Source organism: Toxorhynchites rutilus, chromosome 3 (assembly GCF_029784135.1).
Source record: "Toxorhynchites rutilus septentrionalis strain SRP chromosome 3, ASM2978413v1, whole genome shotgun sequence".
Lineage (NCBI taxonomy): Eukaryota > Metazoa > Arthropoda > Insecta > Diptera > Culicidae > Toxorhynchites > Toxorhynchites rutilus.
This window is the reverse complement of record NC_073746.1, coordinates 58,597,124-58,741,302: the sequence shown is the minus strand read 5'-3', so window position 1 is coordinate 58,741,302 and position 144,179 is coordinate 58,597,124. Positions and strand designations below refer to the sequence as shown.

Sequence of the window (144,179 nt, the reverse complement as noted above, 5' to 3'; positions counted from 1 at the left end):
TAACAAAACAAGTATTTTTTCAGGAGTCCCCATGTAAAAATCCCATATATTCCAAAGGTATTAAAGATAGAAAGTTGATGTCTCCAACAAAAGTTCATATTTTAAAAGGATCTAAAACTAAAACGAATTCGCTATACCGCTATCCGGACTTTGAACAAAATTAGGATTAGTAGTATTTTTTCAAAGAAAACATGAAAAAGTTGTTGTTAAATAAACTTTTTCCCTTTAAAAGTTTAATCTTTTAATGTATGGGTGACTTTTTGGAAATTGTAAGGGCTATTCACATAATTTTTAGGGGTTTAAAAAAAATGCATTTTCGAGAAAAATTAATTTCAATTTTTAAATATTTTTTTTCAATGTAATATTTCTTTAAAAAAGGTTTTTTATGAACATTTAAATAATTTCCTGCATGTCATTTTTTGATCAGAATTTGTTAGATAATCTAGTTTTCAAGTTTTAATTTTTTTGTTCAAAAAATTTTGGCCCTTTTCAAAAAGTAGTCTAATTTTTTTCGAAGGTTTCAAGTAAGCAAAGTCGTCTAAATGGCCAATAAATCAAACCTTACGACTCTAATCTAGTTGAATTCCTTAAACTACTTTTCATGATAAAATGCGTTATTTTAGTATTCAAATTTATAACTGTTATTTGAATAGATTTTCAGACTAGACATTATTCGCATTGATGTTTTCCGTGAATTGTCTGAAAGAACCATATATTTTCAAGAGTATTGTCGGCTCGAAATTATAAGTTGTATTTGTATACTTTTCATTTACGTTATAACGCAGTCTCCAAAAATGTCCAAAACTCTTTCCAGTCCATCCATTATCCGTGAGCAGTCCGATCAGGGACAAAAGATAAGTTATTTAACGGATTAAAATGGCTATCGAAATAATAAGAATGAGAAATTATTGTTTTGATTGCTTATTTCTGAGGCTCGTTTCTTACGATTGCCATTTAGCAGCTTCTTCTTTATGGAGGCACAACGAAATATTACTTTCGGCTGATTTGCTGGCACTATATTTGCACCTTGTTACGTTTCTTTACAATATTTCGCATGAGAATAAAGTTGCATTCGAAACAAAGTTTACCGCAGCCCTATGGTACGCAATCCATTCAGATGGATTAATCTCAGCCACTCGCGTAAACTGAATTCGCGGAATGGTCTCTCCGGCTAAGCCCCACCCCCTTAAGAAGCTCGATCCCGGACCAGCAGCGACCAGTCGCCTTTTCTCATTCATTATTTATTTATTCGTCTGAATGTGTCGGCCACTGTGGACGCTGCCCATCCTGTTGAACTCGGTAGGAAGTTTCGCACCCTGATCCGGGTCATCATCCGCGATATCCAGCCGCAGCACAATTGCTCTGTGTTCTGTCCTGTTGCTGTTGCACGCGGTGGCGTCCGACGGCGAGTGTGGGAAATAAATTTCATCCACTCACAACATGGTGCAAGGATTATTTTGAAACGTTGAAATTAATGATGAATTATTGAGGTTGCATTTCCCACTCAACCATTTCGGACTATCGTCGTTTTGTTGCACTGCTCAACGCCTGCATTTTGTCATGCATATTTTTTTTTGTATCCTCCGACGGACTGATCAGTCCACGCCGGTAGCGTTTAATCACCTGGCCTGGAACAGGTCAATGATTTGATGTAAGCCAACAAATTGGGCCCAAAGCTCGAACAAATGCCCTTTTATTGGTCCCATTATTCACCGCTCAGTTCCGATTCCTAGAAGCTGGCCCAGATATAACCGATCTGAGCACATCTAATCAAACATATTTCCATGTAACCTGTTTAGTGTAGTTTGATTGCGCCCGTGAGATCAATGACGCGGTGTGTCAAAATTGGAGGAAATGACAATTTTCAGACATATCAAATCCATCGTTGAACATTATCTCACATGATCATTGCACATGAAAGACAGCTTGTCAGCTGGTGAAAATAATTCGCATAAAAAACATTTTCGATCGGACTCAATTAGGCATATCATCCATCACTGGCGCACCGTTTCGCAGCAAACAAAGAAAAGATCCATGAAAAATAAACACTCGTTTGTTTATTGATTACAACTGGGAGAGACACGCTTCGAAACAGGCCGGACCGGCGCAGGTTCATCACCCATAAAGGTGGCTGAAGGAGACAGAGAAACCAAACCAAACAAACAAACAGACTAATTTATTAACTTACATTTGTTTCAGTTTATTATCTGATCGTTTTATTCCTCCTTCCCACCGCATCGAGTTCCACCCGCTGCGGCAGGAGGGTCCCGTTTCGTGACGTTTGACGATCACTCCTCATCAGCACGCATTCGGAATAGATCTCGACGAACCGAAGCGCCCATCAGTCAGCGGACGCAAACAGCCCATGGCTTCTGACAGATTGATAAACTTCTTCACCTGGCTTGAGCTGGTGAAGCGGATAGGTTCCCTCTCTCTCTTGATGGCGCGCTTTTCCGCCTAAATTGAATTCTGATCCGAACCAATATATTTATGACCCCCAACGGACTCTTCGATGCGCACCCCTTTCTTTGTGGCCAGAAATTGAAGGAATGCTGCAATTGTCATGGCCGGTCTTTTCTTCTTTTTATATATTATTTCTTCGTTGAAACTGTTTAAATTCGAGGTCGAAAAAGTGTAGGGAGAGACCGAGTTAAAAAAAAAACGCGAAAACGGTTCAGTTGAATGCCAACCAACAATATATTAATGTTTATAGCTGTTGAATATAAATATAATATTTATAATTTTCGCTGAAATATAGTCGCTACGGGAGGGCTCCGTGTGGGCTCCCGAGTGCTCGCGAGTGGAAGAAATTGTGGAGAAAACGCGAACTTGAAGAACACACTGTGGCCAATGACTTTGTGGCATTTCCACGAGGTCTCGCGAACGGTCTCGTGGTCGGTCGGTGGTTAAGTAGAGTTGTTTGTCTCAGTGTTAATTCAACGGCCGGAACCCGTGTTTCGTGCTTTGGAAAGAATACAATTAGCAGAAATCAAATAAATTATGTATTTCCAAAGCAACGCTGCGTAGAACTTCATTGTTTATCGTTAAGGTAAAACTGTCGGAGTAATGGTGGAATTTATTTCGCTGGAGGTTGAAAGATTTTTTAATTTCCGATTATCGTTTTAATTGCCCAAATGTTTTGTTAACGGCTGTCAGTGACTTTAAGCTTTTTGCGGAATTCGGACACGAAAAATTAACACTCAATTTTTAGCAGATCAAGAAAGGGAAGCCGACGATAACGTTCAATCCATGGAAAATAACTTAGCTTCGCTCGTGTTTTAAAATTCAGTTATATTTATGAAATTAACAGCGGATTTACAGGGAATCGCACAATAAAAGACAAAGCTGTATTTCATGAATAGGAATGAATTCAGAATGTTTCAGGAGCTTTCTGAATTCATTAGTAATACTACGTTTTAGGACTTCGCTGTCTAAACGTAGTGTTGCTTGCGGTATATTCAACGAATTTCATGCCAACTTTCATGCCAACTCGACCGGTCATTGGCAGAAATATCTTAGATTACAGTGAAACTTTGTGGGTATGAAGACAATACTTGAATCTTGAAGCGGATTGAATAATATGATTCTGAAGTTCTACGTCAAAAATGCGGTCGTGTCCTACACACAATCCCTTACATTTTTTTCGGAGGGAGTTCTTTTGTGTGTTTAGGAGTGCTTTCGGCATATTGGTGACTTTTTCTGATCGATCATTCAATTTTCGCGAATTCGTGCATTGTTTCCGGATTAAAAATGTTGTCAAAGTGCAGGCGATTCGTTGGTGAATGTGAATAAAGTTTTTTTTCCTGAGGTAAGAGCTATTTTCTTCTGTGGGAAACTGAATGTGAAAAATTTATTCCAAAAATTTCATAAACAGTTAATTTAGTCAGTCACATTATCATTTGAAAGATTTGAGCAATTCATTCTCGAAATATTGCTTATAAATTTCAACAATATAGAAGCAATATTTAAATTAATAACCATTGATGTAGTAGATGTGTAACCTTCATTACGTCCCCGATATGACCAACCTTTTTATTCATACTCAAACAAGCGGGTGTTAGGGGTAATTTTTAGAGTCCACAGCTGGAACTGTAATTCATGTAGACCGGAGTTACATGATTTATTTTCTTACATCTCAATATCCAACTTAAAAAAAACAATAAATTTTAATGTTCTTTGTTATCTCTTCTGGAAAAATCTCCGCTGACCATTGTTTTTCTTGAATCAGCCACTTTTGAAGCAATCTATGTTGCCACTGCTTCTACGATTAATGCATTCGTACAAATGCTTGGTAAGTGTCACATTATACTAGACTCCATGTTGATATTCTCTTATATAATCTACTTTTGCATACGTTCGAACCACTTGCCAATGCACTTCTTTCAAAATATTTGTTCAACAACTTCAACACATTAATACTTTAGGAAATGTACGATGAGCACAGCCATCAAAATGCACTGGAGAATGTTTGTTCAATCAACTCAACTAGTAACCCGAAAATGGTGGATCTTGGATGATTTGGATAACGTAGCTACCGAAATTGTTAAACTGTCTTTCTATTATTTCAATGTTAAAGCTTGCTTACAAAAACTGCCTAGCCAGAGCATTGTTCACCTATAATCCGTACCCGTTATATAAAGGGTGTGTCACATCAAATTGCATCACGGAAAAAACGCTGTAGAAATTTTATTTTTAGGAATTATATCTTCAGCTTTCGCTTATAATCAGATAAGAGTGTATAGATCACGTTGGCCATGCTTCACTGTCAATTTTTAGTAAATTTGGAAAAATGTCGTCGAACGAAAAAGAGCGTCGTGAATTAATCCTGTGCACTCATTTCGAGAATCCGGAGTTGTCACATCGGGACATCGTTAAGATGCTGGGAATCGTCCAATCCACGGTCAGCAGAGTACTAAAACGATACTTCGAGAACCTAACCATCGACCGGAAGGTGAAGAACGGCAAAAATGGATGCTCCGTCAGTGAAAAAGATCACAAGTGCGTAGTTAAGTAGTTTAGACGTGATCCGAGAAGTTCGGTCCGGGATGTCGCCAATAAGCTGAATTTGTCAAGTTCATTCGTCCAGCGGACCAAGCAGCGGGAGGGCCTGCGTACATACAAGGTTCAGAAGGCTACTAACCGCGACGAAAGGCAAAACATGGTGGAGAAGACGCGAGCCCGGAAGCTGTACACCGAAATGCTGACGAAGCCGCATTGCCTGGTAATGGACGACGAAACCTACGTAAAAGCGGACTTTCGTCAGCTGCCGGGCCTGTTGTTCTTCTCCGCAGAGGACAAATTCAGCGTTCCGGAGGAGATTCGCAAGCAGAAACTATCCAAGTTTGCCAAAAAGTACATGGTGTGGCAAGCGATCTGCTCTTGCGGAAAGCGGAGCGCCCCCTTCGTGATGACCGGCACGGTAAACGGGCAGGTTTACCTTAAGGAGTGCCTACAGAATCGCTTACTACCACTATTGAAGCAGCACGAGGGCCCGACCATCTTCTGGCCGGATCTCGCTTCGTGCCACTATTCAAAGGACGTGTTGGAGTGGTACGAAGCCAACGGGGTCACCTTCGTGCCAAAGGAAATGAACCCGCCCAACGCGCCGGAGCTTCGCCCAATAGAGAAATATTGGGCGATTATGAACCAGGTCCTCCGGAAGAACCTAAAAGTTGTCAAATCGGAGGCGGACTTCAAGAGAAAATGGATTTCTGTTAAAAAAAAAACTACAACCTGACGTTGTACAGAACCTTATGGACGGGGTAAAGAGGAAGGTGCGAGCATACGGGCTTGGGCTCGAAATATGAATAAAAAGAAGATGCCAAAAGTTGTTTAATAGTTTTTATTTTACTGTCTAAAATTTTCAAAAGGATCGGTCTACTGGGCGAATTTCTACAGCGTTTTTTCCGTGATGCAATTTGATGTGACACACCCTTTATTCTGTAGCGGCACGCACAAATATTTATTCACCTTTTTTTTATTATAACACAAACAGTACTGATAACGAAACAAGTAAACAATTTATAGTAAACAAGTAAACAATTAAGTGGGTATGTTTTTAAATTTTATTCGCTGCGGGAGAAGAGCAACAAACAACATGTTTGCATACAATTCGGGCGTGAGCCTCCATGGTAGAGACAGGCATTCCGTTCACGAACGATACGAAAGAACTAGTTCGCCAAAAAGAGTGAACGAAACTGATTTTGAATGAATTTATTACAACTGTTTGGGAACAAATGGTGTGCAGCTGATCTGAATACGTGTGGAAAACAGATTGCGTTGAGCGGAACGGATGTAGGGGAAGTGGGGGCAAAGTGGTCACCCCAAGGAATATGCCCATTTCCAGCGCCCACATACCGATTTTAATCCCGTTTTTCGAAGAATATTATAGTTCAACTCATTGTTCTTCAAGATAGCAAACGGCTTTCACTATAAAAATTCAAAATAGTACACTTTTTATCATTAGAAAAAAAGGTGAAAAATCTTTTTTTTGCTTGGAGGTAAAGTGGTCACCTATTGGGGGCAAAGTGGTCACCCACACATATCAAGCTAAATGGGAGAGATTTATGCGTTTTTTTCGTCCAAATTTGTTTGAATTATATTTGTTACAGTAGGTACATGTATGAAATAAGCTTGGTCTGTTCACCTAGAGTCTCAATTTTAATTTTCTCTTGCATACAAAAACGTAGTAAGAAAAACCAAAAAAGGATCTTCTTCAAGAGCAGAATGTGATGAGGTTTATCAGCTTTAGTAAACAGAACATTGTAAGTTGTTATTCACCTATGACCACTTTGCCCCCAAACATGAAAATAATCTGTATGCTAATTTATCGGTAAGATTAAACAAAATATCTATTCACCTCTTCTAGAATATGTGAACAGTCGTCCAAACTGATGGTTTGTCCAACATATCAGTTTGAATAAACTAAATTTCATGAGAAATTCCTTTGATACCATGCGCACAGAACTATTGAGAGAGTAATTTCTATTTTGTAATTTGTATTTTGACATGCGAGAGCTCTTCTGAAGTACAGAGTGACTCAAAAGTCATTAAATTCTTCAAACATAAGGTGACTATCAATAAGGCATCTATAGTCAATAGATATACTACCAAACAAGCAGGTGACCACTTTGCCCCCCATGACCAATTTGCCCCCACTACCATAATTCCCATAATTCCATGCCAAATCAGCCAGCCGTTGACCCGACACTCTCCGACTTTTTTGACATAGGACTATGTCTTTGATTTCTATATATAGTTGTGTTCAAAATAATAGCAGTGCTGATTTAAAATCTGAAATAAGATAATAATTTGTAATTAGCGCTTTGCTCCGAATTTTCTTCATAGTGTATTTTGAACAGAGTTTCAATAGAACAGGTGTATGGTATTGGTTGCATTTTATATATTTATTCAATAAAATAATCATTTGTTCAAAAAAGTTAGTGTTCAAAAAAATAGCAGTACCGCAGTCAACACCAGGAAAACATGATTAAAATGATGAATGATTTCGAAGTTGTTCTGTAACATGATTATCCACCTTAGTACTTTTAAGCGTAGCCCTTATTCTTAATAACAGCAGCACACCGTTTCGGCTTAGAGTCCACAAGTGCTTGGCAGCGAGAATCAGGTATTGCAGCCCACGAATCACGAATTACAGACCATAATTCTTCCAATTTTTTTGGTCTGGCTTCAGAAACAGCGTATTTGACATCTCCCCACAGATTTTCAATAGGGTTTATGTCTGGAGATTGCGCTGGTCACTCAATAACCTCAATGACCTCAATATATCACCTTAAACCACGCCTTAGCACGTTTGCTCGTGTGTTTAGAATCGTTGTCCTGCTGCATCACCCATTTTAGTGGCATTTCCTCCTCAGCATAAGGTAACATAACCTCACTGAGTATCTTGATGTAGCCACGTTGATCTATGATGCCTGGTATGCGATAAACTGGCCCTACACCGTTGTACGAAAAACTTCCCCATATCATAATTTTTGGTCCGTCGTGCTTTACTGTCTTAACCGTGTACTGCGGTTGATATTCCGTTATGCGTGGACGTCTCACATACTGACGACGACCTTTTGACCCGAACAAAACTATTTTGGACTCATCCGTCCACAAAACATTACGCCATTTTTCTTTCGGCCAATCGTTATGCATTTTAGCAAATTTAAGGCGATTCGAAACATGACGTTTTGTTAACAATGGTACTTTCCGAGGACTACGTCCGTATAGTTTGGCTTCCGTCAATCGTCGTCTGACTGTAACAGTGCTCATAGTTAAGTCTAGTTCATCTTTGATCTTATTAGAAGACAAAGTCCGTGACATCTTGATGATTCTTCGATTAATTCTTTCAGAAGTTCAACGTTTCCGGCCACGAGTTTCCAACTTGTCTTTCCATTTCAAAGCATTGCTTATCATTTTGGCCGAGCACCCCACTGTTTGCTGTACTTGTCTGTAAGTTTTGCCTTGATTTATCAACGTTTTGATAAAATTGCGCTGCTCCTCAGAGCAATGTTTTCCGCGAGCCATTTTCTGTAATACAAAACAAAACAAACATATTTTCTTGCACATATCTTAGTTTTTATATACTTACCGACTAACAAAATAGCAAAACTTGTATAAAACTCCGAATGGAAACAAACTTTGTTTGCAATCGTTTTTCGCTGCTATTATTTTGAACAACGCGAAACGGACTCAGCCGGAAGTGTCAAATGAAATATACACTGAACGAAATTGTATTGCTATAAACAATATGGGTTTTGAACGGGTGATGGCACCTTTATATATTCATATGATTAGTTGATAACATCAACCATCCATACATGAATAGTAATAATAAAATAGAAATAGCATTAGGCGCTGCTATTCTTTTGAACACAACTGTAGGGGGGTAACTCTACGAAAAATGAAACGATTTATTAAGAGTTTTCAAACGCATATCACTCAAAATGGTTATTGCGTCATATGTTGTGTTATATATTATCAGACAGGAAATTTATCCACAATTTTTCGAAACATGAACAATGAATACAGAAAAAAGCTGTAAGGAGTTGTATCTAGGACACGACCGCATTCTCGACGTAGAACCACGGAATTATATTATTCAATTCGCCTGTTTTCACGTGGGACTACGTCTAATATTTCAATATAGGAGTCTATTTCAAAGTTTCGGGTGGAAAAAGTGTAAGGTTTTCTTACTGGGATTTGAAAGCATACTTCCATGAAAGATACGTTATATTTTAAAAAATACAGTGTATTTCCGTATTCCAAAATTCTGGATACTCTTCCATATCCGCACTAGCACAAAAAATCCGTTTGCTGCTGACACCTTCTTTGTCGAATCACACTTTGATACGGAGGGCTTCCCCTTCTTCAAGAGTGTGAAGTGAATGCGGATGAAATTGCATTGCCGTTTCGCAATATCTTAAATTATTGCATCGAGCTGTGTGTGTCTATATGTCTGAAATCAACATTGAGTATGAATGACATCCGCTCGTTGTGTTTCACTTATTTACTCCACACTCGCCACTATGGTTTCATTCCATTCCATCAGTGGAATGAAACTCTAAGCCATACTCCTCTTTCCCTTATCTTTCGGCAGGGAAAGAATTCATTTTCGCTCGATATTCGCCACCAACGATGTTGCTCCGATGACCACCAAACGAGAAATGGTGTGAGTTCAAATCGTGGATGGCTTATTTAAACCAAATAAGTTGGAACGGACAGAAACGAATGTATTAGTTGTTCGTTATTGACGGTACGGGTACGGGAAGCACACAAATCGGCAGAACAAATGTATGGGGAAATGGGAATGCTTCCAGTTTTCATTAAATTAGAACGTTTAGGGATTAGGGATTTGTAATATATAGCATATCAAACAAATCTTAGAATATTTCCAATTCGAATGGTATGCAAATCATCAGAATCTGTTCGCTGTGAAAATAGTTATTAACGTTAACTTTATTTCATAAAAATGTGACATGTTTTCTGATTTGACACCCTTCCTGAAAGACGTAGTTCTACGTCAAAAAGTTAACGATTTAATTGGGTATGTTTTCTTTCGATTGCAACATCCACTCGCTTCCTCCACGACGCAACGAGCAATCTTTTTGCCTAAATTCGGGCGTTAGCTCATAATGTGAGTTGATGCCTAAAATGAATTATTCTCCGTTTACCGATAATAGGCATTAATTTTATATTATATTGTATGTTATCCAATCAATTTGTGCTCAATTCATGTTTTTATCGTGTTGGTCTCACTACTAATAATTTGTGTAATTGTGGTCCAGGATGTCATAATATCGAGTATGTTGTTTGGTTATGTAAAAATGCAATAAATTAATTTAAATGGCTGCTGATTCAAAAGATCGAAAGGGTATACCCACGTAAATCAGATTATGATAGCTTGAGTAGTCGCGATCTTACAGGGCTATAAAGCTATTACAAACAATGTTCCGGACAACGTGGTAACGAAGGAAATAATGCTATTTTTATCTATAGTATATTTTTGTATTCATAGATTGATTTGACTAAGTCTTATATTTATGTAGGTCTTAACTATTCAGACTTGTGTTTAAAAACCCGTCATCTAACCCGTTAAAAGGATACAAGCACATACAGGAAACGGTTTTTCCAGGGCGTTCATTTGATGTATCAGAAGAGAAATGAATACAGAGAAATACAATTAAAAACTCAATTTAACTGCAATTACTACACACAAACACAGTCCTATGTCAAGATTCCGTCCGTACCCCTAGGCTCAGACCCATCAACTTTTTTTAAACTTTGTACAGATGGTGGCAGTCACCCAAAATCACAATTTTCATTATCATATGGCCAATATTAATAACGACTGATTTTCCATAAGGGCGCATGTATAAAAATGGAACTGTTTTTCAAAAAAAAAAGTAACAAAGTTGTTGGGGAATCATTGAACTACAGTAGAACCCCCATTATCCGCGAGCGGATGATCTGCGGTGCGGTTTATCCGCGAAAGCGAGTTCCATAGTAATTCTATGAACCTACCCTAAATTTGACAATGACAATGACAATGTTTTTTTTTCTCTTGTTTTGGTCATGACTTTCACATTATTTGACAACTGGTGTACAAGACCTTACAGATGGATATAGTTCAATGATTCCTGTATTGATAAAACATTGTTTTCATACTGAAATATCTGTTTTTTGCGTTTGCATCTCATTTTTAGTCATTTGTTGTGTTATCCGCGATTTTCGTGATCCGCGGTGAGCTAGCCCGACTATTCCGCGGATAATCGGGGTTCTACTGTATTTGGAAACAAGAATATTTTGAATACACCGTTAAAAAATATCAATCAAAAACTTTATTTAACGTTCAAAACATTCGTATCTCAAAAGACTCACCCTTCAAATTTTTTTTGTTCCATTTTTATTGAAAAACTATTTCAATTGAAGTGATTTTGACATATAGTGGTGTCGTGTCGGACTCTCTGAAATGGAGATATGAATTTTTAAGAATTTATGAAATTTAAATACTTTGAGAAACCGTAACAATTAAAAGTAAAAAGTAATAAAAAGTAATATAAGAATGAAATCTACATATGATTTTAGATGAAAAACTATATATAACGTTTCATCCTGGGACTAACCGTAATCGAGATATGACCAATTTCATTTCATGTATAACTGCTATTAAATATGGTATTGATTGGAATCTAGTTTCAGTCCCATCAGAAAATACGAAAAATTACGCGAATCAAATTATAACATACAGCATTGTCTAGTGAGAATCATAGTTTTGCATACAATTTGTGACTTTTAAAGAAGAAGCACATTTTCTTTCCCCAGTAATTAACAAAAAAATAATTCCATGCAAATTAGAAAATGTCCGATGCAATCAAACGATATCAATGGTCATGAGATATCTAATCTGCATCACCAGTCAATAGAATTATTACGAGTCTCCACAGGCTGTGTTTCAGACGAGAATAACTTTACCGAGGCAAGCTGGTTATTTGAACTTAAGTTTAAAATGCACTCTAAGATGATGACTTCTTCTCGTACTCAGTATAATATAAATGAGCTAAAGAAAAAAGGCGACCGAACGTAATATTAATACGAGTGCATTTTTCCAGAACGAAGACCAGTTGGTCGATGGATTTTTAAGAAATTAAGTGCCTTATTTCCAGACCGAGAAGAGGTGCATAATTAATATCGCTTTATTGGATTTTATGAAAACTTTATGCTTTTTTTTTCAGTTGGAATTATTTTTTTCTAAATTTTCCGAAGTCGCATGTACACACTTGTCATTTCTTACGTTTCGAATCATCCAACAGCTTCAGAAGTCACTTTGCTGTCAAAACTAACAACAAAGCAGAACCGGTCAGTAAACAGCAATTAATCCGTGTAAAATTTCGCTAGTGGAATTTAAGCGTTTTAGTCGGAAAATTTTGGAAATATCGATCCTAATTCATCTTAGATTATTGTTCAGTGTATTTTATGAAACGGTGGGTGGTTGTTGCTTTTTGATGTTCGGAAACATTGTTCCGAAATTTCGGGGTAACACCAATGTACTGGAAAAAAGGTAATGAAGATGATAGAGTTTCAAGCGACATAGCATGCGCTGCCATAACTATTTCTCAAATAGTGACGTCAGTCGTTGTGTTTATCTTTGATTGCCCACCGCATCCATACGAAAATGCTATTTTCTGGAAGTAATTTATCAATTAAAAACGTACATTTTTTTAGAGTTCCCGCTGAATATGAGGCAAATGTGATAGCGTGCAGTGAATATTTGTGAAATCAGGTCGAAAAAGACGGATAAAAGTGATATTTCCATGTGCCCCACGTTCATAGAAACAAACGAAGTTTCATTATTTTAACGCTATGAAGTTGATGTTTCCGAGGCTCTCGGTATGTATGTTGTGAAATCGCCAATTAATCAAAATTTCACCAAAAATGTTACCGCTTTCGAGAACTAAGTATACGACTGCTCTCTGGACCTTTTTACCACATAAGTAATCGAAATAAGCCACAATACAGATGTCATCTGTTTAAAAACAAACATTTGAATGATCTCACGAGAATTTTGTCTCAAATTATCATGCAACCGTGAGTACTTTGAACATTGTTTTGTTTCTTCCATATACATTCCATATTGAACGCAAATAATTACGACACGATATTTTGCTTGCCAATACAGATATACTTCGCCTACCTCGATATGTACCTCATTGGGGTAACACCGATACCTTTAATCAAGGTAAAACCGACACCTGGATAATGGCGAATCTTCCAGATTTTTTTTGCAGTTCAGCTGGGATTTGCTACTATATCTGCCGTACCCGCCAGATATTGCCCTTCATATTCAGCCATCTAATGCCAAACCGATATGATGGTCCTCAGATTTTCGAGAAAATTGATAGTTTTGTACCTTATCACAAAATATTAGATTCGTATTTTTTTAATTTTTTCATCACGGTTCCATTTTGGATGTTTCAAAAAATCGATCGTGAGTCCAAAACTCAGGGCCCTCAATCGACCATATTTGTGTTGTTATAGAGTAACTATGTCCACGCAATAATCATCAGTAATGGAATTCGATCCACAATCGAAATAAGATCGAATCATCCATGCAACTGCTCTGCTCTGCAAGAAACATTGGGCTGTTATGCAGCAGCTGTCCGGTCTGCTGAACAATGGAAAAACAGAAAGAATACTCTAACGCCTAAATGGCTACTGTATAATGTATCATATGTTATGATATAGAAGGAATACTCTCACGTCTAAAAATGCCTACTGTGATACGATAAAAATATGTAACATGTACACGATTAGAATCCGGCTCTGTTACAGCTAAAATGCTAATGAGCCTAAATAAATAAACAAATGGGATGAAAAAACAAAAACAAATTAATTTGATATGACGAGCATTTGAATCGGTCCAGTAGTTCAACAGTTATAATTTTTTAGAAAAAAGACATTTTTGGGAAAAATGAGAGATTTTCGAACAACCCTAAAATAGAAATGCACATCCTAATAAAAAAAATAAAAATCTTTCTACACCTTTTGCCGTGATCATTTTATAAGGTTTTCATTACACTCGACAAAAAAACTAGAGAAACAGAGTGCAAGATCGGTGATTTTTGAAATACTGTAACTTCGTGAAAAATCAACGTATGAATATGTCATTTTCAAAGCTCTCAAATTTTTGAATGTTTTACGTACCGTTCTGAATCATATTTCGGACAACATCATATTTCGGACAACATCATATTTCGGACACTTTGTTCTAATATCTTGAAATGCTTGATGCACTGATGATATAACTATAAAATTAATGTCACAATTGCTTCTTTAGAGTAATCCCTTGGTTTCACTATCACTTCATTTAAGAATTACATTTGACTTATTACACAGTAGAAAAAAATCCATCCAAAATACAAAATCCACTCATTATCGTTTGTGTTTGACGTTTGCTTAGCGTGAGCACGTAGAATTTACCCCTTCATCAATATTTAAATTTCTCTTGTGTTTCATAAGTTCTCATCATCGTTATCAGGTTACTGTGATTGCTTGGTAAGTGTTTCGCAATTGACTATAAAATATAATCAAGTGTAATGTAATTTTCGTTCAAAAAATTATAAAATAAAGTGTCCGAAATTTGATTTTTTTATAAATGGTGTCCGAAGTTTGATTCTTATTCGCTTGATTTGAAAAGCATTTTATTCGATGATTTTTTAATGTTTTCAACCAAATAGGTACCAAAGTAGAAAACATATTGAGCTTGAGCTTGAGCTTGGGTAGACTGTATAATTCGTAGTTGCTCTCCGTGATTGACCTGAACCAACCAAATTGCACAAAGAACACACAGAATGACGCTTGGGACTAGCAAATCATTCTCGTTGTGCAATTTTCGGTGATTCGAGCTTTAAATGGTCAATAACGACGCCGGCCACGTCCTTACAGTCACCAGGGGAAGGAAAGGAATGTTAGTATGATATTCGCCGCCCGAAGGCCAGAAGGGTCGCCTCTATAGCGTGGTTCCCTAGCGTTTATCAAGGAAGGGATAATTGTTAGTGGGAATTGGTAAGAATCAGGATTCACTGTGGTAAGTGATGTGATTATGTAAACGCAATCTATATTGAATGGAACTAAATTTTGAAAATCTCATATCTCAACACGCGGCAGAGATCTTGTAACATTAATTAGATTTTAATTTTTTTTCTGCACATATTTGTTATCGAAATCCAATCGCAACTGCGAAGTTTTAACTGTGGGGAAACCTGAGAAGGTAACCGAGAAAACTCATCTAGAAACAATCACCCTCAATTAGAGTATAAATTAAAACACTAAAGCTACTATGTTCATACTAGTTCCATATTTTGGTTAAATTTAATGAACCTCTGTGCGAAAATGGGGCCACTCGAATCGTATGCAATCGCGAGAAGTAAACAGCTACACAGAATTGCACCGGTGCGGCTGTCAGTGTCCCCTCGCGCCACCCAAAATCGGCCAGACCAAGCGAACAAAATAGCTCGTCTCCTTACCTTAGCTATCGTACAATCAAACCGTATGTACTCGGATTCAACATAACTGCACTCAAGGCTACGTTGACAGTGGATCCGAGCTCACACAAAAATTTGACTGCACAACTGACGAAAAAAAAACCACTCTGTCCGCTCGAAGCAGCAAGTCCGAACAAAGCGAGGGAAAGCAATGCATCCACACCAATATCATTCAACGCAGCTGCAATCCCACGACCTTAACATCTCGTACGGCCACCTCTCGCACACAGTCGCATCCACTATCACAGTACACGAGAGTGTGTGTGTATGAACACTGAATCTGATTTTAAAATCCGAGTTCCTCGACCCTTTGAAAAAAAGGCTCAACATAGAATCGACGAGGAAAGACATTTGAAATTATAATTCTGCAACCACCTTATTTGGAATCCAGAATTTAAAAAAAAACAACATAGTTTATAGTACAGCAGAAACTCGAAAAAAAGAGAAAAAAAAACAACTACATACAAACATTTGCGAACAGTAGGGTTGAGTGACCAAATCCTTCTCCTCCATTTTCCAAGTCCTTCTGTATGCAGAGAATAATATTTTTTGGCAACAATACAAGCTAATCACAATCTACACAAACTACTTTAGATACGCAACATAAAGTGAATTCTGACAACTCCATAATGTGAGGCACATCCTGGAGTTCAGAGTCAGTCATTTCAAGATGAATTCAAATGGCAGCTACATGGCATTACAACTGCTGCAGCCCAGTTAACGAAACAGAACATTAGGACGCACTCGCTAGAGAGGATGATGAATCTCACTCTCCGGATCAATGCTCCACTCGCTCAGAAACACGCTACACACACACTCACACACACATCCGCCCGTCACCTCCACATATTCGAGTCACTGATTGCAGCGGGAACTCCTGTTTTGCCTATGATTGTACTCAAATCTGGAACCGTTAACACACAGCTGCTATATGAAATGAAATCAAATCAAATCTCTACCCACACCCACAGGAACCCACAATAAATTAAATGTAATGTTTATAATATGTATGAGATAGGAATGAAAAATAAAACTTAGCTCGTATCCTCAGTCCAGCGATGTCAGCGCTTTCTTTCGATGTGATACGTTCACTACGGCGGTGCAAAAAAAACCAAAGAACATCTTCATACTCGTTAGCAACTCCAAATCAATCACATGAAGCTAAGCATAGATTTTCCCATAACATATATTTGTAAACAGTCTTCCCGAAACCGATTACGCGACGATAAGAACACAACACGCATTTGAGAGCGCGAGAACTGAGAGAGACACGAAACCGAGAGCGTGACGAACAAGAGCACATTGCGAGAGTGCCGACAATCAGGAGCACAACGTTAGAGAAAATTCTAACTAACAAATAATTACGAGCCGAAAAAAAATGGCTTCTCTCGATCTGATGTCACTTTTTATTTTTATCTCACTATAAAACATGGAATTCAACCGAATTTCACTGGTTTTCATTCCACTAGAACAATGTTCATCAGTTTCACTGGTCATGACACTTTAAAACGGCAGGAATCGCAAGCACATAAAGGTCAAAGCACGGAGCGCAAAAACACACGTCCACTCCAGTACGCTACTCAACCCGAACTCTACCAAAGTAGAAAACATATTGAACTAATTTATTAAAAATATCAAGCAAATAATACATGTGCATAAAGTGGCGATCTGTTTTCTGCATCATATGCCTTAAGCGTCCGAAATATGATTCAGAACGGTACATATTTTTATCTTGGCGTGTGTAGATGTAGTGTGTAAACATATAGACTACGAGATAATAAAATCACGCATTAACGTCATTAAAAGTTCTACTAAAAAAGTGGTTATTAAATTTTGCTCCCTCCTAAGATAATATCGGATGTTATAAATATGTGATTTGAATATAGTATGTTCGTAGTTCTACGTTAACAATGCGTTCGTTCCTTGGACACCACCCTTCTATTTTTTTTTTAAATTTAATCGATGAATTCTACACAAATCTGTCAATGAATGCTCCTTGAATAAATGTGATAAATGAATAAATATAGTAAATATAGTTTTTAGGATATCTTTTAGTGTTTGATTTGTTCGTCTTTCTTATTTTTTTTGCATACAAGGCATACATTAAAATGGGCATGCTTTAAATGTACAATTGGAGTGTATCTCACCATTAACAAGATTAGCCAATGGCATATTCATTTTCGCATGAACCATGTGGCAAAACAGTATCTCTGATACTGTTTGAGATTGTTGGAGATGGGTTTTTTTGTTTAACCCACGATGCGTTTTGGGTTATTCTTGTTGTTTTAAATGCATGAATTTACTCTTTTTTTTCGTTTTTTAATGGATATTCATGTTAAAACACTTGCATACGTAGTTCTTTTGACGTTTATGTATGACTAGTTTAGTTTTAGTAAGTAATGTGCTCGTTGGTGATTCAATTCGCCGTTTTTAATCGCCCATATAATTCCCCTTCTTCGGAAGACACCTGTAGGACCGCTTGAGCTATTTCTTCGAACTGATCGACTATCTATCGAAGTAGTCTATTGACTTGCTGATTTGCTGATTATTAGAAGTAATTCACGCCAAATCACATATTGCAAGGCTCGTCAAACTTTTGAGCACTACGGGTGACTAATTGTTCAAATGTTAGGCGGCGGTCTACCAACATTGACTGTTTCAAAAAGTCATTAGAAAATGATTGTAGTACTAGAGAATAAAACAAAGTTTTAATCCTTCTGTACTCGCGCATAAAATCATAACCCGTATACTCGCACACAGTATCACTGGATATATTTGTCTCTGTAAGTTTTGTATTGTGTATTCATAGGTATTGCGTTTTTTTAAAGTAATAAAAGTTATAATTAAATAAAAAACTCCAGAAAATGTTTTTTTTTTCTTCAACTTCATTCAGTTTCAATAGTCTCTTAATTCGGGTGCTCCCTTGGCCGAGTGGTTAGCGTACTAACAAACATGCCGGGTGTTCGGGTTCGATTCCCGTTCTGGTCGGGGGAATTTTTCGTCAAAGAAATTTCCTCCGACTTGCACTGTGATCACGCGTATTCTAGAGCTTGCCACTCAGAATGCATTCAAGGCGTGTTATTTGGCATAGAAATCTCAACTAAGTACTAATAAAAAATGACGCAAGTAATACTACGTTGAGACGGCGAAGTTCCTCTAGGAACGTTAGTGCCATTGAAGAAGAAGAAGAAGTCTCTTAATTCAGCCTTCTCCTAACAAAATTTGGTCTGTCTGCGAGACTGTATGCTCGAGTATAAGAGGGTTAACACGTTGAGCTCCGATTTTTTATTACTGCGTTTTCCATTCAACCCGCATCAAGAGCATTTACACAATATCAGTGTCGGTCCCAGCTCCCAATAATACTTATTCCATGGATAGAAAATAGTCAGAATTTCCCCGGTCAGTAAGCGCTTTCCTACCAAAAAAGCTCAACGTCAATCCCAAGGGACTCAATGAGTTAATTAAAGGAAAAACATAGGTCATACTAATAAATATTTAATGATAAATCTATATATATATATATATATATATATATATATATATATATATATATATATATATATATATATATATATATATATATATATATATAAAATTCTCGTGTCACGATGTTCGTGGTCGAACTCCTCCGAAACGGCTCGACCGATTTTCATGAAGTTATGCACTGAAAACTTGGTAGACATGAGAATAGGACGTAAACTATATATGATACCGCTAGGGTACCGATTACCATATGTTTTATACCGATTAGGATGGTCCTATGCAAAAAAAAAATCTAAATAATTTTTATTTCTTTTTTTTATAAATTTGGCATAAAAGTACATATAACCTCAAAGGTTTACCTCCATTTCCTATTTTTAATCGCGATTTTAGTATTTTGGTATAAATAATATCCAAATAATCGACCCGTAGATTGTTTTTCAAAGAGAACGAATGTAATCCGACCTTGAAACGCAAAGCGTATAGACGTCATTGAGCTTCGTGTTCCATTGCTGTGAAGCGTAAATTGTTATGAATTTTCGAGTGAAATAAACACGCTTTTAAAACAAGAATTTTAAATGAACTATGGCTCTATTGTATGTTCTGTGTAACAGAATAACACATTCTTTACAGGTAGGGAAAATATTGGACGAAAATAGTCTCTGATAATTATTTTATATTCTGGATAATATTTTGGCTGAAATGCAAGGAGATTATAAAAATAGTTGAGTTAGGGTCAAGGCTATGTCTACTAAGTATTCAAACAACATCGAATAAACATTTTCATTCAAATTTCAAGAATTTAAATTGCTTTCGGGTCTGCTAATGACGAAATATGGGTGATTGTTCGATATTGTTACCACAAACATAGCCTTTTTTTTATAGCCTTGCATGGCAGATGGAAACTGTACAATGCATTTTCTTAAACATTTCACCAACGACACGACCGCAAGCCTAGGTAGATGTCCAATATATCAACGAATAAAAACTGATAATGACGGACAGTCGTTCATAAAAATTAACAACGCAGACATTGACATGGAAAACCGTTCAGTTGTGCCATATTCGCCTCAGCTGAGCAAAACATTCGATGAAGAGCAACAAATTTGCAACAACGAAATTTATTCCTTTTTTTAATTTATATTTAGCGTTCAAGAGAACAAACATGTCAGATTCGTGAATGAAATACATCGGGAATGGAATACAAGGAATGTTTTGTGTTTTTTTTTTAATTAAAGCGCTCTATACCTCGGTATGTCAAACACAAGTATGAAAGAAAGAGTAACGAACGTTTCAAGTATGTGTAGATCTTTAAAATATTTAAACACACTTACAATACATTAGTTATTTTTTATTTTACAATCAACAAATTCACTAGAAATAATTTTTATGACAGAACAACGTTTGCCGGGTCAGCTAGTTATTCTATGAAATAAAAATAATTATCGGTTACTAAATAATTGATAAGTAATACTTTATTCAGATTCTTCAAGGAAATTTTTATTTATGAACATGCATAGCATTTATTTTTCATAAAAATTCACTCAAGATTGTATTCCTCATTTACCTAGAGGTATAAGGACCCTCTATCGGAAATATTGAACCCTATAATGTAAATTCAATCGAACGGTCGATTCGATCCCTATAACTGTAACACCGAACAAACTTTCGTATTTTGTATACCGATAGAATCTTATCGAATCGAGTTCTTTCTCGAACGTCGACGAATTTCCCGTTTTGAAACGTTGCCGAAAGCAAACCAAACAGCTCGGAAAATTATACCGACAACTTTCACCCGACTGTTTCTATAACAGCAAAATAGAGCTAACCAGCAAAGTTCTGTTCTCTTAGAACTACATAATAGGGGTCAATATTTAATATTAGAAATTTCTAATTTCTCATTCATCACTGTTGCTCTATTCATGGCTATATTTATTGAAAGAAATCTACAAAATTAATTCACATAACTTATCATAGTTTTAAAATTAAAATAACAATAATGCATTAAAACTCGCATTCGCAGTATTCAAAGGCGAAGTTTTCTCCAAAAATTTAGTTTTTATTGTTTTTCGAAAGCTCATGCCGGATGTTTCCTGAATTTCAAATTGGTCATTTAATAAATGATATTCCAGGAGAATATTTTGTTGAAATTGTTCCTAGTGACAATTTTTTGCTTGGTTACAAGTTATGGTCAAACAACTAGATATTGAATAACTAACAATCTGAAATAAAATATTTGAACGGAAACTTTAATGAAGAAAAATCTACCCTTACAACTGATATGTTTCATTAAGGTTAGCATAAACACCTTATAAAATATTTACGCCAAAAGGTGGGATTATATATTTAACCTATTGCGTTTGGAGATGACAAATGACACTATCCTAGACCATCTGGCGGGCGCCTAGGAGTACCTACGCAGACTACCGTTTGACCATTCCTGATATATTGGATCAAACACAAGTCAAATCTTTTAATTTTATTTTTAGATGCTTTTAACCCTTTGTATCAAGTGGGAGGTAGTGGTGTCTTAAAAAGATTGCGTGAAAAAATAATTTGTCGGCCTTTGGGCAATTTTAATTTATTTTGAATTTAGAGATCCAGTACTGTTCTGATATTCATTTAATTTTATTTTATATATGTCTAAATTTTGTCGGTATATTGAGAGCATTTTTTATCGTACCCTGAAATATATGAGATTATCTTCACATTGGATTTAGATGGTTGACCAAATTCATAGGAGTCAGCAGTACGATATAGTTCTGTGAGAAAAAATGAAGTCCTTGTGGAAAGATCATTCGGATTAATGAGAAGAACACTTTAAAAAAATCCAAATTATTATTATTATTATTTTTATTTTAACCAGAAATACAATAAAATAATCGATTTCAAGAAAATAAAAAAAATAATGAAGACAATGAAGAATTTTTTTGTGTCTCACAATGCTCTTAAAAATCCAGGAAAAAAAATGTATCACATGTAGAAAAAAAGACACATACGAACGCATTTAAATAAAAATTAGAGCATATATTTATTTATATTTTTTTTCAAAATTTGGAAATGCCAGAAAATATATAAAAAATATTTTGTACCGCATATTTAAAAAAAAATTTCTTATCACATTTTTTGATGAAAAAATTGTTTGAAGATATTTATCGATACACCTTAGTAAGATGTACTTTCAGTATTTTTTTCTTATTTTTGTCTCAAAGCTATTGAGAATGGCGTGAAAAAAACGAAAAGTTGCATTTTTCACCATAGATCCTATGGTGTACCATACAAGGACTTAAATATATGTACTACTACCAAAATGTTTTATTTAGTACCCTATACAATATTTTCCATACAGCTGGTGATTTGGGTTAGGCCACTTTTTACTCCCTTACCCAGCCAGACCCTTGAGAAATATAAAAAAATATAGTTTGTGCCGCGCCTCACTGAAAAAAATCACACATATCTAGAAAAGTCGTAGGAACCCATTTAAGTATGAATTAGAGTAGTACTGAATCTGTAAATAAAAAAAAAATAATATTTCAATATTTTTTTAGTACTTAAATTTTTGATAATTTTTTTTTTTTTTTTGATACACCGTAGTGAGATGCACATTCAGTTTTTTTTTTTTTCAAATTTTATCTCGAAGCGTTTGAGGATGGCGTGAAATAAATTAAAAAGTGCGTTTTTCACTATAGATCCTATGTTAAACTACATAGGGGTTCAAATAAACCGAGAAAATTTCTTATTTAATATCCTATAGAACATTTGCCATACAGCTGCTGATTTGGTTTGGGGGCACTTTACTCCCTTGCCCGGCCAGGCTCTTTAGCTCAGATTGATTCATACATTTCATCCACTAGTGCCTCACGATCGCTAAGCCGTAACACGCAGAGCACAATAGCTGAAATTTAAACTGTGTCTGCAATATTTTCTTGTAGCATTGTGCATTAAAATTCCCCGCAAACAGTTTTTTGGGCACGAACCCGACAAAAAAAACGAGTTATTTATACATTGTTAATACTTCATCGAAATGACATATAGTGTAAGCTTGCTTATATCACTTTCGTTTTAATTTAGCTACACGCACAAAGTTCTCGTCAAATCATCTTTTGGGAAACAACGCAAACTAAAGTAATAACCAATATGTTTTGTGTGCAACAACCCGAGCGTCATTGCTCATTCGTTTTTAACCCACCTTCATATTCCTATGGAAATATTGCATACAAAGCTAAATCAAATGAACAAACCAAATGAAACATACAATGTCAACGTTCCTAGGAGTGAACTATAGCCAAAATGTGACCCGTTGATATGAATCTCCATTGCCGTCGGTTGGCCACTAAAATTTTCCCTAAAAGTGTATTTAATACAGCAACTCCACAAGGGAGCCAGGGAAACCGTAGCTCAACACTACGGCATACACCACCAACCAATCAACAGATTATAAGCCACCAAAAACCCCGCGGCATCCCGCCGAGCGGTGCATCGTAGCTACACAGTCTCGCACAGCAAATATCGAAAATAATCATCAATAATTTTTATTAATATGTTTTTTAACTAATGAGGATGATATATGTTTGTTTTCATTAATTACAAAATGATTAATGGTCGTTTGAAGTGAGCACAACCCGCTCCCGTCCGTTGTCTTTTCCCCTCATGACAGAGAGTTGCTGCCGCAGAGCGGGGGTCTCGTCGCAGAGCCGGTTACCATTCGTTATCTCTACTGTCGATTCCAATGGTCGTGATAACTTTCCGGTCGAATCACGAGCGGGCCTTTGGTGCGCGGGCCAATGTTCTCTACCAATTTGGTATATTTTTTGTTCAATTGAGCACATCGTTGATTTGTTTCGACCCCGTAATTTTCAAGTTCCGAAATGCCATTCGCCAAATCTAAACACCTCTGTTTCGCGTTTCCGTTATATTCACACATTATCACTGCGCCGACATTAGTTAGTGGGGGTCACAATCACGGGACAGCCTCCCGTTCCGGCGCTATCGTCGTTAACGATCACAGTTAATGAACCCACCTCACACGTTCGGATCAGTGGTGACGGCGATGATGGCGATGGTAACGGTTGATGATGAACCGACACCGAGGTAGCTAACAACCAACAATCAACAATCAAAAATATATAATATTTTTTCCTCTATCCCTGTCAACGATCTCCACCTGCTGATGAGTATGAGTGGACTGAAAATTACGCTTTCGCACCGCTTGCCAACGATGCGATGGCCCCCCCAGAGCCCAATTACGGATGGTACATCTCTTCACTAAATAGAAAAGAGTTCCGAGATAGAGATAGACAGAGAGACAGTGAGAGGTCGAAAAATTAACAACTCGCGAAGGTCTCTCCGAGTTGGCTCGAACATGGAATTAGCAACATAAATTATTGAATTTTATGATTTTTCGTTACGCTTTGATAATTGCGCTTTTTTTTTGTACACGGACATGCATGCGTCGGCGCAGAGTGCGTGCGAGTGCTGCAAGACATCTATTGGATTATTTTATTTCCATTTTTTTATAGCTACCAGGTACAAATGAGCGAAGGATGTAACCGAGAGTGCCGTTTGCTCGTTATTTTCTATAAAATTTTATTTCCTTGTTGTGTTCCTGTTTGCTGCAGTTACTAGTGCTTGTTCACTGATAGTTAACGAACTAAAGGAGAACCATTAACACTCTCATTATGATAGCGGCAATTAATAACTGCTGGGTGGCTTCCCTAGTTTCGCAGAGGCAAGAGGATCGGTACAAATCAGCGGACTATCAAAAACAAGGAATCGCCGCCGGAGCGATGATAGTGCGAAGAACCAAGGCGCTTGAGGTTCGTGTCGGAAGGTTTACTTTTGTTCTCCCCACACGGGTGCATAAGAACCGATCTAGAACATTTCTCTTCATACGAATGTTTTTATGTAAAGAATAAATAAAATATATGAACTCACTGAACTTACAAGCCGCTCAAACCGTGTAATCCAATATACAAAGTGTGTGGTTTGTAGCGTGATGTACTCTTTCTTTCACCACCAGGGTGGAATTGAATATATCAAACGTACAAAAAGTTTGGATTCGCCAAAATAAGTTCGATTGTTGTGAGTGATAACTGTAACTACTAATTTTGACGGTTCAAGCGACGTTAGACATCTTCTAATACTGTTCAGTTTATATCGCATCGAGTACTAAAATCGTGAGATTTTTATTTGTTGTTATTTTTGTTTGATGTGTGTGTGTGTAGTTTTTGAGTACACTTGCAGAAGCACAAGCTCTTTCAACACTTGTCGAAAATTAAGGTGATACTGCGCCAACTGATAAATCATCTATGAAATTATAGCGATGTTTCATGAATGGAGATTCCACTGTTGAAAACAGTACCGAATCCGATGCCATTTTGGGACGAGTAGTCTAACTTTTGTTTCTATACATTTGAGAACCATGGAATGATTTTAAATTGAAACATTGGGACCTCATGAACTTAACCTAAAAGTTGTGGAACAATGATTTATTGATCCCAAAATCAGATTCTGAAGTTGTTGAGATTTCCACCTTGAATTATAGTTAACCACTATAATTAATACACAAGAGTAAATTGGTTTTCAACTGATTATATTTTATTCTTTCTTCTTTCTTTCTTTGTTTTTAAGAGGCTTTAAACTTTGCAGTTCATTCGCCTCTATTATATTTTATTCGTCTAAATTATCCTAAGTGGTCGAAAGACTACATGTTGGTGTAGTGATACATTATTACTAATCATACTAATAGCTTACAATAGATTACAATTATATCATCTGGCCACACTGCCAATACGATATAGAACTACACAAATGTTCAAGTATAGAAACAATAAGCCAACTCATGTACCACAGTTGATTTCTACTTCTACACACTTGTGTTCTCACAAGGAACGGTTGAAAATGGAATTGTTTACAAACACATCGTGATGGCCTCACAATATTTATTAGATATAGTGTTTCTTCGAAAGTGAGATGTGTTTTTCAACACTTCCCCCCAATTCGAAGATTCAAACGTTCCAGTAAAAATCTATGCTGATTCTTCGGCAGTCCTTTGGTGAATGCATCTGCCGGCTGTTCTCCTGTAGTAATGTATTTCAGCTGTAGCTTCCCGGTTCGGATCGTCTCGCGGGGAAACATGTACTTTACGTCCAAGTGCTTCATTCGTTGCCAGGATATGATGAGTATGAAAATTTGGCAGTTGTTCTGAGCTTATTGATGGTTGGGGACTTTCCCGATTTTCACCAATTCTTAACTTGCTTCTAGATTGAAAGTACAGTCGACATTTAGCTAATTGAACGGACCTGTAATGCGACATATTTATTTGGACTTTTTTTGTAAACATAGAGTTCGGGGTCCAAATTATGACCCCACATTGAAAGTCGACACTGTACCACTGTCATCGCAAATGTTTAATTACAGGTTAAAATCGCCTCCAATGCGACACTGAGTGGTGCTTCGGCACGTCGCATTAAATATAATTTACTGTACAACATGTCACAAGCTGGATGGGAAGAAATTTTCCAACTGTGAAAGCTGTGGGAGTGGCAAACGCAATCGTTAAACAGGAAGGTTTAGCCGAACAATATGAGGATATCGAGTGATAACAAAACAATAAACTCTTTAGATTAAAGATATTTTTGTGATCCTGAAAAGGACCCTTTTTAGCCTGCATGTGAATCCAACGAGCGAACAAATCGTAATGAATGTATTTTTTTGCCATCGCTGCCTTTTAACGCTCATTCGTTCGTCTCGTTCGACTCGCCCCTTTGGCTGAGATTGCCAATTAGTCTCTATCCTGTAAGCGTGTACCACTGAAGTACAAAACGCGCGGATCCGCTGAAAAATATATCATTCTCTTTCAAACCGTAAATCAGAGGAGTTGTATGGCATCGTTTCACATCACATCGCATCAACGGATTGGTGCCGGAGTACCAGTAGTATACCAAATAGCGGTTATAGAATTTCGGCCGCCGGAGTGCTCGAGTTGGCTTGCGAAGCTGCTCACGACAATAAGAAAACCCGCCTACAGAACAGAGCACATTCGGTTCGGTGGCAACAACTAGTTTCAGCGAGTGGCAAACGCAATCGCAAAACGGCAGCAGGTAGAAGAAGGAAAAAGTTTGTTTATACAGACTGATTTGGTGGCAAAACCAGCCACCGTAAAACACGGCGCTTTTCAGGGCCATTAAACCTTTCAAAGAAGAGTTATTAAAAGTTTTTCACAATACCAATGCATTCTAAAGTGACATAATATGACATATAATATAAACTGATTTATTTTGTTTATGCTTGTTCTTGAACTTATTGGTGGTTGGGGTCTTTTAAATTGATCATTCAGTTTTCACAAACCCATGCATGGTTTCCGAATTAAAAGTGGTTTCAAATTACAACACATTGTATGCAGGATGGCATTAACGAATTTTCTCGGTAGCTAGAACTGCTTTCTTTGGTTGATAACTGATGTTGAAAATTGACTGACGTTACATCTGCATTGTATAGAAAAATAACTAAGGAGCAACATGATGAGCTATGTATTTCCTGCTGCTCTGTTCTTATTTTAAAGGACTTTAATCCGAATGTCATCCGTCCGTGTATTTACTGTTGGTTTTTCAGAACGCTTATAGCTCGTTTATTTCTCGACAGATCGTAGAGTTCGTCTCCTAAACCTCAGTTCTTTTTCATTTTTATTTACTTTGATTGCGGAGACTACAAATCTTACAATTCATTCGTCTCCGAAACCACAGTTTAAGGTACGATAATATGCTCAATAGTGAAATATATGATAGTGAATGAGCTGATGACCACCTATGCAATCCCTATCACAGCCATTATTTTGATTGTACGATATGTGCATACGCCGAAAGATGCCCGGCGTTGAACATTTAATAAGTACAAAGCCTTCAGAAAAAAATCAAGAATCAAGTTTGTAAAAAAAAACGCAAAAACACAACACCAAAGGTTTCAGAACCCCAACATGTTCATAAAGAGTAAACAGTGAACTAATCCATTTGTCAGGTAGATAGGTAGATATTCACGTAGGAGAAGAAAATAAAACAATATATTTATAATATATATTTAGCAAAAGCTGTCCTCTTTGTATAGTCCTACGTCACTCCGGTTATGTCCCCGACATTACCCACTCGTCTTTTTGATTTTATTCAAACCAACTTTTGACAAGAGGGTAACCTTTCCTCTTTTTGTACCTTTAATTACCTGACCGGTTTTGGTCGTACTGATCTCGACCGGTTCCTCCAAGTCGATGGCATCCTCCAACAGACGGTCGTCATTGACGAGATGGTCTGTAGCTCCTGAGCCACGAACCGTAGGCATCTCTCCTGCTTCGGTAACCTTTAACGGTAGAGCTCTTCGCCGACATTGCCTTTGCTGCCAAGGCGTAACGGTGCTTCTCACGGCCGTTGCTTCGCTGGTCCTTGCTCCGCTTATCGTTCTTCCAGGTCCAGGTTTAACGCAATGTTGTTTTCTCCGCTGGACGCCGGAAAACCCGTATCTGCATCCATAAACATCCTTTTGATATCCAGAATGGATTTTCTGCAAAGCTCTTCATTCTTCAACGAGCCGTTGTTCGTACTTCTTCCTTCTTTCGTCTTCTTCGTCTCCGTTGTCCGCGGGATCAGCAAAATCTTCCTCTGGTGGAGTACGGAGAAGTGTCTGTATAACACCCATTCTCCGTAGTTGATGCTCCATGCGCCATTTCCAGGCCGCGAAGTTTGCATCATTACCGTTGAAGATATGCCGCTCGCTGCGAATGAAAGTTGCCGCACTATATGGCAGTTGCCTTTCCATTTCGCGTCTGTCGTACCGCGCTGGTTGACCACCAGGTGCAGAATTGCCTTCTGCATCGTCGCTGACAGCTGGTTTCTTCAAATTAGCCATTTTACAATGAAACACTTTGCACTTCCGGTTAACCACTGGGCCCATAACCTGTTGAGATTTCCACCTTGAATTATAGTTAACCACTATAATTAATACACAAGAGTAAATTGGTTTTCAACTGATTATATTTTATTCGTCTAAATTATCCTAAGTGGTCGAAAGACTACATGTTGGTGTAGTGATACATTATTACTAATCATACTAATAGATTACAATAGATTACAATTATATCATCTGGCCACACTGCCAATACGATACAGAACTACACAAATGTTCAAGTATAGAAACAATAAGCCAACTCGTGTACCACAGTTGATTTCTACTTCTACACACTTGTGTTCTCACAAGGAACGGTTGAAAATGGAATTGTTTACAAACGCATCGTGATGGCCTCACAATATTAGGTCGTATGAATAAAAAAAAGTATTTACTTATTCTGCCCGTTTCCAAGTAAAGTAAACTTTCCTAGTATTTACTTGAATCCGTATGAATAAAAGTTTACTTTACTAATTTCATTTTCGAATTCGAACATAGTTTTTACTTTGTCAAACATCTATCAACTGATTGTTTAGGTTTCGTTTCAAAACGTTTTTTTTTTGACAAAGCGTGAATTCGCGATGAAAAAGGAATAGTGTCGACGTCTGGTGGCGACTTTCAATTAGGGACCATAGTTTGGGTCCCTATCTCGTTAGTGTAATACCTATCATATTAGAAGACACGAAGCCAGTTTTCAAATTTGAATGAAAATGTTCACATCATGTTATTTAATCACTTAAAACACTTTTTTCCGACTTTTATTTAACCCTTTGTCTATACATTTCCAACATCATTACTGAAACTTTTCATTATAATATAAAGTTGTCTTCAAAAACAATATCGTACAAGATTTTTTCACCACCTGCAAACAAAAGTGTTTTTCATTTGCATTTTGAAGCTCAATGCCATCAATGCGGATAGTTAACTTGTTTAACTTCAAGCGCAAGATAGCAGCATGAAACATAAATCGGATATGACATCAAAACGAATGATAGTGTTTTCAGATCCAAAGTATGCTCATGAGCATACTTGATAATAACGAAGTAAATACTTGATGAATGCTGTTTTATTCATACGAAATCAGCTAAACATCCATTTTCGAAAAGTAAACACTTTGTTGTTTCTTTTATTCATACCAAACGTAGTAAAAACTTAATCTCACTGCTCGAACGAAGTAAAGTAAAGGTGAATTTTGTTTAATTCATACGGCCTATTTATAAGTTATAGTGTTTCTTCGAAAGTGAGATGTGTTTTTCAACAGAAGTGACATTGTTACGGCCCGGTCCGTAAAATCGGATAACGGAAAATAGAGGAAAATCCTGGATCCGCTACTGGAAAAAACATTCATAATTAATGCTTATATATAACAGTACTTACCCGTTTACTCTGGAATAATCGGAATTCTTCACACACACAATACTTGAAGAGACACAAATAAGTCAGCACAGTATAAAAAAAGCGGATCGAAACAATAATAATAGACAAGACGTTTCGAGAACGGGTATTAGATATTTACCGAGAATTTCTATTGCTATAAAACACTTGTTTATAGCGAATATTCCAGAATATCCGAGCAAAGATACAACAATAGAACTAACCGTAGCTTGTAAAAAATAAATAACGCACATTCTAGAATAGTTTTGGTTGAAAATTTATCAAATTTATGAATTTGCTATAACTTTATATACGGATCTATAGGCATTTTATTAATATGCTCAAAAGTGTATCATTACATCTTGGCTTGAAAAAAAATATTTTTTCAGCAACATAGCGACCACAAGCACACCACTCACAAAACTATTGCATACTTCCATGCTGTATGTATTAACCCGTTGGGGTACGGTGGTATTAACTCTTTGCGGTCGTATTAAATTTGGGCATGGGTGTCGTAGTGGTCGGGATTATTTTTCGTTGAAAAAGTAGTGATACATGCAATATTATGGAAAATAAACATTTTTTTTGTGAACTATTTATGTGTATTAACTTAACAATGTGTTTTAATGTGATGTTTTTATATAAAAATATATATTTTATAACACGACTTCGTGTGAAATCTTTCGAAACAGTCTCCAAGAGTAAATCATATGGAGTATAATCAATACATAATTTTATTTTTATTGTCCGTTGAATATGAGACACTTTTGCTGTTGATGCAATAAATGTGTGATTAATGCCAGCAATGTTTATCCGAATCAATCAGCACTTTTCACTTTTAACAAACAAAGATTTTTCACATGAGATTATTCAGATGACATAAGAGACTTATCCAAACAATTATTCTGCTCTGTAAAAACGACTGCTTCAACATAATTTGAACCAGCAGTTACTCAAATAATGATTTCTGCGTATCCGAAATGATCAGAACTTTTCACTTTACGTAAACAAAGATTTTGTCGCTTGGGACACTCATGCGATTATTCAAATAACATGAGACATTTATGCAAACAGTAGTTCTGATACTTATGAACAATCTTTCCCATCACACCAAAGTGTTACAATGACTAAATTCTGCTTTTATGATTTTGACGTAGGACTACGTCTAACCGGAAGATATAGGGGGTGAAATGGAAATCTAGGCACTGAACAAGTAGGAAAAAATGCAAGATTTGGAACGCTTATAATTCGAGCATTTCTCAATAGATCGCAAAGGTTTTTGCATCAATTGATAGGAAATATATCTACGCATCTATCATAACGAATAAAATTTCATTTTTCTTGAGATAAATAATTGAATAATTGTGAAATATCAAGCATTGTCAAAATGCACTATGTGCCCATTTTTGATTGGTCCATTTTGTGCTCCTCAAATCGTACCGGCCAAAACGGGCAACCAGAGCAGCAGCGAAATAGAATTAAGCACGATTGGAAAGGAAAAAGAAAAAAATGAACGAAACATTGGTCGCAGTCTCACAAATCCGTAATTCTCGAGCCAGCCAGTCAGCATAAAAATCCCCGCTCCGCTGCCGTAACGATCATTCTCATTCAAACCGTACACCACAGCGGTTCGCATCACAACACATCAACAAACCAACCCAAGCAGCCATGTCTGGACATGGTAAAGGAGGAAAAGTGAAGGGAAAGGCAAAATCCCGCTCGAACCGTGTTGATCTGGAGTTCCCCGCAAGGGTAGCTAGGCCGAGCGCGTTAGTACCAGTGCACCAGTCCACCTAGCCGGCGTTATATAGTTTCGGCCGCCGAAGTGATCGAGTTAGCTGGCAAAGCTGCTCGCGACGATAAGAAAACCCGCATTCGGAACAGAACACGTTCGGTTCGGAGGAGTGGCGAGTGGCAAACGCAATCGCAAAACGGCAGGGCGTTCGAAATGGTTTTTTTCAAAACCACGAGTACTAAGTTTTCTAAATTGGAAACATTCAATAAAACAATGCGCTTTTCAGGGCCATTAAACCTTCCAAAAAAGAGTTTAGGAAATACAGTTCAATGCTTTCTAAAACATTATCCAAAATAATAATAAAACATAAATTGATTTTTTCATAATTTGTTTGCCAGGATCTGATGAGTATGTGAATTTGGCAGTTGTTCTGAGCTTACTAACTATCAATAAGCACAGGGACTTTCCTGATTATTCAATTTTCACCAATTCTTAAATTGTTTTCAGGTTGAAAGTACAGTAATTTACAATTAGTTCGACATTTAGCTAATTGGACGGACATGTAATGCGACTTATTTAGTTGGACATTTTTGTAAACATAGAGATCCAAATTATGACCTCACATTGAAAGTCGACACTGTACCACTGTCATCGCAAATGTTCAATTACAGGTTAAAATCGCCTCCAATGCTACACTGAGTGGCGCTTCGGCACGTCGCATTGAATGTAATTTACTGTACAACATGTCACAAAGCTGGATGGGAAGAAATTTTCCAACTGTGAATGCTGTGGCGAGTGGCAACAAATCGCTAAACAGGAAGGTTTAGCCGAACAATCTGGGAAAATCGAGTGATAACAAAACAATAAACTCTTTACATTGAAGATAATTTTGTGATCCTGAAAAGGACCCTTTTTAGCCTGCATGTGAATCCAACGAGCGAACGAATCGTAATGAATGTAGGGTCTCCAGTTCCCTGTTGGTCGCATTCACTGATTGCTCCGCAAGGGTAACTAGGCCGAACGGATTGGTGCCGGAGCACCAGTATACCTAACAGCGAGTTTCGGCCGTCGGAGTGCTCGAGTTGGTTTGCAAAGCTGCTCACGACAATCAGAAACCCCGCATCAAGAACAGAGCAGCTTCGGTTCGGCGCTCATCAAGGCAACAATTAGTTTCAGTGAGTGGCAAAGTGTTTCTCCGGCACGTCGCATTAAATGTAATTTACTGAACAACATGTCACAAGCTGGATGGGAAGAAATTTTCCAACTGTGAAAGCTGTGGCGAGTGGCAAACGCAATAGCTAAACAGGAAGGTTTAACCGAACAAGATGGGAATATCGAGTGATAACAAAAACACAACACCAAAGGTTCTTTTCAGAACCATCAACATATTCATAAAGAGTAAACAGTGAACTAATCCATTTTTCAGGTAGATAGGTAGATATTCACGTAGGAGATGAAAATGAAACAATATATTTAAAATATATATTTAACAAAAGCTGTCCCCTTAGTATAGTCCTACGTCACTCCGGTTATGTCCCCGACATTACCCACCCGTCTTTTTGACCCACATTTCTGTGGTGGCTGACAGCAGACAAACGACCAGAATGGTAAAAAAGGTTTGGTGGCTGAGAGCAGACAAACGACCACAGAAAGTTAAAAATGTCCCACCTTTTTGATGCGTCATGGTGGGACATTTTTTGACCAACCAATAAATATTAGAATAGCTGCGTTCTCATATTTTTTTCGGAACCTTCTCAATTAAAGTTGTTGGCAACACCATTAGCAAATGTCAAAAATATATTCGATTGCGTTGACAAACTTTATCATCATATGACAACACACCCTTTTTTTTAATTTTGAATAAAATAACATAACATTTCATTGCTATTTTTTATTTATTTTTTTTATTTTTTAAATTCTGTGCCTCAAAGGCCAAGCTGTGAGAATGGTCCCTCCAAAACCAAGACTTGAATCCAAATAAAAACTTGTGGTCTATTCTGGATCAGAATGGTGACAAAGGAGATGTAACCAAAAGTCCAGGTTAAATATAAATCTTCAAACGATCGGCGATCAATACACCCAAAAATTATTATTAGCATATGAGCCTAAAAATAATTGAAAATGCGCTACTCCCCAATACTTGTATACAATTTGTCTAATCTTCTTCTTCTTGGATGCCATTAACGTTCCCAGTGGAACTTTTGCCTTCTCAACGTAAGTATTACTTGCGTCATTTTTATTAGTACTACTTAGTTGAGATTTATATGCCGAATAACACGCCTTGAATGTATAATGGAGTGGCAAGTTCTAGAATACGCGTGACCAAAGTGCAAGTCGGAAGAAATTTCTTTGGCGAAAGATCTTCCGGCCAGAACAGGAATCGAACCCGAACTCCCGGCATGATAATGTGGGACGCTAACCACTCGGCCACGGGAGCACATAATTTGTCTAATATATATTCTACTTCAATATAAGATCAATTTGAGTGAGCGAAACAGTAGACACATTACCCATAAGCACGTATGAATACTTTTCGTATATTTTGCCAAATACACGGCTCAGACCGAAATGGATATATTATAATCCATATTATCTCCTTTATGCTCTCCTTTTTACTCATAGAAAACATCTTCCAACTTTATTTTATAATCAGGTGTAATACGAGGGTCACTATTTATATTTCGGGAATTGGCAACACTGATGTCATGTGAGTCCATCTGACGGTTCCATCGTAAAGTTTGACATTTTTGACGATATATGTACTCAGAACATTTTGTCAAACGGACGCTATTTGTTTATTTTATATTTAGTTGAAAGTTTGGTCTCGGCAAAAAAATGGAACTGAATCGTGAACATTTTCGTGCGATGATATTTTACGACTTTCGACGTGGATTATCACAACAAGAGTGCGTCAATCGACTTAATTTGACTTTTGGCGATGAAGCTCCATCAAAAACCACTGTGTATCGCTGGTATAGTGAATTCAATCGTGGTCGTAGTTCGCTGTCCGACGAGTTTCGTGAAGGTCGTCCAAAATCGACTGTAGTGCCAGAAAACATCGATGCTGTGCACGAAATGATTAAGCAAGATCGTCATGTAACCTATTGTGAGATTGAGGCATCCCTAAGCATTAGTTCCACCAGCATATATGCGATTTTACATGAACACTTAGTTGTGCGAAAATTATGTTCACGTTGGATCCCACATAATTTGACAATCGCTCAAAAAAAAGGCTCGTGCCGATTGGAATAAATGCTTTGAAAATTGGTTTAAACGCATGCAAAAGTGTATCGATCATCGTGGCGAGTACTTTGAAAAACAATAAAAATATATTCGCAGCTTAAATATTTGTTTTTGTTCCTATTCCCGAAATATAAATAGTGACCCTCGTATTGTCTCGCATTTATGGAACAGTACCAGTAGCTATGTGAATAGCGTGGTCGTGTTGAGCAGCCTTCAATTCCATCTGGCCTTGCTTCGATCCCCGTTGACATTGTTTGGACTTTTTTGCACAATCCCAAAAGAGATAAAAAAAGAAAAAAGAAAAAGATGTCTGCTTCCACACAAACAAACATTTTGAAGCTTTTGAAACAGCTCATTATTTGCTCATTTGACCCTTCATCACAGGAAAAAGCATTATTTCTGCCGAAGATGAAATGTTTTCTGCCAACGCTAGTTTGGGTGTTTAGTCACAATAACTCCTCTTAAACGTTTCTAGAAAAGCGTCAGAATTCAAACAAACATTATTGTCCTCAATGACAATAATCGGGCTCATGTCGCAAAATGTCGTATCTTGAATAATACTTGGAAACAAGAAATTTCAAGATAATTCGGTACGCTCGCTCGCACAGGTATTCTCAGGCCGTTGCCCCGTTGGATTAGTGGTTGATCCGAATAATGAAACCCGATTCCTTCAGGATACAAGCGTATCCTCGAACTTGACGCTCAGAATACAGGCAATACGTGTTATTTGGGGCATTGAAATCTCAACCAAGTAGAGGAAATCAAAGTAAAACTATTTTTCTCGTAAATATGTTGGTAAAATCAACATCCACGTCGCGTCAGTAAACGTCAGTAAATAGGAAACAGTTCGTGTAAAATTTCACTGGTGGGATTTGAGCGTTTTAGTTAGAAAGTTTCGTAAAATTCGATACATTTTGTGAGCCTAATTCATCTTAGATCATTGTTTAGTTCTGTAAGAAGGTATGTGCTTTTGTTGCTTATCAATGCCCAATAGCTTTGTGTTGGAATGTCGAGTCCATTTGAGGTAACCGACACTTTCAGTCAGCATAAAACCGATACCCGATTTGCCATTCACTGACCCAAGCTGGGATCAAAACTCCCGTTTTTCTCCGAAATTAGGGCACCTCCTCAATCTTGAGAACCGTTTTTCATGAGTTCTTATCACCCATATCCGTCGTCTAGTTTATGAATTGGCAAATAACAACAACGTGGAACACTCTTTCAATAAGAAAGAGATAATTACTGGCTGAGATTTGTAGACTGGAATCTGAACCACTTTTTCCACAAACCTGAAGCCACTTCGGCAGCGAGAGATATGGGGTTCAGTAAGCCATTGGTGTTCACAGTATTTTTTTTTAATTCAATCACGTATCATTTGCAACTATTTTTAAAATACAGTGGAATCAATTTATAATGACATCGAAGGGAGGTCATAATAAGCGGACGTCATACAAGGCGTTTTGAGAAAAAAACGATTTTTATGTAAAAATGTACTTGTTGACGGTACCGTCGAGCTGGCCACCCTGTCTCAACCGGTTCTACCGTTCCAATGATAAGCTGTCAGCAGCGATGATGTGACGTATAGAAGCTGTAGGAAAAATGAAAATAACAAACCAAAACAACAGGAGAACTAACGTGTAGTGAAATAGTCAGAAAAATAAGGTATAGTAGCATTCAGGTGAAATTTGATAAAAACTTATAATCTAGTTCTAAACCTACTTACGAACTAGATAAGGTAAAATTACTTATATTAATATATTACGCTAGAGCCTAATTATACTATTAAACCTACGAATTACTTAGGATCTAGATTTAACCTAAAATTTGACGGTGAATTGAAAGGCCAACCTATTGAACGGGCCACTGAAATGTAAGGAAATGAAATGATAATGCTATCTGAAATTAATGCCAAATTAATTTGCAGTTTGAAGCAGTTGAATAAAACTCGCTACAGGAATCAGTGCGTTGCCTTTCTTTGCTGTCGTAACAGTACTTATGCATGTAAAGAAGTCATTATGTCCGACTTTTTTACAAAAAATTCTATATGAAAACCAAACTCTGTTGTGATTACGTGTGATTACGTAATAAGAGGCGGTAGGTCAATATAGGCGCAGTCATAATGAACGGATTCTTCTGTACGTTTATTAGAAAACAATTTCAATTTAATCAAATTTGACGTATAATAATGCCGTGTCGATCTCACCGAAATGATGATATGACTTTTTTAAAATTTAATATATATATAAAAATTTAATATAATATATAACCGATTTTATATAATGAATATATGTACGTGAAATAATAAGCTAAGTTTTTGACATCGTATAGAAATTTCACAACCATTATTTTCATTATATAAAATTGATTACATCTCGTTATATCTGGCCAACGTTATATCTAGTTTTAATGAAGAATCGCACTTAGATTCCATTGCTGATATTACTTTTCTTTAAATGGTTATGATTTCGCAGCGTAATTTCAAAGTGTTTTCTTAGAGTCATGGAGTCATGTTTTGAGTTATGAACATTTTTCATTCAAGTTTTGAGCTAGATTTTTTAAAAGTGTATTTAAAAGGAAATTTTACCTAAATAGCTCTATGATTTCCCAACAACTTTGCTGCGCGTCATATTTCAATCATACATCTATATTTCGAATTATGATTTTTTGCAAACATAAAAAGGCAATGATTCTGGATTGAAATTTGAAATTGGGCACCTGATAAGAAAATTGTGGATTCAGGTAGCTGCCACTATATGTAAGAAATTTCCAAAAAAATTGGAAAGGCTCAAGGCAGAGGTCAGCTGATTTGGCGTGGAATTGCTCTATATTGTTGAGCTCTATCATCGCGGTGTTATGCAGGCATATACAGTCATGCAAGAGAATGAGATGGCCAGATTTGGGGAAATAAACTAAAGTTATTACGATTAAACACACAACTGAAATTTCTTGTCGAAAATTCGACAAATATAATCGACCCTGTTATTGCTCCGAATGGCTTTTTTCTCTTCCATAAGCTCAACTACTTCAAAAAACCCCAAACTGGGATCTGAAGTCGATGCTCGAAAATGCGTTTGAACAATGTTTCGATAATTTGGCCATTTATTGGAATACGTTAATTAAGGATAAGATATCGCCTTGAAAGTGACCAAATAATATAAGCAAGGAATATTCTGTATTCCATTGGATTAGTTCCTGGTGCATTTTTTAATAGGATATACGAATTGTTATAAACTAAAATCCATCCGCCAATCCAACCGGCGATTTAAACCATTTTATTTTTATTCTATCATGATATCGAATTTCATTTTGGTTCTTTCAGAGTGTACTAAATACTTCAAAGGATTGTGGAATTACCCAAAAGTGAAACAATACCCAAAATTCGACAAGTAGCCGAATATAATTCATACCCGAATGCAATATTTACCCGAATAAAGTATTTGGAACTATTTTTATATTAGCATTGTTAAAATGATCACACTTGTACATCAACTGCTATCCAAAATCTCGTATATTTCGTGAGCAGAGCAAAAATGAGGAAAAGCTTCGTTACCTGATATATATATATATATATATATATATATATATATATATATATATATATATATATATATATATATATATATATATATATATATATATATATATATATATATATATATATATAATATTTACACGCAGAAAAAATCTGTCAATTTCAAACAAGCGCCATGAAAACCATAGAATGAGATATTGAAATATGTTAAACATACATTCATAAAGACAGAAAAAGATTGGAAGGATAATTATTTCAGCGAAAAATTCGACAAATTTTGTCTAACACGTTCATTATATTGAAAAAAAAATATTACAGCTTTTTTTAATGAGATGTCATTCAATCTCTCACACTTCAATATTCGACCAACCCAAAAATGGATTCGTTTGTACAACAACAAGTAGTTATTGAATTAATACAAGAGTGACGACAAAAGAAGAGTGACAATTCCAATAGTTTGAACTCAATCAATCGCAGATAGAAGAACAGTATTAGAACACAGTGAGATTCTAGAGAATTTACAAGAAACATGGTCAGACGAATACCACTTATCCGTATTGAACATTTAACCGAATGGTAAATAAATCCGTATGAGAAAAAAGAAATATTCAAGTAAATGGTAATTCCGATAATAATAATAATAAATATCAGTATTTCAATAAAAGAAAACAGAAGTTCATTTGTTTAGGTATTTACAATCGATAAATTGAATTTAAATATTTAAAATAAATAAAAAACGAGAACAGTTTGAAGAAGGGAAAAATCAATAAAATATAACTTTTTGTTTTTTGTTACTTATTCTTGCCACATTTTCAAGATATTCATGCTTTCTATTTTTTACGTGAAAATTATCGAAAAAATGTTCTGAATCCCATGTTGAATTATAAATCATTTCTCAGCCTTAAAGAGCAATGCGGAAAGGGAAGGAGAAGGCATATTAACTTTACCTACACTCATTTAAAAAAATGAATCACTGAAGCATCCGCCTTATTTTCAAATTTCTTCATTACATTTTTTCATTTTTCATTGTATTGCAGTTGCTCTCTTATGCTGTATCAAATGAATATTATTCAATATCAGGAGATTCGACAAAACTCATAAAGCGGTTTCTCTAAATTTTTCTTTCTTCATTCGGGCAAAAGTAAAAGTCGTCGGGAAATGTAGCTTTCGGGAACTTTCACTCGATTTGCTCCATCCTTTCACTGACCATATTATCATTAAGTTGATCTGAAACAAATACTTTTATTTCCTATTTTTACCTGAGTCGATAACATTGATAGACACGAATGCAAAATTTTTCTAATTACAAACTATAGTCATGTTATTCACCTTCGGGAATACTATAACTCATGCCGTATCTCGTCATTAGCCATGCAGAATCAATCAATATAAAATGGTTACAACCAGTGTTGCCACACGAACAGATTTATCTGGAAAGGTACAGTTTATTTTTCGTTATTTTTGGTACAGATTATGTACGGTGCAGAGTACAGATTTTCGACAAAAAGTACAGAATGGTACAGATTTTTTCCGCGGGTGAAATTTCTTACAATCGGACAAAGCAACATTAAGGTACATGACGATGTTTACGCCGCACTATCGCTTGGAGCGATTTAAAAAAAATTTAATTCATGATAGTACGCAATCTAGATTCAAAAAAACAATGTATAAGCATTATAAAACACACGAAGGACTTTCAAATGTGAATGTAGTATTTGTGGCAAATAAATAAGTATTTTATTTACCACAAATCATGCTAAATTTCTACAACAAATATTTCCGACGGTACGGATGAAAAAGTACAGATGAGGAAGATTTTTAACCCCTCTGGAACAGATTGAAATGTGGCAACACTTGTTACAACTGTTAGGAAACTGTATTCACAGTCATTTAAAATATGCAAACTCGTTGTAACATAACAATTTTCAATTAATAATGTACAAGTGTAGTGTAATAACATTATCTCCGATGAGATTATCGAAGCGAATTGCCTAGGATAGATTTCACTTGCTGTCACGAAATCAGACACCCGGCTAGAAGAGACGAATCGGTCATTTCTGAGAATTACTATTCATTACTATTATTGTCCAATTTGTTCACACCTCCCCATCGGAAACCACACCGCCTCTCCATCGCTGGTCCACACTGGCCCAGCCCTTCGGAACGAGGTGACGATGAAAATGTCTTAATTTTTCAAACCCGATAGCATTTCAACAGAGCCCTTTACGAGCGCGAGCGTGACTCTCCTTGAAGTGTATTCCTTTCAAAATATCATTTATTCTGGCCATTCTTAAATCTATCCTCGCCCAAGAGTGAGAGATAGAGAGTGAGGTCAGGTTTCAACCTCTTAAGTGATCTTTTATCACTTCCACCCGATTTTCATTTATTACAAAACTGCCTGCCTGGTTGTTGTTGTTTCTTCGAACGGGTCCTATCGCAGAAACTCATTGTGCTCAGGGTGCGAGGAAGCGGGGAGCTGAGGGACAGAGCGTGAAACTGTCTGGATTCTTATGGCTCCTCATTGATTAATTGTTCGTCATCAATCATCGCGATGTTGGCGTTCTGTGCGTCGTTTCTTCGGATCCAAACAATTGTCCAAACCTCCGCCTTTCCGTTCTCGATGAATAAGCAACCACAGATTCTTGGAACTCGCTGAGTTCGAGATGAAGAGATTTTTGTCTATCGATGCTGCCGAAGAGTGGCTGCTACTCCAAACTATCAAATTACAGCCTCACTTTATCACGCTTTACGATGTTGTTCGGCTTGTTCACTGTGCAAATATTTCAACATTTATCACGCACGACAAGTTCAACCTTCCACGAGATTACTCGGGAACAGGACGAGAGACGCCGGCCTGTCCACTGTTTTTTTTTTTTTTTGTGAGTGTTGCTCTCGGTCCACGCCACCGCAGGGCAATCGTTTTCCTTATCTCAGAAACATTTGCTCAACAAATGCATCGACAGCGGTGTTACACGGCTACCGGTTCTGCGCGCCCCATAGGACCTCATTTCGTTTCGTTTCATCTCGGTGACTTGCTTGCGGCTCTCCGCTGATAATGTTCCTGTTGATGTTGCTTCACCTGGGCAGGCGTCATTAATCACGAGACTAGATAACAAGCGTGTGGCTGCTGCAGTCGGGTGCCACTGTAGCTCACGAATTTATCTTCTATCTGGGGCGGATATGGAGCACTGGTCTCTGAACCAGGCTTCGACAAATGTTCGGCGATGTTTGAAGAATCATCTATTCTAATCGAGCAACGAAAAATCTGTCATCAAAATTGAAAATCGAGGTGCAATTGGTTTGTATTGAAAATGTTTTCGAAAATATAGTATGAAAACGACGGGTTACAAACAAAATCAATCGCAAGAAAAGTGTTTTGTCATTTAAATAAATAAAAAACAAACTATGAGGGATTGAAATCAAACTTCAAACATTACTGAACATAAGTAACTACTTGCCAAGTTAACTGAGTAGGGTAGATTTAGAATATTTGAACAAGTTATTTGCTGCGTTCAATCAAGATGAAATATGCGAGTAGATATGAAGTATGGTTTCCACACCTATTAACGGTGACTAGCATTATCCACTTGAAAAGGAACCTTTCTTATTGAAGCTTGTCACTGGAGACGTGACTTCTATTTTATACCAAAATATACATCAAAAACGCACTTGGTCTAAGGAAAACAAACCTTCAACTGTTGCGAATCCTGACAGAAAAACGACCAGAATTGGTGAACCGGCGAGGCGTGGTTTTCCATCACGACAACGCATTGGTCGTAACTCAACTTAACAGTTTGATTGAGGCGTTCTACCTCATTCTCCGTTTTCTACAGATCTTGCTCCATCCGATCATTATTTGTTCCTCTTCTTATGAAATTCTATCCGTAGTAAATCTTTCAATTCCATTAGCGAAATGAAAACTCACCTAGATGAATGTCTTGCAAATTAGCTTAAAAAATTTTGGGGATAGGGAAAAGACCAATAATGGGGCTGAGATAGAAGAAGGCCATAGAACAGAACGGTTCACAGATAGCATAATGAATCTACCTTAAACAACAAATATCGCGTAACTTCTGAGACACCCGAATATATCAACTTCACTCTATTTATAAAATTTTTGCATTTTTTATTAATTCATATCCCCTTTTAATATCTTTCTCAATATACGTATGCCGGAACCTCAGCCATGACAGATTAACAGATGCATGTTGACATGTTCCCAAACTTTTTCGTAGTCCTGTCGATCAGCTGCTTCATCGTTTAGGTTACAAAATTATCGGAGTAGATTCTCCGCTTAAAGTTCCTCCAAAAATTGTCTTTTGGTCGCAGCTGGAGGGTGATAGGGCTTTGTACAGGCGGTGGTCTTTGGTGCAACGTTTATCTCTAGCCGGTCCATCTCCTTCAGTGATCTCTAGGCATAATGGAACGGGTCTAGGTTTTGCCAAAAGACCTCCTCCGTGATCCTCTTGATGAAGGTACCAACCTCCTGCAGGCACATCGCACTGTATATCTCGTCGTCCACCGTTCACTCCATACTCTAGCGAACCAGAGAACAGTACAGTGACTCCATTGTTCCATTGCTCAATTTCCTGTCTAAAAGTAGTCCAAGGTCCTTGATAGAGCTTACTTTCACAAGCGGTGATTCATTCATCGAATACTCAAACGTGACCGGTGTTCGACTTCGGCTGCATTTGGCTGAGTTTGCCAACATTCGGTTCATTTTACACCATGATGACAGGCGTTCAACATCAGTTTGCAGAACGTTGCAATCAACCGTCGTCTTGGTCATGCGGTAGAGTCTTAAATCATCGGCAATACAATAATTTGTAGAAGCTTAGATCACATATATCGTTTAACGCCTGTCCACGTTAAATTTCGGACACTTTTCTTACAGTGTAGTTTATGAAATATTTCACTAATCAATGAAATTTTTCACTTAAACGACCTCCTCTTTATTTCAATGTCCAACATGTTTACATTCTTCTTCAGTTTGGTAAAATGGCGTCGATCAAGTGGAAGTAGATTCAGCTCGCGCAGTCCGAAGACATCGGTCGCAAATTTGTTCGCGTCTATTATAAAGTGGAGATTATACCGTTATCAGTTCGTGGCTGGTGAAGTTATTTCGCCCTAACGGGGTTCTCTTTATTGCGCGAGTGAGGAGAGCAGCAATCACTACCAGCGTGAGGAAGAAGTCCTCCACGGCGGACGCGGTGCGTGTGCCGTATCATCGCTGTGTGTGCTTTAGCATCGTCATCGATTCCATCATCGTGTTGTGGTGCGATATACCGTTGCATCTGTGCCGAGCGATTGCCACGCGGTTCGATTGAGACACCGCTTCATTTCATTCGCATTGGTGTGCGATTTAGGTATAATATATATTAGGTTTAGAAATACAAAAAAAAAGAATTATATTATTTTATATCTGCCGTAATGGCAGAAGGTCATGTTGACATGGAGATTGAAACTACTGTTTCCTCCTCACTAGCTACAACGGGGGCTGGGAAGTCGCTTAAACGCGTTCCCCCCTCAGAAGATGTCTCTTCAGAGAAAGAGGTAATCTACCTTAACAAGCCCCCCTCAAGAAAATTGGCAAACTTTTCCTCTTCGCCCCCTCAATCTCCCGCTCCCGCTTCCGCTCTACTACCGAACTTGCCTCCCAGCCCTACTGATACCGCTCCCGTTCAACAATCGACCTCGTCCTCCCCCTCAGTTGTTTCCTCTCCTCGTGTCAAGGTCTATCCAGACGATGCACTTGGAGCTGGCCCATGGGTTGTTTTTTTCCGGCCTAAACCAAAAGGAAAGGCAATTAATGTCATTCAGGTTTCGAAAGATCTGGCAAGATTATATTCCTCCGTGGTCGAAATCTCTAAGGTTAGACCGAACAAACTGCGTGTTGTCGTGAGTGATCGGAAACACGCGAATGCAATTGTGATCGACGAGAGATTCTCCCTAGAGTATCGCGTCTACGTGCCCTCCCATGACGTAGAAATCTCGGGGGTGGTAACTGAAACTGGTCTGACGTGCGAAATGATAAAAGAAGGAGTTGGTAAATTTAAAAGACTCCCGTTGGTGGGTGTTAAAATTTTGGACAGCCGCCAACTAGGAAAAGTATCCCAAGAAGAGGGAAAAACTAAATTCACGCCGTCAGACTCGTTTCGAGTAACTTTTGCTGGTTCCGCTCTACCTGACTACGTCATGGTGGGCAAATTGAGATTGCCTGTGCGACTCTTCGTGCCAAAGCCCATGACTTGCCAAAAATGCAAGTCAGTTGGTCACACTTCAGATTATTGTGCCAACAAGGAGCGCTGTGCCACTTGCGGAGAGCAACATGAGGGGAAATCCTGCAGTGCGACTGAGCATAAATGTCCATATTGCGGGGGATCCCCACACGAGCTCTCAGTTTGTGAAACTTACAAGAGTCGCTGGGAGAAACAGAAGCGCTCTTTGAAGGAACGCTCGAAACGCACTTTTGCGGATATTTTAAAGGGCGCTTCGCCACTGGCCCAACAACAACAACCAATCAACACACAAAATGTCTTCGCCACGTTGCCCGTTGACGAAATAGAAGTGGACACAGCTAACGGGGGCACACCGTTCATTTTCCAAGGGAATCCCCGGCGCAAAAATGTGACCACTCCCAAAGTTCAAGGACAAGCCCCTCCGGTGATACCCCCTGTTAGCATGCCTAAAAAATCGAGTGCAGCGGACAAGCAAAATCAGGTTCCTCCTGGTTTCCGTGGGAATAATTCACCTTCGAATGGCCCAGCACTCGAGGGGACATCAAAAACCCCAACTGTCCCTGTTTTTCCGTCCAGTTCAACTTCCCAATCGGGATTTATAAAGTTGTCTGACCTTTTGGACCAAATCTTCAAGTGTTTTAATGTTTCCGACTCCATCAGAACCATTGTCATTTCAATGCTTCCAGTATTAAAGACAATTTTGCAACAATTGATGCAAACATGGCCCCTCCTTGCAATGATTATCTCTCTTGATGTCTAATTTAAATAGAGAGGTCGGAGATATCACTGTTTTACAGTGGAATTGTCGTAGTCTTATCCCTAAATTGGATACATTCAAATTTTTAATTCATAAGTTCAATTGTGATGTTTTTGCTCTGTCCGAAACTTGGCTTTCTTCGCGAGATGATCTCTCTTTCCACAATTTTAATATCATACGCTTGAACCGTGATGACAGATACGGAGGGGTGCTATTGGGTATCAATAAGTGCCACTCATTTTTTCGAATTGACCTTCCACCTATTGGAGGGATCGAATCTGTTGCTTGTCATGCAAACATCAGAGGCAAAGACCTCTGTATTGTCAGCTTGTATTGGCCTCCGAGAGCTGCGGTTAGCCGCAATCAACTTGTTGACATGTGCTCACTCCTTCCTGAGCCACGATTGATCTTGGGAGACTTCAACTCTCACGGAACTGCCTGGGGGGAACAGTACGACGACAATCGTTCATTGTTGATATATGACCTTTGTAACAGCTTCAATATGACCGTTTTGAACACTGGGGAAACAACACGTGTACCTAAACCTCCTGCTAACCCAAGTGCTCTTGACCTCTCGCTTTGCTCGAATTCACTATCGTTAGATTGCAAGTGGAATGTAATCCAGGACCCCAACGGCAGTGACCACTTGCCAATCAAAATTTCCATCACCTTTGGTTCGAATTCTTCTGAATCTATAAACATGGCATATGACCTCACAAGACACATTGACTGGAAAAAATATGCGGACGCAATTGCTCTAGCCATCAATTCCAGAGATGGTTTGCCTCCATTGGAGGAGTATAACTTCCTTTCTCGTTTGATATATGACAGCGCGGTTCACGCTCAAACGAAACCCATCCCAGGCTCCACTTTTCGTCAAAGGCCTCCCAATCCATGGTGGGATAGCCAATGTTCCAAGCTTTATCAGGATAAATCGAACGCATTTAAAGCTTTTCGGAAACGTGGAACCATTGAGAATTTTCAAACGTATTTGCACCTTGAAAATCAGTTAAAAAATTTGATCAAAGGGAAAAAACGTGCTTATTGGCGAAATTTCGTGGGAGGTTTGTCACGAGAAACGTCAATGAAAAAATTATGGAAAGTGGCTCGAAACATGAGAAATCGCTCTTCAACGAATGAAAGCGAAGAATATTCACATCGATGGATTTTTAATTTTGCACGGAAGGTTTGTCCCGATTCCGCTCCTGTGCAAAAAATTGTTCGAGATATACCACAAGATAGGTGCGATCTTGATTCTGAGTTTTCGATGGTAGAATTCTCTCTTGCTCTCCTTTCATGTAACAATTCTGCTCCAGGAACGGATAGAATTAAGTTCAACTTGTTAAAAAATCTCCCTGATGTGGCGAAACATCGCTTGTTGAATTTATTCAATCGGTTTCTGGAGCATAATATTGTTCCAGATGATTGGAGACAAGTGCGAATTATAGCTATTCAAAAACCCGGAAAACCCGCGTCCGACTTCAATTCGTACCGCCCAATAGCAATGCTGTCTTGTATACGGAAATTGTTGGAGAAAATGATCTTGTTTCGCCTTGATCATTGGGTTGAAACGAATGGCTTACTCTCAGATACACAATATGGGTTCCGCAGGGGCAAGGGGACGAATGATTGTCTTGCGTTGCTTTCTTCAGAAATTCAAATGGCTTACGCCGAAAAAAAACAAATGGCTTCAGTATTCTTGGACATAAAGGGGGCCTTTGATTCTGTTTCAATAGAGGTTTTGTCAGACAAATTACACTCTCGGGGTCTGCCGCCTCTGTTGAATAATATGTTATATAACTTGCTTTGTGAGAAACATTTGAACTTTTCTCACGGAGATTCGGCAGTAAGTCGGGTCTCTTACATGGGCCTCCCCCAGGGCTCATGTTTAAGCCCCCTTTTGTACAACTTCTATGTAAGCGACATCGACAATTGCCTTACACAAAATTGCAGCCTAAGACAACTTGCAGATGACGGAGTGGTGTCTGTCGTAGGATCAAACGAATCCGACCTGCAAGGACCCTTACAAGATACTTTGAACAATTTTTCAACCTGGGCCATTGGGCTAGGGATCGAATTCTCCACGGAGAAAACAGAGATGGTGGTTTTTTCTAGGAAGCATAGACCAGCAAAACCAAAGCTTCAACTTTTGGGTAAACCGATCACTCATGCTATGTCATTCAAGTATCTTGGGGTCTGGTTCGACTCCAAATGTACTTGGGGGGCCCATATTAGGTATCTGAGTAAAAAATGCCAACAAAGAATAAACTTTCTCCGTACAATTACCGGCACATGGTGGGGAGCCCATCCCGAAGATCTTATAATGTTGTATCGAACAACTATTCTCTCAGTGATGGAGTATGGCAGTTTCTGTTTTCAATCAGCTGCCAAAACACACCTCATTAAACTCGAGCGAATTCAGTATCTTTGTCTCCGTATTGCGTTGGGATGTATGCCCTCAACGCATACCATGAGTCTCGAGGTTTTGGCAGGCGTACTCCCACTAAAAGATCGCTTCAATTTATTATCTCTTCGGTTCCTCATCCGGTGTAAGGTTATGAACCCATTGGTGATCGGAAATTTTGAGCAGCTTATCGAGCTAAATTTTCATTCAGGATTCATGAGCTCATATCATGAATTCATCTCCATGCAGGTTGATCCTTCTTCGTATACTCCCAACCGTGTTTGTTTTCCTGACTACATCAATTCCTCTGTACATTTTGATCTGTTCATGAAGGAGAAAATCCATGGAATTCCAGATTATCATCGATCGGGGATCATTCCTACGATCTTCAATGCAAAGTATGGGCGTGTCAATTGTGATAATATGTACTTTACTGATGGGTCCTCTATGAATGAGTCCACAGGATTTGGAGTGTTCAACGAAATTTTTAGCACCTCCCACAGTCTTCAGAATCCTTGCTCTGTGTATATTGCTGAATTGGCAGCAATACATTGGGCGCTGGACAGCGTCGCCTCACGACCTGTTGAACACTATTACATTGTAACGGATAGTCTTAGCTCTGTCGAAGCTATCCGTTCAGTGAGGCCGGAAAAGCACTCGCCGTACTTCCTTGAGAGAATACGAGAAATTTTGAGTGCTTTATCCAGACGCTGTTATGTCATTACCTTTGTCTGGGTCCCTTCACATTGCTCAATTCCGGGTAACAAGAGGGCTGACTCATTGGCAAAGGTAGGTGCAATTGAAGGCGATATTTATCAGCGTCAAATCGCTTTCAATGAATTTTATTCTTTAGTCCGTAAAAATACCATCGCTAACTGGCAACTTAAATGGAACGAAGATGAATTGGGCCGGTGGTTTCACTCGATTATCCCTAAGGTTAGCCTCAAACCATGGTTCAAAAGTCTGGACTTAAGTCGGGACTTTATTCGCACCTTCTCTCGACTCATGTCCAATCACTGTTCGTTAGACGCGCTACTCTTTCGTTTTAATCTTGCCGATGGCAATATCTGTGCTTGTGGCCAAGGTTACCACGACATCGAACACGTTGTTTAGTCGTGCGAGGAGTATCTTGTTGCCAGATCGAATTTAGAAAACTCTCTTCGGGCTAGAGGAAGGCAGCCCAATGTGCCGGTGAGAGATGTGTTAGCTGGTTTAGACCTTGATTACATGTCCCAAATATATGTCTTCCTAAAAGCTATCAATCTTCGTGTGTGATTGTCCTTATATCCTTATATTCTCCTTTTCCTTTCCCTTCGCGAGAAATCAAATCCCTTCTTACTAACAATAGAATAAGGTGAAATGTAAATACATGTTAGATATAAGATAGGCTTAAGAATTGAGTATGATGAATGTGAGTGCGAATGTGAGTGTGAACATTGTCAACATATCCTTATATCCCATCCTTTTCCTGAAACAAAATGGCACCCTTCTAAACTCGAGCAAGCCGCGAGTAATCGGTTCTCTACTTCATTAACATTAGAATTAATAAAAAAATGTTTATATATACTTGTAACTATACAAATAGGAGTTTGGCTCCTTTAAACTTATGTAACTGAGCCTGTAAAAATAAACGATTTAATAAAAAAAAAAAAAAAAAAAGTGGAAGTACGCAAACGATTTTTGCGCGAACGGCAGCAAAATCCAACAATGTCGATACACGATCTCGCCAAAAAGCTAAAACTGACGAAGAGAACCGTGTTTAGTGTGTGCAAATCGTTTGACCAGCACTCAACTGTGGATCGGAAGGTTGGAAGCGGAACAAATCGAAAAGTATTCTCCCGACAGATGGACCGAAAGGTGGTTGCCATTATTGAGAAACATCCCAACCTTTCAGTTAGAAATGTGGCTCGAAAGGTTGGAAAATCAAAATCATATGTACAAAAAGTGAAGCAGAGGCATGGACGGCAGGCGTACAAAGTGAAAAAGGTGCCCAATGATGATAAGCAAAATTTCACTGCAAAAAGCCGTGCTAAGGTGCTCTACGTCCAGTTTTTGCAAAAATGTTCATTCACCATAATGGACGATGAAACTTATGTTTTCGAAGACTTCAAACAGCTTCCAGGTATTGCTTTTTATACTGCAATGCGATGGAATGCCGTAGCCGAGTGTTTCCGAACCAAGAAGCAGTCTAAATTCCCCAAAAAGTACTTGGTTTGGCAGGCCATATTCAGTTGTGGCCGAAAATTCAAATCTTTCTCGGCACTATCAACAAAGATGTCTACGAGAAGAATGTCTCCAGAAGCGGTTGCTACCATTCATGAGAAGCCAAGACTCTCCAGCGTTGTTTTGGCCAGATTTGGCCTCTTGTCACTATGCAAAATCCATCCTGGAATGGTATAATTCACATGAGGTCAAATATGTGCCAAAAACAGCAAATCCACCAAACTGTCCAGAACTTCACCCAGTGGAAAAGTACTGGGCTCTGATTAAGCGAAAACTATTCGAAACTAAGAAGAAAGCGAATGGCATTAATGGTTTCAAGAGGAGATGGAAAAGCGCCACCGCCAGCATATCTGAGGATACTGTACGGAACCTAATGGCAGATGTTCACAAGAAAGTTTGTGAATTTTACAGACAACGTAAATAACATCGAAGTAAGCTTTCCTTGTTTCAGATATAAGTCTATTTTACTGAAATAAATGATCAGTTTTGTTGTTGTGTTCATCTTGGTGGCCGAAATTTAACGTGGACAGGCTTTATTAAAAGAATAAAGATGATAGGTTCAAGGTGGCTACCCTGAGGAACCCCGGGCTGTAGGTGAAACGCATTGGATGTGGCATCGTGAACCTTCACGAAAGCTTCCCTGGACGAAAGATACAATTCGGCCCAACGAACGAACCTCGAAGGCGGCTCAGTTTTGCGATAGCATGAACATACGGAACATTGTCAAACGCCGTGGAGCAGTCGATATGCACGGCATCAACTTGTCGACGCTTCTCGATGAGACCAACTAGAGTGTTAGTCAAGGTCATCGTATTGGTAATGGTGGAAGGTTTCTTCATAAACCCGTGCTGAAATTACGAGATTACGATCAGATTGGCGTGTACAGATTATCTAATCATCCGGGATGTAAAGAAAACCCAACGAACAACCATTCGGACGATTTAAGGAAGATTGGATCTGGATCTATCCAATCGTACCATTCGACGAAGCTTGGTGGGCCGGGCCCTGAAGAGCTACTTTGCCAAAAAGCGACCGATGATCAACAACACCAACAAAAAATAACGACTTCAGTTTGCGAGGGACCATGATGTAGGGTTTCATTCGCGATACAATACAGTTACAACACCTACTCATACACCTACACCTAAAGGGTGTGTCACATCAAATTGCATCACGGAAAAAACGCTGTAGAAATTTAATTTTTAGGAATTATATCTTCAGCTTTCGCTTTAAAATCAGATAAGAGTGTATAGATCACGTCGGCCATGCTTCACTGTCCATTTTTTGTAAATTTGGAAAAATGTCGTCGAACGAAAAAGAGCGTCGTGAATTAATCCTGTGCACTCATTTCGAGAATCCGGAGTTGTCACATCGGGACATCGGTAAGATGCTGGGAATCGTCCAATTCACGGTCAGCAGAGTACTAAAACGATACTTCGGGAACCTAACCATCGACCGGAAGGTGAAGAACGGCAAAAATGGATGTTCCGTCAGTGAAAAAGATCACAAGCGCGTAGTTAAGCAGTTTAGACGTAATCCGAGAAGTTCGGTCCGGGATGTCGTCAATAAGCTGAATTTGTCAAGTTCATTCGTCCAGTGGACCAAGCAGCGGGAGGGCCTGCGTACATACAAGGTTCAGAAGGCTCCTAACCGCGACGAAAGGCAAAACATGGTGGGGAAGACGCGAGCCCGGAAGCTGTACACCGAAATGCTGACGAAGCCGCATTGGCTGGTAATGGACGACGAAACCTACGTCAAAGCGGACTTTCGTCAGCTGCCGGGCCTGTTGTTCTTCTCCGCAGAGGACAAATTCAGCGTTCCGGAGGAGATTCGCAAGCAGAAACTATCCAAGTTTGCCAAAAAGTATATGGTGTGGCAAGCGATCTGCTCTTGCGGAAAGCGGAGCGCCCCCTTCGTGATTACCGGCACGGTAAACGGGCAGGTTTACCTTAAGGAGTGCCTACAGAAGCCCTTACTACCACTATTGAAGCAGCACGAGGGCCCGATCATCTTCTGGCCGGATCTCGCTTCGTGCCACTATTCAAAGGACGTGTTGGAGTGGTACGAAGCCAACGGGGTCACCTTCGTGCCAAAGGAAATGAACCCGCCCAACGCGCCGGAGCTTCGCCTAATAGAGAAATATTGGGCGATTATGAAGCAGGCCCTCCGGAAGAACCCAAAAGTTGTCAAATCGGAGGCGGACTTCAAGAGAAAATGGATTTCTGTTCAAAAAAAACTACAACCTGACGTTGTACAGAACCTTATGGACGGGGTAGAGAGGAAGGTACGAGCATACGGGCTTGGGCTCGAAGTATGAATAAAAAGAAAATGCCAAAAGTTGTTTAATAGTTTTTATTTTACTGTCTAAAATTTTCAAAAGGATCGGTCTACTGGGCGAATTTCTACAGCGTTTTTTCCGTGATGCAATTTGATGTGACACACGCTTTATTCTATTATTCATTGTTATTCATTGTCAGAAATTGTCATTCATTCATGAGAGCTAATCTATTATTCATACAGTCATTGATTGTTTGTGGTCACTCGTCATCATTAATGGTAACTCAGTGGTAACGCACCTCGTAACTATATGACCAATGAGTGTATTGTTCTCACAAAGGCAAGAAAGAACCGTTGCTTCTCGAAATGATTCTACAAAACCACGCAAGCTATTAAACTTTTTCAGGGTCCCCTGAACTTTTTACTAAAGAGTTATTTATGAAATTTCTCGCGGTCGTGTCTGTCTCGTGTGATGAGTTCAGACCTTGGTAGAATAAAATTATTTCTCTCGTGAGCGTTGAACTTCTACGCTGCATACGTTTTATAACTGCCCGTTTTTTCCCCACTATACTGCCGTTCTACGCATAGTTGTTCTATGTTACTTTTTGACAATTCTCACTTTTCTTAATAAGGTGATGTTTTTATCCATAATATTCCAGAAAAAAACACAAAAAAGTTAGTGTTTGTTCCTAGTGTTTCAAAAAACAATATCAAGCTCAATTGTCCCATGTTGATATTCTAGACTGGCCCACCATGAGATTTTAAACCCGTAATCAAGCTTGGATGATTCAAGTAAGGGAAACTTTTCACATTTCATTAGACAATAGTTTACTGCTTATAAAATTTCCAGTAAATTGGTAAACTGAAATACTATGAATAAAATCTGAAATACTGTGGGTAAAATACTAAATGCTATGGCAGAAAACTTTGATTGCGTTTTTCCCAGTTGCTGATTTTGGAACATGGGATAAATATGTGCAGAACGGTGTTACGCGCATCACAAAAAAAAAGTTCTACTTTTTGGTTTGTTTGCATGTCAGTGAAAATCATTGGAATCGCTTTTTTTTGTGAAACACTTGACCGAATAATTCGAATTGTTATGAAATTATAAAATGTAGCTTTATGATTGTTTTGCTTTCGAAGAGGAAGAAGCTTTTTTGCCTTTTTTCGGTATCTTCTTCTTCCTGGATGATACTAACGTTCCCAGTGGAACTTTTGCCTTTCCAACGTAGGTATTACTTGCGTCATTTTTATTAGTAATACCTAGTTGAGATTTCTGTACCGAATAACACGCCTTGAATGTATTCTGGAGTGGCAATTTCTTAGACGAAAAATCCCCCCGCCAGAACGGGAATCGAAACCCCACCCCCGGCATGATAATATAAGATGCTAACCGCTCGGCCACTTTGTTCGCTATTCACAATCCAATACAACTGTTTGTGTTTATGATGTAGAAAGTTTCGGTCTATTCTTTCCATCCCTGATATAATTGCACTTACATCTTCATCAGAATAGTGATAGTACACCCAAACTAGCGTTGGCAGAAAACATTTCATCTTTGTCAGAAATGATGCCATTTAGTGTGCTGAAAAGTCAAATGCGCAAATAATGAGCTGTTTTAAAAGCTTAACAATGGTTTGTATGTATGCGTGCAGACATCTCTTTCTGTTTTCTTTTCTCATTTCATTTAGGATTGTGCCAAAAAAAATGTCCATACGACGTCAATGGGGATCGAACCAAGGCCGGCTTGGAATGCAAAACTATTTTGCAATGACCACGCTATCCACATGGTTAATGATGCTTCAGCAGTTGTTCAACAAATACGTGATAATATTGCACCTGATTATAAAATGATGTTGGGAAGTGTTTTCTAAGAGTAAGAAAGGAGCGCATGAAGGAGAACAATATCTATCTTGGTCTGGGCCGTGTATGTGGCAAAGTATGCGGAAAGCTTATTTGTCTTTTGTTTCGCTCGCTCGTCTTAATCTTCTATTGCTGTACCATGTATATTATACAAATGCTTACCAGTATTTGTGAGTCATGACATTTTCTGTTATGTTGTGTCTCATTTAATGTCATAAATCGGGATGACAAAACATGAGCTAAAAATCAATTTTGGGTGTAGAAACCAACTCAAATGAACAAGTCATAACAACAAGGAATGTCATCAAACGGTAGAGGATCAAACAATACAAAACAGAGAATGCGTAATGTTCTATATTGCTAATGTTTATTTGCTTGAATTTGTCTATACAACATCGAATTCATTTTATACCAAGTACATTTATTTTTCTTACATTTGCTTCTTGTTTTTGCGTCAATTTTTAACCATTTATCGGTGATTATGTTGTTTTGTGTATTCCCATGTATACTCTTTTTTTTCATATAATACCTCTAACAAAACCAATTTTGCGAATCCTTTACAAATTTTGCTACCTTCCTTCTCAGCTATTACTCGCTTAGATTATACATACCAATAACATTGTTCTAGGAATCATTGCTAGTGAGCTTCTCCTCCTTCCATCCTCAGGATACAGTTTTGCTGTTTTCAATAAAATAATACCCTTACCTACATCGAATCGAATATATTACTTACTCTTATTGGCTAGTGTGTTATTTTAGTACTTTTTAACGCGTATGATGAGTTCATAATTATTTACAAAACAAACGACAATCGGTGTTTTAGTTTCCGACTCTCAACAGGAGTTTATCGAAATTTGTTGTTTTAATCGTTCTTCTACAGTACAGGAGATCATTCAATCTTTAATAGTTTGCTCGCTCTATCTCTCTCTCCTTCCCTCGTTAGGGAGCGAAAACATTTTGTAAGTTGTGAGCTATAACTTTTTTTTTTGAAAATGAAAACAAAAATCCAATTGCAACATTACAAACTACCGATCGAAGTTGGATAGCAATAAATAATACCCCTGGGGTGGTTTGTTTCTACACTAGTGAAATGTGATGATCAATATTTACAGATGAAACTTGTGATGTGGAGTTGTGTTTCGTTCGACGGTTTGCGAGAATGAGTTCTATAGGAGTTGCTAATACTGTAGAGTGTGTATACGTGTACGTGTGTTTGTGAGTGTGTCGAGTTAAGTTCGGAAATCATACCCTACGGGGCAAGCCTCTCTGCTCGATGAACCCTGGCTTACCGTCTCTAGTTCGAGGGGCTTCGTGGGGATGGTGATTGGTGGGGTGCCGAAATGGACGACGCCATACTTTGGGAGGGATGATGGTGGGCCTGTGGAATCTGGTACGGGCTGAACCGGGTGAAATGCTTCGCCCGGAGATCCGGCGATGGGGTACCGGCGGAACTGGCCGGACTGGTCATGGTTTGGTTTGGTGGTGGGGGAGGAGTGGTCCTGAGTGGGGGAGGTGGCGGAGCGGCGGCAGCGGCCGCTGCTGCAGCTGCAGCTGCATTCGGGAGGAAACCCGGTGGGATTTGTGGCGACCATTGGCTCTGCCACAAGTGTCCGAGGTTGAGGGCACCAAGATTTGGCCGCTGGTACATCTGGGGAATCAACAGGTCACCGTACGGAGCGGCACGGCCCCACATTTGCAGGTGTTGGCGTGCTTTCTCCAGCAGCGCCGCCTGGGCACCGTCCGGATCTTGTCCTGCGCCTCCAAATTGAGCCATCAGCGGATCCGGGAAAAGTCTCAGAGGTGAGCGAAGGTGTTGCTCCAGCAGCAATGCGTCCATGGGATCCCTGTAAGAGAAGAGGAAAGAAAGCAAGGGTTGAGTTTCGTGTTCATAGATTGTTTTCTTCAAGCGAAGCAATTATAAAATGATAATGAGAATGAGAGTCGTGGCAGCGAGAAGCTTAAGCGCGGCATGATGATGAGAAGAGCCCACAGCACGCGAACAGCTAGCGATCGTAACGAACTGTGGTTATGCTCGGTTTACATCGTAGGCGGGGCAACTCAGCGAAACTATGACTACGATGTTGACGGAATGATTTATTGGCGAAACGCAAAATGAACTGACACGCAATCGCTAGGCGTTTAAGTTCCGAGAAACCAATGGTAGGAATGAGATGAGAGAATGTTGTTTACCCCCCAACCCGGCAGCACTGCCGTAACCCCAATATGTGTGTATGCATGGAGTCGGTAATTTCCCAGCGAAAAGTCATCGATTCCTTTGATCTTGCCGCCCCATTGAACAGATTACTCCGTACAAAAGTGCATGTAAATTCAGGCCACTTGTGTGTGCCAAAGGTTCGCTCGGTGGCCAAGAAAATCTTTTTTGTCTTTTTTCCACCGACACTTAATTATCATATTATCATCCAATTTAGCATTCACACTGTGGCTCGAAATCACATAGCTTTACTGTCGGCCGCTCGGCGAGTCGCACTAATAGCCGCTGAAAGGTCCAAATGTGTCCGTTGCCTGCCCGCAGATTTTTTTTTTTTTTTTTTGCTGTTGTTTTTTTGTGAATTCCATACGGATGTTGAGGAACCTCGCCGAAGACTCCGCACACTTGAGAGATGATGATACGGTTAGGTGTGAAGCTGGCCGCTTCAAGCCATAGCAACAGTAACAACAACAAAAAATCACGCAATCTTCTCCCAACGAAGGTTCTCCGATGAGACGTGATAAGTATCCCTCGAGGGGCATCCGAACCGAGCCGAGAAGATGAAAAAGTTGACCCGCCCCATGAAATGCCGGAGGAAAATCGATCTTCTGCTGTGTGTTCTTCGCGCTTTTTTGTTGTTTTGTTTTTTTTTGTCTTTAAAACGAATCGCACTAATTGCATCTTCTACTAATGTTGTTTAATATACTTTTTATAGATGGATTAGCAGTTGCTGCTCGCGGTCGATAGCGATCTCATTCACATATGTTTTTGTTTTCGATTCCCGCGCTTTATCTCGCCGTGATTCACCTAGATACCACTAGCATCGATTGGAACAGTTTCCATTTTCACACGATCATAAATAAATTAAGAGGAGAACCTGTGCTTTCGGGACGGACTCGCCTCCTTCTTCGCAGCGGCGTCGGTGAAGAGAATTTCCAACATATCATCATCATCATCGTCGTCGTCGTCGCCGTTGTCGCCGTCGTCCTGTGGTCTCTACACACGCGTGGACCAACGTGGTCAACGGCGAATTCCCTGGCCCTGGTCTGGTTTCGAGGTTTCGGCGTTTCTCGTTGCGCACCGCGCGCTCCCGGCTCCCGCTTGCCTGCGGCGGGGGTACTGTTGAAGCGCGTTTTCATCAAAAGCCACTACGCCGCCCTGTAATTTGCGCCGGTGCCGCGCGTGATGATATTAGCCAAAGGGTCCAGCCTCTCTTTTCAGCCTGGTATCTTCTGTGAATGAAACCGGTGCGCTCTCGGTGCAATCCCGGTCCGGCCCGGACCATACCTGGGAAAAGGGTGGAAATATCGATTTTTTCCTTGTCTTTCGCTTCTCTGGGCCAGGCCAGGCGAGGCTAGCTTCTGCACTCGTTCGGGATCGACCCCGGCAGCGGCTGCTGCTGCTGCTGCTGATGCTCTCGTGAAGGTCGTGTGGAAGGAACAAGGAAGGTGGGTGGGACGACTATGAGACGGGAAGGCACTTGTGCTCTGTGCATCATCCGCGCTGCCTGTCTGTCTGTCTGGACCGGGGCTCGCGCGCTCGATCTCTTCCCTTTCGCTTCGCGGACAGGTAAAGACAAAAGAAAACCCCGGCAAAACTGGAACTTTCCGATGGTGATTCGCTGATTAAAGGCCTTTTTTCCACTGCATCTCTCGCCAGGTTTGGGTGATGGTGGCGGGGTCGATGGAGGGCATTGATGATGAGGCGGTACACTTGTATACACACACACGCGGTGAGTGTGAGGAAAACGTATCATCAGGGCAGATTTCTTCACACCTCGTGTACAACAAATTAGTGGCTTTCTGCACATGCACAAAGGCAATTGTGGAAGCTTGGGGGACAGAGCGGGAGAGTGTATGTGTGTATGTGTGAGTAGGACTCGAGGCCGGTGACGAGGCTATCATCGGGCTGTTTTGATCGCGTGATTGCAGCGTGATTTGGCGAGCGGCAGAGGCTGAAACAGGTGCTGGCGGCGGCTTCCGGCGAATAGAAGGGTAATTTTAGCGACCGTGGTGACTCGTCGAGGCGTGATATCGATTGTGTGCATGCATTCGAGCCAATCGCGATGATGAAAATCAATTTCTTCGAGATAGGATTTCGTAGTCACTGTGAAAACGACCAACTTTTCTCACGAAGTTTGAAAATTTTAATTAAGGAAAATTAACACTTGACGGTTGATTCTCACAGGGTTTGTAGTTTAGAATAAGAATTGCATAGGGTTTCGAAAATTCCATAAAAATTATCTACCAAAATTTTCCCCGGTTTTCTTCAAAACATGTATAAAAACTGTCCCAAAAAGTAATAACACGCTTTCAACCTGCAACCATACGGGGAATATCCTATTGGGTGTATCCTACGGTTTTCATTCCAGCGACAAAGTGAATGTAAAAACCTTTAAAAATTCACGTGCCTCCCTCTAAATGATTTTTTTTTTCAAAGTAGTGTATTCGTCAAAATCATTACAAAAAGAGGACAAAAATTACATACAGTTGTAAAGAAAAAAAAATAAACAGCATTACGTAATTTTTTTTTCTTTGAAAATTCACTGCAATTTGCATACAAACGTATTTCATACAATGGGAAGGATGTAAACAAACCATTGTGTGTATTCATTTTCTAATTTATATTACTCCAAATCCTTTCTGTTTCAAATATCAGTGATTCAGTCTAGGAAATAAATAAGTAAACAGTAAAAAAGCAAAGCATTGTAAATAAAGTGATGCTCGGGGATAACATATCTCAATATTTTGTATATCCTCCATGATTCTTCATTACTGCCATGAGTCGTTTGGGCATACTTTCGACCAAATTATGCAACATTTGTTGAGGAAAAATCGTAGTATTAGTAGTATAAAGTATTTTTTTCATCCAGTGTTGTCCATAGAAGCCTAATGGGGTTGAGGTCTGGAGACTGGGTTGGCCACTGAAGCATTTGAATCTTTATGGGCTGGAAATAGCGTTTTGCAACCTTCGAGGTGTGCTTGGGGTTATTGTCCTGTTGGAAAATATAGCCCTTCATATTCATTTTCCCAAGTGACTTCACCTCTAAGACGTAAGATTTTTTCCATCGATCTTGACCGGGAAATTGAAAATTGACTCTCCTCTCAATCGCTTCACTCCGACTACTTCGACATTGGTCGTCAACACAATTTGAATTGACTAGAAAATGAATTGACGAGCGTTGAGAGCGAGGATGACTAATGCACTATTCTGGGAATGGTTTTCTTCATTGACGTGACTAATCAATACAAATCTGCCTCTTCATTCAACCTTACTTCAATCCAGACTACTAAATCGTCAAAAAAACGCAGTGGTGCTATTTTTATTTCGCTCATTGTACATTAGGTTGCCAACGAATGTATGGGAAAAAAAGGACTCTCAAATTTCAAATAGTTACTGTATACAAAATGTTCACCACATTTACCAAGACATTTGGCATCAAAATATATTTTTCGAAAAAACAAAATTCCTCCCTTGGGTGATTTTTCGATTTTCAAAAAACTCAAACTTTGACCGCTTTCCGTCACTCTTCCTTAAATCCGATTGAGCTTATATTTTGCATTGGGTGTTTTTTCGAGGTAGTGAACATTTTTTATGGGGTTACTTTTTGAAATTCGATATGACCATTTTCATTGGCACCCTAGTGTACATCTTCTAACGGAGGCGATCTGACGTAGTGGCCTCTCACGCAAAATGTCACGATTTCAATTCTCACTCCCGACATGATTCCAAAAATGAAATAAAAACGCGAAGAAACAACCTACATCCTCACCTCCTCCCCGTTTATCTAAATAAAGATGATGTGGTCTGCCCTTTTTGACCTCCATTTTTGTGTATCGATTGTTTCGGGATGAAACAGCAAAACATTCATTCGAATGAAAACTGCTATATTCAATATACTGAGCCAGCGTGAATAAGGTGCAGCTTGAAATGCAATAAGATCACTATTGAGTGATGATTTCCCAATGAAGGTGACTTTGTAAGGCCCTGATGTCGTCATATAAGTTTTCTACACAATTCGTAGTTTGAACTGTGTTAATGTCCCTCTAATGGTTTAATAAAATAAGTAAAAAAAACTTTTTAAGTTAATCGGTTTCATTGTGATTAATCATAACAATGTACTAAAAGCTAGAAAATAATTAGGCAAGTAGCAGTTAGCAGTTATCACACCCCTTCCTTCATTAATCTAGGGCATTGATGAGACTAAAATAAAATCGTGGGGCATATAATGGAATCATTAACTGTGGATCATGGAAATTAAACGTGAATTTCATTCCTTCCTTTCCTACTGAATATCGTCCTTCCCAAATCCTTTAGAATCCAATTGTTCGCTTTCCTTTTCCTTAATAGACGAATTCACCAACTCACAACTCCAAACACTTTCATTTTTGGTTATATAGAACTTAATTAAAATCACTTTTCCGTTTAACAAATACTATATTTTAAATTTTTCCGGTATTTATTCCTGTACGATTGTGGTAATACTGATCACTATAGCAATTCATTCTACCACCCATTATACATGGTCAATAGAGTTTCGTTCGTGTTCGAGTGTATAATTTTCTGAGTGTATTGTGAGTGTAGCTTATCTGTGTTATTTGTATTTGTATGCATAATAACTGGGTCGTGAGAAAAATACATATGGCCATTTTATGGTGGGTTTTGGAAAAAAATATATTGAAGTAGCCACATCATTCGATTTGTATTTTATATAAATAACTGTGTTCTACTAGTCAAGCCCTTTCTTTTGATACCCATATTGATGGAGTTATGAGAAAATATGTAATCCGCCATTTTGTAGCGGCCGCCATCTTGGATTTTCAAGATCATGAAATACACAGTTTTATAGTGACTGCAGAGATAAAGGTGTATTCCAAATTTCATATCAATCGATCAACAGGAAGAGGGTCAAATTTCTATTAATGTGGAATAAATGTGGGGCGCTACAGACAAACATGTTGCAAACATACAAACATGTTACAGGGCAAGCTAAATAAAACCGTTTAAAAATAAATACAAGGAAACGTCACAGGGCTCTGTATTTTCACGTAAACCAACATCACTATTTTTCAGTGTAAATATAGAGCGTTTTAATGACGAAAGCTATTGACAACGCCGTGTAAGTAAGTAAAGTAGTACCACGTCGGCTACTTGATAGGAAACACAATAAGAGCGATTATAATTTGACATTAAGTATGGGAAACAATACAGGAACATTAAGAAGCTACTAATTATACAATACAATACAATAATTAGTTAATTATTGTGAAGAGATGGTAGTAAGATCTTGTTATTTGGACAAAAACAGCGATCCTAACGACCGCCCCAGTCACCGGGGGCTCAATCCAATTGAGAATCTATTGTCAATTCTAGATGATTGATAAGAGATATCAAGAAGCCCCAAAGATCAAACTGGAAGTGTACCATAAGATTTTGAGAGGAAGGGTCATAAATAACTAGATTGAACTTTTAGACTAACTTTCAACCATTTCAATACTATATATTTTTGTATACAATTTAAACGACCAAAACGATCTCAAATTGAACGGAAAACCTCTGGTAACACTGGCGCACGGTCAGAAGAATTTTACTCAAACGAGTGCAACGGCTTTGCCTTTTGAAAGCTTTTAACCGCACTGAAGGCACATAACTTCTCGCAGTACATTGAACAGCGATCTGCACTAACCGCGGCGGCTTCCAAACTAATTACACCGGGACGCAATTATAGATGTCTCCACACTGTCCCATTAATCTGTCAAACTGAGCTCCTAACACTCTGGCTGACCGACCACTCAGCGGAAGGTGTGAAAAGCAGCACCTTTTTTTGCGCGCGCGCGTACCGCTAAGCATAATTTACGCATAATTTGAATAAATTGTGAACATAAAAATTGAGGCGCGGAAGAAGATGAGAGAAAAAAAACCATTTGCGTCACAAGTGCCCAGGGCTGCCAGCGCGATGGTCATCGCCACACGGACACGATAGCGGTACAGGAGTCTCACTCAAAAAACACTCCTTTTCAATGTTCGGCGAGTGTTTTCCTTCGTGTCCCTTGGGAGGGAAGTGATAAGGTCTCGCCGGGCCAGGCCGCAATGGGTGTAAAAATGGGCATGTAAGTGCACCGGGAAGTGCATGCTGTTGAGCCGTAATATTCCGCGCCGCGTCCCGGTTGTAGCATAATTTTTAATTTAAAACTTCATGATGAAATTATGCAAAACATAGTGGGTAAAATGAAACGTCGGATGTTGTGTGGTGTGAAAAGGAAAAGAAACACAAAATTTCAAATTTGACCAAAGCAGGGATGAAACGACAAGCGGAAAATACAGTGTTGTCATTTGATTGAGCGGTCACGTTTAGTGCCGAATCATCGCTGCCAAATTCAGCCCTGCCCAGAGAGCCCCGCTCTATCGTATGAGTTAATTTCATTATGATTCCTGGCCCTTTTTTGCTGACTTCAGCACGCAGAAGCATACGCGCAGTGTTCTTTCTTCTATTATCTCCGAGGTTCTGCCGAAATTCCGAAAAAAGTGTTGATTACAGAGCGGCATCCTCCACGTAAACTGTTTATTAACGTGAGCCCAAACTAAATGACTGCTAAAAGTGGCCGTAATTGTTCGGGGCAGTTGTTGTATGCGCGCGGACACTGCGTCCTGCGTCCAGTGGTCCCCGGATCGTACGGGGGTCGGCAGCCCCGAACCGAACCTCGGCAGAAGGAATCGAAGCAAATTATTATGTTTTCGTGGTGCACCCATCATCGTGTTGTTTCTCCGGCCGGTCCCACCCCCCAAAAACGGGCTATTCGAGTTCGCCGCGCGAAGGTAATGATTGATAAAAATTTTCGTGAGCTGGAAGTGGTAATCCTTCCTTTGCCGAGTCCCTGAAACAGAGAGAGCGAAGCGTTGCCCCGAGAAGGATAATTTATACGAAATTGATGAATTTTAATGCCTTTGGAAGTATTACGCACATATGAAGACGTATTACGTTCCGGAGCTTCGTGCGATAATTTATGATTTCACAGCACCTCTGGAGAGCGCTCTGCGGAGTTCACGCGAATTGGCCGGACAGACAGCGAGACGCGGTCGTGTCCTTTCGGTGCCTTGCTCTCTGAAGGTATTTTTCGGGGGGCAATTACGCCGCTGCTGCGATGTTGCCACATTTACGCTACTGCCGGTGGAAGTGCAATTGAAATAATTATACAAACCAAGCGGGAGGATGCGGTGTCTTGGCCCCATGATGGCAGGACCTGCCGTATCATCAATCATACCATCCCGTCAAAGTTTTCACCGGCGGCGAAAGCCGACGCGAAAACACGAAATGTTTTATGTGACTATCATCGTGTTAGATTAATTGCGGAGTCGTTTCTCCAAGGTGTTGATTATTGGGAGCGGAACGATTCGTCATAAACCCCGGGATAAAAGATGCCGATCAACCGAAAACTGGAACTAGTTGTTTTGAAAATATGCTCAATGCAAAAAAAAAACAACCAAAGCGATGATTTTCATAATTACGGCATCACTTTTATCTCTGCGTTCGCGTTATTTTTCGGTTGGCGATAAAACCCCAATGGCCCCTCCAGGTGAGTATTAAAACCACGTGCAAATTACCCATAGCCTGCGCGCACTCCAGCCGCTATCTTTACGAGCCGTGCTTGAACGTGTGGCAGCCTTATTGTCAATATCTCACAGAACCTGTCAAATCTTGAACTGTAACGTTTTTGTCGAATTTTCGACGGTATTTGGCCGCCGCGCGATAGTGTCATAAAATGGATTTTAGTAGCCCATTCGCCCCTCGTGCGCATTTTGAGTCATCCGTCCGATGATGGGTCGATAAAAAAGGATGTGTCGTAAAAACCGTCGCCGTATCGCGTTCGATCCATTTCACGGGATCTCCCTCTCGTACCTGGGGGCAACGTTTCGTCGCCGAAACCCACCACCATCACCACCACCCCCTCCGGAGCGCTGACAGCAGCCCATCTTGGCGGTTCTTTGTGCTCTCTCATCTCGTCTCATATCTCAGTCTGGATTTTTCCCGGGGGCAAACATCAATATTCTCGACACCATGGCCTGTGAAGAGTCCGTGTGCTGGTCCCCTGTAATTACGACCGGAATGCCGCCGCCGACGTCGCCGCAGCAGCAACTCACTTCCCTCCGATATTCCGAGAGCGCGTAATAAACATAAATATAACGCGATATTAACAGTCGTCATCTTCATCCTTCCTTTCCGATCAGAGAGAGATTCGAACCTTCCCATGCAACTCGCGCTCTCATCTCACGCCTCCCAAACACCTTTCCACTTCGCGCAGATAATATGAGGACCGCTTGCACTTTGATTAATGGCGGAAAACTAACGCCGAAAACAATTACTCCGCTATAAACCATTTCCCGTGTTGCCATTTTCGTTACAACAACGCAACAGGGCCCCCCCAAATGGTTAGTCAGTCTCCCCAGAGCGTTGCGGGAAACAAGATTTACGAGCTAAATTAGCGTTATTGATTGCGGCACATCGGGCCAGATCGGGCAGTATGCATTTTTGTTACACCGGTCCACGGTCCCCCCTGGCCACGCTCTGGCCTATCCCTCGAAGCAACGACATTGTCCATAGATGAAAATCATTTGACCCTGTATTGTTGGCGTAGTGGACAGAAAATATTTTCTGGATATATTCTACTTTGTAAGCTATCACTATCCACAGTGGATATTGAATTCTAATTTCATGTTTTGAACACATCTGAAAAATGTGATAATACGGTCTATTCAATTCAAATAAAATAGTCAATAACATAAGTCATATAGTCCTAGTCATAGCCAATAGAATCAGTTAATAAAGTTAATTTGTTTGAATCTCAGCTTAGAGAAATCGGTGTGTTGGTAAACAAATTAATCTCCACGAAAAGAAAATTCATAGAACTCTAAAAAAAATCCATCGAATTTCATACTTCTTAAAGTACATTAAGTCACAATTAATATCGTCCTACTCCTAATCAAATCCCAATTTCATTAACTGAAACAATTTCGTAGAGAAAATCGCCTACCCAGGTTATTCATTCATTTGTAAGCATATCTTTGCGAGACCGATTCAGCCTCGTTTATTATTATTCATCTGACGGTCCATTGATACTCGAACACCAACATAAAAAGTAAAAGAATTGAATTTTAAGCGAAGATTATAGTCAAAATGGTGAAATCAAAACAAACATCAAATGAAATTAGAAATTTGGTGATTCGACATTATACAAATAGGATAAGCCAAAGCGAATGGTCAACAGAAACTGATCATCTGAACAAACGATTATAAAACTTTTTATTGAATATGGCCAGATTGAACATCTCCAACGAAATTTTTTAACTAATCCGTAAGAAGAAGGCATCTAAAGTGCATCGAAGCTTGCAGATGTTCAAGGATAAGGAAATTTCAATGTTTTTGGATCGGACAAAATGTTTTCTGTGGTGTTGCGAAAACCAAATGAAGAACTGAAACTGAAGAATCTTCGAGCAACCGAATACATGGTAGGCGTTCTGTGGTGGCTTTGGTTTCACTGTATGTACATCTGTTATTTTCGTAGAATGACCACTGCATTTGTAAGCGAGCGAGCGCTATTTGTGATATCAACAAAATCTCGGTATGTGGAATCTATATCAAGGAAGACTGTTGGCTGCTCGCTAACTGGAATGCGACTGAATTCTTTCATACAATAAGAAGTATATAAACAATAATAAGTTGCAAACGGACGAGGCTTAAGTGGCATAATTCCCTTCCCTCCGCAGTAGCCTGTATTAGGTCCTCGTAATTGATAGACAGGATAGGTAAGCTCAGAATTAATGTCTGGGAAAACTGGAATGCTCCCAACTATCGTTAATGTAAGCAATTTACGGACTTGTGATCGTATTTTTAATATATAGAACCCATGTATATTGGTATACTAATCATCGAAATTCTTTCGCATCAAAAATATTTATTAAAGTTGAAACTTCATAAAAACGTGACATGGTTTCAGGTTAAGATGCAAACCTTGAAGAACCTGAAGAACCTTGTCCTACGTAAAAAATAACATGTTACAATGATAGTATGAAATTACACCCCAGAAAACCTTGAATTTGCTGCAAACACTTCTACAAATTCTTTCATCTCAGTTGATGACAACGAACACTTGAATCCGAAAACTTGAAAAGCAACACTAGCTGTTTTTGCAGATCAGTAACTACAACAAAATAAAATCGATATTAACATTTAAATCTTATAAATGTTTCTTATCAATCAACTTGCCTTAGTTCCTACACACAAAATAAATTTTAAGCAAACTCGTTGACAGCCTGATTTATTTAATGTTATGAAGCTATTTGAATGAGCTGAAAAATAATATCTGATAATTATTTTTGAAAAGGATTTGAAAGTTGCGCCAAAAACACGCAAACTGTCGGCTGCTTTTAGGGTCACCAAAAGTTTCTTTTAAAGAGAGTTTATATATCGTTATCATTGTCAAACCAATCGTATCTAAGTATCACATGATCGTCATACAGAGGTGAAAAGAGAATAAAAAGCAGCTCCATAAAATATGCATTTGTTGCTCTGTGTGAATCGGTCACTCTCAACGAGCCTGGCAACAGACGGGAGTATAAAATATGTCAATTTCGAATTTCAGCACCGCTTTAGAAAGCGACCAATCAATAGCATTTGTTGAGGCTGATGGTTAATTTTGAAGTTTTTTTGAAGTTTTCAATTGTTCTACGAGAAAGTTGGGACAAAACCCCACTAACCATCGTCCCTTTTCAAGATTCTAAGATTATTGCATAAAATAATGTCATAGTCCTACGTTAACATTGCGGTCGTGTTTTGAATATCACCTTTTCAATTTCCTTTTTTCTAGTTCATTTAAATCAGAACCATTTCATGGATCAAATGGACTTCTGACGGTAACAACGCAAAATTATTTTTTTCAAGACTCGATCTACCAACACGAGAATTTATAAAAATATTATGGAAAAAAAAATAATTTTGAAAGTTTTTCCCAGTGAAGAATATTACATATAATTGATACAATAGGGTATCCACAAATTCCTGGAATAGCTCTGCAGTTCCGTACGGAACTTGTGCGGTACGAAATTATTCCGTCAGCAGCGTGTCATCCCTGGCAGAAAAGATACTTTTTATTGTGTTACAGCGTCAAATTCACAAATAGAAGCAACTTTTTTAGGAGTGTTTAAAATCCCAAATGATGTCAAGCAGGGAAGGAACTTTTGCCATCTCGACGTAAGTATTACTTGCATCATTTTCATTAATAGTACAGGCAAACCTGTTTTTGCGCGATCCCTTTTTGTGTCATTCTACTTTTTTGTATCTCTTTTTGTGCGATTGTATTTAAAAAAAGCACACATACCAATAGCATAAATGATGAAATCGCACGAAAACAGTCACATAAACGCGAAATCGTACAAAAGCGATCGCATAAAAACAGGTTTAGATTTCTTATGCCAATAACTCGTCTTGAATGTATTCTACACCATATTATAGAATTAAATTGAGATCTCATAAGTATAAACGGAAAATGTTTTCTGAGAGTAAAACAGAGAGCGTTAACAACTCGTTAAAACCTTTGATGCGTGCTTATTTGCAAAGTGTCTCTTTTTTTGATCTACTATATTGCTTTTATACTGCTATGCCAAAAATTTCATACACAAACTCGCCTCTAGGTAGAGTAAATGCTTAACCAGTGTGGGTGGATAGTGTTTTTAATGATAATTTTTTTCATTTAACGTAATGAATAGGGATGTCAAAAAATGAATAAATATTTCTTTTGGATACACCTGGTTTGGTGCTTGCTATTTTCATCTATAGTGGTAGTTTTTGCTAGTGCTGTTAGGTGCCCTTTTGATGATCATGATGTCACATTTCTGGTGACATGATGTATGATGTCACGTTTGGTTCTGTGGTGGATCGTTTCGGTAGAGGGAGGAAACGCAAAACGGGTACACAAATTAATACCAAGAGCATACCACAAGTTTCTGAACGAACTATCCGCCAAAGAATCGCAAAACATTGTATGAGAAGGAATCTTGCTTCCAGATCTGCAAGCCGGTAGAATATTGGATGGTAGTTCCGTGGACTAATGGACGAGCTTGTAAACAAGAAATTGGGTATATTTGTATAGCGTAAGCCGGGAAAGGAACTCCAGAAATGAGACGTTCAAGGCCCCGCGAGTAAACGTTATGGTTTGGTAACATTCTTCGTGAATATGTCGATAACTAGTTCAAAAGGGTCCGGAAAACCAATTTGTGTTTCAGCAAGTCAGCCATCTACACACACATCAAGAAAAACATCGAGTCGCTCTTTCGTCCATGCCATATTAAACCCCCCAAAACCGGATTTAATTTTCTTCATGAATTTCTGTGAGCCATTCTCGATGCTCGCTTCGATAAAACCGGAGTCGCAAACGAACAGACCTACCTTAAGCCACCTCGAGAGAGGCCGGAACCATATAGGGGCCGGTACTGCGTTGAAGAGTTCTTCGAGGTAAATATTTCAGGAGTGAGCAATTTTTGTCGATGCATTTTAATTTTTTACCCAAAATAAAACTCCATAGTTTCTTGTTTTTTTTTTTTGCAAATGAAGTTCCAAATGAATACAATAAAAAAAATATCAAATGAAACGAGAGTGTCATTATATACATATTCATGAAAAGTTAAAGAAAATTGAAACGAACTTGACGTCTGGCGCTTCATTTTGCAGATGTGATTATGCGAATATTATAAGAAGTTTATGCCGAATACAAGCTATAAAGATCATAGACAGTTTTTATCTCATTACACCAAAGTTTGACTTGATATAACAGTTCTGATTTTTGGTCTGGCGCAACGTGCAAAGGTCACCCGCGCAAAGCATGATAAAAGAGTAAGCAGAAATGGCGCATTGTTAGGGTAAGCGGTTAGTATTGAGCCACGTGGGCCAAATAAGTATTTTTTGTGGGCGTGTGTCATTATTTGTTTTTTTAGTGTAACATTGTTTTCATATTTACGGATCAGTGTCCTCCGGGGTAACCTCAGATACTTACATGCCCGGAAAACTGAAACATCAAAGAGAAAATCAAGATGAGAACATCTGTTTGATGCGTTTAATTTTTCTCATCGATTGAAGGTGAGAGAGTGTTTTGGAGTGCAAAATATTTTAACCGGGGGAAAACTTACCTATCGAAATCGGTCAGCCGGGACGAGTCCCGGAATCCTTTGGCGAACGGGTTGGAGTCGATCTTGAGCTTGGTGATGAGCTGATTCTGGTAGGCCGTGACGGCGGTGAAAATCGTCTCCGGAAAGACGTACGTCTTGTGGTCTACATCCTGCAGCTCCTTCGGTGTGGTGGGAATATTTTGACCTGGGCCAAGCCGAACCAGATGGATGCGGGGCTGGTAGCGATGCATCGAGTTCAGAACGATCTGTGGAGGAAACACAGAAACACATTAGCGACAGCCGGCTAGCTCTCGTGGCACATATGTGCGCGTAAATTCGGGGGCCCAGATCGAAATCTATGGATATAACGAAGCAATTAGAATTCAAAGCGGCACGCGCGGATTAAAAGTCATTCGGGAATAATATGTTTCCGTTCGGAGCGGCGTGGCGTAGATTTAATTATCGACATCGGGGTATCGTATCCAGTCACAAATTAGCTCATGGCATTGGCAGATTTTCCATACGCCCAAACCCAAGAAGACAACCCCGTGATGGCACAGACATAAAACGTCTGCCTCGGCTCAACAATTATAGACGCTGAAAATGAACCGTTCTATATGCTGACAATGTCCTCAGCCTGATTGGATACGGAGAGACTGCGCAGGGATAGACGGAAACGTCTTCCCCACGAGCGGGTGCCGGTGGAGATGAACTGTGAAAAGCTTTAACGAAAGCCGAGAAAGGATCGATTTGTCGTCAGCAAAGTTACGAGAGTTACACGGTACGGATGAGGAGGGGAGAAATAATCCTTTGCCCGCTTGGTAGAGCGTCCCCCTCACTCGGGACGACGGCTGGGGATGCGAGTGTTGGTGTCAGTTCGTTACCATGGAAACCCTTGTTCTCGCCATTGGTTTTCGCTCGTCGTTGGGGAGCCTTTGTGCGAAGGTGTTAGTGTGAATGATTAGAACATCGTTGGAGCGCATGTCTTCAAAACGGTTTCTCGTACACAACCAACACCACGGAAAAGTGAAGCTGATGGTGCCTGGGGAAGGATGGATGGGGTCGCTGACTGTGTGTGAAGCACGGAGCGTGCTTAGAATAAAAATGGGGGTTCATGCTCTCGGTGAGGTTGTGTTGGAGACCCGAGACAGAGCGAGAGCGAGAGGTGTTAGTTTGATAAATTAGGTACGAAGCATAAAATACGCTGTTGATGGCGGAGATGGTCACACTGTGAAAATTCTCTGTAAAATTTAACTAACGCGCTGAGTTGAAGAACCAAACTTGGGCGGCCAATGGGGATAGCAGAGAGGTTCTTGACAAATTAATCTGGGCCATTTTTCGTACTCACCCACCGAGGAAGCATCGAGAGAAGTGTGCAAATATCTGCGGTTTACGTCGGAAGGATGCTGAAACCCACTAGTGTCCTCGTCGGAGCTCCAACAGACACGTGTTAAAGTGTGACTGAAAAGTATCTGTTATCGAGAGTGTCGCTTCGAAAAATCTACGGTCTCTGTGTATGTGTGTGCGTGGGGTTTGATTGATTTTATAGCCACCAGAGTCAAAAACGGACCCGTCCTAAATCCAGCCAACCGTTTCAATTAGAACTCGTGTTTTGCTTACCGTATGGGTGGCGGCGACCAAGGCGAAGCGTAGTACCGGTATAAATTACATTAATTTATATGTTCCTCTCCCACACCTAGGACCGATTTGTTTGACAGGGAGAACGACGAGGGTGACACTCTAACGCGGAGGAAGATACCGCCCTCACACTAATTATCCGGAATGTCTCAATAAAAACGTCGTCCATAAATTATATTGCAGGAGCGGTTACGACAGGAGATCATCCCGAATGTTTTGAGGGAACCCTCTTCACTTAGTCCATGTTTTTTTTATTTTCTCATGCTACTCTCTGCTTTCCGGGAATTACGTATCCTCGGGGCGAAATAAATACAAGTATATACAAGCAACCGACATGTTTCACCCTCACCGCTATTGTTTGGCTTCGATGGTCCTGGACCAATTGAGGCTATATGTACAAAGTTTTTCTTTCTTCCCCCGGAGGCGCTCTCCGATGCGAGGGTGAAAGTGTTGGCTGCCGTTTAGCAAAAAGTGCAAACAATGCTAATAATATTTCTTCCTCGGGGGCAGGGCAGAGTAGAGTAAAAAAAAATAAAACATGGCAAGGGGCCCGAGAGTGTGGTGTGCGGAGGGGGTGGAAATAAATTTACACAAACAAACGGATGACATCTCCCCGAGGGAAAAAGATTGTTTCAGATTAGCGAGCTAAATCCTCCCATTTGTTTTGCGTTTGAGGTGTTATGATTGGTTCCCGATCCTAGCTGAGTGCGTGCTTCACGAGTCGTCCCTACCGAGGCTTTGTTTGCGTCGTACATCTTCATTATTGATATTTGTTAGCTGGTGTTGTTTTTTTATCTGTCCTACCCAACCACTTATGGATCGATATCAGTTTCATCAAATCGTAATTTATATGAATGAGCTTCATCCACCCCTCCATGTTCGCTCAGTCTGCAAGCTAGAACTTTAGCATGAGCATAAATAAGACAGGAAACTCAATCCACTATGGCTGTTATCGTTTTCAGTGCATTCCCGCATGAGGAAAACTGACAGTTTACAGTGCGGTCAGCAAGTGTTTGACACGTTGGAGCACAAAATACAAAACAAACTAAAACTGAGCGAATTTTGTTTCTTTCAATTCATTATCTGAAATGTTAACTGATCACTGACATTTCTCGATGTGCATATGAATCCGCTCGATTTTTCATAATTATCGACGTAAGGTTCTAGCTTTCCCTTCTCCGTCAAAATGCAGGTTTCTAGATCAATAATATTTCATTGAGCTCAACTAGACGATTCTATAGTTGGGAGTTATCTTGTGTTTACTCCTACTGCTTCATATTGGTTATATCCAACGCAGAAATAATATTGCTGAAAACGTTATATTTTCATGTTCATATTGATTGAACTCACTCTCAAACGAAGTGACTATGCATCCCAAAACAAAATTTCAAAGATTCATCGTGTTGTAGGATTCCTATATGATTCTCACCCAGGGCAGAGTTTTTGCTCATCTTGTACAGATGCACACGTAAAACGTCACAAAAACTGCAATGAAGGATTATTATTTGGAATAAACATCTCAACCAAACGCTGATAAAGTTTAACCATGAAATAATTACGTTGGAGAGCTTCTGTTACAAATATAAGAGTGGGGATTATCAAATAAGCAGCATTTTTATCATATAAAAACAAAACCCTGTAAAATTGAATATAGAGTGCAATTTCAAGAGCATTTAGAACACGAAACATAGGTTTTTCAGTAGGCGGTCTCAACAAGATCGGTGTAAAATAACCAAACTGCGAGAAGAGTAAAAAAGTAGTTTCCAACTTTCACAACTTTACCACTCCAAAAAAAAAATAAGAATTCGTTATCAGAAAAACCATATCCATTACCATATCGAGGAGGTGCCGAGAAAGCAATGATGCTAACACATTCATTAGTTTCTAGAATACTTCGTTAAATGATTTCTGAAGGGTGCCTCCATTTAGGAATCCTTCTGATTTTTAAGAAGTACAAAACTCCAAAAAACACGTATCAAAAACTCATAATAATCTGACGTTTAGCTCACAGTTTAACGCTGCACAAGGAACGCAACAATTAAAATTCTTGAAGCACTTGAAATTTATGAATTACCGCTCTCGATAGAGTTTTGTTTTTTGATGGGTAAAATATTATTATAGCCAAACGATCAATTGATAAGTGATATTCTGACTCTGCTCAATCGATAATCGTGAGCCTTCCGATCACACAAATTTCGAAAATGGTAAAAAAAAAAATGGTTTTGATCAGTCGTATTGTTCAAACTTTTAAAATGTAATCACGCTTCTTATACGAATGTCGCATGGATCGATTATCACGTCGTGGAATCCTCAAAGTGTTTCGTAATTCTACCAATGTTTCCTAAGATGTTATATAGATCTCGCCAGTATTAACCAATCCAACTAATTTTCAAGAGCATTAACCATCAAACAAGTTAACGTTTAGTTCACAAGTTATAGTGGTTAAAGTAATGTTATAATTTTCAAAATGAAAACAAATTTTAATTTTGTATGTTTTTGAAACATCGCTTTTTAAAATAATGCGATGCAAAGATTCAACTGATATCGATGTGAGACGTAATTGAAACGAACAGTGAAGCTTCTATCAAGGAAAACTCGTCGTTTATCCCAGAATAATAGCTTCAAAATAATCCCCATCGTGAATTAAAGTTGTGTGAGGTGGTTGACACTTTTAAGACATCAGAAGTCAGCTTAATTACCTTTTACCTGTGACTTTGAAAGATAAATGAGGCGTTACTAATAAAACAATGAAGCGTCACTAATAAAACAAGTACTAATATTAGTCCGATGAATGATTATTATGCAATGCAAAATATTAGTAGCTTCTAGAATTGTGACTTGTAACTTGTAACTAATTATATTAGGCGAATAATGCAACAAGGCCCAGGAGTGCTAACCAAGGAGTTTTTGACGTAGAACTACGTCTTTCTTTGCCGGCCGAACGAAATAGTATGATAGCCACATCATTCGAAAGATAAAATGTCTACGCATTATACACGTTAATTATTGACTCGAAAACTTGTTTTAATAGCTTAAAAAATGCTTCTAAAACAGGCTATTGAAATCACACAAATCTATAAGCTAACAAATATATAAGCTAACGCTCGCTCGGAAATCCAATTATTCCAATTCCATTTATTTTCTGCAGCCGGACCGAGCGGAGCCTTTAGCGAAAAAGGAAGTGTGGATGACAATTCAATACAGATTGTATACAAATGGTGTCAATGGCTATGAATTTGATAGCGGAGAAATTGAAATTTTTGATATGATGTAGGAAATATTCCACCATATCAAAGAAATTATATTGCCACATTCGATCGATGAATTAATTTTCGGGGAGGGGGTATCATTTGTGCTTGGTATGCTCGCGGAGAAATCGATTCCTCGTTTGAGCCGCTAAACGAAGTGGTTGTGTAATCACTTAATTCGAAAGATGAAATGCCTATGAGATATGTGTTCAAAACATGTTTCAATAACTTAAAAATTGCTTCGAAAACAGGTTTTTGAAAACATAAATCTGTATATAAACTGGTGCCCGCTCGGAACCTGGAACCTCTATGAAGTGTCTTTATCAAAGGCCAAAGGCCCTTCTTAGGGGTAGAAACGAATGAATTGCAAACGTTTGAAGTCTCTATAATTCAACAAGAAGAAGAAGAAGAAGAAGAAGAAGAGAAAAAAATCGAATTATACCGTTGTAATTGTTTATGAAAAATATATTTATTTAAATTTTTTATTTAACAAAAAAAATGCAAAATGAATTGCTGTAATTATAAAACCGCAACTGAAATGCACTGGCATCAATCTTTTTTTTTTTCAGAAACAGGTGACTGTTACTTGTTTGGAAACATAAAATGAACGCTCCAGAGAAGGAGTACTGATTCCAATGAAGAAGCTTTACTGAAAGCTGAGGCATATTTTCGGGATAAAGATAGATCGTTCTTTAAAAAAAGGCATCGTTGCAATGACATTTAACTGCAATTTAGTTGAAGCTATGTTGTAAAATAGATGTCCCTTATTATTTATTGCTTTATTTTTTGGAAAAAAGAAAAGTAACATGGAACCAAATCATGAGAATACGGCAAATGATTTTGAACACAAACCAGTTTTACATTCGACTTGAAATTCTTATTCATCAAGTCATCATCCTCGAGTTTCTTTCTAAAACACGTTGTAGGTCAATGAAGAACTCTTGTCACAGATAAACAATCATCACCGTATACCAATTTCATTAATTTCATTAATTTCATTTCATTTCTGATGCACTTTTTCCAAATTGTGTGTTAAAATTAATACCACTCTTTGCACACTGTGTATATGATTTCCACTTGTTTTGACAACATTAACTTTTTACCAAATCTAGTGCAAAATTATCCTGTCCTTTTTTTAAATGTTTAAAATATCTTATACTCAGTGTTCACACAATTTCCTTATATTTTGATCGCTAACGATGAATTAAAAAACATTATATTAGGCTGTTCAATAAGTTTTGTCTTTCGATGAGAAATGGCGCTAAAAAGTTCCTCGGCATGTACTTCGAAGATGGATACTACTTTCTTATGAAAAGTTGGTCGTACAAGTCTTGAAAACGATACACGCTCGAAGAGGCTCGAATAGAGCATCAACTTGAGAAATTGTAGCAGAAATTGAATTTCAGAATTTCAGAAAGCTGTTTGCACAAAGTATTCGAATGGAAAACAAAACACATTCAAATGCCATTTTCCTAGAGTTATTGGAAGAGTTTCTGAAAGAATTTGTGATAGAAATGAGGATATTTTTTGCTAGAAATGAGACATGGTTTTGGATAAGACTTCAGCCTAAGGAGTGTTCCTGCGGACCCGAATCGAATTAAGGCCTAAAGATCAAACAATAAATTCAAATTATTCTTAGAAACATTAGTACCAGCTACATGTAATAATTGATACGGTAAAACTTGGTTTATAGGGAAAAGATTTCATTTTTCATCATGCATCCATGAATGAGGAGATCACGGTAGCAAGTATATTGAAGGTCAGGGTAACTATGTGGATGAATAAAATATATTTCAAACCAACTACCTATAAATATGTTTTGGTAGCGTAAAATTTTACTTTTTTTTTGCAAAACAATAGAAAAATGTAACATGGAACCGAGACGAGACGAGACGAAGAGGAGCACAACGAGCAAGGTGGTTAGACCAAGTGGAGCATGACATGGTGAGCACGGGGTGCCCGCGGAATTGGAGGGAGATAGCCACGAACCGAGTTAATTGGAGAAAAATTGTGAATCAGGCCATGTTGTAAAGACGTTAAGCCAAAATAAATAAATAAAAAGAAAAATGTCAACAGCAATCCGATAGCCACAAACTTTTCGTCGACACTGTGAATACAAATGCATCCGTCTCACTCACCTGACAGCGCATCTTGTACCGAAGCTGTCAAAACCCATCGTCGGAACGCTTCGGCGCTCGCCAACTACACGGTTAATTGTAATTTACCTAATTCGGTATAGTTCCCCGCTAATTACAGGTACAGAGCTGACATAATTTAATTATCATAATTTCCCTCCTATCGCAAGCCACAGCAACAACATGCGGAGAGCAAATTGCAGAAATGATCCAATGAAAAAAATACGTACAGCTTAAGCACTAATTACCGAACCAGCTGCTGCTGCTGCTGCTACAGGAGAGAAGTCATTATTCCCTGCACTATACACTGGCAGCGGAATGACCTCAAACTGACGCAAAAAAAAGATCCCTTCGTGGTGTTCACGTGCACAAATTTCGCTCCACCAAAGATGACAGCCGTCGGGGCGGCGAATTACATTTCTTGCGCTGTCAGCAATAACATGGGGCACGACAAAATCGAGACCGATTAGTGCAACCTTCGAGTTTTTTAATTTTTTTTTTTTTTTTTTGGTGATTGATAACCACCTCTGGCATCGAACCGGTTGATAAGTTGGAAAGCAGCGCCTAGTTTCACTACGCCGTTGACAGTTATGGTCCACAACGGCCGCCACCGCCTACGAACGGTAAAGTGTCTGGCTCCAAAAGAAAAAAAAAACGAAAGACAAACGTGTTAACTCGTGAAAATGGCACCTCGCGCCGGAAGAACTTACGCCGTAACTCCGAACTAGAGCAGCCCCGAATATTTAAGCTCATTAATATGAATAGAATAGCATTAAGATAACCAGTTCGCGTCCAGTGGCACCAAGGCGCCAAAAGCGTTATAAAACAAGGATTATTTCCTTATGCAAATCGGCCCCTCGGCGAAATTCGGTGTGAGAGCGCTGTCAGAAATAGGGGAAGCGCTCGATAAAGCCGAAAAGTTATGACCAGCGACGCTGGTCCTCATATTTAGCCGTTTGGCGCCCTTCTTCGCAGGTCTTTCGTAAATGAAGTATAAATTATTGTCTTTATGAAGCATAATTATATTCCACTCGGGTGTTTCGGGAAGCATTTGTTTCGCTATCGATTTTGCCCCACTCCAAACCTTCCACGGGCCACAATGCTCCGAAAGGCAGGAAAAACAATGTACGATTATTGAAGAATTATGAAAATTAACTCTACTTCTATCCATCGAGCGGGGACTTTAGGCCGAGAGAGAGAGAGAGAACCCGATTGGTACCATCATTGAAATATTGTTTGTTTTTATGACCTTCATAACACGAAACGATCATCGCACTTCATAATTTCTAGCCCCACAGCCTGTGTGTGAACGACCAGTAAAGGAAGAAAGTACAACGATGGAGAGAGAGCCACAGAGAGTGAAAGATTAATGGAACGTGTCACAGTGCACTTGTCATCTGTCAAAACAAGAGACAGATGAAGCCCGGCGTCGGCCGGAGCCGAGGCGCCCCATATTTAGCCGGCAAATTGACGATGAAGAATGCGATACACGATGAGTCCCATCTAGGATTCCCGGAATTTGGAACCGGATAATGACCAAACATATGTAGACGTCTCCCGTGGGTATAATGTCGGTTTGGTTTCTCCGTCCAGCCGAAATGATTGGCCGTTTGCTTTCTTATTTATGTGTGTGTGTTTTTTTTTTGTTTGTTGGAAGTTTGAGGAACGTCAACGCGCGAGCTCTAGTAGAATTAAGTCAACTTGAAGTAATTTGACAGCCGAAAGTCGTGTTAATCATTTGCTCCTGCTCCACTCCACACAACCACAACATAAAAAACTCTCCCGGAGCTAAGCCCGAACACAAAAGTTCATGTTTCGTCGCGTCTGGGATCGCGGGAGCTAATGATCCGAAATTTATCATGATCGCGACACGGACGAAACGGAACGGAACGTGATTTATAAGATGGTATCGTATTACACCCCGCCGTACCTGGCCATTCTTGTCCATCTCGTTGTTGGTGAGCTTGACTTTCTCGAACGAGATAACCTGTTTGCGCAGGGCATCCGCTCCGATCGGGGTATCCGGGTGGGCATACAGCCGGGGTGGTGGCGGCGGATCGGCCTTACCGGCGACCAGCCACGCGGAACGGTGGTACGCGTAACGGTAGCGCCGGTTGTCCACCGGGACCACATCCAGCAGTACCACGTAACGGTCCGCCGGGGTGGCCTGCCTGAGGGGACCCGAAAATGAAACCCGCACCGTCGGAAACATGCGTCTGGAAGGAAAGAAAACAAAAGAAAAAGGTTAGATCAGTGTCACAAATTACTTCTAATCGGCCGCTCTCGAAGAGTCCCGCCTTGAGATCGTCCTTCTCCGTCCGCCGCGCAAATAATTCACCCGAGTACGGCTGAATTGCGCGTAATGCGTGAAGCGGCAAAACGACAGCAGGGCGGAATTCGTGAACAGCAAAAACAAACATTCTTCCAGTTGACGGCACACATCAACGAGCGGCGGCCTGAAATAGAGTCATTCCGCGAGGGCTTCATGGCCAGGGGTAAAATACCACTGACACGCAAAAATTCAACATGGCCGGTAGTAGCGGAGTTGATATACGGGGCGGCGGCGGCGGCGGCGGCGGCGGCGACGGCGGAAATGACTGTCAGCTGAAACGTTAAGGCCCAGCGGAAAATTTACGATCCAATTGTGTGTGTGTGAATGCGTGCGTGGGGGGACCAAGTGAAAGAGGGAAAAAAAGGACTGCTTTCGGCCGGTTGACCAATAATCATAACCTCTTATCGGTGTCGTAAAAATCTTAGATTTTCGTCACCACGCACCCAGCGAATGTCGTGCGTGGCTCCCGGGGAGTTTTCCTTCTGACCCTCCCCATGACTGTGCTGTGACCATAAATCTAATTTAATAAAATGTCCACCCGAAATTCGTGTTGGGATTTTATATCTCTATTGCGGGCAACCGCGAATAGGAAAGGGTGGGTGTGGAAATCCTCGATAAGCGGTGGAATGAGTTATTAAATTGAATCACGTGAAGGAAGCCTACGGGAGGGGGATTTGCCGACGCGTTTCGAATAAGTGGTGGGCGTGGCGGCTAATATGAGGTGCAGATTTGCAACGGCGGCGTTCAAAAACTTCCTTTTGCTAATTCTGTTAATGAACTCGGTGAGAAACAATAGGGTAAAACCGAGCACTGTGGGGAAACTCGAACTCGACTCATTGCGTCACATCAAGTGGTACCAACGGAAAAAAAGGTCGAGGGGAAATGGCACAAACTCAAAAGTCATTTCCGTCTGGTTTTGGGTCATTTCGATGCTATCTGGTCGGGCTGATGCGCTGCCATAAAAAAAATTGACCGACTCATAATGAATTAGTCCGTTCTTTTGCCCCATGGGACCGGTGTTGTTTGTGTGGACAAAGTCGGTGCGTGGTGTGCATTAACGCTTTTCCTAAGAATCGTCGTCGTCGTTCGCTGCTTGTCGCACCGAATTATCGCACCTGGGTGCGAAGGACACCAGGCTCTTTTCACTCGTTTATTTTCACTTCGTGAAGAATTTGCGTGAGTGTTTTTTTTTTCTTTTTGGTTCTACTTAAGTGCGAAACAGCATAGATGCTTGAGCTGACGGATTCGACAGGGTTCGCGCATCATCAATTAGCCGATGACATAGAAGAGGCGCGGCAGAACTCGTTGTTCGAAGGTAAATCATCAACACTCCGGGCAGTCAAACTGTCCGTGGTCGGTCAAGCGATAAATAAATACGAGGAGCTTTATTATCAACATATGTAAGTATCTTAATTAAACACAGTTCTTCGATAAGAACCAAGGACTTGGGTTCCGAGCGCAAGCGGCGTGTAATCCTCAGGCTGCGTTTGCAAAGTACGCACCGCCAATTTCCCGGTATCAACAAATGCACTTTAGTGCATTGTGGTGTTGCTACAACATTGCGTTCTTTAATACGATATATGGCAGTACATTGTTGCCCCGGCTCCGGTCAATATCTGTACAAACAGTTCTACGCATTTCCGTGTATAACATTAATATATTAAGATAAGTTTTTTTTTCTGGAGAACTCTGAGCAAAAAACCAGAATAATTAATGATTAACACGCCAACGCTATCGATACAGTTGAGCCGTCTCAACGCGATTGCTCGTAAATTAAGACAGTGAATAAGTGAGGCCTGAGGTCACGAATGGGAGATTTATTAACTTAAGGCACAGCATTCCACATCAGCTAGCACCAGTTGCTTGTCATACATTAGTGACCACAGACAGGCTGTTCAGTAGTTGTCAAAATTGGTCAAGAATGCTTGATTTGGTTGTGCAGACAGTTCTTTGTAGCAATGGAGCTTGGAAACTTTTGAAATTTGATGAGAAAAAAGAAGACTGATTACAGAACGACGTAACGACGTTTCGTCTAAAACATGTTTTCCACGTTTTCATGTATAAATCACACACTTCCCAAAAAGTAAACGATATCATATAAAAATTGAGAAGATTTTCTACAACAATCATCACTTGGAGAATAGTTTATAGTTAAATTCATTTGTTGCCAGTCAAATGATTTTGTGTCGTGACAACGCGTGACTTTTTGAAGTTTAGGACTGTTGAACATTATTTTTTTTTAGTTCTCTTTCAAAACATAAATATTTGACATCAAAAATGAACGTAGATTCCAGTATATTCAGTTTTTCAAAAATCTTGCACTTGGTGACACACAACACGACCTACGTGAAAAACAGAATTCACAAGTGCTGTTACGTCATAGATTATAAAATATGAGTTTTATCGTATTGTAACAAACCTTATACTATTTTTTATGTTATTCATTATTCTGAACATTTCTCGCTTTTCTATGAAATCTCCCCTTCACCTTCCAAGCCATTCAATAGCCAATAAATAAAAAAAAATCAACACTCTATAATTTATTTCTTTGACGCACAACCTCAGGGAATGAATGAGGAATGCATTGTTGGGCCACCTTTGGCAAAGAAACATGCTACTATAGGCCAAACTTTTGCTCGTGGGATTGAATGACGTACATGCATTATCGCATATGTTCGTGTCGATGGCATTGAGCGTCGTTTACTAGTTTAGGAGAGCGTCAAAGATAGTAATTGATTTACAGGCGGAATGAAAACGTTTTTAAAATTAAAGTTATGAATGAAAATTAACTTCTCCGTATCTTATTAGCCACCTTTTTTGCAGGTGGTGAAAAAATTGTTTTTGAAGACAAAATCAGACAGACAGAATCAGAATCAGAATAATCAAAAATTGTAACAAAGAAGAAGCACTAGAAAAATTATTAAATGTAACTTAAGTAGTAATCGTCGGGGAAATGAAAATAATGAATTAGGGTATTACATGCTTTGAAATCCAGATTTATTGAAATACTATTTGGCATGATTTGAATACTGCTTGGATGCGAAAAATTATGTCTGATAACTATTAAATTATCTAGTAGAGAGTAAACTCCACCACACCACGAACACTGATGCCACCAACAAATTTCGACACTGTACCTTCATTAAAGCAGTGGACTTTAAATAGCACAATTATTTTAATAATTTATATAAATGAAACATGTTTATGAGTTCTAATTCCAATGAATCAGCAGAATAACGAACGTTTAGACATTTTTCGCAGTTCATCGTGCATGAACACAACAACTCATGCAAATCTTCTTGCTGTTGTTGAAGATAATAAAAATACCACTATTGAATTCTCAGTACCTACAATTAATTACTTAACAACGCTCTGCATTATGTACCTGAACAATCAATCCTGTCCTCAAAGGAGAAGCAATAATTTTGTGGGGAAGCTGCGTTTAGTTCAGCCAGTAGAATATTTCTATCGCGAAAAATGCATATAAGAGTTACACAAAGTGTGCTTCAATGTAAATAAGTCTTCTTCAAACATACAAACAAATTAAAGTGAGATGATGTGATGTGGCTTACATGGCCGTAGTAAAGTAGTTAGCGTCACATACGAGGTGTGTTTGAAATACTAATCGACTTTTCAAATTTCATAAACTACGAGCATTTGTTCTATGCATTTCTTATTATATTGATACACCAAGTTTGAACATATTTATAATTTCAACTACAAAGCATATTCAATTTGTTTTTCACAGATGCAAAGGTTAGGCGGGATTTGGCGTGCTCTACTATAAAAATTATGGTTCAAAGTATCGAACTTTGAGGAAAAATAGAATTCAAACGAATGCATTGTGACTGCGCCATACGTTTAATCAACTCTAGGGAAAAAAACATATTCATAAGTGGTGCAAGCTCTTCAAAATGACCGAAGATTTGCCAATGTAGAAGTCCCCATATTCACCGGATTTGCCCTCGTGAGACTATTGGCTAGGAACAAAAGCGAAGAGAATCATGAAACAATGGAGATTAGCAATAATTGAGATAAGATGCATCATTAGAAAAACTCCAGATATTTTGGCCATATTCACAAGATTTTTGTCCTGCGACCATCCCTGTTCCGGAAACTGAAGAAACCTTAGAAAGCAAGAGTATTTGCAGTGATTGAGGTGATGAAGACTGCAACGCTAGAAAAGCTCAAGATTCTTTTGACTAAGAACTACCTCACAATCCTGCCTTCGCTGTCATATTTACCCGTTTTGGCCCTCTGCGATTTTTCCCTGTTCCCAAAATCAAAGAGACCTATTTGACAATGATTTACAACGTTTGAGAACATGAAGACTGAATCGGTAGAAAAGGTAGAAAAGATCAAATACAAGAAGTCTGTGATATAACCGCAGGGTAGACGTAGGACTACCGTTGGCTCGGTAATCATTTATTTGAAATTGCATCTGAATCAATTCTAAATGAATAAATGAATGAATATTTTGAAAGATTGCTGAAAGTTTTTCTTGTTAATGTGTGGTTGGATGAGTATAAGTATGGAATTGTTATTAACATAAAATTCAACTATTTCGAACTTGTTGGTAGTCCCAAAAAAAAAACCGATGGAATTTGAGTGGCCTTGTAAAAGCAACTGAAGATGTTTGATACATGATTCATTTTTGTTTTCGTGAGATTAACACGAGATTTTTCATGATCACTCCATGCGCAGAATAGAAGCTGAGGGCGCCACTTCACGGTGAAAACGAAATAAAGTCTGTATAACTTTGCATAAAATTCATTTTTCATGATTGTTCCATGCGAAAGCAGAACAGAAACTGATGCTATTGACGAATTTACGTTAGATTTACAACCAGATGGCGCAGCGAGTAAAATTATGATGTTTTGTTTTTTGGTCGTTCAAATTTAAAAAAAAATCAGAATTTATCTTCAAATTTCCCGGTTTCACGTATACTTTCTACGTATTTCATTTCAATTGACGAATTTACGTTAGATTTACAACCAGATGGCGCAGTGAGTAAAATGAGGATGTTTTGTTTTTTTGGTATGAAATTCGTTCAAATTTTCTAGAAAAATCAGAATTTATCTTCAAATTTCCCGGTTTCATGTATTCTTTCCACGCTGAAAAGGTTGGAAAATCATCATTTTACAATGTGCTATGTTATGTTCCTCGTAATGTAATGGCTTGTTATAAGTATTGTAACTTTAATTTTTTTCAACTAAGTAAACGATGAATAAGGTGTTTTGCGCTAAAAATACTGCAAATCCTTCTCGTATCGACCCCTACATAATCAATGATATCAGCCAATTTGATATGATATCGATTTCATCGCAATTATCCATAGTATCAATAACCGGTATGCATTATCAAACTTAAAATTTTCGAAGATTATCTATGACTTTAGTCAAATCGCGTGTTGAAACCATCGTAAACATACAAAACTCCAACTTTCTTACCATATACTGACGACATTCAATGGCTGAAATGAATCTAAATTGAAATAAAATGAATAATCACCACCGAATATTGCTTTTCAGTGCGTAAAATAAACATACACCATCACTTTTGTGGTTCTGAGCTCTAATGTAGATGCCGCATGAGCTGATTCAGCTTTGCGTAAATTCTTCAATTGCATCACGGGAACATCAAGTCGAATGCGTAAATGCGAATATTCGTTCGCTTGAACGCATTCACACGCAAACAATTTTTCATGACTGTACCATGCGAGAGCAGAACAAAAACTGATGCGAGTAAAAGTAATCACGCCTTGTATGTGTCCGCTGTGGTTTCCCAAACACTAATGCAAGCGAGCAAAAGAAGCCGCAGCTTGCATGTATTCGCCATGACGGTTTCTCCAGGTGCCTAGATTTTGCGTCCGTGTTCGGGAACACATCGCGATCACCAATCATCATCAATGAGCAATGATGATTTCGATAGCTTGCTTTCAAAGCAATTTTTAAGCTATTGAAACGATTTTATGGGCCAATAAGTGACAATCATATCACTCGTTGACATTTTATCTTTCGGATGAAGTGATTATTATACCGCTCCATTCAGCCGGTAAAGAGGTATTAACGTGCAAATCCTTGCACTCCAGCGTCACTCTCTCGTTTTCGAAACATTGAACTTACACCCCCTGTACAGAAATGAAAGACGTAGACCTACATCAAAACAAAACCATATTCATTCGACTTATCCCTGTTCTAAAACTGAGGAGAGATATGAAAGAACAAAGATTCTAAGTCTTGAAGTTTGAGAAGAACTGAGAAGAAGATTGTGATTTTTTGGCCAACTTTATCCACAATCATGCTTCAGCCACCATATTCACAGGAGGAGTTAAAAACTAAGTGCCTAAAAGCCCAACATTTTCTGACCCGAAATAACAACACAATCATGCCGCAATCACCATATTCACCGGATTTGGCCCCGTGCGACCTTTTTCTATTCACAAAAGTGAAAAGAACTATAAAGAAATAATATTTCATGCCTTAGCCACCGCATTCACCGAATATGGCCTCCTGCAATTTTTTTCCCTGTTTCCAAAACTGAAGAGAGCTATATAATAAAGGAAGATGTGCCACGTTTGAAGAGTTAGCAATTGCGTCGCTGTAAAAGCTCAAGACTACACCAATATCAGAAGTGTTTTGAGGATTAGGAAACAGCGTTGGCACAAGCGTATTGTATCTGAGGGAGATGACTTTGATGGAGGCAGACCGTCCGGTCGCTGAGCAGTGCGGTGTTAACCACGCAACAATGGGGATAATTTCTAAGAAGTTTTTGTACTCGGTAGAACCTGAGTTCCTCCCAGATGCCGTCTCTGTGAGGCTCCGTAAAAAATCCACAGATATACATCAGCAATCAGTGAGCTCGCTAAAGTGAGATCATGAACTCATATGAACTCCAGTTCATTCCCCAGAATGAACTCATCTTTAGAACCATAATAGCTATTCTGCCACCACAATTATCCTTTAGTCGAAGTAGTATGGGCGACAAACCTGCTATGAATACCTCATACTCCATGCGATAATCCGACATTTCGTATTAATAACCCGCATTTCACACTCTATAACAGTTTGATGGTGCGACTACAAGATTACGCCGCTAATACCTTTCTATGGGTACTTTGACATCAGCCTCTGTATAATCTCTCTCCTCCCTTCCCCTCGGAAATTAAGCACTGGGCAATGGGGAGCTAAAGTGATAATTAAACTAGACCTAATTACCAATGCAAATCGTTGCTGAACACATGATTCGAACGCACCGCCGCAAAAAAACATCGCACATCGCGTACCTGTCTTTCAAACCCATGATTTGTTGCTCTCTGCCACACACCGAGCACTTGCACACATATTATCTTGCCCGCAAACACGTACACACCTTTTGCTTAAATATGCTCATCCGCACTTAGCCCGGTATCGCAATTTCTCTTTGAATGTTTGCTCGAAATTAACACTGCAACTCATTAACGCGATCGGAAACCTGTGAACAAGGAAAGGCGAACGAACGCATCGATAACGCAGAAGGGTTCCGATCGTGCCCTAGAGTTGCATGCTCACTTATCGGCGGCGCGTACAGACACAGGTGTGCGCACATGTTCCTCTCGTTAGTTTAAGCCATTTCGGAAAGCGAACATAACTGTCCTGCCGCCCCGCGGGATGAGTTGAACTTTTGTGTTTGATTGATGATCGCCCACCGCCGTTCGTGTTTTGTCGCTGTTTGTAACTGCCTGGGCACTCACTGAATTGTCATCACCTGCGCGCGAAACGTTCTGCGAGCGCGCGCCCGCTCCACGGTCGCGGCCACGCGGTTATGCTGATTAGCTTGCGATTACTACACCGGTTTCGCATTTCGATTGAATTAATATCTTATCGTTAGGCAAAATGCCTATCGCCCATCCAAAGCTCTTAATTAACAGCGAAACAAACGATTACGGGGCATATTTCAATGCGCTTCGCACCGACCCTGGGGTCCCGGGGGCCCCCAAAATGTGGAAGCAAAACACGAATTTTACGGACTGACGGAAAAGGCTCCAGAATCGCGCGAGAGCGCATGTCCAAACAAGAACCCATAACACCTTAGGACCCAACCAAGTCAGAGCGAGAGAGAGAGAGCGAACAAGCAGTTGATTAAATTGAGGTGATAATTTTAAGGTCTCTGGGCCGTAATTTATCGCTAGCGAACCGAGCGGGCCTTCTGCGCCGTCCGATAAAGGGTGAGTTCATTAATAGAAATTTTATCGTGTCCAATAAATAATATTTCGTGATAAATTAACCATTTGATGGTGCACACACACACACACTCGGTGCAGTGAAATTGTTCGGATCCAGCTGACCGAAGCGGAAGGGCGCGCACGGCAGATGACATTGATTGTATAATGGTGTTTGAGTTAAAGAAGTAATAATTTTCGGCAATGATGATTAAGTGATCAGCCGGTAAGTGAGCTGCACCTTGCCAACCGTACGGAATTGAAATTATAAACTAACGGTTGCCGATGCATAGTGTCCATCTGTCAAACTTCCGCGGATCCTTCATCACAGAATCTCATTTGATCGTGGCGCAATTTTCGGTTTTGTGCGCCCATCAGTGTGACAGTTGCACAAAAGGATCGCAATTAGGGTCGCCATTGTTTCCCCACTTGTCATCGACGCACGTAAACGCGTGTTGTCCCGATGCACATGTACTCATGTCGTTGCCGCCAGCAATGCCGCCGGGAGGTAAACTCCCGCCGCAAACAGTTGACAAACAAACAATAATTGGTCAGCAGAGGCGGCTGCTGCTCGCCTCCCTCCCTTGTGGTGCGACATAATTGTCAAATTCGCACGTCAGACCGCCGTATGGTGTCGCACAATTTTTAACCGTTGGTTATTTTTTGCGCGCAGAGAGATCGTATCACAATGAGCCGTCAATGTAGGAAACGGTCAGATTTAGTTTTCTATTTTTTCGCACAGTTTTCGGTCCCATAACCCCCGTGGAATTGAACCCACCACTCACTCACGTGGACGCTTTGATCTTAACCGGCAGCGAAAGGAGGCTACCATATGTTTTAACCATCCAGAAGCTAAACGGTCAATCAGTCATCCTCATTATCCGTAAAAAGCCGTTTTAGAGAATTTTTCTCCGCTACACCATTTGGGAGCTGATTAAAATGTAAGCAGCAAGTGCTTCTCTGCGTTGCTGCGAGAGTGCAAATTATGCTAATTTGGCTTTTGCTTCGAGGTGCTCTTCTCGACGCCGCCGCCGCCGTCACTGCAGAGGTAGAATTACACCTTTCCGGTTGCATTTGCGCACCACCGATGATCGATGGGATAAGGCCGGCAAGGCCATTTGTAACATTTGTTGCTGAACGGGGGTAAAGCGTGAGATGTTCCCTGTTGTCGAACACACAATGTTCGAGACGTTAATCCTGATAAACTAACGAAAACGTTTTTTTTTTGTCTTACAATTATTATACTTCACACGAAGCATTACATCTACTTTCCGTTTTTTTTTAAAAAATTTGAGCTTCTGACAGCTGATCGTAAGATTAAGTCAGCGGTCGTCAATAGTGAAAACGACACCAGGGTGAGGAAAAACAGCGACCAAACATCGCTCTGACCGACAGTAATTTTCAATTACATATCTGCATACATAAGCTGGCAGTTTTCACATTTTTCACCTTCCCTGTGAAGTGTAACGCTTCGACAATTACGATGATTGAAACAATTAGTAGGTATGGCAAAAATGCACAGCATTCTCCCTCACCCAGGCTCGGCAGCACTTACACACACACACACACACATCCTACTGTGTTTGTGGAACGTCAATATTAAGCAGCTGTCAGCACTTGCCGCTTGGCGGCGCCTCGGTGATCCCATGAAATTGACTCCCATTGCAAACAATTACGGGGTGAATGAATGGTTTGATGAACGTTATTAAAATAAATCATCGATCTCGTTAATGGCGGCAGATCCGGGTTACGAAACGTTTCAATCAGGATGTAATTTTGCTTCGCAACCAGAAGGAAATTGAGCCATGATCAAGAGTGCCCTCACAATCACACCGCGGCACCGAAAATCTTAGGTCCGTCTAGGTCCATAAACCGACAGCAACAATGTGTTTTTTTCGTGTGTCATTGAACGTAACGCTTCCGAGCGTAACTCGTTAGGGGCTCCACACTTTACGGGGCCATAATCTTTAAAAACCAGTAGAAATAGTATAACGATTTGTTGCCGGGGGGGGGGGCCGGTTTAGTGGGAAGTGAACCATCTGCCGCGGTCCGCCGGGCAGGGCTCTCGCCCTTGTCGAGAGGACAACTGTCAGTTGTACTCAGACCAGTGCCACTTCGAGGCGCCACAGTTGTGAAAAGAAAACGTCAAAACCGCAAACATATTACGAATGCAATCACGTTGCAAACGGGGTGCAACATAATCATTGCCGTATCGCTTCTGCAATGCGCCAACGGACGCGCGGCGGTGCAACCGCAGCATCGCATCGCACACCTGAGGCCGGAGAAAAAGTGCACCTTAAACGATCGTAAATTTAACACTTCTGCAGCTTCGCACCCGTAGCCATGGGAGTGCGGCGGCGGCGGCGGCGTCGTCAGCGACTGTAGACGCTTTTCTCACACCACACAACAAAACAGTGCAGTGCAAACGCCGCATCGCTAGCGAGACAGCAGCACCAATCGTAAACTAGTGATAATAAATAATAAATTAATTAAATTCCATCAACATTTTACCCCCCTTTTAAGGTCTTGGAGCGCACAGCGCACATGGTGGTGCGCGAGAAATAACAAATATTTGTGCATCCCAAAGTGATGTCCATCGCCGCCGCCACAACCACCAAGTGCAACTTTGGCTTTAACTTGGGGCCGGTTTTGGACCGAAGTTCCTCCGCTCTGTTCGCAGCAGGTGAGAACTAACGAGTTGAAGCGATCACGTCATCCGTGTGTGCGCAGAGGACACCGGGCGTTTGCATCCACCACGGGCGTGTTTTGACAGTTTTGCAGTTGTGGAATTTGGTTGTTGTGTTACAACTGGAATCAACAATTGTCCGGGTAATTGTGTGGTACATTATGTTGCAAATATTTTGACCTCAAAAAGTCATCTTTTAGGAAAAAAAATTCTATTGATCTAGAACAAGACCCAAATAACCATAAGCATTAACTTTTAGTTCTATTATGGCACCAAATAGCCGTATATCAGCATTGTAATGTTTGTAAGCCTATTAATAACATTGTTTATTCAGATAAATATCAAAGAAAATTAGCATTTCTGATGGTTTTATTGGCATCTTTTTCAACCAAACCGATCATGTTGACCAGTGTGATATTTAATTGTCAAAAAATAGAAATTTCAAAGGAAATAAACTACATTTAGAAAAAAGGCATAACATTATAAGAAAATAATCAATAAAAGTTCAAGATAAATTCTTGTAAAAAAAATGCAACCGGTTATTTTTAACGGTAGATAAGGTAAATGATTTTGGTTTGTCCAGTCGAAAATATGATCATAGTTTGTCCATTTTTTTTTTTTTTTTTGAATGCTCTAATTCAGCACACCTTTGTCAAATCAGGTATTCGAATTTTTCAAAACATATAAATCAAATTGTCTTTTCCATGATTTACAGTAGTTTTATAGTATATTTTTACGGATTCACAAGTTTTTTTAAAAGGCTTATAAGATACAGCTTCTATTGGTGTCAATGCGCCCCTCATTTGAGCTAACTCAGACCTTTTCTGGATTATAACACTTACAAATATTGTAAACATCATGCTTATCAGATTCACATAGCTAAGCCATGTAATTAACGCATTTAGATGAGCTCAATTCTGATCATGAGTTGTCCAATCATAGCAGAAACAAAGTTTCTGTATGTTGAGTGTGTTGAGGTGCACTCTTTTAAAATGACCGAGAAAAGGCAATATTCTGAAGAAAGCCTAAATGATAAATGGATCAATATGATGACAATGAACTCAAGCAATGATAAATACAACATCTACGTGAAAATTCCAATTTATTCATTCAAAAATGGTGATTTCTAAAACCGGACAATCCATGATCATTTTTTGGACAAACCATGATCAGAGGTGGTCAAACCATGATCATAATTTCTTTTGAGGAAAATCGTTAAAAAAACATAAAAATTTTATTAATTTCAACGCCTTACTTGGGGCTTTTCAACAAATCCAAACTTGTATCGATCATATGTGATTTTCATTAAGAAAAATCGATTTGCATTTACTTGTTGCATAAAAACACCCTAAATTGGACAAACCAAGATCATTTACCCTAGTTCTAGTGATAAATACGAAAATAAGTTACCCCAAAACGGATAAGCAATGTTCAATATCGAGAAAAAATTCTCAACTTTCGGTTATAAATTTGGTTCGCATGTTAAAAAGACGATTTTACAAAAGTTGAAGGCTTTTGTTCGAGACATGTCATGCACAGTTGAAGTGGATTACGTTACATTATTCGTTGAACGTTCATTTTGACAATTTTTAACAAAATACGCATGGGAATTTAGAGGCTCTCGTTTTAACGCTGTTTGAACATATTTACTATTAAATGTTTTGTAATTATCTGTATTGTAATAGATTGTTAGGGAGAATCCAAACAGAGTGGTGCCGAAATCTCGAAAATCCACCAAGAAATGTTTAAGCAATAAGCGCTCAAATGTGAACCTTTTTTTGTGATGCACCCGTTAATTTTCTAATTTGTATCCTCAAGATGTTTCCGAAAGACGCAATCCTACGTCAAAAAGTGAAGTAGCGAAACGAACGTACAAAATGAAATGTTTTCATAGTGTCATAGTGTTTTTGCTTATTTTTGGACCACATTTTCGTAACGGACGACGAATAATACACATTTTAAGATTATAAACAGCTTCCAGGCTGTGTACCCTATAAATCAATGCAAATATGTAAGTATTTCCGAATAGGATTGGGCGATTTTTATAAAAAGATCGATCGATTTTCCAAACGGCGTAAGGATCGATCCTCTGATTATAAATCGGTACCAAAGAACCGATCTTTGGAAAATCGAAAAAAAAATTCCATGTTATCTGCTTATTCTATAGGAGTGTCACCTTTTCTTTAAACTGGGAATACAAATTTCATATTTATAATGAAACATCAGAAGCATTTCGTTTTGTTCCACAAAAATGTTTGAAGTCCAGAAAAAAAATCCAGGACATTCATCTTGTGCCTCAAGGAGTCGTTTTATTAAATACATTAATTGAAAAAGAATAATTAGAAATTCAACAACTAGTATCTGCCTAGATCTCTGCAGACAGCTATCCCATTGAAGCCAATCGTACCATACGTCTGTCATTTAGTCAAATCCGATTCTTGATTTTGACGCCAGTTCTAGAAACCAACATTTCGTCCGGAATTGATGTCAACATCTAGTTCAGTGATCCTATGAGCCCCTAGTTACAGTACATCCCTTCAGTAACTGTCGCTAGTTATGTCTCTAAATCGTCTCTAAATGTAAATCGTAGAAGATACAATCCAAATGTTGACATTATGTTTGAAAAAATTGTTAGGTGGTGGTGTTTGGTGAGTTTGAAATCGATGTATACTGAAAAACAAATCTACAAAAAGATCGAAATATAAGATCGACAAAATCGAAACCAAAAAAAATCGATTTTCTTGATTTTCTCGAGTAAAAAAGATCGATCCAAAAAATCTGAAATCGGAATGGAAAAGATCGATCTTCTGTAAATCGATCCTAGATCGCCCAATCCTATTTCCAAACGAAAAATATGTCCTAATTTCCTTATAAGGTGTCGTGCACAAATTACGGGGGGAGGGTGGCTCCATGTTCATATACTAATTTCTTTTTTTATTTACTCTTATTTGCAGCCTTGGGTAACTCAGTTCCAATACATTTGTCACTGACACTAATTGAATCGTAATTAAGACGGAATACCTGTGATGTGGGACTATTGTGATACGAGCTGTGTTTTTCGTTACTTTAGACCCTCTGATTGGAAGCCATGTTTTCGACGTCAACGTCAAAATATCGTGCAGGTAACCCCATTGATTCTATCTTCGAAATAATCAAAACATATAAATGAGTAAGTTGATGCTTGATTCATTCTAATATAACACATTTATCCATGCCACTTATATTTTACTGTTACTGATTTTGGAAGACAAAGTATAAATATAAAAGATTTCGACCACTGCAAGGGCAGATGGAAATGTAGCATCACTACTTATGAGATACGAGATAGAATGATAAAAATTTTTACTGATCGGGTGCAAAGATTGAGCACTTGTAGTGATTTTGTTTCAAAACCGTGTTTTTGATAGAAAGCAAAGTATCAATTTAAGGGGAAATTTGTTCAAACGCACACAACTGAAGACAGCGGCGGGAAGATCTATGATAACAAAATCTTGTCAATCGGTCATTTCAATGTAGTTGTTTTTTCGGATTGAAAGAAATTCAAACTCTATGACCCTGATTGCTGTGCATATTTGCGGTAGGAATACTCTAACGCCTAAATGACTACAGTAATGTAATGAAAAAATATGTTTCGATAAGATAGGAATACTCTTTCGCCGTAAATGGCTACTGTATAATTTCCAACAAAATTATCGTGAGATAAAAATGTTCACGAATAAATTCGGTTCTGTTACTGCCGAATTGCTGAATGAGTAACAAAATAAACAGATGGGATGTAAAAATGTGGCCAAACATATTAGTATGAGAAGTATGAAATGGTTTTTGGAGCGATACATAAATGTTTTGAGATAGTTATGGTATATTTCCTGTAATCCTATTACAGAACCTAACAATGAAATAGTAGCACTGCTTTCGTATAAATATAATTGTTCCAAATGCACAAGGACGAATTGCAAATTTGTTTGTGCAGAACGGTTTAATAGGTCTTCAAAACATAACAAATTCACACACCTCTGCATGCGTAAATTGCGCGACATTAAAAAAACGAAAGAACACCGCCTTCAACACAGAGCTTAAGATCCACAAAAATATTAACATAACACAGAGAGTGAAATTAAGCCGCAACAGCACTGCAGCAACTGAACCTATTCCTCACATCCTTTTCGCATGTTCCCCCTCCCTAATCAATCAAAACTGTCCGAGGTTCTAAGCCGCGCAACACCGGGCCAAAACAGCAACAACTCTTTCCATCGGCTGGAGCAAAAATTCAATTTTCCGAACCATGACCTCCGGGGAAGAAACGGTAACAGCAGCAGTAAAGGCTCGCGCACACACCTTTTAGGAACGCATGTAAAGTTGCAACGGAACAACTAAAGAGTGGCTGCATTTACATTTATTGCCCGCTGGTCGGGTCGATTACGATCTCTTCACCTCCGCCGCCGGCCACTCGGTTTGTGCTTTTTCTGTTTCTTCCTGTCTTGTTTTTTTTTTATTGCCCTGTATTCATCCCGAAAGGGGTCCCGTTTGCGTGTTTTTTTTTCTGCTCGTCTTTCCCACTCACACGCATTCCCTCGCATGCATTCCGGGGCTCCGGGTTCCGATGGTATTAAGTCAAGTGAGAAAAAATGTTTTAATATGATACAAATTTTTACGATATAGAGCGATTATTTGGGATAGTAAGCGCACACGCGGCGGGATGGCGGAAGGGCACGGATGTGTTGATCCGTAACCGACTACAAACTACGAACACTTGATGTGGACCTTCGGACGGTAACTACTGCTCGTGGGCCTTAACACGTTAACAACTTCTTAAGGTGTGTTTTACGAGCCATCAGTGGATAGTGACGCACGATAAGGGATCCGAACGGAGAAACGGTCGAACGTGCCAGATAGCATAATGGTACGATTTAGAGAGATAGAGGGCTGACCGTCAGGCTCTTTTCCTCTTTTTTTTCTAGCTCCTGCTGAATGAGCAAAGAGAGCCAAAAAACGACACTCCGAAGGTGGGCTCTGTTGTGGCAACCTCTATTCAGCAGCCACTTAATGATAGTGATTTGCATATTTATCGCCTTGGATTGTCCCTCTGGACAGTATTCAGCTACTTCGGCGGGAACCGCGTTAAACACTACCAGGCGAGAGACGTTGAGTCTCCTTGAACCATGCCGAGGGCTTCGTTGCGTTGCGTGGGTGGTCCTTTTCACATGTGAAATTCCAGACCCATTGTGTCTGGTCATGTCTCTAGGATTCGCCTCTCTTGTTAGGTTGGAAGAAAAATCGCTGTCGAGGGCCAGAAATACGCCACACATCTGGATACTTGTTCGGAGGAGAGAGAGAAAAAAAGCCTCTTAACAACATGTTTGTTAAGTCTGTCCGCGCAGAACAGCAGCAGGAGTAAGAAGCACATGCCAACATGTGAGAAACGGGAAGAAGACGCCACCAGTGCTGGCAAAAAGGTCACACGTCATTAAGAAAATTTATGACAGTAAATAGAGTCCCGCTTGGGGCCCGATTCGGGAGCGCGAGATTCCTCTCCACACACGAATCCCCACAAGCCCGGAAGCGCTGAATAGCATATCTAATGATCGCGAGAAAATCGCGAGTCATATATTTTGTCCATTATTATGCAAAGCCTCCGCAGGCATGGATAATAACTTGAAATTTTCTTTCGCCAAACAAACCCCACAGAGCTTAACTATCTCAACAAGGTATTCTCAAAATCACCCACAAATAACTTCATCAGCCCAACCCCAACCGCGCCCGCCACTCTCTCGCAGGCGGAAAATTGAAACGTGATTCAGCACCAATCTCGTAAATCATTTCCCCCTAAGAAGTCGGATTACGCCCCCTCTCTCGCTCATGCCGTAGCATGGCTTCTAAGCAGCTCCCAAAACAACAACAACAAAAATGTCTGCATTAATTGCTCGTATCTCCGAGCCTCGTTGTTTTTTTTCCTCTCTCTCTTATTTTGTTCGGGGAAATTCACCAGTTCCGGTCGATGGCACTTGGAATTGAATTAAATTAGCAATGCTCTCCCACCGACCCATCCCTCCCCTCGCTCTAAACACACCCGCCCGACAGTAGATTGAAATAAATAACCGCGATTAGTTTTGGACAGAACCGCGCCCGCTGTCTGAGCACTCCGAGATCGTTGCACGCCGTTGAAACGAAAATGGAGGCGATGACAATTGAGCTGCCCAACGCCAGCGCCACCGTCTCCCTCGCCGTCACCCCCTGGAACCTCGTTGGAGGATTGGTTAGCTAGTGATTTAAGCGGGTGGAGATGTGCCAAAATTGAACTTGATGACTTGGTGACTTCAGTTTTTTGCGAGGAAATCTCGGTCCAATCTATGGTTTGACCATAAAATTTCGGGTGATGGACGTATTAATTGTTTGGTGTTGCAATAAAATCTGTCAACCAATTTATTTCAACAATCAATGTTTCACAGATCATAAAGATCGCCTTTTTGGGGCGAGAACTGTTGATGAGCTTTTGATGCAACTCTGATTCACTTTCTATATGTCATGTTTTATGAGTGAGCGAATTTTTATATGTTATTCGAAGCAATTAGTTGGTTTTGGGTAGTTAGGTGCTAACTTTCTCCAATCTGACAATAACTTCAATCGTCGGGCAACAACTGGGTGTCATCCAAAACTAATGAAGAATCTCTTGAAATGCGACATATGCATATGTTTCAATAAAAACCAATTTTCCCCGAAATTGTGTAATTTAGCTCCTTTCGATTCCGTTTTAAAATTTGGTGGAACTTTCATCCTAAAGATTCGTTTAATCAAACCAAAATGTTTACTAATCGGAACTAAAGATGACATCAACATAAGGAGTGTATTGAAAAGTAGTCTTAAATATTTAACACGTTATTACACACAAACGAGTAAACTTTTGTTGTCGTGTAATCCGAGACCGCTTTGTTTATATGGCAAAAATCGAAATACAAGTCGTTTAGTCGCTGTCATAAAGTTGTTTTCGAAATGTCGCGGAATTATTTGGAAACTAAAAAGAAAATTCTGCACAACTGGTACACCATACCACAAAATAGCAAAAAAAAATAAAACTTTGTCCAGAAAGTGTAAAACGAATCGTCGCAAAATTTGGTAATGAGTGTTCTTTCGAGGATCTCAGCAGAAGTGGACGACAACCCGGACCAAGTAATACCGAAGTGGACCGAAAAGTTGTAAATTTTATTCAGAAGAATAGGTCTGCATATTTTCGTGATTTGGTCAAGATGTTCAAAACCAGTGTTGAGATGGTTCAGCGGATTAAACAGAGACATGGTATAAAGACCTGTAAAAAGCAAAAAGTGGCCAAACAAACACCGGAGCAGCAAGATCGCGCTAAAACACGAGCTCGAAAGCTATATGAACGTGTTTTAAACAATCCCAACCAGTGCATTCTCATGGATGACGAAACATACGTCAAAGAAGATTCCACAACGCTGCCGGTATCTCAATTTTATACCAAATCGATTGGAGAGAGTGTACCATTAGCAGATACGACTGTTGCGATGGAAAAATTCGGCCAAAAGTGCTCGTTTGGCAAGCCATTTGCACGTGTGGCATGCGATCGTCAACTTTTTCCACAAAATGAACTATAAATGCTAAAATTATCTGGTAGAATGATTGAAGAATAGATTACTTCCACTTTTTAGAAAGCATGAGGTTCCTCCTCTATTCTGTATTTGGTATCTGAACATAATATTCTTGCAGTTGCAAGCGTAGAATACCGCACACCAAACGGCCACAATACAAGCAGAGGCACGTAAAAGTTATTCTACAGCATGACAACGCGTGGCCATCCCTTCGTCTGCCTGGGTGCATGGAGGACTGGGTCAAGCATTGGCACATGGGTGTTGTTTCAGCTGGATCATATTTTGAAGGAGATAAAATAAATTTTCAAGCAAATTAAACCCAATTTTGTGTAATTTAAAAATTCCCAGTACTTTCTGATCATAGGGTATATATATTATCACTCCCTCCACCTTCCCGTCTCTTAACCATTTTTGTTTTTTGACACTTATCGTTCGATTGCACACCTAACTCAGTGATATTTTTCTCCTTCTTACACTTCCAAATTCAATGCAGCGCGCTATCGCGTGGTGCGTGTAGTGAAAATATACTTTTTTTAAGCGTGTTTCATCTGCTTCATGAACCTTTGCGCCAGGCGAGGCGAGTTATAATTTGTTTTTTTACATTTCCTCAATTCGTCGGTGTTCTGTAGAAAATGCCAAAACTACTCCAAATCCTCCCAAATAAAATTGTATTTTTTAGAGGATCTAAAAGAAGAGATCTTCAAATATTTTTTCACAGTAATGCTTAAATAGTGGGAGACGTCGTTTTGATCTGTTCGAATAATATGATTAATCATGGTTTATTTCACCATTTCATGAACTACCTATGAATACTACACGAAGCTTCGAAGGAGACTCTATTTCCCAAGCATTGGAATGGGTAAAAAAAAGTCTGTTTAAATAAATCAAAGCTATTTTTTTTAAATGAACGATTTCTCATGATCCAGTTTTTTGAAAAGCACTCTTCAGATTATTGAAATATATTATTGGAAACCCTGCGCACTACTGACAGTTTAGCAGTCAAGACGAGTCATCCTCTGACAATACACTGAACAAAAATTTAATCCAATTACAATCAATTTTTCATTCGAAAATGGTAATGAAAATAAATCTTGTTTTCATTCTATTCAAAATACGGTACAAAATTGATTAAAAGACGAGATCCGAAATAGTCGAAAAACGGTAATGTCACGTTCAAAACAGCGCGTTTGGTAAATCTAATAACGGAAATACAACTTTACCAACAAAAACACATGCCTATCAGTGGTACAGTGAATCCAAGAGCATTCCAGATGTTATAAAGGTTTGTCTCGCCACTCTTGAAAGACTCATACGCAGCACCTTTAACTTGTTCATCAAGTCCGCTTAAAAAACGAAGCCAGAATACTGTCGAATATAATATAGCACTAACTGTTTCAACAGGTCAAGTTGTGAGGACATTCCATTCCAATCCAATCTGTTCACCAATATCCCACCTCAAAACCTCCGTCACACCTCGAGAATAACCGTTCTCGCCGCTCATCACTCCCATAAAATCGTGAACTGATTTGTGGAACTTCTTCACGCCACACATTCAGTGCGGTTGAGCGGTTGGCAGCACAGAAGTAGAGCAAAGCGTTGGGCTCTCCAATGGGCGAGTCGTTGAATTTTTATCGCTTTATTGGCCGTGGAAAGTATGAAAGCCAACGCAACTCCCCCCAGCTCCCAGTGACAGCAGGCGGGACAGTCCAAAAATCCCTTCAATAAAGCGATAAAGCGCTAATAAGGAAAACCTTGTACGGATTTACCGCCGACGATCTCGCCCTGCTACCCGCGGTCGCGAGATGCCCCAAGAAGGAAGCGCTTAAACGATTTCATTTCGTGTGGCGATCGAAAGGTGGCAAACCGGTGGTCGAAAACACGGAGCAACACACGCAACCCGAGGATCGATTATGATCGATCATAAACAACAACAATACGAGAAAGAAAAAAAATCTATTCTTTTCCAAATGTGGCATTCGGTGGGTCGCTCTTCTTTTGGGAAGAGCTGCATGAATGAATGGAGAATGGTGGCCGACAGGGACCCCTCCGCGCGCGATGCAGGCTCGAGTGTCACTTCGGTCAACGCATGCAAGGGTCGATCCAAGGCGAACATATAAATATGAATTGTGGAGAATTTTTATTGCGGCCAATTGAATAAATTATGACGGTGGAAAATGTTAATGAATTCATTTTTGTGTGGCTCGCATCTTGCGTGCACCTTGTTGCGAGTGGCTGGCAGGCTGGTGGCTGGTGGTGATCTGAATGGCTCGATTTCTTGTTTTGTGAAATAAGCCGAAGCAGCTGAAGTTCGAGTTCACGCTGAATGCGTTCACAAATTATGGGAAAAATATTCTACCCATTTTGAATTTCTTCGCTCGCGAGCAAACAAACACTTACTGGGGGCCGCATGTTAGACATGATCGCACTAATGCCATTACCGCATGATTCAGCGCCAGTCAGCACCGCAATAAAGCTTGATATTTTGTGCCCTCCCCCTGCCGTCAAAAATCACCCAAATCATTAGCAGCGATTTCCCGGCGATATTTATGGCTGGTGGAAACTATACTTTTTCTAACACTTCCTGATTACTGGCATCGGATTTGCAAGCGAAACCTTCACACACTTTCCCCCACCGCACCAAACTTCTTCTGCGTCGTCGTCGTCGTCGCCGTTGTAGTTCACAATTAGAACATTATCGTTATTTATCGCACATAATCACCTCGGCGATAAAATTGTCAGCGCAAAAAGCGCGAAAAAAAACTCAAACACTGTCGGCAAATTCAACAATGAAACGACTGCCAATCGACAAGAACTGACAGAGTTGAGGGGGTGAACAGAGGGGGCGCAAAGTCAACATGTGACCGCATGCAATACGATCATTAGCAAGTCGACATTGGCGGAGTTTTGTTTGGCAGGGATCATTCCCGGGGACGGGTTGCTGTAGCCCAGGTGCGTGTGGAAGAAGATTATCACAGAACCAGGTGCTTTCTCTAGTGGAGAAAGAGGTACCATAATTCGAACGAAAATGGTGCGAAGGTTGTGCTTGTTCTTTCTTTAATTTGTTCTTAAAAAAAGTGGATCACTGGTCTAGCGCGTAATTTTTCGTGGGACTTTCCCGTACCTGACCCGACCCAGTTGCGTGAGTGATCTCCGAGCGCCGCCGGAAACCACACCAGGTCCCATTTCAACACGTCAAATAACCGAAGGTACCAATCAAGCATTCAGCATTTCACGCCATCAACGCTCTGGGTGGCAGTGACCTATCAGCGTTTCCTCCCGTAACCGATAATTTCTGAGCTTCTAATTTGGACAGGCTGAACCACACCTGAGTGACGAGGGAATTTGGCAAGAGAAAGATAGCCGTTTTTACCACTTCTCGCAAGGGTTTGATTGCGTGTGGTCACGGCGCACTTGTTCGAGTCCGATTGGGTATGTGTGTGACCGCTGGCTACGGGCCAGAAGAAGTGATAAATATGAGCACATTTCTCCTCTTCATTCCTCATACCGAAACACACATGGCGAGAGGAAGATAGAGAAAAGAATAATTCCATATTTTTACGACCTGCCGCTCGTTCCGAACAACTCGGAACGAGATTTCTTGCCTTCTCTGCCCCCTATTGTCACTGCATCGGTGGGAGACCGAGAGGAGTCATTCTGGCTGCGGGTCTCCGAACCTGTGCGACAATATTTATCCTCTGGCCAAACTCCCTGGTCGAACCGAGCAGCGTGCGTTCGGTCCCCCCGCTGGGTGTCAAGGTGTTTGTTGTAGCAATAAAAACCGTTCCACAAATGACTTTGGCTTTCGGTGCCCACCTCGGGGAACCCGGGGCAAACAAGCTGAAATCGAACTCGAACCAGCAGCAGCAGCAACAACAACGCCGCACAACAACGAAAAAAATAAATAATAATTAATTGAAAAATTCCAAATCCTACCGATAATAAGATTACACTCGGATATCCCATTTTGTCGTGAGCAGCAGCACACACAGAGAGGGAGATAGGTAAGCCACCTCCAGCGCGTTAAACCCATGGTTCAGTCCAGAGCGATGAAGATTCGGCGAAGGCAAACAAATGAGCGTAGTTATTCTTGTATTTGTATGTTTATATTGAAATGTCAAAATAATCATTTTTCTTGCACTGTTCACGGCTCTTGTGTCGCTTGTGAGAGACGATGCTCAGCCAGCTTCCAGAACTGGTGTGCGCGCTTTTGTGTGTGGATATCATCCGTTTGGCATTAGTGTGAAAAAAAAGTAACGAAAGAAAATAAAAACATTGATGGAGTTGAAGGGCACAAGGGTACAGCTTAAACATGTGTTTATTTATGATGGGAATACACCTTTTCAGTTGATTGTGTAATTAATCTAATCCAGTTTGTTCGGGGGAGCTTGTTGTTGGCGACCCACTGCCGCTACGCAAGGAGATGTATTTTGGTATCCATTATTGCGTTCAGTGGTAAAGTGAGATGTGAGCGTGCATCTACTAAGTGCAAATCGAACCAACAAGTTTCGTGGATTACGATCGCGATAGATGTTTGCCATTAAGAATGGTTTAAATTCATTCGTTAAACTTCCACCTTTAAATAATAAAAACATTGAAACATTTTTTTATTAGATTTGAGAGCTTTTTCAATCCACTATGTCCGCAATTTTCGCAAATAGTAGTTTTAACATAATCGACATACAGTATGTAAAAAAGTATATGAAAATGGTGTATTTGTGTTATATTTTTTTAGAACCCTAAACGGGGGGCAAATTGATAACGATTTTCAGAAAAATGTGAATATTTCCGAAATGTTTTGTTTAATCTATGCCCAATTATTTTTGAAATCAGTTCTGGTGCCAAGGATACAAAACGCTATGAAACATTTAGTTGAAACAAAATTTTTGGCAGAAAATTTCAAAACATACCTTTGGGGTGAAATTGATCAATCTATTTTTTCATTATTTTATTGTGTAATATGCACGAGAAAGAATAGAAATTTGGTAATATAAATGATATTTCAAGGATTTTAGGATGCCAAATCAGATTTAATTCACCTAAAGGTGTAGTCGCGCCTTTCCCATATCTCAATCTAAAGTTTGGACTGCAGGTCAACCGGAGACCGTCCGGGTTATCCTAATTTGGAATCCTTAAAATGGTCACCAATGAGCTTGTTTTGACTAACCATGAAGTTCCATTTGTCGCATGATTTTGTTCTGGTCATAAAGTAGTCACTCCCTTCGGAAACCTGATCAGAACATATCCGGGTTAGGTCAATGAGATCACGTATGCTTGAATTCATCACAAATAAGCTAGTTTTGAAAGTTTTTTTTTTGGTGTTTTTTTTTTGTAAAAAAGGTTTTTCTCACTTGTTTCAATAGTAATTGTATTTGTAATAGTAGTTGTAACTGATTACTGTTTCAACTCCTAAAGAATCAGTTGAGTGTGAATTAATATTTTTAGCGTTTATTAGTATCATTCCGATGTGTTGAAAATATGTTTCTTTATGATGCTTAATTTTTTTATGCAATTTATTGAGCGATTAGTTGAGAACCACTGACGGTAAGAACTTACAGATTATAATTGAACGTGTCATGAATGAAACATTTAAAATTTAGTTCAATAATATCTTTCAAACATCAGTTTTTTTTTCATTACAAACATTTGATCATTTTCACCCTGGTGATCAATCTGCCCCCGGATGACGGTACTTATCATTTTCTGATTGAATGTGCTAGAAATTGAGGTCGTGAGAAATTGAAAACGGAAGCAAAACATGCAAAAAGTAATTGATTCACCTAAATATATCCAAATATGCTCAGTACCATTTTGTTGTGTACTACGCCGTTCCTGTCAGTTTGTCAAATGTAAACATTGCATAGAGTTGTTATTCCCTTGTTTGGGATGTTTCGTGATCAACATTGGTGTAGTTTTGCTGTTTAAACACTCCCAAATTTCCCCAAGTGTCCCAAAACTGATAATTTAACAGCATGCCACCGGTAAAAGCTTCCTCCAAATTGCTGATATCGTCCGACTGAACAAAGATACTATTGATAAAATAGTTCAAAAGTTTAAGAAGAGTGGTTCTTTGATTCCTAACAATCTGATCAGGACGTTCATCACAGAAAAACTTCTCAAATTGCCTGGGCTATCGTATCAAAAGTTAATCAAAATCTAAAAATTCAAAACGAAAAGAAATTGTGTTTTGCATCCATGTGACCCCTTAAACAAGTGAAACCGACTTCATGATCAATGTTTTAAGGGTTAAGTGGCTATGGCTATCGGAGAAAAACATTAGGAAACGGCTGAAGTGGGCACAAGATCACATTAATTGGACAATTGAGGACTGGACGAAGATAATTTAGTCAGATGAGACTAAAATAGTATACAACAGGTCAATAGCGACAATCCAGCAAAAGTCTGAAAAGCAATTGACAACATTGGAATATAATTGCAATATCATTTCCAAGCGATTACATGCATCAGGAATGATTGGTTTACTTATGATTTGAAGGCAAGGGACGTTGAATGTATTTTTTTTTTCGTCTGTGAACAACTGTTCCAGCGGCAAAAAAAACTAGTGTTTTTTTCATCACATCGTGACGGGTAATGAAAATGAATTCATTACAACAACCCGAAGATGAAAAACCATTGGGTATGCCCGGTCAAGCTTCTACGACGTAAACTCGGCCAAACATTCACGGTTCAGAAGTTATTCTGTGCATTGAGTGGGAGAAGGTCGATATTATTTATTATGATCCATTGAAACCGAAAGAGATCATTACTAAGGAATGATATCGAATTTTATCGAAGAGGAAGTCGAGCACTGGGGAAAAAACGGCCACAATGCGATCAGAGGCACCCCAAAGTTATTCTATAGCATGACAACGCTCGACCTCACGTTGCCAAATCCGTTGAAACCTACTTAGAAACACTCGAATGGAAAATTCTACTTCCCCAGGTATATTTTTAGAGTACCTGACGACGTAGGTCTGGTTGATCAGCAGTTCCTTTCATATTAAAACTATTAAAAATGGCTTGATTTGTGGGTAGTGGATAACGTATCGTTACTTTCTCCGTAACTTTTTCTGTAACGGTATCCAAGATCTGCCAGAGAAATATAGCTAGCGATTGGCAGTATTTTGAGTAATTTATTTGTAACGATTGTTTCCCAATAAAGTTGAATTTTCATTTTAAAAAAACGAGAACTTCGTTGCACAGCTAATTTTGGGTGTACAACTTAATTCGTTCCATTTCCACTTGATGTTCTCAATAGTCGTGGTATCTGCTAATCAAATATTGTTTACAAGACATTGAGATTTGCACAACAAGCTCAATTTTTACTTCGTTGAATATGTCGATTTTCGTTGCAAATAAGCACCATTTGCGGGAGGTTTTGATTTTCTGTTTCCATTGGATGAAAAATGCAACTGAAGCGCATCAAATGCTTTTCGAAGATTATGGAAATGGTTTGAACGATATAAAAGTGTTGACATGGCAAGGCAACAAAAAGAGTCGGAGAAATAACGTGATCAAGATTCGTGAGAAACGCAAGCAGAGCTTACAGAATCATTGGAAGTAACTCAACAAGCTATTTTTAACTACTCAAAGACCCAGGAAACACCCAAAAGCATGGAAATGATGGTTCATATGAATTGAGTGAGAGATGTCGAACGGCAATTCTGCTTGTGGGAAATGTTGCTTGAACGGCACAAAAGGAAGCTTTTTTTTTGCATCGAATCGATACTGGGGACGGAAAATTGATTCACTACGATAATCCAAAACGCAAAAGATCGTATGTAAAAACTAGTCAACCAGGAACATTGTGCCAAAATAATGCTCTGTATTTAGTGGGATCAAAATTATGTGTGCTATAAACTGCTAAAACCTGGTCAAATGATCAATGGAGACTTCTACACCCAACATATGATCCATTTAAAGTGTGCTATTACGTCCAGATTATGCGACCAGACACGAGTCGATAATATTGCATCATGACAACGCTCGGCCTCATGTTGCTGTCCGAATTTAAAGAAAAGCTTTCTTTCGCAACGGAATCCCTAAATTGCCAGAAAGATGAGAAAAAGTATTGGCTATCGATTGCCTTTGAATAATGTAATAATTAATTTAATTATTCTAATAGATGTGTTCTTCATGCAAAAAAAAAAACCGGAAAGCATTGAGTTGCACACCATATAAATACGATAAATTCGCCTTCATCTAACATTTCATTTATCAGACGACCTTGCAAGGTTTCCAAATAGCTCAAAAAAACCACACAAATCGGAATATCTCATGTTGTTATACCGTATGACAAACTCGCCGTTGAATATGTATACTCCCCCCATCCAAACCAGTCATCGCTAAATCGCTCCCAACACTTCCAGAGAGATTCGACTAATATTATGCACTATTATGGGGGCTTCCATCATGTCCTAATCTTCCGAAATCCGACATCTCTCACCTTCGCAACTACCAACAACGAAGAAAAACAACACAGCGAATCCCGCCTGCAGCAATTGTTTTGTCCAACATTTCAATTAGCATAATGTCAACGCGCTTCTTCAGCGGACGCGCTGAAATCGGACACCACCGTGTCTCCTCTTCCCATCTGTTAGTTGTTGTTGTTGGTCCACGGTGCTGACAACAGCCAGAATAATCTCAATTAATTAAATCGAGATAAAACCGTTGCCCTACCGTCCCCCAATCGATAGTCCACCGCGACAGACCACGGACCGGAGCGTCGGGGGCCATAAATCGCTCGCTGTTTTCGGTAAGCAAATACACCCCGGTTGGCTCAATCCCAATAAAATCTGCCGGATTAGATCATAAAAATTTGATACTGATCCCTGCGCTACACTGCAAACGTCATCGCTGAGAAAAGTTGCCTTTTCCAGGGGATGCTGTTGCTGATGCTGCTTCGGCTGCAGCTCTGGGCAAGGTGAGCCTAATCCGGCGCGACAATCGCGATGAATAGATCTGATTTATGGCCTATTCAACATTTGTGTTTTTTTTTGTTTTTTTTTCTCCCCTGTCATCCGATGATTGCCATTTAATTGCGAAGAAGCAAACGAGATTGAGAAGCCCTCGGTGCGCAGGGTACTTCTCATGCCTCAGGAATGATTGACAGATTAGCGTTCGCCGCTGTCAGCCTGAATAGAAGCATAATAGCGACTGTCAAGTCGCTACTTGTTTCCCGCATTGGTGATGGAAGAAAAAAAAGGGCGAGGTGTGCCATCTTTCTCACCTTTCTAATGTTTCACTTTGAACCTAAACACCACCACCAGAACGGAACCGGGACGTCTTCTTCTTCTGCTGGTGGTGGTGATAGCGTTCCCGGGCCATAGGAAAAACAATTGGCCCAATTCTCACATCTAACCTCAAATTAAGCACTTATCGATTTGACACTTTGACTTATTCAATTTAATTCAATTTTCGAGTCGACCCGGGTCGTTGTTTCGCGCTGAGCCGCAATTGTTTTGTGCTTTGGTTTCCGCTGCGGATGAGCGGCAGCCGGAAAGCGTCTCAGGGAATTTAGAACGAGCGCGCCATAAGGGCTATCCTCGAGTGTGATTCCGCCGAGCCAGACAGAGGCTGTCTCATTGCTGTCAGTTCAATTTTCTTGCTGCGGTTTGCCGTTTTGACAGCTGGCGTAATTGAAAAAGCTCCACTTGGGAGGGCTTCGCACAATCGCGGTGGCGGAGTTTCCGGAGAGTTTGATAAAACATGGATTCTACCGTGCGCGCAATTTCGTTGTCTCAATACGATCATTTTCGCTTCCCACAGTTCCCAAACCAGGTGAACGATTTGACTTCGTTTGCCACTTGCATCAGCTGTGTGCGCGGGGATTAGCATATTTCCACAATTTACACGTGTTAATCGCACCCTAATATGCCGAGTCACACTCTCCCGATTGACAAACGGCGTAACCTGAGGTCCGATCGATCAGCTCCGATGAATGAACGCGGAACGCGTTGGATCGCACCAAGTCGATAACGAATGTCGAAATTTGAACCTACAACCCCTCTCACGATTGAGTTATGATTCATCTGTGGGGACCCCACAGCTATTCGAAGCGCGCACGCACGCACACACACACATGAGCAAAGTAAAAAATCTCCAGTTTCAGCTTACCGGTGACCCAAAGCAACCACGTAGACTCCGCAGCTACAAAGCTCTCGTGTCAAATAACCGAAACGTTCAGCATTAGAGAAATATGACAGACGTCGGAATAAAATTTCACATTATCGATTCACAAGTAGTAAATTATGCAAATGGCGATACGATTGGGGATCAGCTTCCAGCAGTGGACGACTGTGGGGCTTTGGACCAAAAATGCCAGCAACCGGGCAGATCAGGGTCGTGTTATTATCTCTGATTAATTTGTACATTCATTCATTCCCCACGGGCGAAACGACGATAGGAAAGGAAACGTTTTGTTTATTGAATTTTCGACGAGTGGATGTCAATCAATTGGCTTAAACCCGTTTGAATCGATCCTCGGCTGGGAAAGCAAAGGCTCGAGAGCACTCGGCTAGGCTAGCACCACAGCTCGAATGAGTGCTGACAATGCGCTGAACCGGCCGAAGATCTACCGTTTGAGAGAGATCATAAATTATCTTTATCGCCTGCGATGACCTATGAAACTGTCAATACCTTTCGGACAAAGCTGTCTCGCCCGAGAGAGGCAGGCATGTTCGTACACCGAGAACACCGAGAAATAGTCACGCAACCGGGACCTACTGGGGCCTTGTTGTCATACCAGAGCCACAAGGAACCCCTGCCGGTACGATCCGCAGTTAAGGACGAGCGACACAAAGACCACTTTATTATCCTTGAACATACAAACAAGTTCTACACAGCATTTTTTCCACTCCATTCTCAACATGCTGGTCCGCATGCTTGCCGCACTAGGGCGGGCAGCCATAGCAGCACGAAACCGATGTGGCCATTCAGAACCGGCAGGTTACCGCTCACTCTCTCTCTCTCACACACAAACACACTTTGTTTTGCATTGACTTCGCCAGTCCCGTTTGCATCTCCTGGGCGATCCACACAGAGAGCTGCAGGAGGTCCTTCGGTGTTGGTGTTGTCCGCTTGTGGTGTTGTTCAGGGTCTCGGAATGCCTCGACACTCACGTGAGACGAATCGTAAAAATTAACACTTTCCAGCGCTAATGGTAATTATTTATCGACGCGATATCAATTGCCGGTGGACTGGGACTGGGTGTTGAGGTTCGTCACTTGCGGCTGCCCACTCAGAGTTTCTCCTCGGCCCTGCTTTTGAAGTTACAAGGGGCCAGTTACGGGGCCCGCTTTTGAAACAATATTAGTGAATGGGGATGCCTGCGAAAATCTGAACTTCAAGCGACAATGACGATTTTCACATCTCACTAAAATAGTTTAAGTGTAACTATCCCCGATTTTGAAATAATGTTCTAACCGAATTGAATTTTTCATCCGGAATGATTCGAAAGAAAATTAGATAATGATTTTAAAAACGCCAAACAACGCTGCACTGAAACTTCAACCTTCAACCTTCGATTAACTTTTATAGCGTTTTTGAAGTCATTCTTAAATGATCTACAAGATAAGAAGTGAAGATATCTAACCGTTTAACCATTGCAATGATTTAAAATTAACTTTTCTTTTGCGCTAGTCTGTTCAAAATAATATCTTTCAATTGTCGGTTTAGTATTGGAACTGTCCGAACGTTAAATTCGCCGAAAATATATCACAGTTCAACTATATTCAATGAAGGAAATTTGAAATAAATTCGTTTTGTATCGACATGTGGAATGAGTGTTGGCGAGGAAACATTTCCGTATAATCTTGGACCAGAATTGGTGTTTACACGCAGAGCCTTACAAAATTACTCCCATTGACAAATTGTTGTTCAATAATGAACCTACTACATTTCATGTCACGCCTTATTCACCCTTACTATATTACTTACTATATAGTGGGAGAAATTCCTTTAAGAGCACCTAGGTTTTTACACCATATTTTTTTGTAAAGCCAAAGCCAAACCATTCCGATTATGAAGTTTTCGTAAGTGTGTTGTGTAGTAAATAAATTGTTTTCACTACCAATAGTGTCTCTATATTTTTTGGAATAATTTTTTTTCCAGTTCACATCTTAGTATTCACCCAACCTTAATGGCAATATCTTGAACCACCTGTCAAATCATCAAAATTTAATTGTATGTGGGGTGCAGCCATGCCATAATCAGTTTGGTGGTGTAGTGTTTCGGACGATTTTTAAACACGATGCCGAAAGGTTCGAAAAGTTGTCAAACGAAACTGAGTGAAGGTTAATCAGCGAATTGAAGGATATCGGAAATAGTGGTATGAAATGTTCTCAAGGAAGGCCCCAAATATGGAATACGGAAGGAAAATGAAGGAAGATTTCAACCCGGGACCGGAACCGCATTATACAGCTTGGAGAAACTGGAAAGCTTAATTCCTCGGGAATAAAGCAAAAACTTGACCTTCTCATTTCAAAAAGACGTGTATCTCATATTTTACGAGGATCTGAACAGTTGGTTTACACTAAGAAGACGAAGAAACCTAACCATATCTCAAGGCACTTACAGGCGAGATTGGAATTTGCGAAACATTACTTGAACTGGAAAGCAGCGTGGGATGAGGGGATTTTTCCCGATGAAAAGAAGATCAATCTTGGTGGTCCTGACTGCTACTCGTATTATTGGCATGGTCTTCGAAAAAAATCATCAGGTGAAAAAGAACAGGATCTTTGGAAGAGGCAGTCTCATGGTATGGACCGCTTTCTCAAGAAGAAGAAAGACGCCTATATTTAGCAACAATTCCGACAAGAATGAATTCGGAAAACTATTTGAAGCTGCTGGGCAGTGTACCGATACCGTTTACCAAAAACGAAATGGGGGACAGCTTCTTCTTCCAGCAAAATAATGCAGCCATTCACGTCAGCAAGAAGTCTTTGTCATAGTTTCCGAGAGAAATATTCAGGTTTTGGACTGGCCAGCTCGTAGCCCGGACTTAAACCCTATTGAGACGCTTTGTGGCATTCTGGCAAGGCAAGTTCACAGTAGAGGACGACAATTTGGAACAGTTCGTCAGCTGCAGATATGTGTTAGAGATGAGTAGAATGAAATTCCACAAAGAATGCTGGATAATCTGATTGATTCAATGCCAAACAGAACTCATGAAACGATTCCGAAAAATGAAAAACCAACGAAATATTGAATATATCAGTTCCTTATTCAAATATATTTTTGGGAATAAACTATGAGGTGCTCTTATGAGAATTTCTACTCCAAAAATGTGCTTTGACATTCTAAAATAACTGTTGACAATTGGATTGGGACATTCAATAGTGAAATTTACTTGATATTTAAAGCTTATATTTTAAAGTTTATATTTTAAAAATCTAATTTATAGCACCCAAACAGTTGAAATATATGGGTGCGCTTATAGGAATTTCACGCGCTGTATATTGCAGCTCTTTTTTCACGCTCGATAATAAAAATAACGCTTCTCCTTTGTGTATGCACCTCATATTAATCAAATGAAAATTTCGCTGTTGTATTCAAAACCTGCTCACTGAAACAAATAAAAACGGCGAGGAAGCAATTTCTGGCGATGTAGTCACATTTACTACTACATCTACACAACTAAAAGTCCTTCTACACAATTTGAGCAGACGATCCGGGACAATCCGTTTTGGTGGAACGCAACGGATGAAACTTTCAATTGAATAGTGAGCTTATTTTTGCATGCAAAATGGAACACTTTGACGATGATAACGAATATAGTTCATTCGAGCCGATCAATATTTCAGTTAACGTAGAGAATAAACCGATTCCATTTCACCACATACTCTAGAATGAATCAATCGAAAACGACCCAGGCTTAAACGAAAGTAAAAGGTCAAACAATAGTTTTCGTTTCTTAGTTTCGTAAAGGATTAGCACCGGCAATAATAATTTTTGGGGCAGGATCGAGATTTCCAACGGATGTAGAACAATTTAGAAGGCCCTTTGGATCGGCTAATAATTTGAATTAATTTATTTGACACTTCTGTTTACTTTGGCGGTTCAATTGGGATTGAGTTGCTTTATTAGACATGACTGATTATTTGCCTAGTCGATTTCAAAATCTAATTTAATCTTGTTCTTGTTCGAGCTATTATATAGCTGCCTATTCAAAACTGACCAATACACCAATACACTAACCTCTTCAGTTTTATTATTTCAGTGTTTGAATGTTAATATCCCTATGGCTAAGGTTGTTTATACTGACAACTGTCACATAATGTTTGTGCAAGTGATGGTTAGTCAATTAAAAATGCTTCCATTCAAATACCAATCCAAGGGACAGAAAAACCAGATGAAAAATATGGATAAAGGCATCATAAAACGGTTCAGCGAGCAACCATTGAAATAAATTCATTTCAAAATCAAACTTAAACTTAAATTCATAATTATCATATTATTCAGGTCCGAAAACCATGAATGCACTTCAACTCGTGGTTTTGAAGTACTTTTCATATCACTCAGTCCAGTTGCTTAACTTTCACACACTGCCGTTCTACGCATAGTTGTCCCATGTTCCAAAATCGGCAACTGAGAAAAACGTCATCAAAATTTTCTACCATATTTGGCTACCAGAAGCTTAAAGCATTTCAGTTTAGCAATTCACTGGGTTTTTTATAATCAGAAAACTATTGTTTAATGAAATGTGAACAGATCCCCTCATTTTAATCAATCAATCTTGGCAACAGATTTTAAAACCCATGGGGGGACAGTTATGCCTAGAATTTCAACATGGGACAATTGAACTTGATGTTGTTTTTTTTATATACTGGGAAAAAACAATAAGTTTTTTTTGTGTTTTTCCGAAAGATTATGCATAAAAACATCGTTTTATGAAAAAGGGAGTGATCTGCAACACCTTTGCAGAATATAAATCTAATTGTTATTAGGCATTCGATAACAAGATGCACAAGGTTTTATTTGTTTGAGAATTAGTTCGTTCTTTCGAATCAGAAATGAGTGCAATAGCCTTACTGAAAGCGCGACATGAAATTCTTGTACTTGAACCGATTTATTTATTATGGATCTACAAAACATACATGGGGGGGACAGTTAGAATATCAACAAACTGGGAACAAACAATAACTTTTTATGTGTTTTTCCGGAAGATTAGGCATGAAAACATCGTTTACGAAGAAAAGAGAAAATTGTAAAACAGCTATGCGTAGAACGGCAGCACAGTACGTTAAAGAATTTTGAAAAAAGACTATTCAACTCACTGAAATGTGAAACTAATAAATCAGGATAACTGTAGACCGTCATTGATATTTATTAATCAACGTCAGCAAATTCGCCACAAACCATCAGTAAGAATCAGATCAGTTGAAAATAGTGAAATTAAAGTTGAGAACATCCCAGCAAACATTAAATCGTATAAATTTTACACAAGCTAAGTTGCATATAAATTCGTATCAAATTACAACCGCATGCAATTCAAAGGATGCATCATGTGTATCTGATATCGTATATAATACAAAAACACTGTTTTCAATATAATTAATGGATCAAGTCGTATATCGGTATAACAATCATCCTAATATCGCGATATGCTGGGTAAAATAAGTAAATTCTATTCTTTTTCTATCATTGTCAGGTCAAATCGCATATCAGTGTGACAAGCATCGTATATCGTTATAAACGGCTTTACATTCAAATAGAATATGACATATTCGTATATCGCCTCCTCTTTTTCATGTATTGCATGTGCATGTTTTGCATATGTCACCCAAATGTGGCTTAGATGTATGTATACCGTCTCCAATTCTACCATTTAATGTTTGCTGGGATGGTATCGTTTCAGTAAATTTTGATTGGAACTGTGAAATTATCATCATTTTTGCGTCGAAATATGTTTTCAATTTGTTGCAATAACATGTATTGCAACAAATTGAAAACATATTACATTGAATCAATAAAACCCATGACCTAATAACGGATAACATTAGTTATTGAATCAGTGTGAGTGGAAGAAATTTCGTTAGCTTTATAATAAAATAAAATTTGAGAATGTAATCAGAGAAGAGTCCACATTTCTGTGAACTTATTGTCATTTTTGCACCAATGAATCTTTCCAGTTTTTTGCAGGAACTACATAACAACGGTGAGTGCAAAATTCTAATTATTCGTTGTGAGATCAATGGAAGCTTCGCTTCTCGACAACCAGTAGCTGCAAATTCACCAATGATCGCATTTTAATCGCAATGACTGAAATCATTCCTTAATAATGCAATATATCTCGGTAAACGATCGAGCATCGACTCTCGTAAATCATCATTAACCGACCCCAACTTCTTAATATGCATTCTTACCCCATTTCCGTTTGATGCATGGCAATTAAAAGACCTTCAAAGCAGCTGTTCAAGACACACAAGCGCAACGCATATGATGTGCATGATGTTCTACTTTATTACAGCCCGCGTTTGATTAGAGCACAAGGGCTCCGGGGCGTATTGATTTTGGCAGCTGTTTGTTTACACAGAGCTAAACTGTGTGTATGCACAGCCAGCCTATTTTCCACTTCTTCGTCGTCCCACAAAGCTTCCTTAACTTGAGAGACATTCTGGGTCGTTAATTAAAAGCCCTTTTCAGAGAAAAGAAAAGTCACACAAAACCGCAAAACGGAGGAAGGCACGCATACACCGCAAACAATAAACACACAACACAAAACACGAGAACCTCTGGACCTGGGCAGAAACATGATTTATTTATGCCTCCGGTTGCGTCGCAGCCAAACTCTTCTCCAGGTATCGTGTGGACAATGGCCCGGGGAAAAGGGGAAGTTGACAGGGAACCCAGCGATCTATTCCTTGGTGGAAGACACTCACTGGTGGCACTGGCAATCGCAGTCATTTAAGCCTCGTAACCCCTGCCAAACACAAACACAGACTAGACAGAAAACACTTTTTAATTTTCCATTCAACTTTTGACAGTTATTGTGTAAAATAAGGCGTTCCTTCGACTGCGGCGACACTTGGGAAGTCCTCATCTGCGCGCGCGTCTTTCGAGTGCTGCAACGGCGGGAACGGAAAGGATGTTTTTTTTCGGTGATTCCGTGTTGCCCCCATTAATGGAAAGGGGTTTAATTTGGGTAAACAATTATGGCGGTGCTTTCATTTTATTTTCACTCCTGCGGTGACATTTCCGATCAAGGAAGCATCGATCTTTCTCACCGAAAGTCCCACCCTCCACTGGAAAACGGGGACTATTATTAACCCTTTTCTGATTTTTTTTGCTGCGACCGATTCCCTGTTCGATGGTAACTTTAGTACGCTGTTGTGTGACAGCACCCATTTTCACCCCGTCCGGCTGGGTGGCAAAGATATGGAAAACCGATTTGAAGCGCCCGGATATCGCCCACGTGGGTGTTTGTATGGAGACGACAGGCAGAGTGGGTAATAAAATGCATCAAAACGATGGACGACGTAATTTAAACTGACAAACGACATGCTGGATTTATACGCGAGCATGAATGGCGGCCCGCACAGCTGCTGGCGGCCACGGGACGACTACAGGAGGCGAAATGTTTGGCTGCGAGCACGTACACATTTTGACAGCTTTGGTGGTCTCCATTTTTTATGCCACCACCACCACCCCAAAAGGGGTGCGCGAGCACACATGTGTCCAAATTCCCACCGGAGAAAACGGGAATTCCCGCGCGTTCGCGAAACGTCGCACCGCGAGAAACTAAAACAAATAATTGAAAATCAAACCGGGGGGAAGGCCGACAATGTACTAAATTTTAAAATTGAAAAAAAGAAGCGTCCCGGAAAACGCCGAAACCGAGGGCCATAAATTCTGGAGACTGATCTCCCTCTCCCGCCCTTTCGAAACATGGCGGATGGGAAAACAATAAAACAAGCGCCCTAATGGGTTGTCATTCGTTGTTCGGGGGTTTCGATTTTTTTGTTCCAAGCGTTCGATGTGCACGAGGACGGTGGTCAACAATTTAGTGGCCATCGATTTTTGCTTAAAACCGGGTAAATCTAGATGTCAAACTGAAATTTCCTCATAAGTCTGCTTGTTTGCAATGTTTGCAGAAACAACTGAAGAAATTGAGGAAAAACTCAAAGGAACTTGTAAAGACTGACAGGGAACAAGAACAGCTTACCTCATAGTTAACCATCAGTGAGAAGGAAATGTCGAAAAAATGTTTATTATATTTCACTCACTGCTGATTTTGAACAAGCAAACAGTTTCATAACAAACACCATGATCCCCCACTTCGGGCGCGCGGCAAGCGCAAGAAAGTGGTTGCCGCATTACCGCAAAAATTGCGTCTCAATGGGGCTGAACATAAAAAAAACTGTTATATCAAAAAGCGAGAACTAATTGATTTGCCCACCTCCGATCCTGCTCCGGCCCAATGGCGTTTGATTGAAAACATAATACAGCCAAGCCAAGCCGAGGTGTGCAAGTTTCTATCGGTGGGAGCCTGGGGCCCGGATCGTACAATCGATCGTTAATTGCCCCCGAGTTTTCTGTGCTGGAAGGAGAGCGAAAAAAGGGTGAGCTTATGGGGCTACCGCCTCGACATCGATGACAGCTGTATTCAATAATAGCTGCCAACTACTTTCGATTTTTTTTCTCTCAGCTGCGCTGCCTTATTTTTTCGATCGCCATCGATCGATACACACTCGTGATGGCTCAATTTTCTGCTGAATCACGTGGGAAGCTGGCCGCTGCCACGCGGATGTCGCAGCAGACCTCCGTGAAGGCTTTCTTCTTGTGTGATTGCTCCCTCCCCGAAACAAGAACCGGGGGGGAAGGAAAGTACAACCTCCGTAATTTAACGAAAATTATACACTGACTAATGTCTTCCAATTTATAAGACCCGTAATAGTTGTATTTTGTCTAGATATTTATCGGTGTTCTCATTATCTGTTCCTTCTCGGGGTGTCGCTTCCTTCGTACCCACGGTGGCATAATTTATGGACCGAAGCGAGAAGGAAACATGATAAATTTCTCCTAATCCCTTTCTAATGCCCGATTTCAGACACTCGAAATTGTGGTGTGGTTTCTCGGCTAACCCCTCGATAAGGATCGGTCTGACACGAGCGGCTTTACGCGTCATAGAATTTTTCGTGTCCCGCCGTAATGTTTTCCTCAAATTTACAACACACACACTTACCGTCCCGTTTTGGTGATGATCATCTCCGTCCCGAGCTCGTTAAATTTATCCCACAGCTCCTTTGTCTCCAGATGGCACTGAACCGGTCGAAGATCGTCGGAATTGCACGTCCCGACAATGGTTGGTCGCTTCTGTTCAATGAGACAGACGAGCGAAAAAAAACGCAAAATTGAGTTCGCTCTCTTTACCAACGCCGATAGATAACTTACCGATGCCGGTTCCGGTGTGAGTCGCTCCTCGTCCGACACACTGTTCGGGGTAGCCGTAGCCCGCGAATGTGTATTCCGGTCCTGTCCGGAGCGGGAAGCTGCCTCCTCCGAATCCGAGCATTCTTCCACGTCAACGTCCACTTCATCGTCAACTTCCGACAAACGGTCTACCGAACTTGGGGGTCCTGCAAAAACAACGGCAAAAAAATCGAAATTTAGCCCCCATTAGCCACTGTTATCTAGTCGTCAATTTGCATATCTAATTCGCACTCACTCATGGCTCGACCCCTACACCGTGCAACAACGGTAATTAATTACCCCATTACAGCGCCGTTATTACCGCATGTTCGATAAATCAAGCAACGGTGCAAATAAATTCATGTCAAACCAACTTTCCAGCCTCGGCCGAGTTGGAGGCCGCTTCACACCGAAGGAATTTATTAATTTACCAGATAAATTAGGCGTGAAACAATTAAAATGTATTATAAACAATGAAGGTATGCTCGCGCAGAACCCACGTTAGCCTCGGAACGTCAATCCAAATTAAGGTTATGTAAACATCGTTAGCACACGCACACACACCCGCACACACAAACCCATATAAACACACGCAATCGATGCCCGGCCCTGACCACTGCTGCTGCTGACCAGGTGCTCAAAGTGTGGTGCGGTCAGGAGGAAAAACCAACATTCGAACCAGCTGATGACTTCCTGCTTCCTGTCATCATCCCCACCCATCCCACGGAACCAAGAAACCCCATCGCATCGCGAGACAACGAAGAAAATTAGAGTGTGTGCGGTTTCCAAATTGAGGTTAATCAAATCCACCATCTGGCAGCGCGGGCGCGGGCGCTAACGCAAAAGGAGCTAATTTGAATAAAACACCACACACACCAGGCGCGCGCACGCTGGAGATCGCTTCTAATGTCCCTGCGTAATTATAGACTTGGTACCCGGAGTAGATTTTCCCGGAGCCCCCACAGCAGCTGCGATCAGCGGAAGACTCAACGCCGGGATAAACGGCGTGTAACAGCATAGCGCAGCGGAGACTGTCTGTCAGAGTGTGTGTGTTTGAGAGTGTTCGCTGATGGATTGCACCTCATCAGGAAGTGGAGAGAGCCTAATGGCGAAATAATTGAGGATCCTTGGCCAACAGCAGCAGCAGGAGCCGCAGAAGTGGCAGCAGTTGTGTTCCGTTGGGGTGTCGAGCATCACCGACCGAACAACGGCGAAGATTTTACCACCAGACGAGGTGGATTCGCGGGAATGGATTAATTTCGAATTTTGGGAACAGATGCAGGATTTCCTCCTCCTCCTCCTCCACCGGTGGAAGACTTTAAGTCAATGAAGACGGATAACGGTTGGATTTTTTTTTTTAAGGTTGAACGGTTGGATTTTGTGGTTTTGAAGGACCACAAAAGGCTCAAATTCGTATCGATAACCAAAAAAATCGAATATTTTTTTTAAAAGGAGAAAGCTTTTGAACTTCGTTATGGCTTTTCTTTCCGATAATATTCAGCTATTCGTTCAAAAGTCATGCAATATATGTGCTGGGATATCAAACTGTTAATTAGTAGATAGTTGAGCACAACAGTTCTTTTCATTCAATTTAATATATTCAAAATGGGAAAAGCGCTGACACATGTGGGGTCGTAATCAATTTGAATGGGATAGTAAAATATCTTTAAATAAAGTGCTTTTTTGCAAATTCCTGGAAACGTCCGGTGAAAATATGAACAAAGAAATCCCAAAATGGTCTTCCTCGGTATAAAGTTCGATACATTCAAGACAGAAGAGTATTATAAATTTATTCTTATTTACAGTGTTGGAAGTAACAAAATATGAACGATTGACATCATTCGTTTGAAGTGATGATTAGTGGCATATAAACAACAAAGAACTTTATTATCCCTAGATAATGCATAATCAATCGGTAGAAAAGTTCGTATAGAACTCTGTCGGTATATTATCGAAGAAAAAGAGAGTGTATCGAAATCGGGCATTAGAAATTTACTTGCATCCGGTACCGTGAAAGTGGCAAAAACACCAAATGTTTTTTGAGTTGTATTAAATTAAGATAATTATGGGGATACCGTTCTGAATCACATTTCGGACGCTTAAGGCATATGATGCAGAAAACAGGTCTAAAATTTATGCACAGGTATTATTTGATTGATATTTTTAATAAATTAGTTTAATATGCTTTTAAGCTTTCTACTTTGGTAACTATTTGATTGAAAACATAAAAAAATCATCGAATAAAATGCTTTTCAAATAAAGCGAATAAAAATCAAACTTCGGACAATAAATCAATTTCGGACACTTTATTTTGTAAATTTTTGAACGAAAATTACATTACACTTGATTATATTTTATAGTCAACTGCGAAACACTTACCAAGCAATCACAGTAAACTGTTAACAATGATGAGAACTAATGAAACACGGGAGAAATTTAAATATTGATGTACGGGTAAATTTTACTTGCTCACGCTACGCAAACGTCAAACACAAACGATATTGAGTAGTGTAGATAGATTTTTGCCGATTATGTTATAATTCAAATGTAGTTCTCATATAAAATGAAAGTGAAACCAAGGGATTACTTTAAAGAAGCAATTGTGATATTAATTTTATAGTTATATCATCAGTGCATTAAGCATTCCAAGATATTGAAACAAGGTGACCGAAATATGATTCAGAACGGTATGTTTTGTTCCTAGGTGGAAATTTAGATGCTGATCGTTTCTGACGTAAATCGAAGCTAAATCGAATATTTCGATTGCAGCGCTTTCGGAAAACATGAAGAAATACAAAACGTTAGAAACAGAGCAAAACGGGAGGAAATCCGGGAGTGAGGAGGACCTCGCAAAACCCTAGTCCACGCAGATCACGTTATTCATCGTTTGGCTCAATCACATTCCGATAAATCTTGCCGAGTAATCCAGGGTGGATTGAGACTTCCCTTTTTCAGTGTTTCCAAGTAGATTCTAGCGGATTTGGCAACGTGAGTCCGAGCGTTGTCATTCTGTAGCATCAATTTTTCGCGTATCGAATCGTGCTGGGGTGTCGTTTTTCACACAGTCCTCGACTCAATCGCTTCAATTGATTTTGAATAACGTCCCCCAGTGATGTTTCGGTTAGAGATGGCTTGGTGGGTAATTCCCAATACTGGAATAGCACTTCTTACATTTGACACAGCTTCTCATCGAACAACGCAACCAATTCGAATTCTTAGATGGTTTTTGACCAACCTTCAGGCGGACTTTAAAGCGACGAAACAATCACGGCACGTTGTTTCATTTAGAGCAGTATCTCCGCAAACGTTTTAAAGCTCTCGATTCGCTTCAGCCGCCGTTTTCTTCTAATGAGAGAAGATTATCAACGCTTCCCGCGAATGACGATTATTTAGCACAAAATTAGACATTCCATACAATCAAACCCCAAAACAAAATCATGACATGTTAAATCGATTACCATATGTATAGGCTTGGTTTCTGACGTTTCGAATATGTCGACCAGTCGACCTATTGCTGGAGCCATCTATTGTCAAACAGCCGGAAAAGCCTAACCTAAATGTTCAATGCTTTGAACCTAAATGTTTAACCACGACAGCGTCACAATGTTCCCTTTTTCTGGAATACGGTCTTGTCTCGATAACCAGGTATGTAAATGAAAAACCGGAATTAGCAAAAACGCATACTAGCTTATCTTCAGAAGCAAACACTCAACGGCTTGAGTATTTCTTTGCCCCTGAATGGGAACCACATTTTTGTAAGAAGTTTAGCGTTGCTCAGCAAGTGCGTGTCCCATAGCTTCAAACGCGGAGTGATCGGTTGAATCAAAGTCTGATGAGTAAGCGCTTTCCAAGCAAACGGCTCAAGCGGAGCATTATTATGAAGCATCATAACTTTGTGTCACATTTTTAAACGTTTTTAGCGTTTTGAATATGAAAAATTATGGCAATTTGGCGGGGACTTTTTCGAATATAAGTGCAATCTGTTTCGTTTCACGTTCGAATTGATTGTATATTTTTTGTAATAAAACAAAAACTTAGAACAGAATCTGGAACACACATTTACGAAACCAAAATCTGAATATTGTTATCGGTGAATCATCAGAATATTCTTTCGATCAAACTCAAACTTATGAGTCTAGCGAGAGTCTGTAGAGAGAAAAAACCTAAATCGTTCAATCTAAACATCGGGTGTCTTTTCACCAAGTAGATGGAACTGAAATGGCATCAGATTGTTACCCAGCGGCTGAATCAAAAAAAGGTTCTTCTTCTGAGATGGCTATCCTATCATGGGAATAGGAGACCTTCTGCTAAGCACATACTGTCTCTGAAATCTAAATTTATAAGCAACGACTGTTAGTGCGTTTTTAGACAATCCGGAAAATATGAGTATTAAATATGCACTGCAAAAGTAAGAATTTGATTTTATTGACATACAGTGTTGGAAAGAAAAAAGTAAACAGCATTACACAAAATACTGTTTCATGATTTTATTATATTTATATTTATTACAATTGTAGGGATATAAACAAGCCATTGTTTGTATTGATTTTCAAAGTTATATTACTCCAATTCATTTTTATTTCAAATATCAGTGATTCAGCTCAGGAAATAAAAAAGTAAATAGTATGAAAACAAAGCAAACAAATGAACCGATACTCGTGGATAATATATATTAATGTTTAGAATGTCCTCCATCGTTCTCCATCACTGCCACGAATAGTTTGGGCATACTTTCGACCAAATTATGCAACATTCGTTGACGAATCGCATCCCACATTGTTTGCATACCCGTCCTAAAATCGTTGAGGTTCCTTCTCGAATCCAATGGAATTTATTCATCTAGTATTACCCATAGATGCTCAATGGGGTCAAGGTCTGGGAACGGGGGTGGCCACTCACGAATTTTAATATTTTTGGACTGGAAACAGTGCTTCGCACCTTCGAGGTATGCTTGGGATCAGTGTCCTGTTGGAAAACATAGCCATTCACCTGAGTGACGGCTTTAAGTTTTTCTCCAAGACGTAGGATTCACCAGCCATCTTTCCATCGATCATGACAAGATTACCATGGAATGGGTAATCTTGTCATGATCGATGGAAAGATGGCTGGAAAGGAAAATGGCAGGTAAAAACAGCCCCACACAAGCAGTGATCCTCCTCCGTGAAAAAATCAGGATAGCAGACGCTCAGACTTCAGGCAAGGAGTTTACTGACGTTTCTTCGTTTTTTTAGCTCAAACTTACTCTCACTGATCTTGTTATGTTAAAGCCCAACTCTTCCTGGATCACCCTACGAGATTTATCGGGATCCGATCGAACCAAGCGGCGGATAAGGCGATCTGTGTGAACTGAGGTTTAACGATGTCTTCTACTTCCGGATTTCCGCTCTACTATGCCCAGCTTATTATTATTATTTTTCACGCATTTCGCACCGCTCCGATAGAAATACCATTTTTTTCCGCGATTTCACGGTAGCTTACATTCGCTTTCATTTCGATAACGATCAGTTTTCGGAATTGCACCGACTTTTGGCCCATCACGTAAGTATCAAATACATATGCTCAATATCATTTAATGTTCACATAGTTCGGCAAGATCGGTAAGATCGAATGACCAGCCTTGTTTTTATTTTTATTTTCCGACAGCAAATCGACAGAGCTCACGTAAATCGCGTAAATATGCGTGAACTACCAGTATAGCCGTATTTGTTGCATGAAATTATTCTGAGAAGATTAAGTAGGGATGATCAAATCATCTACTTTGTTGTTAATATTCGATTAATCGTTACTAGTAGCAAAAGGTACCAGTTGTGTACTCTTTTATCTCCAATACTGTACGAACAGCATCTAGCGTTAGATCATTCCAACTCCGCACTACATTCTTGTGGACTACATTACATAAAATTCATTCAAATTTTTCGTTTGTATCGAGATAAACAACCCCCACAGTCACTAATCAAAACCGATCGAGCCCAAAATGCCTGCGGGCGCAAATCATGCCGTGAGTGCTGCGGACGCAATTTTGACATTCAATCAAAGCCAAAGCCGCAAACGGGGCCGCCTTGGGGCCACACCATTAGACCGCTACCGTTTTGCCACTGTTCTCGCGATAGAAAGTTATCTCACCGCGCCAGGTGAGTGTGTGATTAGCGCTAGTTAACCGAGCGGCTCAAGCGGCTGAAATTGGAAAGAAAATTGCACACTGCGGAATTACATCTCCTAAGCGCGCGCACTTTGGAGGACTTGTATGTCCAGGGGGGAAAGCGAGAATTAGCGGTGAACCGAGCAGCAAAAGGGTGCCCGGTCGATTGCATAATTGCGCCCCAATGACTGACTGACTGACTGCGCCGCGCGTAATTGAATTGCTCCCAGGTTCGCTCCGAGAATCTGACCCAACACCGGGTGGAGACATAATAGTAACTCATGCTTTAATGATGGCGATAATCTATATTAAATTAATTTATACGGCTTGTCGCGGTACCGGTGACATATGCGCGTAGTTGCGACTGGGATTAACACTCGCCCTGATCCCACCCAGTAGTGCACATCGATTGAAATATTTCAGGGGTCTGGTAATCCCCGCGCTTTGATGGCGCGGCCGTAAATGTTAATCAGTATGTGGCTTTCATTTCAGTAGCCTGTATCCACGGCGTGGAATAACAACACACAGTGACGCGCGCTAATCAGCAAGCTAATCAGCAAACAAAGACACATTGCGGTTTACGCGATGATTTGTTTTCCTTCCGCGGCCAGTTTGCGAGCGTAAAGATGAAAATGATAACTAATTAGGCCTAATAATCAAAACACTGCCGCCGGTGGTGGCGAACAGACAGTTCCTCCGAATTGCTCCGGGGCGAGCTCATGTCATGATAAGGGTGGATTGCGCGACTCTTGGCGGCGAGTCATCCTTGTGCTCGTCTGATCGTGGAGAGATAAATCAACAAATATGTTTTTCACGGGATTTGCCGCGCTGCCGGAATGCGTTGCGCCAGCTTACGGTACAATTCTCACAATCTGCCCCCCTGGGCTATGGTATGGGCTGCGGAGAAAAATTTCCCCAAACCGCGTGGCTCTTCCGTTGCCTGTTTGGCAGGCAGGCTAATGTAAGCAGTCAATTGTTGTAAGTGGTGCGAACAATTCGCACTTTATTCACGTGGGCACGCGTGTGTACCCAAGCACACGTACCCACACACACACTGAGTGAGAGAGAGGTAATTATTTGGCATAATTTGCGTGCTAAGCGCAATTACTCTTCGAGGTCGAGCAAATGCTCCCTTGGGGTGTTCAAATTGTGGAACGATTTGAATATTTTAAATCGGATTTTTCCAACAAACAACCAAGCGTCTCCAGCCAAACAGCGATCATGTTCAATATGCAAAAGTAAGCTTTTAACGTCTCACTTTCGACGATTGAATAAACTTCCGATTCATCTATGCATATGGGCAATCTAGCTCTCCCAAAAACCGGTTTGTTGAGGTCTCTCTTTCCCATATATCATCGCTCGGAATAGGTTACCACACATTCGTGTGGAACGACTCGTGCTATCAGGTGTCTCGCGCATTAGATTGCGCGCGCTTTCCGAACTGATAGCACATTATCATCGAAATCATCGTTAATTTGGATTCGATTAGTATAAATAATAGAGGATAACCCCTCATTATCAAGCGAATCGCGCTTCGAGAAGCCTGGGAAAATCCGCGTATCCGCGTGAGCGAAAGCGAAATCGGCATATGATTTCTCAATTTGTTAGTCGCTTATCATTCATGTATTCATCCGCATTCCGCATTCCTTCGAACTGAAACATCCCCAAAATCGTGTGCGAAACGCACACTCACCTACGGAAAAGGGATAAAACAACATCGCCTCCCGCTCCCGGAGATTGGGCTTCAAGTGCGCATAATTGGACCTCTGAAGAACCCAAAGGTTGCGGCTGCGGCGTCGGAAGTATGCGTATGCTCGCAACAATAGGCCATCAACAAGGGTGAAATCCGACTCCAAACACAACTGTGCAAACGGAGGATTTATGACTGATTTGTTATTGTTTTTTTTTTTTGCGCCGCAGTTCCGTTTCGCGCGGGGGTGGAAAACGCACAGGTGGAAATATATCGATGCTTCTTAGTCGCGCCAACGACGCAGCGTATTGCATCAGCCAGCAAATTTTTAATAGATGTTAATTTACGCTTCTGACGACCCCGCTAATAAGGGGCTGAGTGGAAAAAAATGTATCGATGCAGTGTTTTGTGCAATTGTTGGTGGTTTGTTGGTTGAGTTAGATATTGATTAATGTTAAAAGTTAACTATTTTGACAACCGGCCGTGTTTTCGGTTTCTCATGATGTACAAGCTGCGTACTTGTGCAGGCAATTCAATATTGCGGAAAGTGATAAAAATCTAATAGGCGAAGGCTTCGATCGAGGGCGTAATAAACTTGCGAAACAGCGTTTCACCTGCAACATGGTGGGTGCAATACCGAACACCTTACGTATTATGCTCGCTGTGTGCGTATCATACAGGAATTCAGCCTTGGTGGTAGCTAAGCATTTAAACACGCGAAAAGAATGGCAACTGTCAACGTAATTGTCTGTAAATATAACTTGTAACAAAATGACCGATGAGAACGGGTATAAACATTTGTAGTAAAAAAGTTGCATGTTGAGAAAGCTTGGTGCAAAACCAAAACACCGCTTTCCATGATCATCTAACATCAACGCGTCAAGATGCTCAAAACGTTGAATGATCATCATCTTCCGCAAAATATGGGTACACGTGCGGGAAATAAAAACAAAACGAATCGAATTTTATTAGCCTCAATTCACTGCTCTCTGGCCGAATGTTGTTAAATAATTCATCTAACTAACGGTGCCGTGTAAAGCCAGAGATTTATCTTACCGCTGATTGGTTGCTATCAAAATAACGCAGCAATTTGTGGTGAATTATATCAGCGTTCGTACGATCGGGCGGAAGGTTGCTAGGTAAGGTATCCTAACATACGGCTGGGTGTGGAACTATGATATTAGTATGACGTTCTGAATGATACGTCGCTAAGGTCCCGCAGTTTGTCATCAGATGGTTCTAGCAGTAAGTGCTGGTCGATTCCGCCATACTCAAAACCCGAATAATTCACTATTGGAAGAGAACGATTGAAAGTGAAAAATTTGAAAAACCGATCAAAATCGAAACTACCAGTTTTTTGTGTAAATAATAAATTAATGAGTGTTGACACCCCTATGATAAGATCCCTCTTATTGAAAGAAGGTGTTGTGAATAGTTCCGAACAGGTGTATGACACAATTCTCGCTATCTCATCCTACCTACCGTCACCGCCTATCTCACTATCCCTCTGCTGTAAAAGCTCATCATCGACATCACGATTTGTCAGATGGTAGTAAATTGGTAATTCGCGATGGCAGTGGTATGGTGTCGACGTCTGGTGGCAACTTCGAATTAGGGCCATAATTTGGGCCCCAAACTCGTTAGTGTAATCTCTATCAGATTACAAGACACGATGCCGGTTTTCAAATTTTAAAATTTGAATGAAAATTTTCACATCATGTTATTTAATTATTTGAAACACGTATTTCTGACTTTCATTCAACCATATGGCTATACAATTCCTACATTGTTGCTGATTTTTTTCATTATAATAGAAAGTTTTCTTCATAAACAATTTTCGTATAAGAATTTTTCACCACCTGCAAACAAAAATGTTTTTAATTTAAATAGAATACTAATTTGATATAGATAAGCTAATTTTCACTCATAGTTTCAATTTTGAAAACGTTCATTCCGACTGAAAATCAGCTATTCTTTGACGCTCCCCTAAACTATTAAACTAAGCTCAATGCCGTCAACGGGGATCGCTGTTTTGAAGAAAACAAATACTTCTGACGTTTGAGATGTTGACACCAAAAACATGGCGGGTTCCATACAGCTGGTTCCGAAGCTTTAGCAGAGTGAAGTGGGGCAAGACTAGGCAGGCGGAAATAGGGCTTACGACGTAAACATTTGAACCAGCAAACACTATACTAGTTTGATAGGTCATCAAGCCATCAAATAAAACGAGTTTTGATGTGAGAGTACATCTAACCGGACTATATGAGGGTGGTAAAGTGAAAACCTAAACAAAGAAAATGCAGTAAAAAAATGGAAGATTTCGAATTCTTATAACTCGAACATTTCTCAATAGATCGGAAAGATGTTTGCATCAATTGATAGGGAATATTTCTACGCATCTATCACAATGAATAAAATGTTTTGTTTCATGAGATAAACAATTAAACATCTGTGAAATGTTAAGCGTTATCTAAACGCCCTACCTGCCACGTTCTGATTGGTCCGTTTTACGGTTTCCCAACACAGACTTTAAAATCAATGTACCTGTGGGAATCCGCTTTGCAAGTACAAGCAAGTGGAGGGGGGGGGGTTATTTTTGTTATATTTTTTCGTGAATATCAAAAGTGTAGTGACGTTAAATTAATTTATGGTTGCAATATTGATCATACATAATATAAAGCAAAATCGAAAATAAGAAATTTACTCGGAGGCTAACTACATACGTGTGAATGGTCAGACATCATTTTATTCATCCAATACCAAACCCTTTTACCACTGAGCCAGTCATTACAAAAATCAGCGAAAGCATCAATCGCTCAAAGCCTCAATGCAAATGAAAGAGATATCAATACCATTAGGGTCATTTTGGAATTAATCAAAGAGAAAGATACTGAAGTACTCGCCAATTGTGTTTTGTAATACAAAATACTGTATGAATATATTAAACACAAAGACCAAGTTAGGCTAATCATATTCTATGAAATCTCTCGTAACACCAAATCACTCGCTGGCTTAAGAGGGAACTTGAACTAGGGTAGAGTCGTGGATTAATTCGAAAGAGCAGCAATTCTCCACACGAGCGATCCGTAAGTTACCAGAATGATGAGGAAAGGTTGAGTAGATGAGAATAGAACCCTTTTTGCAAACAAAAAACTCCTATTTTGACCCAAAAACGACGGATGTCAATTCGCCTTCCTGATTCCTACGATAAAAGGAATTTATTCAGTGGATGAATTTATCAACTCAAATCAATTTATCAACTCAAATCGATCACGTATCTTGTAAGAAATACGCATTTTTTCGAATCCACGTCTTTCAAATTGAAGTTTAAACTAAACTTTCTTCATATTTTCAACGAATATGCTTTAAAATATTAAATAAGTTGTAAAGAAAGGGTGAAAGGGTTTCTTAAATCAAAGTAATTCCAGAGCGTATTTTTCCCGAACAATTGTCATATCTAAAAACAGATTAAGTCAGAGAAAGTAGCTAGTCAATCCTTCTCCGTTAGGCAGCATTGTACAATTCAACCATTGAAATACATTTCCAAGCCACAGAGTTATTTATGACCTGGGCCTTACAACTTCACTTCAATTGACACTCACGTCACTCAATAATGATCCTTTCGCCTTTCAATTTCATGCAAACTCATACAAGTTGAAAATAATGCACAATAAAGAGAACATCACTTCACCTTCGTACAGTCTCGTTCTTCTTCACGTTCATTTGTTTCAGTTATCAAATAATCAAATGAAAATGAAGGGCTCCTATTTCGAATGGAAATTTATTGGATCTCGAACCATTCTCACTGAAACTAATGAAAATTACGATGTGAAAGAATGTGCAGTATGCTATCAGTGCTGGTTTAAGACTAATATGCCCTTTTTTTTTTTTTTTTGAAAGACGGTCCGGGAACATCCAGTTTGGAGAAATGAAATCGAATGAAACTTTCAGACAAAAGCAGTGATCGTCGTTTCACATGTGGAAATGAAAGTGACATATAGCCCATTCAAAAGATAATGAATAGGGCAGTTTCAATCGTCAATTGAAAGCGTCTGTTTTAAAATGCAAAGGAAACGACAGAAAAACGAAAACGAAATTGAAGAATCGATGTTTCAGTACGCGTATTGCATACACACAATCGAAAAATTGAAATTGGCTAAAGAGAAAGGGAGAAGTAAAATAATCATTTTCATCATTTAGTTTCGGAATTGTCATGTCCTGTTTTTGATTTTTTTAATTTTTTGATTTAATAGAGATTCAAATGCGTACTCTATCTCATTTTGAGAAATTGGATTCGACGCTTCGGTTGAAGCTATTTGAATGGGCTTAATGTCGTCTCAAAAATGAGAAAAATTAATTAGGACACAGACGAGCCAATTCAAGCCTGAAATTGACGCACGATCAGTAACTTGTGACTCTGCGCATGTGCGTTTAGGAGAGCCCAACTTTCTAGATCGAAGATGATAGTTTGTTATAAGTTGAGTCCCGGAACCTAATCGAAACGATGCACATATTAACTACTAAATGGAAATCAATCGAGCAAAATGAAACTCCACTGCAAAACATTTGACGACCGCAACTTTGACAGAATGTTTTACACTTTCCTCCGAAATATATTGATGAAGGCTTTGTTCAAGGTAATTGATGAAGCAGAAAATGATTTTTTAATAAGTGAAATTTCGTACCTATTTCAATTATAACAAAACGTTTTTATTATTCAAAAAGATGCAAAAATGTGGCTCCGACTAACGATTTCCAGCTAATTGAAATCGCATAGATATGACTCCGGACATCAATGTTTAAAAATATCCTTCCTACAAAACAAGGACACTGTTAGAACCTGGTTCGCAAGAGAAACGAAACATTAAATTGCCCTAAAATAGCCAAAAAGAGAATCAAAGCAAACAAAACCCCAGGGAAGATCAGCACGTAGCTTAGTATCGAGCCGAAATGGAATCGAATTATTCACGCATCATCCAGAAAACATGGGGAAGGACATTCGGAACGTAAACCAATATCGATGTTTAATTTTTATGTTTGTTTGTTTTCGGTAAGTGTAAAAATAAAAGCAAAGAGGTGGTGAAGACGATTCTCTCATTCGACCGGTGGTAAACCAAGTGAAAACTAATAAAATACATGTAAATTGGAATGCGAACTTGCTTTTACCCGTAAGTCGGCTTGTACCAATGCGCTCTTAAGCATTTTGTTTGGCCATTTCTAATTCATCATACCAGACCAGTTTATTTTTTCTGCTTTGTAAATGCTCCGTGCTCAGTGCATCAAAAATGGCTTTTGTGAAGAAAACTACAATGCTCATACATATCATGTTTGGTTGAAGTTTATAGTCCAAGCCACTTGTTAACTTCGGTTCGATCTGTTGTAAAATTACACTAATATTTAAATGGTTTAAATGGTCACTCCGTTGATCTCGGGGTAATGCAAAAATAAGGCGATTCAAAAGATTGCTTTCATCGTCACAAAACTTCTGCCAAAACATAAAAAAGCTATAGTATCGAATGAAGCATTCTTGAAATAGGAAATAAGAAGCTTTATTCATTCTATCCAATTTTTAACTATTTGAATGTAACGAACCGAAGGTAAAACTAGAAGCTATCCATTAGAAAAAAAAACTAAGACGGACAACTAGAAGAGACAAACAAATTCCATTTAACTCCATTGAAATATCAATACACACAATTCGTTTATGCAAATTGAAATTATTATTACACTTTTTCAGATACGCTTTAAATTCGTACTAAAATGTATTTCATCTCAATGGTTGGTAGATGAGAAATGGAAAAGAGTTTTTTTTAAACAAATGGCGCTTCCGAGACCACTTTTTTAGCGTTAACAATTCCTCCGCTTCAAATTTACCCCTGATTTGGGCATTATTTTGACTCGATACATTGTTTGTACAGTTATTGCAAATTTAAAGATGCATAGAAACGCCTAAAAGCCTTTTTGTATCAGCCTAAATCGATTTTTGAAGAAACATGATATGATAATGAAAGCATTCAATAGATGTACAAACATTCACAAATCATGTTTATTAACAAAATTTCACTGAAGCAAGCAAGAATTTTTGAGGATAAAATATTGAATAGTTCACTTTTCCAAGCGTGTGTTTGAACTTGTCAATCAAGAACATATTCGAGGCATGATATTTGACAGACGTATGAGTAATTAACCCGTGGCCGAGTGGTTAGCGTCCCACACTATCATGCCGGGTGTTCGGGTTCGATTCCCGTTCTGGTTGGGGGATTTTTCGTCAAAGAAAATTCTTCCGGCTTGCACTGTGGTCACGCGTATTCTAGAGCTTGCCACTCCAGAGTACATTCAAGGCGTGTTATTCGGCATAGAAATCTCAACCAAGTATTAATGAACGACGCTAGTTAATGAATACGTTGAGACGGCAAAAGTTCCACAGGGAACGTTAACGCCATTCAAGAAGAAGAAGATGAGTAATTAAAACTGTGTTTTGAAGGTACTGGCACTGCAAAACGTTAATGCCATTGAAAATAAAAAAATCAATGTACGAATCATAAGTGCTTATATGAAAACTATGATAATACTTTCAGCACGTGAAATTTCAAATCATATTCCATATTCCATATTCCGATTTCGTTGATAAACTCAGAATGTGTTGCTTTGTGATTATTACTGGAATACATAGAAAACGTGTTCTGCGGAGAGAAAAAGTGCTTCAAGCGACCTCGGTTTCCTTTTTCTCTCAAAGGGTAACAACATTTTATCAACATTTTATAGTGATGCTGAATGCCATTAGTGAAAAGATATCGAATAATGCAAATATCAGGAATTGAATGTTGTCATGAGATATATCTCTAATGATTCAATCTGGAACAGTGTTTTGTGAATTGTCTAGCAGACTAACAATAGAAATATTTATTCATTTGAAAAGACTCTTATGAAATCTCAATAATTCAGCAACAAATTGCCATGTAACAACGAAAAATTTGGAATTTCACATCAGGTCCTGACAAAGGCAGAGAACTAGATCATTGTTCATACATATTTCAAAGAAATATGGTTGGCAAATTATTTTTGGAAAGCCAGGAACATGAAACATTGTGAAACTTAAATATAATGACAATCAATCAATCCGAATATATCAATCAAAATAAAACCTTCGAGAGCCACCGCAAAAATGATAGTTATAAATTGGCATTCTGAACTATGATTTTCATTCAAAATTTCAGCGCATATTTGCAAGATTTCTCATTGAACGTTCACTTCGAATTCAACGAGAAATTAGAGACACAAACAATACGATCAGAATTAAATATTCAAACCAAATTGTAAATTCAAATCTTCCGCTCAAAAATTTCTCCAAATGTGATAATTTGTGGGAATATAAATCGAATCAAATGAGTTCAATAGCCGAACGGAGGAAAGTTCGTCACAAGAGCGCGTTCACAGATGAAATTTTGATGGCGCTACTCCCGACGGCTTGCTTCGTTAAGTTGACTAATGTTGAACTGAACAATTGCAGGTATGGAATGGTTCCCCCAACTTTTCAGACGCAATATTGATTAGATGCAATGTCCTGGAAAAAAGGTAATGAAGATGGTCGAGCTTCGAGCGACATAGCATGCGCTGCCATAGCTATTTCGCAAATAGTGACGTCAGTCGTTGTGTTTATCTTTGATTGCCCTCCGCATCTATGTAAAATTGTTATTTTCAGGAAATAATTTATCAATTAAAAACGCACATTTTTGTAAAGCTCCTGCTGAATATGAGGTTAATGTGATAGCGTGAAGTGAATATTTGTGAAATCACGTCGAAAAAGACGGATAAAAGTGATATTTCCATGTGCCATTTTCACTCCCCCACGTTCATAGAAACAAACGAAGTTTCATCATTTTACCGTTATGAAGTTGATATTTCGAAGGTTCTCAGTGTCGGTGTGTATGTTGTGAGATAATAATCGCCGAAAATGTTACTGCTTTCGAGAACTAAGTATACGACTGCTCTCTGGACCTTTTTACCACATGAATAATCGAAATAAGTCACGATATCATTGTCATCTGTTAAAAAAACAACCAGTTGAATGATTTCATGAGAATTTTGACTCAAATTATCATGAAACCGTAAGTACTTTCAACATTGTTTTGTTTCTTCCATATACATTATATATTGAATGCAAATAATTACGACACGATATTTGGCTTGCCAATACAGATACACTTCGCCTACTGCTCCACCTCTATATGTACCTCATTGGATTAGATGTGCTTCTCAATAACCTAATCAACATTATATCGTTTGAAACATTTTGAATAAAGAATGGATCTCAAGAAAACGAATTAAATTCGTCGAAATAGTCACTCCGGTAGAAAATCTGATTGACTGACTCAAAGTGAACGCTCTTTGAAAATTTAACAAACAAAATCCTGCATAATCGAAATACCATGTGTCATGTAAGGTTTCTCGGAAGTTTGATCGTTTTATTTATCCAGAGCAAAACTATTTTTTTCTTGAGAAACAAAAATCGCTCGAAGTCTCAATGCAAATCAGAGTGATTCTAAGAATTGTAGTTAAAGTTCCAGAGAGCTTATCAAGAACAAAAAAGCTGAGGCACTGTCCAAAGGGTATTTATAACTTTAAAATCACTTCGAATTAATGAACTAGATAGACCCTATCGTAACACCCAAAAACTTACGCTTACGAACTAAATTCTTACAACCTATATAGTTTTTTTTTTTTTGAGTAGGGAATCGAAAACAAACTTGCCACTTACGAAAACTGCTTCCAGAGGGCTCCGGCTTGCGGAACCCTCCCGCAGTGCCATGATTGCAGCGATCGAAAAATCTGTGGCGCCCTTGGCGGCGGTAAGGGCGGCCGCGGCCGCAGCCTGCAGCGCAGCAGCCGACGCCGCAACGTTCCTGCTATTGGCGGTCATACTACCACTGCCACTGCCGCCGTTGTTATTGTTCTGTGTATCGAGCAGCATCCTTTCGTGCTGGACCAGCTGCTTTCGGTGGGCTTCCGCTGCCGCTGCTGCTATCGTTGCCGTATTTCTTCTACTACTGTTGCTGCTGTTACTGTTACGACTACCCGTACTACTACTGCTGCTTCCACCACTTAGCTCACTAGATAATTCGCGTTTTCGTTTTATTTTCTCAATTTTGACCACCTTTCAAAATACCACCGCACACAGCGAAAAATAATCTTAAACTCGAACGGAAAATCTGCTAGGCCGCACAACACCACGCACCGGAAATGTTTGGCCAGTTCAATTGAAATCGTGTTCCTGTTTCACCGCAAGCTCTGAATCACCATGTCACACACCACCGAATGTCCACCCAAAAAACAACGCACAATAATCGTCTAGTTCTAGCCTCACTATGCGCTCTCCGAAGTACCGACGGATGTTCGACAACGGTTCCGTGCACGCAATGTTTGCTTTACTTTTCCTCAGCGCACCACTTCTCAAACAAAAACAGCGGCTCGCAACAACAAAAAAACTGGTCGTCACTCCAAACGATGGAACAAACTCTGGATGCGAAGAGAAAATAACCCGCTGTGTGTTGGAGATCTTCCACTCTCTTTCTCGACACGACACGATCTGTGTACGAGCCTTCAGGCGAACAGTACGAAACTAAACTTCAACTATCGCTCGAACTGCCTTTCAACTGGTTTCGTAGGCCACACTCAGTTGTTGTTCTCTTCCCTCCTCCTCGTAATACACACGCACGCAACCAATACTGTCCAAGCAATCGCTGAAGCAGAGGACCAAAAGAGAACTGATCCGGTTCTGTGTCTCGAAGTCAAGCACCAAGCCCAACGTATCGTGCGAGCGAATGCAGTGACAATGAAACAATGCGTGGCACAACAAAACCAGTTTAGGGCACAAGCCACGCCCTCCCAGCGACAACCAGTTGCTCGCTTTGTAACACACACACATACACACACACCCGTGAGTGAGTGTACAACGACAGCTCGGAACACGATCGCACAAAAGCGAAACCATACAAACAAACCCCACTCGGAGTGCGCATGGTGAGGCGCACTCAAGAGTCCCTCCCGAGTGGTAGGGCTCGCGCTACCATTTTGTTTTCACGTTCGCTTTGGCCCACTCATTCGCATTCCACTGCGAGATGAGTTCGCTCACTTGCGAACGCTCACTGGAAGTTGCGCTGACACTCAATCAAACCCATCCCACTGCCCACCGTGGGATTGCACTGTATGGGTGAGTGATCTCCTCCTCCTCCTCTTCTCAGCACAAACGAATCTCAAATGTGCATTTTGAACGCAAAGAAAGTGTCAATGACGGCTCGACGATGATGGTGACAACAGAAGCACGGAGAATACAGCAAAACCAAAACCACAGAAAATTATGTTCCAAAATCGTGCGCGCCGTATGCTGCGCTCTCGCTCTCACGCCTTCTGGCACCCACTGCCAGATTAATCGTTCTTGCGTCTCGCTCGGACTCGAGCGCCTGGGCTATGTATATCAAACATAAGAAGGGGAACGGCTCGTTTTTTATGAAGGGTAGAGACCATACGTCGTCACTTGCAACATGATGATGACAATGATGACGGAGCTGTGTGTGGAGGGAAGTGATTCATTCTAGGGCTATTTACAGCTTGCGCGCGGAATGACGCTCGGAAAGATATGGGAAGCGCTGGGAGCGTGTCCTTCTGTATGGGTGAGGAAAAGACGGATCCTTGTGGTGTGCTCTGCTGGAAACGATACGTGGCAATTGGGCGAGATAGAGCGCTGAAGCTTCTCGAGGGTACTTCGGGAAGCTGGATGTTGAATAGGATCTTAATATTTTAGTTTTCGTTTTTTTCTGTTGATAATTGAACGAGGGTTCGCTGATGATGTGTGATCTGATGCGTTTAGGGTTTCATTTTTTTCAAGATTTCACGAAGACTGGATACTCATGACAGTAAGTTTCGCGGTAATAATGGCTTATTTTCTCGAGAAGGATGTATAATTAGGATGTACAAAAATACTCAAAATAAGACGAATAAAGATACATTCCAAAATACTATCAATTTGGCTACTTCTTACATCTTATGCTTTGTCGCATAGTGGGCCTGATCACGAACTTCACTTCACGGTGAAAACGAAGTGAATTGTATACAACGTTATTATGGCTGCCACCGTGTGTGTAGAATCCGGAAGAATTCATCCGTCGTGACAACTTTGATGGTGACTCGGTGTTATTATGAATACCACGATACTGTCACGTCACGGGGAAAAACAAGTATATTTGTCACTTGTATTTTAGATGGTGAAAGCTAGTCACGCGGGCTGGAGTAAATATAACTTCGGATTTATTTAGCTTTTTTTGCTAACATTTTGAATCTTGAAAGAAAAGATAAATAAACAGCAATTTACCCGCTTGGTGGCATTTTTAGAACGAAATCCTGACGTATCCAGAGGATGTAAATTGGTTTATCTGTACTTGATAAATGCGCTATGGGATGTAATTGAGAACTAAAAATGTAGTTCCCGTAAACCGACTGAAACATGGCGAAAGGTCTAATTTCGATTGTCCTAAAGGAATAGAAATTTTTTGTTTCTATTTTAAGGATTAGACTAACAGAGAGTTGCAACCCCATAAAATGACAGCCACTGGCCCAAAACGATAATTATGATTGATTATGTATTATTGATATTTTGAATATAAAAAAATAACTGTAATGTTTTTCCAACATTGCAGAGCTGGTTTTTGTAATTCAAACATTCGCAATTGGTGGACAAGGCCCGAATCAGGACGATAGCTACATCGAATAAGGCCATTGATCTTTTGTTTTACGTAATATGATAGTTTATTACTTTTGTTTAGCTGGTTCTTTCGACGCAGCTTGGGTCGTTTGCTGAGGAATCTCTGGGGGACGCGAAACACAGAACAAAATGGTGGAAACAATGGTGGAAAAGCACGATTACATAGTCACTTTTATCGGATGGCGGAAAACAAGATTTACACTGGAAAAACCTAACACAAAAATAATGAAATCCGCAGTTTGGACGGCCACACAATAAATAAACTTATTATATAAATTCTATACATGTACTGTTTATTTTTATTATATTTTTTTTTTTTGTTCAATTTGGCTCAAGCTCACCGGTTTCGTTGCGGTCGTTCGCTGCGTTGGTGCACTTCCGGGATCTTCTGGGGCTGGAACTGATGGTTCGGGATGACTTCGGCGGGACAGGACACTCCAAATACGATGACAAACAGTTTCACGTGGCACGGCCGTATATAATGTGGACCGGCGTCACTGGTTAGCCAGAGGGTCGAGTTGGCTAAATTGCTCGCACTCACTGTCTCGCGAACACACACGGTAAATACCGTGAAACCGAGAACCGGAAACAGTTCAATTTCTCTGTGAACTAGCCTTTCTACGTGGCTAGTGCACATACGGAGGACGTAAACCCTTTTTAATTTCGGGATAACTTTATGTTAAGTTTCATAGTATTAGCAACTGCGTCCGTCCGTGACGAGATCTTCGCGAAGACTCTCCATTCTGTCTCATTTTCTCCTCTCAACACTTTTTTTTTCTTTTTAAATTCTTTGCTCGCCTTTTTCAGTTCTTTCAAACTATTGAAGCTTTTGACCTTATTCAGGTTCCCTGGTACTTTTCCATTAAGGCCTGTTTCCAATGCCAACGCCCTATCCCCCTTTCGCTGCGACGAAGAGACACACGATGGTTACTCCGACAAACAAACACACTTAAATATATTGGTTTCGGTTGGTGTCACGACTATCATCTAAACATTTAAGGTAGCATGCTATACCTGGACAACTAAACCTAACACTTGCTTTCCGCATATATGAATAAATAAATGAAAAATCATTGAACAAGCAAAATAAGCAATTGTATATGAATATAATAAATATCTATGAATGTATAAATAAATAAATATATAAATAAGTTAATAAATAAATAAATATCTTTCTTCCCTACTCTTAAATAAATAAATACAAAAAACTAACTAACAAAAAAATAATCCATTGTGAAACACCGACCTGGGGGTCTGCGATTAACTGTTTATTTGGTTTATTACAAAAATTGGACTCATACGTCATCTTTTACTACTACAATTAATTACAGACACCCAACACTACATTTCTCTTTTTTGTCATATGAGAAACTGAGAAAGGTCAAACACAAATTGTGGACATCGACTGCTGATTTCTCATATGACAATACATCACAAACAAATATTTTACATGTTTTTGTACAATATCGGTAAAGTACAAACCCACGGTTGGCCTTCACACCAAATTCATTATTGTAACTCAACGTTTGGTTACAAATAGATATTTTCAACGATATTGTTTTGAAGACATACTTTGATTGAAAGAATATTTAAGTTTCAAATAAGGAAAAAATGAATCTATCATTGCAAAGCTTTCAAATTAATATTTTTTTTAAATTACTCTCTAGTTCTTTTTCCATTATTTGATATCCGTCTAAAGAAAATCTGAATCATTTTCTGCTTTTGGCAAATTCCTTGAAACTCATCAGATGTTTCATACGAAAATTATGCTTCTGACTGACGCTACTGACCAGTTTAAACAATTATATCAAACCTCATGACGATTATATCAAACCTCATGACGATGCCTAAGCCCCCTCTTGTACAGTTTTTACGTCAATGATATGGATGATTGTCTAACTAGAGACTGCACGCTGAGACAACTTGCAGACGATGGAGTTATTTCCATCACGGGTACTAATTCCGTCGTTCTGCAAAAGTCGTTGCAAGATACCATGAACAATCTGTTCACGTGGGCCCTCAAGCTGGGTATCGAATTCTCTACGGAGAAAACTGAAATGGTCGTTTTTTCTTGGAAGTACGAACACGTCCAATTCCAGCTTCACCTATCCGGCAAAACGATCCAACACTCTATGTTTTTCAAATACCTGTGTGTATATTTTGATTCTAAGTGTACCTGGGGGAGACACATTGCGTATTTGAAACATAAATGCCAGCAAAGAATCAATTTTCTCCAAACAATTACCGGAACATGGTGGGGTGCCCATCCAGGAGACCTCATTCAGTTGTACAAAACAACGATATTATCAGTGTTAGAATATGGCAGTTTTTGGTTCCGATCAGCTGCCAGGATTCATATTCTCAAGCTGGAGAGAATACAATATCGTTGCCTGCGTATAGCCATGGGGTATTTGCATTCGACACATACGAAGAGTCTCGAAGTTTTGGCAGGAGTACCCCCGCTTACTCTTCGGTTCACAGAATTATCCTACAGATTTCTCATCCGTTGCAAGATCATGAATCCATTGGTGATTGATAACTTCGAAAATCTACTCCAACTGACTCCTCAGTCAAGTTTTATGTATTTATACCATGAGTACCTTACCCATGAAGTGCACCCTTCACCGGGCATCTCCAACCAAGTTTGCTTCCCATACTTTTGCAATTCCTCTGTCATTTTTGATCTGTCCATGCGACAAAAAATCCATGGAATCCCAGATCACCTACGCTCCGATTCTATTCCGCCGATATTTTCGGCAGAATATGGGAAAGTTGGATCTGATAAAATGTTCTTTACTGACGGTTCATTCATAAACGGGTCCACTGGCTTCGGCATCTTCAATGAAAATTCCAGTACCTCTTTCAAACTCAAAGATCCTTGTTCCGTGTATGTCGCTGAACTGGGTGCGATATATTACGCATTAGAGATCATTGAAACATTGCCCATCGACCACTATTTTATTTTTTCAGACAGTCTCAGCTCAATAGAGGCAATCCGCTCAATGAAAGTTGATAAACGCTCATCTTATTTCCTAACAAGAATAAGACAACTATTGAGTGTTTTGGTCGAAAAATTATTCAAGATTACCTTAGCATGGGTTCCCTCTCTTTGCTCGATTCCGGGGAATGAGAAAGCGGACTCGCTAGCTAAGGTGGGCGCTTTAGAAGGCACACTTTTTGAAAGGCAAATTGCTTATAATAAATTTTTCCACATTCCTCGTCAGTATACGCTCGTAAGTTGGCAGCGCATGTGGAGTGGTGATGAGTTCGGTCGTTGGTTACACACGATTATCCCTAAGGTCTCGACAAGTGCATGGTTCAAGGGATTGAATGTAGGTCGTGATTTCATTCGCGTGATATCTCGGCTTATGTCCAATCACAACAACCTAAACGCGCATCTCTATCGCATTGGGCTCGCAGCAAACAATCTTTGTGATTGTGGCGATGGCTACCACGACATCGAGCATGTTGTCTGGTCGTGTATCCGGTTCCATGCTGCTCGCTCTCAGCTCTCTAGAGCACTGAGAGCACAAGGCAGACAATCGGATATCCCCGTCCGGGATATCTTAGGTAGCCGGGATCCTGATCTTCTGCTTCATCTATACCTGTTCCTCAGAAACGCCGATGTCAACGTTTAATGATGTTTCCTTCGTTGTGTCCCCGTTTCATATCCCTCCTATCCGATCGATAAACTTTTACTTAGTCGCGGCAATACATACACACACTCTTTACAGATGCACGGGTTGTGCAGTCCACTGATCATTCAACAAGAGCCAAAGGTTGTACCGCTCATGACAACTCTACACGAGCTGATGATTGCGCCGGCTAATGACCATTCTATCCTGGATTCCTCGAGTCGAGAAAGACGCACCACGCTAGATATGGGGTACAGACTAGGGGGGCGTTGCTGATTAATGGTCAGCTGCATCCCAATAGGAAGTATCCCGTGTCGGGCACACGTACAGAGCATCGAAGACTGCAACATACCAATTATGAGAACACTTGTAATACTAACCTCGAGCCAACCGCGAGTAATCGGTTACATATTACTCACATAGTTGTAAGACAAAAATTGTCAAAATATTGGACTCCCGGCCCCGTCAGGCTAACGCCACATGTGCCTTAATAAAATATATATTTTGGAAAAAAAAACCTCACGTCCCGTATATCAAATTACACGAGAATGGGAAGGATAAGAGGATTAAACTTCAGAATTCCATATGGGAGTAGCTCAGATTATACTGATCATGAGATCGATAAATTCGGATTTATTCTGAGCTATGGAAGATACTAGAAGATATAAATTGTAGAAACGGTTCTTAAAAATGATTCTAACGTTGACCTATACTAAATACTTCTTACTATTCAAACGAGTAAGACAGAGCTGAGTACAAGAGAAAGCGAGTTATCGATTATTAAACTTGCTTTATCTCTAGAGTAATTTATAGAAAGAAGAAATAAAATTTCATTCCCATATGTTCAACAACTACATTATTTAAGAGCAACCAAGTATTCCTCCTCATCTTTGAACCAGCGTTTGATTCAGCAAACTAACACACCAAGCAAATGATTCATGGAATGAGTCCGAATAGTTGGATTGAAATACCGAATCATCGAGGTATTATCGCAAACTTGTCATTCTAAAACCTACGTTCAATTAAATGGAATATTAGTTTCCCACTAAACTTATTGTTATAATATCAAATTTTCTTCAGATGAAATTTTTGTTTGAGATTATTATATCACATAAAGAAAACAAAGTTTTCCACTCACATTGAATACCAGTGATACGAAGAAGTTAGTTTTCATTAATGATTTTTTTATTTGAAAAGTGCTCATTCTGCCTGAAAACTCATTATTATCTTGAACACTTCACTAACTCGTAAAACGTAGTTCAATGGCGTGCCGTTTATTTCGTTTCCACCGTGAAGTGTATTCGAGAATCAGGCCCAAAAAGATTAAGTGAAGTGTAAGTGACGTGAAAGCGTTTGTGACAGTGATGTTCGTGATCAGGTCCAGTATTGATCAAAACAGAGTGAAGGCTTTCTAGATTTAGATTTTTTTATTCATTTCATTCCAATAATCATTCTGAAGAATCAAAAATCGCTGATCTATCACTGAGAAATACTGAAAGGAGATATAAGGCACAAACCTACTCAAGTTGGTGCACCCGTAGCCGAGTGGTTAGCGTCTCACATTATCATGCCGGGTGTTCGGGTTCGATTCCCGTTCTGGCCGGGGGATTTTTAGTCAAAGAGTTTTCTTTCGACTTGCACTGTGGTCACGCGTATTCAAGGGCTTGCCCCTCGGAATACATTCAAGGCGTGTTATCTGGCTTAAGAAATCTCAACTAAGTATTAATAAATGACGCTAGTTAATGCATACGTTGAGATGGCAAAAGTTTCACAGGGAACGTTAACGCCATTCAAGAAGAACCTACTCGAGTAGCGTCTTCGCTATTCCCGCTTATCTCTCTGTTCACTTTCTGGCACACCGTCAATCGAGTTTAGATCCCGCAAGAATGCTCAGAATCGGTCTAAAATCAACCGTGTTTTGGCCGTGTTCTTGGAAAGAATTCTTACGAATAACTCTGAATGCTGAAACCCCAGTCAATCAACATTTAGTTGAAAAGCTTTCCCTAGGTATGTAATGGATGGATGATCACTTTAACCGCTCCCGGAAACCCTAGTGTGTACATTTTTTGTTGTATTTTTCACCACCCCCATCCCGATAAATTGTTCGTTTTGAGCTTCCTGGAAATGGATTCCATATTTTTAAGAAAGACAGAAATAAAATATCGCCCACAATGAAAAAACTGAAAAAGTTGGTACGACGTGAACGGACGAAACATTATGGGATCCCAGGGAAAACCAATTTCTTAAAAGCTCCAAATAACGTGTGAATTAGTTACAATATCCCACGTGTTAAGAGATGTTATACGAATGACTAAATTGGTGATCATATGGAGAAGAAGTGAATTTGAATTTCGAGTTGTTTATGCAATTGTTGTGGTTTGTTCGAGGTTCAAATTGTGTAAAACCCTTAATTCCTTCAGTAAATGATGTAAATGTAAATGATTTTTTTTTCAAAAATATATATTTTTATCAAGACTTATATGGCGTTAGCCTGACGGGTCCGGGAGTTCAATATTTTGACAGTTCTTCTTATTTTCTATGTTAGTAATATGTATCCGATTACTTGCGGTCGGCTCGAGGTTAGTATTACAATTGTTCTCGTAATTGGGATGTTGCTGTCTCCAATGCTCTGTACGTGTTCCCGACAGGGGATACTTCCTATTGGGATGCAGCTGACCATTAATCAGCAACGCCCCCTAGTCTGTACTCCATATCTAGCGTGGTGCGTCTTCTCGACTCGAGGAATCCAGGATAGAATGGTCACTAACCGGCGCAATCATCAGCTCGTGTAGAGTTGTCATGAGCGGTACAACCTTTGGCTCTTGTTGAATCATCAGTGGACTGCACAACCGTCGGCCCGTGTATCTGTAAAGAGTGTGTGTATGTATTGCCGCGACTAAGTAAAAGTTTATAGATCGGATAGGAGGGATATGAAACAGGGACACAACGAAGGAATCATCATTAAACGTTGATATCAGCGTTTCTGAGGAACATAGAAAAATCAGGATCACGGCTACCTAAGATATCCCGGACGGGGATATCCGATTGTCTACCTTATGCCCTCAATGCTCTGGAGAGCTGAGAGCGGGCAGCATGGAACCGGATACACGACCAGACAACATGCTCGATGTCGTGGTAGCCATCGCCACAATCGCAAAGATTGTTTGCTGCGAGCCCAATGCGATAGAGATGCGCGTTTAGGTTGTAGTGATTGGACATAAGCCGAGATATTACGCGAAAATGTAAATGATGAAATGATGAATTTGTTTTTAAAAGATTAGATTAGAGCGTCATTAAATGAGTGTGCGCTTATGGCATATGGCATCTGAACTGGTCGTGTCTATGTACAGGGCGGACTCGATTATATGCAATTTTGGACTCGATTATATACAGTCTGATTTTCTTTTATTTCAAAAATGACCTGTTTCAAGAAAAAATGTAAGCTTTGAACGTTAAGGTGGAATTTAAGTGGCTATGATATGTACAGTGATTCGTGATTTTTGAAGATTTTTCTTGAATTTTCACCAGGAATTGTTTATATCGATGTTGCAGCGGAATTAAGAAAAATAAAAGTTGGGTGTCAATGAACAAATTGTAGAGTGGTTTGAGAGCTTAAATTTGATTGATAAAAACAATCAAGTTTAATATGAATTTTTAGGATAAAATTAATAATTACACATTAAAAATGACTAATTTTAAAATTTTTACTTCCAAAAAGTTATTTAAGGTTCCACTACT

The 144,179-nt window shown here is 39.7% G+C and overlaps 1 protein-coding gene across 2 annotated transcripts; it reads right to left on the bottom strand.

The window, feature by feature from the left end:
* Positions 1-54,968: 54,968 nt before the first annotated feature.
* LOC129778003 (T-box protein H15-like) lies at positions 54,969-134,789 on the bottom strand. 2 transcript variants are annotated; one of them, XM_055784626.1, is made up of 7 exons: positions 133,800-134,789; positions 117,202-117,386; positions 116,993-117,123; positions 78,921-79,206; positions 69,991-70,235; positions 69,858-69,869; positions 54,969-56,449 (listed from the first exon to the last, which is right to left on the bottom strand). In XM_055784626.1, exons 1-7 carry the CDS (start codon positions 134,017-134,019, stop codon positions 55,900-55,902), a joined length of 1,629 nt encoding a protein of 542 aa, XP_055640601.1. In that variant the 5' UTR covers positions 134,020-134,789; the 3' UTR covers positions 54,969-55,899. The 2 variants fall into 2 exon arrangements, with proteins under 2 accessions (XP_055640601.1, XP_055640602.1); XM_055784627.1 differs by lacking the exon at positions 69,858-69,869.
* Between the last annotated feature and the right edge of the window lie 9,390 nt (positions 134,790-144,179).

Bases quoted from the DNA above. Each gene is read 5' to 3' on its own strand.
- LOC129778003 (XM_055784626.1), bottom strand. From the start codon at position 134,019: ATGCTGCTCGATACACAGAACAATAACAACGGCGGCAGTGGCAGTGGT. The intron at 117,124-117,201 runs GTAAGTTATCTA...CTCATTGAACAG, and splicing joins TCACACCGGAACCGGCATCG to AAGCGACCAACCATTGTCGG. The intron at 70,236-78,920 runs GTACGGCGGGGT...TTTCCTCCACAG, and splicing joins AGATGGACAAGAATGGCCAG to ATCGTTCTGAACTCGATGCA.